Source organism: Hippoglossus stenolepis, chromosome 14, assembly GCF_022539355.2.
Source record: "Hippoglossus stenolepis isolate QCI-W04-F060 chromosome 14, HSTE1.2, whole genome shotgun sequence".
NCBI classification, from domain to species: Eukaryota; Metazoa; Chordata; class Actinopteri; order Pleuronectiformes; family Pleuronectidae; genus Hippoglossus; species Hippoglossus stenolepis.
In genome coordinates this window covers 10,994,973-11,139,151 of record NC_061496.1, presented here as the reverse complement: position 1 = coordinate 11,139,151, position 144,179 = coordinate 10,994,973, and the positions used below count along the sequence as shown (strand labels likewise).

At 43.9% G+C, this 144,179-nt stretch overlaps 1 protein-coding gene across 6 annotated transcripts; it reads left to right on the top strand.

Annotated features, from left to right (window-relative positions):
* Positions 1–31,332: 31,332 nt before the first annotated feature.
* Positions 31,333–93,426, top strand: LOC118120931 (ephrin type-B receptor 3). Of its 6 annotated transcripts, none has more exons than XM_035176457.2 (16): positions 31,333–32,118; positions 61,781–61,845; positions 66,471–67,143; positions 70,971–71,126; positions 72,212–72,547; positions 74,872–74,996; positions 75,620–75,782; positions 76,199–76,307; positions 77,952–78,004; positions 78,550–78,672; positions 80,519–80,766; positions 81,277–81,492; positions 82,755–82,904; positions 83,588–83,787; positions 86,857–87,012; positions 89,032–93,426. In XM_035176457.2, the coding sequence occupies exons 1-16, from the start codon at positions 32,055–32,057 to the stop codon at positions 89,138–89,140; spliced, it is 2,946 nt and encodes a 981-aa protein (XP_035032348.1). In that variant the 5' UTR covers positions 31,333–32,054; the 3' UTR covers positions 89,141–93,426. The 6 variants fall into 6 exon arrangements, with proteins under 6 accessions (XP_035032348.1, XP_035032345.1, XP_035032346.1 ...); XM_035176454.2 differs by having other exon boundaries at positions 78,550–78,756; XM_035176455.2 differs by having other exon boundaries at positions 78,538–78,672.
* The last annotated feature ends 50,753 nt before the right edge of the window (positions 93,427–144,179 follow it).

Sequence of the window (144,179 nt, the reverse complement as noted above, 5' to 3'; positions counted from 1 at the left end):
CAGTCCATGGGTGCCTGTCAAAATATCACAGTTAGCGGAGGAAATTAAGGGATTTGCTTAAATCCATGAAATTATAGCTTGTTCCACACACACACACACTTAGAGGCCCCTGTTATGAAAACCCTTTACCAAATCTGCGATTCAGGGAAACAACAAATGTTCCTGTCATGAAAGAGGAAACACATGCTCATAGGAAGTGAACAATTTGGTTTTGCAGTGCATGAACATAGAAGACTTGTTTAGTTGGAAAAAAATATTTTACAACAATACGAGTCACTGATGAAACACTTAACAGTGGGATATCAAATTTCAGAAATGATTTTGATTGGTGTGTATATTTCGGCTGCGGAGCTTTGACTTGGCTGTCTCTCAGCGTGGAAATGGAACGACCCCAAAAAGCAGTGCATCCGCCCGGGAAGAAACAGAAACAGATCTTTTCTTTTTCTGTTTTCTCGGCTAACAGAGGAGAAGACAAGTCAAATCCTGGATCTGATTTTGAGGTGGAAGTATTCTGCTTTGAATGGTGCTTTAAAGTGACTGTTACACGTGAGGCTTGGTTCAAAGATTTTTGGAAAGATTCCTTCTGGCGTAACTTTACCAGCTCAGCTCCTTTTGTGGAAGGAAATAAGTGCCGTTGCCGTGGCAACCATGGAAAAGTGAAGATTCTGATTCATGCTTCTCTGAAATCTTCAAAATCTGACTGCGATGTTTATACTGGAACTATTTATCCTCGAATTGATTGCATTTACTTATTTCCTATTGTTCGGAGAGTGGCTTCGGTCGTTTGCAATGAAGTACTTAAACCTCATGATGTCCAAAACAAGCAACAGTTTCCATACTTCTCTTTCCCCCGTGTGACAGATTTCTGCTGATCCACTAAATGATCCTTTATATTCTGCTCCCGAGGTCCCACAGACCTCTCCACTCGTTCCCTCCGCTTCTATCCATCCGGTCCCCCCCCCCCAAACACTCAGCATAGGGGTTGTGCTTGACTGAAGCATTATAATAGCTCAAGGAAATGGCCCTTCTTGAGAAACTTTCAGGGAGCTGTCAAAGGGAGAAGATTAATGCCTGGCTGGGCTCTCCAGGGGACTGGGGACTGGGGACTGGGGACCCCCCCCCCCTCATTTCTCTCTTCCTTACCCATTTTATTCGCCCACACCACACCTCCTCCTCCCCTCTCATCATCCTCGCACGGCCAACAATGGCATGTCCCACGCAAACGAAAGCTTCAGTAACAGAATCACGCAAAGTGCCAGACACACATTCATTTAACTTAGTCTCACTTTACTGAGACATTGTTGATATTTGCTTTTTTCCCCCTCATGGGACGCCAAAGTGCTCTGAGGACAATGCAGCATTGATGTTCTCATTATCCCTTCCTAGATGCCGTCTCAGGTTGGCATGATGAAACACATAAACATTCGAATTACTGTCATTTTATAATCACCTCCACTTTAATCGTTTAAAAGGAAGGGAATTTGCCCGGATCTTTCAGCAGGGGGACAGAAATCTGCTGCTCCCCCCCCCCCCCAACTCTGACTTTTAGAAATAACAAAGTTAAAAGCACAGAAACGCGCAATGACAACGTTGCATTCATCAATGCTCACATTTGCCCACCATTGGCTCTTTCTCTGGCTGTTATCAAAACTTTGCTTCCTGGTGTTGACACTCCTGACACAGAGGCCTGTTCTGTCTCCGGGACTTTCTTCCTCTTTGCTCCCTCTCACTGTCTCTTCCTCCCTCTCCTCTGCCTCTTTCTCCATCCATCCCTCACGCTGGCTGTCTCCCATCATCTTCTCTACATCCTACAGTCGATGTACTTGACACCGAGGTCTGCTCTGCCTCTCTTTCCGTCTGTCTCCAGTCCTCCTCTCTGTCTCTCATCATCTTTCCGCCTTGTGAAATTGAAGAGCTTGACATGTGGGTCCAGTCTGTTTGTTATGTGTCCTGTTTAGATATTGGTTGGCTCCACACTAGGGGATAAATCAGGCTGATTTTGGGTACGATTCACCCTTCCTGACAATCCGCAATAATCAACGACAGCATGCTTACCGGGAAGCGTCGCTAACTGGATGTTGTAAACTTGTGTTTAGAACTGAAACTGGCAACAACATAAATACGAGTTTTGCCAGGTGGACAAACTTAACAAACCTTCATGAGTTTCTGTCTCTGGAACCGGCATTTGGGAATCGTTTTGTCCTTTGTCTCGACTGGCTTGTTTAGCGTATGTGCATACTCATGATTCAAATATTACAAATCTGTTGCATCTGTCGTTATGTTTGTGGTCTCCCACAATTCTAAAATCAAGATTAAGATGAAAATCAGCAGTGGTCATAGAAGAATGAGGTGGACCTTTTGCAAGACCAATGTCCCTTTTTCCCGACTGCGACTTCCTTCGCACTCCCCTGTGTATTTCTTCACCACAAAATAAATCAGTGGCATATTTGCTAGTATACGCACAACTGTGTGTCATATTGAAAGAAAATATACAAGACTCGGCTCAGCTTTCAAACTGTGCACTGAAAGATCAATCCATATTCTTCCTAACGTCCATGTGGTTGACACGAGATGAGCGACACAGATATACATTTCAAGCTTGTAAACTCGGGCCCTGTGTCCTGCTGCACAGCTGCTGAGAAGATGGGAGGACGATCAACCACTCAAACATTCCTCACACTCTGTCTCTGTTCGCCCCCTTCACCCTCGTATTCCTCAGTTTGCAGAGAGGCAGGGGAAGTCTCAGCGGGGCGCCCTCGCTCTCTCAGTTCTGTTGTGGAACCAGCCGTCCTCCTTGGGGACTGCTTATTTGAACTTTCCGAATCAGAATTTGTAACGATACAGAGCAAAGAAGAGAAGATGCAGCCCACAACAGAGCGGCGCACATCAGACCAAAGCGAGGAGGGGCCAGATCAAACACGCCCCTTATGGAGGAATGATGAACCCTCGGTGTGAACCCTCCAATCTCATCCACAAACGCGGCTGCCGCATGCGAGACGCCTTGTGCCTCACACACTTTCCAAGTTTGTGACCTCAGTCTATCATTTGCATCCAAGCAGCGTAAACAAGCATGTTATTTATGCGGTATTCCCCGGGCCACCCACCCACCCATCCCCTCCACTGACGGTGCAGAGAGAGGGAATTAAACCCTTGGGGCGATCCATGATTTTCTGCAGCGTACACTTTGAACAAAGAAAGCAGACTGAAACCCCTCCTAGCAGAATTTTACGAGCCAAGATATTTCTTTTTTTACCCAATTCCAATTCACTGTTGTACATTTGTGTTGGCTCGGCTGCAGTGGCTGTGCGATAGAGATGACAGGGCTAATTACATAGCTCAGAAAACGTACACAGAGAAACGAAAACAATCTTGTTTTTCTGAACGTATAGGGCAGGCGTAGACAGCTGGTGGCACTGACCCCAAAGTCACACCGTATTTATTCTGCTGAAATAAACCAGCAGCATGGCGCTGGTTTTGTGCCACTCGGGGCTCGTCTGCGTTTGCGGAATCCTGCTGTTTTTTAAGTTCGGCCAAGTCAAACCAATAAGTTGAAACTAACTGTAATTCAAAAGAATGCACCGTCCTTTTCGATTGGACACAGGTGAAACCAGGCCAGTTCAGCTCTGAAGAGAAAAAGCTCCATGTATAGTGGTCTTAAGTCCTGGCCTGAACCTAATCTGGGTGTAAACTGAACTCGCCCCGAGGGGAAATACTATGAAGACCCTTTAACATCAGGTCTATCGTGGATTATGGGGAATAAGAAAGGATTTACTATAAGTGCTCTGTGAAATCCGTTTATGCTGTATCTAGTAACTGCACTGATACGCAGCCATTTGTACAGAGAGCACGTAGTGACGGGACATATCAGTTTAAGTCCGTGTGTGTGGGAGTGGGGAGCTGTCAATGGAAAAATGAACAACCCTCATAATTCACTATTTTCATTTCAATTTCATTCAATAAATGTCAGGTTCAGTTGTTGAAACATTACATGCTCTGGAGTTTTAAAGGGGGTTCACTCCTCAAAGCAGAGAAATTGGCAGAGCTTGAGTTTGTGTGTATAGATTTAAGGCAATTCACAAAACAATTACTGCAGGCCCAATGCGTGTGCACAAACAGGCATATGGACATCTTGTTCACAGTTATAACTGTGTGGTCCATCACTGCAGCCAAAATCTAATTAGGTCAGACACCAACTGTAATGTCTATCTTTATGTTGGCCACAGACACATAATGGCGCGTTTGACAGCTCACGCTACAAAACCACTAAAAACACAACAACAGAGGACCTCGTACATGTATAATTGTGTGACTGGGGAGTTAAGGTCATGATTTCATGATTAAATGAAGGTGTTTTTTTCAAGTATTTCACAACAGGGTAAGCGACAAGGCTCTGGAAATCTTGTCCCTGTTTCCTTTTTTAAATGGTTCATATAAACCAACGCGATCAGCCAACTGGTTGTCAAAGCAAACAAATCTGTGCTCAAAACAATATTGTAGAACAAATGAGAACACTACAATATTGAAAACTCATACTTGTTAGTCAAGAGCATCTGGTAAAGTAAAAAAAGAAAAGAAACACAATAGGAACTGTAGTCAACATCAAGACCACACATGTGCTAGAGAGGAAATGAGATATTATGTGAAAGCACATTAGTTGTTTGGAAAACATTGAAAAAGATGACGCTGTTCTTCATCTTGCATGGATGTGGCAATATGAGTCCCATTAAATCGAAATAAACCAAACAGAAATGCATTGATTTTCTAAAAAGTAAAATCAGACTTTGCTCTAGAGACTAATTTGAATAAAGTTAAAAACTTGCTCAACGGCTCAGTGGCCATGACCGCCTTTTCAGACATGCGTATGACTGACAGCCATAAAGACTCCGACATGGTCTTAAACTCTTTTCTGGTAGGTCTTTCCGTATCAGGAGTGATTAAGTATGCTTTCCTTTACCCAGCAGCTCAGAGCGTTGAAGGTGTGTAAAGTGTTATTGGCAGTAGCCCTGCCTGACCTTCCCCGGCACAGCTGCCTCCCCTTTAGCTAACAAGGTCGCGAGGGGTCACGGCTTAGCCAACCATGTGACCAGGAGGGGTCACAGGGGAGAGGTTATAAGATCAAGTCCACATCCAGAAAGGCCAGGGTTTAGGGGCACCGCAGTGAATTCAGTCACAAGGGTATGGTGCTAATGGTCAACCTGTTGTTTTGCTCCACAAACAATGGGCGCCAGTTTGTGCTTTACTATACTGTTTAAATAATAAAATAATGCTTTGTATTTTAAATTAAATCGAATAAAATAAAACCTCTCTCTCTTTCTCTCTCTGCCAAAAAGAGTGCCGTCACAGTTCATTATGGAAATGTTTCGACGTCGTGGATGTGTGTGTCCTGCTGAATAAAGCATAAGTACGGAAATGCAAGTCTCCTTTTTTTCTCACATCAAAGACAATCACATGCACGCACGCACAAATCACACGAGGACACACGATTGTGTCAACCTGCATACATGAATTTTCTTTCCATTTCCTCCTTTGATCAACTTCGCAATCTCCTGTTTTTGTATATCATCCTTCCCCCATTTCATATCGTCACACACAAAGACGCGCACGTGCAAAATCTGCATGCACACGCTCCCCGGCGCACACCTCTGCAGTTGCACACACAGTTTCGCAGCCTCTCCCTTCGGTCTTTGCCTTCCTCTCTTCCCTCACATGGTTTGATTTCCTGATGTCTCCTATTAAAATAATCATATCTCTTCCTGCTCAGTTCTCCAGCCCTCGCAGATACTTTAGCAGACATTCAGAAGCACATGAAATGAGCTGATGAATTTGAAAAGTGCAGGTCTGATGAATTCTGATGAGATTCATGCGTCACTTTGATTGAACCTGCTCACTTCTCTATGCGGTGAAAGAACTCCACAGACTTTCCTGTGGCTCTTTGGCAGCGGGCACATTTGGTCTTACCTATATTTCACCCGCTTTTTCGAAATGAATTATCCTTCCACTTTGCACAAAGCATCATCACCGAATACATTGAGCAGTCCCCTCAGAATATCACTGCTCATGTTGCTGTGTCTGCTTAGCAAAGTCTAACTGCTTATCACTATGTCTCTGCCCCTGCAACCATTGCCTGTGCAGACAAAACGTAAATATATGCCAAAGAAAGACTGCATTTAAATTGACTAATATAATAAACAACTATAAACTGTGCACCATCAGTCTCTTCCACCACTGTATCCATACATGCTCTGTCCCATCACTGCTGGGGTTTGACCGGACATTTCAAGATACTGTTACAGACGGATAAGGTCAATTGTTTGACGTAGACAGGAGGAACACTCGTTAATGGGAATGTTATACAACTCAAGGTTTTGGGAGGCTCTTAGTTCTACAGTTTATCGTTGCATATGAGATGAGTATGGTATGGTATGAGACGGTTTGAGATCAAACTGAATTATTGAGAACTTGATCTACTTGGTATGGAGTTGGCAGAAGCTTTTTTTTTGTTGTTGTTGATATAAGCTCCAAAATATATCTTAATGTGACCCAGACTTATTGAGCCGCCCGGCAGCAGGGCAGAGATACACAAGTTATTGAGCACGCCTTGTACGTCTAACTAATGAGAGAATCCTGAAGTCAGGGGTGGGAGTTTATCAATATGTGAACTTGATTCTGCTATACATCTTGCCCCAAGGCCTCAAGCTGCTGGAAGATGTTGCTATATGACACACAAGCCAGCGAGCTATTGATTCCTGCATTAGCTGATACAATGTACACTCAGAGGATTTAAAGTTTTCAGACATGAACTCCAGAAAATGCCTGGAAGAATGTCTTTCACATATTAACAATGCAGCAGGAGACACATTCACAACAACATTCATGTTAAGGCTGGTGTCTTGGTAGAGCACATACAGGAGGCAGGACATGACATTATTCACCCAAAGCATCTCCAATCATGTCGTTTTTTTCAAGATGACATTTTTCGTCACAATGCACCTCGTTTTCATCCTGAGACATTTGTCGTCTTTTTGCCTTTTTTTCAATTTTGTATCGGTTGCTGTGAATGTCCTCTTTAATTTTCTGGCTGTATTCTTAAATGGGTTTACTCATTTTCCTCGACATTTTAATGGGGGGCCGACAGGAAAGGTTCAAGAAGAATCACAGCAGAAACTGACATGTACGTTCTCACAGAGCCCTTCTGGAAAATTTTAGGAAAGTGTCTGTAGTTCAGTGCATGTCTGAAAGCAGCTTAAGTGAAAGGCTTAGGGTAGCGTAACAGAGCATTTAAAGAGAGAGAGGGGTAGGTTGAAGTGTGGTGGTTTTCAGTCTCAAAACGATGTGCATGTTGTAGCTTTAAGACCAGGTTGACCTCAGTTGACCCCATGGATGTGATAATCACCGATTGTCCTTTAACCACCATTAGGGTGTTGTGACAAATTAAAAAAACCTGAGAAATGTAAACCGTATCGTTCCGTGGGGGTTGAGAGTAGCATCACTGCAGGAAGATAAAATGATGATATCCACTTGCTTCCCCTCAGGTGCAGCTCAGGCACTATCTTACAAGTCGGACTTCTTATTGAAGCTTCAAAACTTTAGCAGAGGTTAACGTTTATCTCGCTTTAGATAAAAGGAAAACTCTCACTTAGGGAATCCCGGGGGGATGGAGGTGATGGATTGATAATAATGAGGTTAGTTTATGAAAAATGCATTGAGGTTAAGCACAGTGGGATCAGATACATGGGCTGCAACTGCCACCTTTTACTGAACACACACACACAGACACACACACACACACACACATGCTCACACACACTCTGTTGTCACCTCCTGGCTTCCAGCAGTCTATAATGCTTTACTTTGTTCCCCCTGTCCACCCACCCAGACATCCACTCACTAATCTCCTTGCCTCATTGATGGCAACCAGTCGGTGTGACTTCTCACAGATAAAGTAGCCCTCAGATCACTCACCCCTCCCCGCTGTCCTTCCCCTTCCCGTCCTGCTGATTTCATCACTTCCCTACTGTCCAGCCATTGGACATTCAGGAGTCGAGTCACAAAGGAGGGCTGTGTGCTCCATCTGTGTCAGGATTAAACTGTTAACTAGGGTGTGACAAGCTGGGGAGGCCATGCCTTTGAAATGCAAAGTGAACATAAATGGGAGGTAATAACTATGATGTTTTTTCTCTCTCTCCTCCACGCGAATGTTGGTATGAATTTTGTCAAGGATTAAATTCATTGTTTGCTAGGTATCGACTCAATTCTGCAGAGTGTTTGTTCTTGGTCTCGATCGCCCTGAGGTCTGCTGTGACTTTGAAGTGGTTTGGTTCCAAAAAATGTCAGCAATATTTCTTTAGGCCCTGAGAAATAATAAAATGTCCATAGCCAGAGAACGAAATTACTGGGCTGTTGCATTCCAATTCATCATATTAAAGGAATGTATTCATCCCCCAAAAAAAGAGAATGAATAAAAGAACACATGGGGATCGAGTGGAATAATCCTCTACCCCACTTGTGCTTGGGCCAATCTTTCTCTTTAATTACATGTGAACCAGGTCACTTTTGACAGCGTGGTTAAAGGAAAGATGGCAGCGGCTATGTGAGGAAAAGTCTCACCTCTTGTCACTTGCAAAGACTTTAACCATGTACAGATCACATATGGTGCGTCTGGTCTTGTGGAGACAAATAGGGACAAATGGTCAGGGGTTAGTGGTTTTATAATACCAGACAGCTTTGTGCTGTGAACCAGACTGGTGTAATAGAGAGTTGGCCCTAAAGCCTGAGGTGACAGATGAGGCAGGAAGTGTGGGCCACTTGGCCACCAGAACATCCTGTGTGACTTACTTTCAAAGGGACGGTGGCCAAGCTGTTTTTGGATAGCCGGGCTCCACAGCAGACTGAGTGCAGGTGTCCATTAGACGGCCATTACATCCAAAGCGGCCACATTTCAGGGAGTTAATCTGTAAGCCATCACAAGGCCCCATGCTGAAACAAGACCTGACTCTGAATAACGCAATTATGAGGTGCACGCACACATATAAACATGAATAATGAATGACTGCATGCTGAATAAATGCATTTCCAACCCTGGCATGTTGGCTAAAATCTGCCAGTTTTATTTGTTGAAAATCCAAATTTATGTTAATTTCCATCCCTTAGTATACGGCACTGCGAGCAAAATGGTTTGCATTTCAATGATAAATCCATACTGAGCCTCCACTCAGACATTTAAATCCAAAGTTGGAATTTCAATTGGAGAATTTTCATTTCAGGTTCCATTCATCTCCCCCGCCCTGCGAGCATCTTACTCTCCATCTGAGTGACACCCAGTCTTATTGTCTGTGGTCTATTTATCGGGATGGATGTGCATTTTACTGACAACCACATAATGGGAGCGAAAGCTGTATATTTTCAACATGGCGTAGTGTGGCATTAAAAAAGACTTCAACGCCAGTGGAAACCCGGGATCATATGGGTTACTGGGATGTGGACCAAGCCCACATGACAGGACAAAGAAGCTGCTGCAGATGAGAGGGAGTGAGTGGAGTCGGGACTGAGGCCAAAAGATGGTTACAATAAAAACACATGAGAGCGAGATCAAACCCAGAGATAACATGTTTCTTGTGATGTCTTCAACTTGTGTTTAAAGGGAATGTGGAAGAGAATCCATCTTGTATGTCACGAGGCTTTTTTCCAAAATGGCTCCATCAACATGTTGTGAGTTTTGGCTCTCCAATACACACAGTGTAATGAGCCAGGTCCAGCCCTCCAATAACAGGTCATTGCCAACTTCTTTTTCTTGACTCCTGAGAGCACTTCTTTACATAATGAAATGAAGCCTCCGTTTAATCCTTTGCCAGCAAGTTACTTTTCACATTTACATCAGCGCATCCACAATGGAAATTGTAATTTAATCATGCAGTACATTATTTATTTGCATTTTTCTGGGGCAACATGTTGTGGAGTCGCTGAGGAGACGAGGAGCGAGAACGAGAGACAGAAAGATGGAGTGAGGCAAATATAAACGAGTTCACGAGGAGGAATGAGGATCAAGATGGAATTGCTCGCCTGCATGTCTGGCACACGGTTTTGGCATGGGATCGCTCTCCGCTTGTTGGTGCGGTAGCCACTGGCAACTCCACATAGTGGCTTCGTCAAAGATAGATGACATTTTAATCCAATTACGCATAAACCACATTCTCGTCAGACCTTTCTCTGACCTGAAAAATCTTTCAAACATGTAACATCCATTTAATTGTTTGAAAGAGTGTAAAAGTTTAGCATGAGCTCTTTTTTTCCCCCTCCTTGCTGTGACTCACTGTATGTAAAGCTGTTTTCAGGTGAACTTTTCCCTCTCACAGTTGAAGAAATGCAGCAGGAGATTCCCTGGCTCAGATGCGTTCAGGAACATTTCGGGAACATTCAGGCATGACGTATGAATTCCACTGCAGAAAGCATGTGTGTTTGTTTACAGTACATCAACACCAGCGTCGACCCTTCACATCTTCCATGTGTATGGCACCACTTTTTCATCCTGAGATATTTGCGTTCTCCCAGTTTTGCGTCCATCAGGTGTGAGAAACGTCTTCAACATGTCCACTTGTCCGCTATGAATTTTCTGGACGTTTTCTTGTACTCTCCATACATTTCACCAGGTGGCTGGCAAGAAAAGAAATCTAGAAAAAGTCCAGAGCGACTGCCTTGGACATTTGTGTTCACACACACAGCGCCTCTGGAAAACCTCAGGAAAATGTCCAGACTTCATGTTTGAAAACCTCTTTACTGTGAGTTACCTTCATATATGGCTATGAAGGAGCGCTGCATTGAAAACAACCTCCAGGATCTTGGCTCCCAATGTGAAAACTGTAACTACTAAGGTATCTGTAAAGTTACACGTGTCATCTAATGTATACTTACTCTCTATCAATGTCTTTTCACGAATGCAAAAAGGGATGTTTTTCTACATGAGAGACAGGGAAAATGTGCACCTCCCCTACATCTTCCCTGGATGTTCCACAGTCTGCAGGGTTGCCCAATCTCCTGCAATATATTTTCAGGTTCGGGGGTGGGGGGGGGGGATTATGGCATGACTGACACATTCTATCCTGCCATGAATCTTGCTGAAACAATGCTGTATATGAGATAAATCACAGCTGGCGAAGAGCAAGAATATCCTGACTGAACTCGTCTGCAGCAAACCACACTGTAAAACTCTGTGACATCTTTATGTTCTCAGAGGCTTGTTCCTGCTGTTGGAACCGCTCTGTATGAGTTTAAGATCAGTTATGTTCAGATGTCGGGTCAACAACGGTTCATATTTAACACCAACCTTAAAAAAGAAAGAAAAAAAAGAAAACAGAAACATCGCCTCAGCTCTTCTTACAGTCAAACTAATTCCACCAGTCGAGGCGTTCTTCAGGGCAGAGAGGGAGACCCCTCCTCCTATGGTGATTCACAAACACAGCCCTCTCCTTTCTCATTCATTATCTGCCTATTTGGAAGGACCCTCATCCATCAAGGACCCCGTAATTAGGCCTGTGGATTCAATTTGTCATCCACCCCCTTCATTTTTTGTGCCAATGAGGTGGAGAACAAAATATGTTTAATTCTGACAACAAGCGAATAATTGTAGCTAATTTGTCGCTGGCCACAGGAAGACATGAGGTCGCGTAGCTCCGTTTTTTTTTTTTTTTTCAGCTGTCAGATTTGGAAGAGCAGATATCTCTCTGTTTGGGGGGGGGAATAGTGGTTTTATCAAACAGGTGCTTCATAGAAGAGTTGACCTGGCCTTTAAACAAGAAGTGACATGCCATCTTTAACACATGAGAGTTGGCAGCAGCTTGATGAATATTGATTTGTGCTAAAAAGTAGAGTGAGGACAATCAAAGTTGCAGTTTGCACTTAAAAAGGCTGTTTTGAGTTTTTCTCAAGGCTGTTGTCAATGTTCGTCATTGTTGACGATTCTGTATTTTTTTTATTATTTCACCATAAAAGGTGTTGCTACTCCTCTGTTATAAGTCATTATTTGACTCTAATCTGAGATGCATTCACCAATTGAACTGAATATTTTTTTGCATTTGTGCCTATTAGCTGTATATTATATAGATGTGGAGGAAAAGAGTAGTGGTTACACTTGCACCAAAAAAGTGCTGCATAAAAAAGTGTAATAATACTGTAGTTGTACAGCAAGTTCACATATTTTGTCATATTTTTTCAGTATCAACGTATTTCGACTTTACAAACCTGGATAAAATATCCTCATTACGTTTACAGAGTGATCCGATCGAAATGTGTTTTCAAGAAAACATATTTTCTGCAGCAGTTTAGTTGTTTAGAGACAGAAGACAAGGAAGACAGAGGTGCTGCTTGTCTGGAATCTCTCCTCAGTCCAACCACCTCCACCTCAGGTGAACCAGCACCATTTAATTCCCCTCACGTCTGAATGCTAACACAAGTGCTAATAACAAGTAGCAGATGTCCAACTTTATGTAACAACAGATATTTCACACCTCGTGAAGAGTAAACAAAGCAAACCTGCCAGCAGTATAAACAAGAATGAGTTTCAAGGAGTTAAACGTATCTTGGTCGCACCAAAAAGTCATTATTTAAAAAATAACCATGAACAAGGTAGATATGGATTATATAGACAAAATGTTGGACATTATTTTACCTCCATAGCCCTCAATCCTTCACAAACTTGCACAGACTTTTACACCAGGCACAAATTCAGTCAAGGAAAGGACAGTTGGGTGAAGGAGGTGGGGGGGTGCAAACAGAAAATGTAATTTGTTTTTCTCATTCGAGGGATGGCAGCCCAACTGCCACGCCCACACCCTGCACAGTCCTCCCTGCGAGCACCTTTCAATTTGTCAGATTAGCACCCCCATTGTACCTCTGGCATGTTCCAGGGACGCTCACCGGCACGGCACAGCACGGCAACCCCCTCCAGAGCACCGGCGCTACCCCCGCTCTCCTCACATCCTTTGGTCCAACCACTCCCTTTCTCTCCAATCGTATTAAGCTAATTAACCCCCACCTTCACCAGTTTTGTTCAATCTCATTTAGTTGTTTCTGCCAACCCCCGACCCTGTCTTTAATCACGTTTCAGGTGAGCCTAATGCAGCTCTATACCAGAACCCTTGCTCTCGGGCATCATGAAAGAAGTGTGTCTTCATGTGTGTTCGTTCAAACACTATCGACTGAAAAGGCAAAAATAAATTAATAAAATAAAAGCCTCAATCAGACCAAAAAATGAAAAGAAATCTGTTTCCATGGCAATATGGTATTAGTCAAGCTTCAAGTAGAATACCATATGACTGTTTCAGGTTAGACTCTTCTCTAAAGCTAGGGAGCCAGCAGAAGATACTACTGACAGAATGTACTCTGATCTATTTTTTCCTTTTTCATATTTTTAACCTTTAACCTACTTCCTGGTAGCTGAGGTTTGAATGCTTTTTTGAGAAAAGTCCTGCTCTGTGTGAAAGATTATATTCATGTCCCAAACAAGGCACTGGCCTGTGGAATGAAGCAACACATGCTATTTTAAACCTGAAGAAGAAGCAAGCAAACAGTATTATGTTACCCTCTCTATATTAAATTATAGAATGTTTACATTGCAAATTATCTGAGTTCATGTATTAAGTATTAAATATGAAACTTTGGTTAAGAGCTTATTTTATACAGTTTTAGAATTGTACTTGAATGGCACTCAGTAAAGAACACAACACTGCCAAGCCCCAACAATCTTAAATTCAACCAAGCTGCACCAAACTGCACACACTCATAGATATCAGTTTCCTACATCTGTGTTGTTTTTTTGTATCAAGATCTATGAATAATTTCTTGGAAAACTGGTGAAAATGTCACAAAACACCATATCTTGCCGTGTTCTAGAAAACGAAAGAAGCTTCCTGGATTTGCTCCTTTGTCCAGATCAGTGCCAAACTTTATTTTGTCCAGTGTCACATCCTTCCACCAAGTTTCGTGGAAAGCTGTTTAGTAGTTTCTGCATAATCCTGCTGAAAAACAAGCAAAACAATCAAACAAAGAAGGGCGGAAACATAAACTTCTTGGAGAAGGTCATAATTCAGTATACAGCAGTGTTTGTCCCTCAGAACCCGAGTGTGTTAACAGGGGAAACGTGGTGGAATGTGGTTTCTATTTTATACAAACCAGATTATTTCTATAGTTGCACTTTGCTATTGGAAACTTTGCAGTATTTCCATCACGCCTTCAAATACGCTCACCTTGACTTGTCTAACGATCCGACCACATGCTGTGGACTGCCAGGTGAAATATATAAAACATAAAGGTGAAGTCTACCTTTAATAATCTGACACTTACACACACAGGGAGGAGAGAGCAACACTCCTCTTCCCCGCAGCACACGTCTCATTGCAGAAGAGGATGTGACCTTTCCCCCTCAGGAAGGAACACTTATGTGCGATGAGAGACATTTTGTCACAGTCTCAGTCAAACGTGTCCAGGTTGCCCTCATTTAGAACAACAACCTTGAAGGCAGGATTATTTAGGTATGGCGTGTTTTACATTACACTGTCAAGCAGTTTCCAGTTAATGTCAAGGAGGCTGTTTGCGGTTTGTTGGTGTATAGTTTATATTTCCTCCAGACTTGGTGGAGAGATGGTGTGTGAGTGATAAGTGAGAGAAGAAAAACTTCAAATTCCCATTTGAGATGTTAAGTTGATGATCTTTTGTACAACAAAAAATATCCCTGCTCTAAATGTTTGCCCTTCCTTCTAAAATCTCAGCAGTTATCATTTCACTTCATGTTGTCCCTGGATTTCACTGTCACCATTGTTTTTAGTCTTTCTTCACTAAGATCAATCACCACTTCACCTACACCCTCTTATCCAACACTGGAAACGTGTGTGTGTGTGTGTGTGTGTGTGTGTGTGTGTGTGTGTGTGTGTGTGTGTGTGTGTGTGTGTGTGTGTGTGTGTGCATGGTCATACTTCCGACATGAGGCATGGGCACGGCTGGGTCCTTCTATGCTGGGTCCTTCTATACAGTGAGGGGTATCTCTCTTTGCTATTCATTTTTGGGGATTTCTACGTATTCCTTATTCATTACGGTCGAACTTGAATACAGATGGCTGAACCGTTGAACATTGTGAATCTCTGGTACAAAAATATCCACAAAAACGTTCTCAACCAAATGATCAAATTTAATGTTTAACCTCACCACCTCTCCTCCTGGAAATGCTAACCCTGTTGTTACATTTGAGATATTTTTAAAATCCCTCACACCCTGGTGAAGAGGGAAGGCAAAACAAAGTGGTTAACATCTTCATGTTAGTGGTTTGCTGTGAAACCCCAGAGTAGATAAATTGCAGCTTCAGCGTGGATTGGAAAGTCAGTGTCAAAAATGAAACCTGTGTCACGAGTGGTCGATAATCAAGCTTTCCAAATGTTTTCCAGGACATTAGTGACTTGCCCACCATCGTAATGCTTACAGCTTGGGGCTGTGAAAGTCAATTTCCTCTCCTTAACCGTCACACAGCTTGTAAGTTTGTTTGTTTTTGACACCCTGACTCTCAACAAATTCCTCCCCCAGCTAAACCAATAGAGCACCTTAAAAGCAAGAGCCACACCTCAACCACTGATCCTCGATTTTAAAGTTTGGATCCTGCCTTTTCTTTTGGCAGCATACATGCCAGAACCCCCTCGAAGGATTAACGTAATGCTCGGAGAGACAGAGGGAGAAACGAGGAGGGGACGGAAGGAAGGATGAGCCCCTGTTAATGGGCGCTCCAGCGGCAGCTGACAGAAGCCACATTTTCAATAGGGTGTGAAATTCCGGCTCGGATGGGACCTCCGTCTGGGAAATAGCTGTAGGGACAAAGGGTGAGGGGAAACACGTCAGCCTGTCTGCCCGCACTGGTCCCATGAGCCTTCCCATCATGCCCAGGGAGAAAGGAGAGTTTATCTGTGGTTGCCGATGCTCAACCGATCTCCCCATTGACCTCAGCAGGGAAGCAGCCACAAAGGCCAACAAAACACTAGGTGAAGAGGTCCTGCGGTAGTGCTGTGCGGCCTGAGCTGTTACAGAAATAGCTATCGTGAGGCAACACCACCAGTCAGGAGCAAAGGGCAACAAATGAAGATAATGTTTCACATAAATGGAGCGAGAGCGCCAAGAATTCCAGCACGCTATCACTGTAATTTCCACATTGATGTAATGTGAGGAAAGACCTACTTTGATGAAAAGAGGACGCGTATAAAAGAATCAGCTGTCAACTGAAATGCACAGCTGTCACCACAGTATGGCTTTAAAGCAGCCTGAATACTCAGACACAAAGAAATGACAATGTAAGCCTTTTCACAAGAACGCCCCAACAAGAAGGGAAAGAGGTAGATTTGAACAAAAGGTAACAACTGTCACTCTGGGAAGTTCCGTGTGCCAAATTGAGTTTGGAAACTTTCATTAGGTTGAGAAATGGCCCAGTTCTATCCCATTAGCAAGGACCTCGACCTTTATTGGACTCGGGTCACGCCCCGCTCTACATCGCCTCACCTCGAACTCTGCGACACATTTCTCCAATAACAGCCCATTAATTAGTTGACTGCATTACACTGTTCAGAGGTGGGACACTTCTTTGCCTGGAGCTGGCCACCCCGTCTCAGGCGGATAGACACATGCAAATCTGTTTGTTTCATCAAGTGTGAATTCAATTTGCGAGGTTCTTTTTAATCTAGAGCACCTTTGCCCCCAGCGCATAGGAGGAGACCACAGAGCTCCCGCGTCGCCCAAGTTTTGATGAAAACAAAGAAAAGGAAGGGCAAAGGGAGAAGGAGAGGACGACAAATAGGTGATGAAAGGCAAAGGTGGGCTGCCCCCCCCCCCATCAGCACCCAGTCTGAACATTCACGCAGAACAGCAGAAAATGCCCGAAGACAAAATGACAAACAATGACAGATGTAAATAAACCCTAAAAGATAGTACCGGATGGAGAAGCGATAAAGAAAGAAATGGGGTAAAAAAAAATAACAAGACTGACGTTATCAGCACTTCTGTGCCAATGCTCGCTGTTTGTAGTCTGTTTTGTCAAAGTGTTTCTCCTGCTTGTCTGTAGAATGTGTTCTGTTTCCCCTGCGGATGCAGCCAGTTGAGAAAACAGGGATTTGCTACAAAGGCAGAACAGCACTGTTGTGCTGGAGTGGGTGAAGGAGGGTACCACAGTCCCTTGTGCAAACTTTCCTGAAAGCATGAGAGGAGAAGTGTGGCTGATTTGTTCACATACATCCAGACCCACATAAAAGAATGCAAACACACAGAGACTTTAAAACACACTTTGATGTCTCCTCACACGACAAACACTTGTCCCACAAAAAAAGATTCTTAAACCCGCCCACTCAGGCCCAAATTCTGTTCTCATTTATCCAGTTGAGTAAACAAAAAAATATTGTCACCGCATATGCACTTACACACAAATAATACACACAGCTACGATTCTAACTCGTCTTCCAAACTGCAGATTCTGGTGATTAAGCACCGTGGAATGTGTTTAGGTGCTCAAGAAGAGACACTGTACTCTCTACTCACGATCCGTCATTCAGGTCTGAGTGGGTGTCCGCCCCTTTTTTGTTGTGTCAGTGGATGCTGATGACAGACAAGCAGTCTTGAGCCCGACAATGTCAGTGTCGAGGCATGCAGTGGCATGACATCGACTGTTATCACACGAATGTGAATCCGCCCCAAAAGCAACAGACCACAAATCACACAAACAGTTTCCATTTCAGGAAGAAGTTATGGGGGATGAGCAAAAGGCTCCCCAGGGCAAATGGAGAGGTTGTCTGTAGATCTATTTTATGTGGCGGGCTGCAGCTTTGTCACAGGAATGGTAATGTTTTGTGAGTCATTGTGGGAGTACAAAGTGATCTCTGTTTACTTGATCTCTTCTGCTGCGCTACAGCCATTAGCATTCTTATTCAGTTAGTTTTGCCAAGAACAATACATTATCAGACATGTTATTTATTTCAAAGTCAACACTTGCCAGGAGTAGTCTTCATAAACAACTGAATGTGCAACGTAGAGGATCACATACCTCGTTATGATGACAGTAGATGCAGAGGTCACCCAAAAATAAAAAAGCAACCGCACACATTATAGCTACTTTTATCTGCTGCCTTTGCTTTCTCATATATAAAAAGAAGATAAAAGATGAAGCTGAGGGAGACAAAAGGCTTGTTAGCCGTATTAGAACAGCAGGGGTTTAAACAGAAAATATGCAGTGTCATCAAAAATGACAAAGGAAGATGTCAACTGTCAGAAAAAGCGACATAAAAACAGATTAAGGCTTAAAAATAATAACTTTTTATGTTGTCACAAGATCACAGCTGAAGCGCTGGGGAGATTGAGCCTTCACAGTTGTATCCCCCAAAGTCTGGAACATGTTGCCTCTGCATGTTGGCTGGCCCGTATTAAAACATATGTTTATTCCTTGGCTCTTAGTCTGGGAGTTGTTTATTTTTTCTTTTGTTCAAAAGTTAAATGTAATTTCTTTTAATATTTGATTGCCTTTTAAATCGATCCTTGTGTTTTTATCGACTTGTTCTCTGCTATATCGATGTTATAGCACTTTGGTCATCTGTTGTCTTTGTTGTTAAATGTGCGTCAGAAAGAAATTAGAATTAGTTTAACAAGAACTGAGAACAAAATACTGCTGGCAAACAAATGATTCGTCCTTCTCCTTTTTTATTATTATTCCACTCGGTTTTCTGTGTTGCATTGTATCTTAGATTTACCATATAAATTCATTAATGTTTGCCATTCCTCTTTCCATTTTAGCTGACTGCAGCTCTGGCTTTTCTTGTTACACCCCGAAGAAAACCCTAAGTTCCAAAATATGTTTTCAGGCTCTGTGTGGTCTCACCCACTTTAGCCTTGTGAGGGTTCAGATACCTCATCCTCCAGTGAGCCAGGTATCTGCTTTGTAGTTCAGGCTACTTTGTTTCATTTTGTCCAAGAAAAACTTCCTTAATTGGATGAAAAATGTCTCTTAGTCTTTCTCCGTGCGACAGGAAACTTTTTTTTTTTTTTTAAACTGTGGAGATGAAACAGAGTGGAACCGTACAGGGTTTTCTATTTTTATTTTTTTCTCAGAGGATATTCTGTGTGATGACCCCAATTTTTCTCTGGGATTACCAGTGTGAAGGTCTGGGGTCTGGCTTTGCTCTGCGGAGCTAACTGTTCTGATGACAGGTCGCAGCAGCCCACAGGGACGAGGACAGACAGTCTTGACAAACACCACACCGCTGTGCTGCAGCACCTCAGAGGGTCACAGTAATCCTACCGTATACCATTACACTGCATATAGACTAAACACAAGGCCAGGTGAGAGAATGACGGAGTGTGGTGTGTGTGTGTGTGTTTGAGTTCACTGTGTGTGTTCACCTAAACATGTATTTCTTTTTTTAAGCACTTGTGTCAGCGTGTGTACGTGTGCGTGTGTGGGCCTGCAGGCCTGTCTCACCCCGTGTCTCCACTCCCACTCTACATTTACGGTGAACAACACCGAGTGTGTGCATGCAACCCAGCTCGTGTGCATGTCCACATAATGCAGAACAGCCTTTACCTCCCGCACCCCGACTTGAGAGAAAAAAAAAAAAGTCACAGCCAGGAGGCCACTTTGAAATACCAGGTGCTCATTTGGCAAATCCAGGCAACTGGGGTGTTTACATTTCAGCAACTGAGAGGGGAAAAAGACCAGATGCCCCCTTGAGCTGCTCAGCAGCGTCCATACAGGGATCACTCACATCGCCATGGGTGACAGACCTGTGTGTGTGTTTCTGTGTGTGTGTGTGTGTGTGTGTGTGTGTGTGTGTGTGTGTGTGTGTGTGTGTGTGTGTGTGTGTGTGTGTGTGTGGTGGGAGGGGTACAGGCATATATATAGAGCGAGCACTGGGCAAAGTCACTAAACACCCAATGATGACTTGCAGCAGGGAGACGACAAATAATGCAACAATGCTGAAAATCAGCCAGAAGTTTGTTTGTTTTTGCACAAACGATGCTCTGTCCCCTCACACCACACACACACACACACACACACACACACACACACACACACCACACACACACACACACACACACACACACTTGCTCTCTTATTTGTCTGTCCCTCTTATTAACCCCCCTGCCTTCTCCCTGAGGTTTGTGAATGGCTCTATTGTCCTCTCCCATTGTTGATGGTTCACAAACAGAACTTCCTTATCAGTTAAGAAATTAATAGGCCATGAATGAGAGTGCGGTTTGGTGAATGGAAAGCAATGCATCTCTTCAAACATGCATGTATGCACACGTATATATATGCAACCACAGTGCACCTTGTCCCAGACCGGCACTGCAGGCTCTGTTATTGTTTCATGATGTCTCGTATCAATTTACCGGCAGTAAACTCCGTCTGCCTTGATAAAACGCTGCCTGTCCATTTTCCCCACAGCACCTGCTCACAACAAATCACTGAGAAACTCTTTCCGACCGGTTTGCTCCTTGGCAAAGTGTTTTTGTGTTGTCTGTTTGTATCAGTGGCCTGCCAGAGACTGGTGGTTACGGGTTGGTGTGCGGGTAGGAGCTGGCAGCGTGACTGTGTTCTTGTGTGTGCGTATCTGTGTCGTAAAGATGGGTGGGGCGGCTCGAGAGGGAAAAAGCATATGCACATTCATAACTCGTCTCAGCGTCTGTGTGCATGTGTGTACTCAAGCTGGCATGCTTAGGGAAGATTTGTATGCATCGGTAATATTTTTATATGAGGAACCGCTCCCATTTAATTACAACATCAACATTAATATCTGTTTCATTTGTGCTTTTGTGCGTTGCCTTGTAACAGTCACTGAATGTTTATGATATCAGCTCAAAACATTCTCTAAAGCTCCTTAAATGCTTTCTTAGAGAGTCATACTATCACACTGTGTGCTTGTTTGGGGTCAACGTCAACCCGTGTGTCATGTAAATGTCACTGGGGAATGAAAAATGGTTGAACTGGCGTGTTGCTGTCTGTCAAATGCTTGCTGGGTACAGTCATGTGTTTGTATGTGCGTGGCTACACAACTGCATGCATTCATCCCTCCTGCCACGAGCATACTGTGCAGGCTTGTCTGTGCATGGGCTGGCGTTCTTGAATTACATATCCGCTTTACCAAATTTCCTCCTCTGCCAGGGATCCTGCCTTTCTCCCCTTGGTCTGCCAGTCGGTTGTCACCGCACGCATGAGTAGAGAAAGTGATATTCCAAACGTCATATTTATACGCACACGACCAGCTGCAGTCTCCATTCAGCTTTTAGCTTTGATTTTGTGTTGCATTCAGACGGTATAGGATAGGAAGTCAGATTTTCAGATACAAAAAAAACTAAACTCTAAAACTAAAAACTCAGTCAGTCTATGATTATTGGTTGTAACGATTGCTTCCTGCAACCAGACAAAACACGACAGTGATTATGAGCCAAACAATCCACCTGTATCTATAGCAGCAGAACTTGTTGTGACTCATACGTAGGTGGGATATTATGAGTTGCAGCCATGCATCACTTGTTTCACTTGTTGCCCCTAATATCGATGATGTAATCATGCGTAAGTGCATAGACAAGTCAGAGCCCCGAGGCCAAAAAAATATTAAAAAAAGTTGCCCTGCTCTCTGCACCTCGAGACTAACCGAGGACGAGACAAGTGTGAAACTGCAGGGTGACTGCGTGTGTGTGTGTGTGTGTGTGTGTGTGTGTGTGTCATCCGTGGCTAGACTTTAGCGGGTTCGCGCACTCATCTTAGCAATATTTTACTCAAGAGCAGAAAAGGGTAGTTAATGAGTAAAGTGCGTCACATGAAGAGGAAACTTCTGCATTTTTATGAGAGAAAGGATCTTAACTGCTGCAACAGTTTCTTGCTGCTTTGAGATGTGTTGCATTCATATATTTTTCAGAGTCAAAGTTATATTTCCCTTTGTAAGATAGATCCCCACATCCAAATGAATTAGTTTAGTAGTGGTTCCTAGTCATATGTGAGTTCCTCCTCTTTGGTAGCTACTGGTTTGAGATTTCTTCCTTGACCTCAGCACAGTGGGGATTAATGGAAGCTTATTTGTGGGGCTCAGAGTATAAAAAGATTACACTTTAATCGTTTTAAAACAACATCTCTTTTCCCACAAACAGCCTCGCGGCCACTCCGGATAATTCACAAAATACGTCTCTAGTCTTCATAGGGACTAATTCTCTGACAGAAACTAGTCCTCGTGGAAATCTGTGGATTATATTCAGTACATTAAAGGACAGAGAAGCTGCTGAATGTAAATTTCCACTGCTGTAAAACAACGAAGGGGAATCTCACCCACCTGCAATGGAAATCTAACAATGTGGACACTATACATTGATGGATTAAACCCCATGTCTCTCATGTCTGTGTGAGTATCGTGACCGTTACGAATGACAGTTACTAATGACACGACAGTTGTATCTGGGTAAATAATGCGTGTACTTAATGTTTGTGGCAGGCCTGGCAGGATCCTGCTGTGTGTTGTTGCGTAGCGTGCTTACTAGTGCTCAGGGAGTATCATCTGGTACGGAGGAGGAAGCTAATGGGGATAAACACACGCACGCCCATACAAATACTCACACATGATGCCATGCCTGGGTAATAAGTACTTTGGTTACATTACGCATAGACAGAGGTAATAAGGATTTAGCACGCACACACACACACACACACACACACACACACACACACACACACATACACAGACCACCTCACTCCCACCCACACTGAGGTAATAAGGGCTTGGCTCACATATAAACTCTCACACACTCACACACACACACACACACACACACACACACACACACACACACACACACACACACACACACACACACACACACACACACGCACACACGCTGAATGAGCTGCACCATCCTGCCAGGTGCCTGCGCTCTCTCACATGCCCAGCATCCAGCGAGCCAAGCAAACGACCAGTTAACCAATTGACCAGCTGACTCCCTTCACCTCCACCAGCACCTCTGCAGAACAATTTGCCCACATTTAGATGCTTTGATTCAGCTTTCCCATTTTTTTTCAGCACAGCCCCTTTAACCCATACAAGATGAGTCATTAGAAATATTAGCGCCATTAGCCCAGGGGTTTGGCTGACACTTCTTTTTGGGTTCCCAGATCTTGAGGTGGAGGTGGTGGTAAAGCGCGCTCTGCTTCCTGTTACCCAACTTTTGGGTCATGGTGTGTCATACACCAGCGGCGTGAACGTACAGAGAGAGAGTGAGAGAGCGAGCGGATGAAAGCCATGTTGATGGTAGCAAGGGCCAAACTGAAACCATGTGCTCTTGTGGTTAGAAGCTTTGTCACGACTAACTACATCTGGGAGAGCTGCAGTACAGCCGGACACTGAGGGGGGGAAGAAAATCCCTTTTTCACCTGACTGACAGTAACTAGACCGAGCTGATTTGTCGTGAGTTGATGCTGCAAAACAGGAGGAACCAAAGTTATTAACCTCCGCTTTGCTCAATGGCCTCAAGAAGGTCTCCTGAATGAGATATGAGCGGAGCAATAACTAGACTATTACAGATTTTGATGTGCTTTCAAATAGCCGAACATTCCCCCAGGCCTGTTTAATAAGTTAATTTCCTGTCTTGTTTTCGTGGCATGTTGATCGGGAGCTACAGTAGAAAACATCTGCCACCATTTGCCACTGTTGCGAGCCCTCGGGGTCACAGACTGCATGGAAGATTGCATTTTGCAGCTGGACATGCTGAAAGGTCGGGGGTCAACGCAGAGGTTCTGGGTATGGAGGAAGAACGGGGCCCATGAGGGAGACACAGTGTTGACATTGTGTTTGGCCACTTTGAACAATGTTATCTCAGACAGTGCGAGGCTCTGGGCCAATCAATCATTCTGTTATTGGACCAGCTCCGGTGATTATTCATCCTGGACCTTTGATAGCGGCTGGCGTCAAAAGGATCCTGCGTGAGCCTCCTCACTCCCTCACTGTCTGGACTTTGTCCTTGGGAATTTGTCACGGCTGAATTTTCTTCAAAACAGTTAGTTATAGTCGATTGAGTGTTCTTCTCCCAGTCCGACGTGAACGCAATCCATGGGCCGCGATGGAAGCATTCGGAATATTTATAATTGCAAAGGAATTGTGTTGGCACGACAGATATTTCAGCCCCAGATATTTCAGGCTCAGCCATGGAGGTAAATAGACAGCATATAAATCTGTAACATACCTTAAGAGCAGAAGGGGGAGCAGGTCACACATTTGGAAGGCCATGCATTTGCAATGACAAGTAGTAACAACATAGAGCATGGGATTTATCCATTGTGCTAATGGCAAAGGTCTGATGTGGACACTAGTGGCACTGATCTCTGAACTCTGCCACTGTGGCCAAGTCTGATACTAGAAGGAGCAGAAAGAAAGAAGTTATTTGTGTGGAGATTTATTAATGACTTTTAGACGATAGACATTTTAGAATAGAATTCATACATGTTTTATATTTTCCAGCATTTTATGTAAATGTTCTACTTATTTTACTAGTAAGAACTTTGACTTTGGCCTTTATATAGTTGAGTTTTCATATTGGTTCAAAAAACACAACAAACAATAAGTGATACTCATCGGAGCACATTCCTCTACCAAGGCCCAACAGTCCACTTAAATTCAATCAAGCTGCACCAAATTTCAGTTCTCTAGATATTCCTGCTCTTTTTTCATCAAGATCTATGAATCATTCTCTGGAAAATCAGCAGAACTGTCCAAAATCACATCTCTCAATGTTAAAGAAAGTCAAAAATAAAATCCTGGATCTGCCCCTTGATACAGTGGGTTCTTCTCTGATCCATCACGCATCCTTCCACCAAGTGGAGTCAGCTCAGTATAAACAAATGGACAGGGGGGGGAACACTTAATCTCCTTGGCGGAGGTAAAAAGGTTTTGTATCACAACATCCGTATAAAAGTTTTTGAATTCATCACAATTCAAAACACATCAAGAGACAGCAATGGGTAACTGGACACTCCAATTTAACGTCGCATAGAAATATTAATAAGCAAGAAAAGCAATTACAGTTAAGGTTAGGCAGCTGAAACCCTGGTTGGGTTTATAATGAGGCTTTAGATGTGGCTGAAAAGCTTCATTTGCCATTGAGAGCCTCATGTAAAGTCAGGAACTGAACCTCAGTTGCCAGATTCGTGATCACTTATCCACCACCTCAGTCTTGATACTTATATTTCCCACCACATAGCGTGCCCTGTCACATTCCTGCGTGTTTCTATCCCTGCTCTCTATGTAATCCTGTCACAGCGGTGACACGTTGTTCTCCCTCTCTTTTTTTTTCTTCTTGTCCTCTCAGCGTGTAATTTGCATGCTCAGGCTGTTTGTCAGCGATGCGTGTGTGTGCCTGTATGACGCCGTGGTCCTCGTACGTGTATGACTACATCTAAGTATGACTGCCTGTCTGCCTAAATACCTGCCTGTCTGTCCGTCAGGCGGCACAAAGACAGTGGGGTCGAGGTGATGGGGGGCTGAGTCATCAATCTGCCGTCAGCTGAGACAGTGAAGTATATCTTTTCTCAGTTGGGTAGAGAATGTGCTGAAAGGTGAGAGATACTCACCAGAGACAGACAGTAGCTGGTTGTGGCAAGACGTCGGTGTCGTTGGTGGTAAGGGAAGTGCAGAGTGGGGGGGTGTTGGCAAGGAGGTGATGATTTACAGCAGCAGGACTGGGGCTGGAGGCGACACAGTGGATGTGGTGTTGGGTGTGTGTGTGTGTGTGTGTGTGTGTGTGTGTGTGTGTGTGTGTGTGTGTGTGTGTGTGTGTGTGTGTGTGTGTGTGTGTGTGTGTGTGTGCTGGTGGGTGCAGAGGAGTGTGGATGATGGTGGTCTTGAGGGGGTTCAGTCGGGGCTGCATATGTGATCCTGTGTTAAGTGCTCGGCCAGTGGTGAAGGCCTGGAGGATTAGACCCCCACGCATCCCCACCCCCAAAACCCTCGTGAACAGCTCCCCTCTCTCCCACTCACACAGTCACACAAACACACACAGACACACACACACATGCACCTCCTTTCTGCCTGGATTCCAGCTTTGAGCCCCTGTGAGATTCTCCAGAGCCACCCTCCAGCAGCTCCTCCTCCTCCACCAGTACTACCAGTGCTCTTTGCCTGTTCACTCACACGTACACACATGTCAAAAGACACTCGAACATTACCAATGGCTCACCGTTCCCTTAATATTGCCAGAGTAAAGCGATCCTCTCACACTCACATCACATTAGACCAGACCAGACATAAGAGCTACGGTGTATGTGTGTGTGTGTGTGTGTGTGTGTGTGTGTGTGTGTGTGTGTGTGTGTGTGTGTGTGTGTGTGTGTGTGTGTGTGTGTGTGTGTGTGTGTGTGTGTGTCTACTTGAACAGATATCTTTGTGAGGTCCATTTTGAGCCTCGATCTTATGGAGGGAGGACATTTTAACCAGTCCTCACTTTCGGACCCACTTCATCTGAGGGGTTAAGACTTGCTTTTAGAGTTAGGGTTAGGGTTAGTGTGATTGTGTTTGTGTTTTAAGCATGCACAAATGAAATGTGTGTGTCTGGGTCTGGCCATATATGATTGGTGAGGGAGAAAGGGTCAGAGCAGAGAAGTCTGCTGAGTGTCAGTAAAGGTCTTGAGTCCATGTGTGTGTGTGTGTGTGTGTGTGTGTGTGTGTGTGTGTGTGTGTGTGTGTGTGTGTGTGTGTGTGTGTGTGTGTGTGTGTGTGTGTGTGTGTGTGTGTGTGTGTGTGTGTGTGTGTGTGTGCATGCTCTGTATTAAGAGAGAAAGTAGAGACACTGATATCCTGGCACGGGATGAGTGGGAGGAAGGATGGATGAGGTTAGCGAGGGTCTAGCGAGGGCGCAGTAGGTGTAAGCTTGAGAAATTTCCATATGGCAGTAAAATGTCTGCCACTTTACTTATTGAGTTTCTTAATGCGAGCCAGGTGCGTCTCCGGAGCACTTACTGGACCGTTCCTCTGTGTCTGTGTACAGTGTGTGTTTATATGTATTTGTTTCATTCGGATCTAATTGCGGACTTCAAAGCAGATCAGACGCTGCTCCGGGACAAAATCTGTGCTCTGAATCTGGTTTTCGGAGAAGTTAAAATGTCCTCTTGTCCTCATTGAGATTATATTATAGGGTAATGGTTAGGGACAAGCATTTTTTGGTTGTGGGTAATGGCTAAGCCTCCAGGAAGAAGTAAAAAGAAAAATCTATCTAACATCTCCAGAAATAGACTATCTGTGTGTGCTGGTGGGTGTTTCGAGCACTAATCTCGACCCGTTAAAGTCATTATATAACAACGGAGCTGTATGTACAGTTTTACTGCTGCCATTCATAGACGGGGGAAACTCTCAACCTTCTCATGTGACACACACTATAAAATGTAGAAAAATAAACCTGCTCCATGAGTTTTGTAAAAACTTAACCATGGCTATAAAGTACAGTACCGGTGATTTATTAATGTGGATGTTCCAGCCGTTGGAAAAAAGTCCCCCCACCTAGTGTGTTGGTTTATATCAAGCCCATATTTATGGTTTGACACACTTATTTTTTACATTGGCATACAGCGAGAGGTTGAGGAATTCTCTGAGAAGCACTCCTGGTAATCTTAGACCAGGATCTTTTCTCTTTGATCCCGTGGAAAAAAAAAAACTTCAAAAGTTGTAACCTACTCCCAACCAAAATCGGTAAAAAAAAAAACAAATGAAAAACTCAAATCTTAAATATTATCATTATGTTTTCTTTTCTTAGCAAAGTTTTTCTTCGGTCTTTCTACCCCATTTCCTTTTAAAAGCAGTCGGGGGGATATGGAAGTAACAGAGGTGTTAGTTGTAGACCCAGTGGTCGCCCTGTAATGGCGGCCAGGCGGCACAACCTGGGGCTTTGGTGGTTTTGGCAACAAATGAGGCCACTTCAGATCTTTTTACCCACTTCACTTATTAACTCCTTTTCCTTTAAATAAACTATGTGGATGTGAGATAAACAGAAATTCATATGTGAGACTTTGTGTAAGTCAGATCCAAAAATATACAATATATATAACTTGAGTAAATCTGAGGCAACCTTTAACACATCAGAATTATTTCATTAGAACAAAATTCGTATTCTTTTCCATCGTTGAAAGCAAAAAAGTTGACGCAAAAAATGTTTGTATAAAACTAGCCTTTATTTTATCCATCATTCAATTCAATTCAGTTTCATTTGTATAGCACCAAATCATAATATAGATTATCTCAAGCACTTTACATAGAAGGTCAAGACCTTACAAATGATAGAGAAACCCAACAATTTCCACAATGAGCAAACACTTTGGCGACTGTGGAGAGTCACCATCCAAAAGAAAAGAAAAGCTGTTAAGTACATGTAATGAATGACTCTTGTGGACGTGATATTTTTAGGCTTTCTAAAGGCCGTTGTCCCACATGCTGAGCTGCTTTTTATATAACCGAAAAAACACCACTAATAAAAGGAGTTAATTCTTTCATCGCTGTTTTTCACAAGGCTACCTCAAATCTATTGAACCGATTTCTAATAGTTTGGAGAGGCCATAGGCATGACGCATCCATCAAGTTGGATCTGGATAAATGGATGGATGCAGGCTTTTCTTTCCACTTTCTGTAACATGGCAAGATAAGGAGTTAGCCTTGAGTTAACTTTGTGCTACAGCCCACCTGTAGCACAAAGCTTGAAACCGTTGAGTTGAGAGTTTCCATTAAAGACACTTAGAGACGTTTTACAGGTGTTGGGTCTTTTCATGCACTGAGGTTATACCATTAAAAGCAGAATTAGACATCAATAACATTTCCAATCATAATGTTTCTATTTTTTCTTAAATTACAATGCTATAAACATTATGAATTAAAGATATATATATGAGCTTTGAATCCCTTTAGGGTTATCTTGGAACTTGCGAAATGATGTTATTATAATGCCTAAATTGCCAATATTTATCAAACACCAACATTTCAGCATGATGAGGGTAAACATTTCTGCCCTTTCACAGACATAAATATCTTTATTTTAAATTGACAAATGTAATTCAGGACAGATGGAAAGTTTTCCAAAAAATTGTGCAACTTCTTTGGAAGTTACATACATTTGCCAAATGGCACAATATAAACGAAATTAGTTTTTATTACCTGTCAAATCTGGGACAGTGGCAACACAGCCTGACTCACAGCACACAGACACACACACACCCAACAGAACACATGGTTGACTGTGTCTGCTTGCACCTCACAGGAAATGGCTTCCAACCCCCCTTTCAACTTTATACACTAGCAGAGCAGTCATTTGGCTTCACTTTGACATTTCACAGGTCTGGATTCCTCCAGATACCTACAACATTTCTACCTGCACAACAGGCGACAGATTCCATTGTTGTAACATAAGTGCTAAGCTTTACTTGCACAATGAAGTTGGAGACATGGTTTGGCAATGCACGCACTGCAGATTCCTTACATTAGCTGTATGTGAAGAGGAGTGCTCAGCTCTCCACTGTTCTCTTATCGCCACATACAGCACTGAGCACATCAATATTCAACATGATTAATAATACACACTTCTGCTATTGAGATGCATAGTATTAATGCTGACTGTGCTAAGTTCCCCCTTTCATATTGGAGAACTGCATTTGTCATCTCCGGCTGTTATTTCTGACTTCACTAAATTCATCTGCAGACTATTGATGAATTTACTTATTTTTTATTTAAATGAACTAAATATTTCTCAGCATAAGTGCCAATCTATTTCAGATATTCTCTACACGTAAGCTTTTGCCAATAACCTGCGAGTTGAGTCACTGCTCGTTGTCAGTGGTCCTTTTAAATCCTCCACAAACAACAGGGATTTTATTTGAGAGAGCAAATGGCCATTTCCCTTCATTTATACACCTATCATGACCCCTAAAACTGGAAAATGTTCTCCAAGCGGTTGTATTTGTTTCCTGTAAATAAAAAGAAATAACATATTAAAGGTTTCCCCTTTGGACTGAAACACATTATTCTTGGCACATCCTTTAACTTTGTTTACTGCTGTTTTGAGTATCGGCTGAAGCATTTACACTGATACAATAAAACGACTTTAAAGCCAGAGAGACAAGTGGGGGGGAGGAGAGCTGTAAACGCCGGGACAGATGTAACTTCAGCGAAGAAGAAGAAGAAGAAGAAGAAGAAGAAGAAGAAGAAGAAGAAGAAGAAGAAGAAGAAGAAGAAGCACTGCTGGTTACACAAACACACACACACACTTCTGCCTTTGCTCAACCGATTAAATTAAATGTCTGACTGCATTATTATTATTATTATTATTATTATTATTATTATTATTATTATTATTATTATTATTAAATTATTTGCTCACGTAAACTTAAAGAAAGTTTCTTGACTTTACTATTTTTTATTTAACATTCTTAACTCGAAATAGGTGGAAAAACTGTAGTATTTATTAAAACTAATTATCCAAAGCGTGATGCATTTTCTTGGTGAGTATATTTTGTTCTACAGCGACGTTTAGAATATAGAATGTGAGTGTGGTCGTTTTCATACTCTCAGAGAATCTCAAAATGGACGAGGTGACTCTTTTAGATTAGGGGGGGGGAAATATTCACGAGTGTCCACCTAAGCTTCTCTGGGATGTTTTAGAGCTTTGCAGTCATGTAAGTATCGAAAAAATAATTTTAATCAAAGGAAGAAAAAAAAAACCTCAGCCGAAACTTCACTTCTCCTTCACATCAAAAACCTAGCGACCCGCAGGGGGCGCTGTGTGTCCATGCCTGTGCAGAGGCTGGGAGTCCCAGGGAAGACAAGGCAGACAAACACGCTGCAAAACCCACTGACATAGAATAAATATACATTTTAAATAAATGAGCAATTAATACGGGTGGTAGATTTTGGAAATTGTGCTCCATATCAAAGTGGCATGGAAATATTTAAATTATATATATATATATATATATATATATATTATTTTGTTCTATTTTTGTCACAGGCAAGTTTGTATAGGAGAAGACTGTCTGGTGCTGCTTTAACTGTGCGTAACTGTGCGTAAAACAAAGACCGCTCGTGGAAGAAGTAAACGTGTCGTGTTAAACAAACTGTGATTTGGTGATTTGGATTTTTGATAATGAATGTGAGACTGAATGATTGTCAAGGTAGACAATTTTTTTATTTCTGTGCAGCTGCTTCAAACGTAACCCCTCCCCTGGTGTCCCATGCTCTCTCTCTCCCTCTCCCCCTCTCTCTCTCCCTCTCTCTCTCTCTCTCTCTCTGTCTCTCTCTCGCCTTATTCCTCCACAGCCGTGTGCGCTTCATTCCAGTGCACAAGCCGAGCGAAGCAGACGGTCCCTCGCGCAGCAGCCACAGCTTCTCAACATTTCGCTCAGGGAATAAATATCTGCTCCGACAGACTCGGCTGTGTCTTCCTCCAGGAATTATTCACCTCGGACCGTGGACGCATGTGAGAGCGCACAGCTTCGCCGGAGCTGGGACGGTACACCATGGTTCTGACACAAGTGCGGCTGCTCCTCTGACCGCAGAAAGAAGAAGAAAAAAAAAAACTCTTTGGATCTCATCGAGAAGGCTGTAATTTATTTTTTTCCCCCCCCTCGTTGACTCCCATCGAAAAATATTGCAGGGAATATTCTCCTGGATGGTGAGCACCGCGCACTGGACTACCTGTTTTCAGCCGATTCGCTCCATGCGAGGGGAAGGGACTGGAGGACTTGCGCCCGCCGCCTTCCCTCTGGTTTAACAACGCACGTTTGGAGATCACTGAAAGGGGCGGAAAGCCTGTTGTATCCACGCATTTCCCACCGCGGCGGTCATCTCTCCTCTCTGAACTCTCCCCTCAACGTGTGTGTTGGTGAATGGGGGTAACTCTGGTGCTGGAGGCTTGACGCAGCTGGGACAGGGACTGGACTGGGTTGCGCGGAGCGTCGGATCACCCAGGATTGTATCCCCCCCTCCTGCCCTCACTCACTCTCTCTGCCGAGGGTCTATTTACATGTCCGACCTGACTGCTTTATGACAATGGATTACTTTCTGCTTTTATGCAGCCTCTTGCTGCCCATGGTGTCCGCCGTAGAAGGTAAGATTTTTCCTATTCGCATGGTGTGTTGTTGCTTTGCAGGATGAGCGTATTATTCCTCCATAGGCGAGCCAGTGCCCGTGCCTCGCAGAGGCTGGGCACCGCAGCGGGGTGAGGCTCCTTTACACCCAAATTCTCTGTTTTCTGTCATCCCCCGAATTTAACAAAACAACATTTCGTTTTCAAAGTGACCATCTGGTTGGATTTTAGGGATCGTTCGTGGCTTTACGCGGCCAGGCGCATTGGCCGGCGCAGGTTTCAATACAGTATTGTTGTGCGCGTCAACGAGAGCTCATCCATTTCAATTGGGGTTGTGTATTCCTTTTTTTCTGTAGCGTCAGCTTTTGTCGGCTGCTGGTGCTTTCTCCGTCACTTTAAGGAAATTAGCTTTACACTGTATCCCATCGGGGAGTCGTGCACCCCTGTCCTCCCCTCTCCCACCCCCAGACACTTCCCCCCCCAGGTCGGCAGCTTGCATTTTAGTGCTGTGTGAGTGTGTGGCCTTTTGACATGTGCACTGTCAGTTCGAATCCAAAACAAACTCTTGAAAAAAAATCCGATAACACTCTATTTGATCTTTGTTTCATTCAGACAAACCACACAATTATTTTTTACACAATGTGCACAACACTCGCTTTGGAAAACGCAGAATATGATTTAGAGATTTAAATCGAATTAACTCTCATTCATTTATCTCTGCGTAAATTTCGATTGGACTTTCGTTCGTGTTTATTTTTCCTCGAAGTGGCTTCGACTGTTTATTTGCAGTTAGATATCATGGCAGTCGCTTTCAATAACTGAGCCATCTGTTTTGGCTGAGTGTTGACGTTCGCCGTGCGTAAAATCGATGGGAAATTCTAGCCCTCTTCTCCCCAGCGGAATATAGGCTAGTGTCCCATGTGATGTTTTCCTTCCCTGTACATTAACCAACGACTCCCTCTGTTCGAGTTTTTTTGGGGGGGGATCAGAATAAGGAGTAGTGGGAAACAGGCTGAAACGGGGGCGAAAGCTTTAACTATGAATGCTGGAGCCCAGGCGAGGCTCCCGTTTGGCTTGTGATGCCAGTCGGAAAGTAGGACAGTGGGCCACTGGCTCAGTGGACGCTTTTCTCTCCCAGCGTTTCTTCTCGACCCGTGCGTAAAGAGTTTATCATTCTTTTTTTTTTTTTTTAAAGAACTGCAACAGCAAAAATAGGACCAGCAATTTTTTTTTAAACTCAGCTTTTTCTTTCACGGTTCTCTACTTGATTTGAAGTGAAGCAGAAACACAGTGGTATATTCTGCGTGCAGGTACAGGCTGGAGCGACTAAAGTAGAAAACTTTGCACTGCATGGAAATGTTACGTCGCTCTTTTTGAATTATTAAACGTCCATTACGAAAAAGGGAAGGATCTAAAGCGAAGTTTTCAGTGTCTTGACCCTAATTTGAGAAAACATCCGTGGGCCTGTTACAGTCGGTGCTGAGAAAACAACACGCTGCTTCTTTTGTATCTTCGTGAAATCACCATTCAGACCAAATTACTTTCCACACCGCTGCTTTCTCTGTCGGGACCAGAGGTAGAGAACACACTGGGAACTGAGGGGCACTGGGAATATAGTGCGAAGCTTATCTGATAACGGCTGTTGCTTTATTTGTATAAAGCTTGATAACAGAGAGGAGAAGCGGGTCAGGATTTTATCCAGAAGTCACTTTATTCGCTCAAACATCTCAGAACTAACAAACTACTGTTGGTGATGAATTACGCACGGGGTTGATGATATGTAGATCTCTGCACGCAATCATTTGGAAATTGTAGTTTCGGGATATACTGCCAGGGACCCCCCTCCCTTGGACCCCTCTCCGTGACCCCCGCAGGTCACCCGACTTGAAAACATATGGTTTGAGTGTGTTTTGGATTCTTGTGCAGAAGTCAGGGGCTCCACAGGTAAAATAAAGAGAGGGGAGGAGGAGGAGGAGAGAGGCAGAACTTTTCTTGACAATAGCAGTGGCTCTGCCGCGCACCGGCTCGAAGTTGATGTATTTCGTTAGAACAATCTATTCCCTGCATAAGTGATTCCATAAATTGTACCCGACTGACCTGGCAGGGGGTTTACCTAAGCTTTTAATGCAGCCCGGTGATTTATGGCCGCCGCTGCGCAGACTTCTTTTCTGGGATCTCCGGGTTTTTATGGCGGCCTGGTTCTGGGGAGGTTTCCTCCCGGCCTCAGCGCGCTTCTCTCCGGGTCCCAGGGTCACACAGCACCGGGGGAAAGACTTCTGTCAATGATCCATGTTTGCTTCACTTTTTTCTCTTTCTTCTTTTTGTCGTTTTTCCACATCATTTCGAGTGAAAAAGTAGAATAGAAGTTAAATCTTCAAACTTTTGAAATTCGCTTTTAATTATTTAATTATGAACTTAGTACACCCTGGGGTTCACCCGTGTTTGACGGCTACAGTGGTTGTAAACATAAATGCACCATTTCGATCTATTCACTTACTTTGCCTTATTTAATTAATTAATTCGTGTTATTTTCATCTTGGGTGTTTCAGTGTGTTTTATGTGTGCGCTGAATTCGGATCGTGAAGTTTAAAGTTTGTCTCCCCTGCTTTAATTCGATCATGAAATTCATTTAGCTCTTTTTGAATTGGTTGCGCTGGTGTCGGGGTCAGGGGAGTGGGGGGTTGTCTGTGGCCTCGGTGGGCGCAGGAGAGGCCTTGGCTCTTGAACTTCCAGCCGAGGAGACAGATTGCGTCGATGACAGTCTTGTGTAGCGCACAGGCGGTTTGGTTACTCTCCGGTGTAAATTACTTGTGATGGAGAAAGGAAGCACAGGAGAGAGAAGAAAAAAAATGAGGCACCATAATGATATTCAGGCCAGGGCACCGAGCTGTGGACCCACGTCGATGCCGTTGGTCTGGGTTTATTGTCTTAATGCATCCCTGTTGTGCAGTATAGGATTTAAACTTGAAGAATTTATAATGCCTATTGTTTCTTGTGTATAAGCCTCGGAGCCTGTTTAAGCAACAGTGACAACTTTGTCCGTGTCGGTGCCACTTTTTGTTGAGTGGAAAAGTTTTGTGCGTAATAACGACCCCGTTCTAAAAAACTCTCCTGGTCTCTTCCGCATGAATACATCTCACCTGGGAAACATTTTTAACTAAACGAAGAGAAAAACATTTCGTACTTGCAGCTCGGAACTCCGCTCCCACTCTCCATGTTTTCTCTTTTTGTTTATGCCGTTGTACTCGGTGCTAAGATTACGCACCATCAGGCCCTTTGAAGCGCACATGTTAGTGGGTTTTATGTTGGTGAGATCACACCTCCACGGGAGCTTTCCTGTGCCTGTTTGCAGTTGGCACAGTCCTCATCAGACTCACTCCATTTATTCTGCCCCCTGCTCTTTTTCTGTGAGCAGTGGAGGTCCCCTCACCGTCGTCATCATTAGTTTATTATTAACAGTGTATAGGGGATTGCGAGGCAGCAGCAGCGCATTAGAATGGGGTGGAGGAAGGAGGTTTGTATATCATTATTTCCAGGTGGTGTTCATCGCACAGACAAACCTTCCTTTGCCTAAAAAAATAAATAATGTTAAGATGATAAATAAAATTCATAAAAATCTATCCCATCTTTCTCTGGCTGGTGAAGAGGGGCTTTCCACCAGACGGCAAATATGCGTAAAGGTAATTCCCACTAATATAAAACATGCCCAAGTTAAAATGTAGGTGAGGTTATTTGCCGAGGTTTTAACAGGAATCCTGCTGAAAGCTCAACTCTTAGAGCAAAATCCCAAGAACTGTCCTGCAAGTAGCGTCTTGATTTCCCCTTAAATTACAAGTACAAACCCAAATGTGGACCCACATCCAAGCATTTCAAGGCCGTATCTTGCTAAATCAGAATAATCATTCATAATAAACGGGGGCCATTTTGTCCGGCGCATGCACTGGCTGCACTCAGGCCTTTACGCACCAGGCTTTATTTAATAAGAGCGCAGCAGCAGCAGCAGCAGCAGCAGCAGCAGCGTGTGTGTGTGTGTGGCCCGCGATGTTAAACTTTACTTTACAGGAGCTCTTCTCTGTCACATTCAAACGCAAATCACCGAACCAATGTGTTTAGGATCCCATTGAAGTGACAAAGGAAACTATTAGTGTCTCTACGGTGGAGATGGCACGGAGGCATTTAAGCTGCTGAGGAGGCGTGGAAGTGAATTTGCAAAATAAAAGAAGCTATTCTACTAATGACCTTATACTCATTAAATCTATCTATCTATCTATCTATCTATCTATCTATCTATCTATCTATCTATCTATGAATGATAATTATACAAGTGTTATTATTTGACTAAACTTAAATGCGTTATTATTCATTATAGGACATATGATGCTGCTGGGGGCGATGTGATAAGACACAGTCGCATAAGCAGTGTTCAAAGTGTTAATTGATGCGGTCTTCTCATCGATCGGGTGAATCAGCGCTGCTCAGCCTTTTGAAACCGCAGAATCAGGTCTGATGCGGGAGACGAGCCGAGCTGTCTCCTCGCTCGCAGCAATTACCAATTCATAAGGATGTTCATCAATGCGTCCTGAATCAATTTGCTGGCTGAGGGATGACTTTGCTGATGCGCACATGGGTTACAAAGGGCTTTCTCTCCTCCCAACGCGAAGATGATAATAATAATACCAATACAAATAATCATCATATCTCTAAAATTTTGAATTTAGACTTTCTGATAATAAGACCCAGTTGAAGTAATTTTATTTTAAGTGCAGGGAATGAACAGAATAATAAATAAATGAACAAATAAATACATTTTGATAAGCTAAACATCAAGATGTAAGTGTATATTATTAACATATATATATCATCTATCTATTTATCTGTCTAATCTAATGTTCAACACAAAACTGTATATTTAGAAAAAAATATATACAATTATATATAAAATTATTATTATAATTATTCAACACATTTTGAGTCTCACAAGGACTTTTACAGTGTGTACAGTTTAAATCCAAAAAGTTATTTCTGCCTTCGCTACACGCCTCTTTGAAACGGCACTTTTTCATTTTTAGAGTCGTAAAATTTGTTATTTCTTACTTGAGAGGAACAAACTGGCACAGAAATGCAGTTTGATCTCAAATTTCACTCTGCCATACTTAAAAAAAAAAAAGCATAAACAAACAAAAGACACCACAGCAACATGAGGGACAGCCGCAGCTCCAGTCCCTCACCAGTATCCTGGTATCTTGACCTCGACGGGGATCCCAGCCAATCGGTAGGTCATAAGCTAGGCAGCAGCCATGTTGAACAGATGTACAGTGACTTAGGTTTGGATTGGCGTAAGGCGCTCAGGAAGAAAGGGGGGAGCGGATGACGACATGTTGGGAGTTGGGGTGGGATGGTATGGGGGGGGAGCGGTGCGGCGGTGGTGGTGGTGGTGGTTGGGATCTGAGGGGCAGATTTGGAGCAGAGACCCAGAGAGCAGCAGAGCAGACAGACTTTGCAGATGCCATGGGCCTGCGGGAGTGCTCATGTGCACCAGCCGATGGGTCATAGCTTAAATGGCGGCGTGGAAAGATTCACCGAGCTGGAATTCACATGCAGGCAGGCAACAGCCGTGTCAGGCCTGCTCGAGGTCTCCTCGCACCAGGAAGCTAGGGCGACCAATGAAAATAAGGCTGCTGGGAAGGAAACATGGACGTCGCCCCTTCAGCTTTGATTCCTTTGAACAGTACTGCGGAGTTTCTATCGAACGTGAGAAAATATGACACCAGGGAGGATGTCAAGTCAAGTCCGTTTCACTGTATTTGTTTAGGGCTTTGCAACATAATGGCGCTGCAGCTTGACTTTCAGTGCTTGCAAAACAGGATTGACGGGAGCGGAATAAAAAACCAGCAGCAAAAGTACACTACTGGAAAAATGAGAGTGAGCGCATTGTTGTTGCAGTGCTTCAGGTGGCTTTGTAGGTTGTTGGTGTTAGTTTACAGTGAAATCATCTCAAAACTCCTGTTTTTCAGCTCCTATGACAAGTTTCTGTAGATATTAATGACCATTTGTGCACAACAGGAACAACAATAAGCAGCGAGGGCTAATACTCGGTAAAAAAGTCTGTCCTGTGTACCTGACATAACCACATCATGAGTAAAGTGATCCTATGGGTAAAGAAATGGGTTTCAAGTGAATTCATGCAATGATTGATTTAATCCAAATAAAATCTGAGCACATCTTTGGCTGTACTTTACCATAATTAACCCTTGCTTTTACGAACTTAATCTATAATACATCTACGTGTTGTTTTATAATCAGCCCCCACTTTCTCTCTGTATTGTTGCAATTGCTATAAATCCATATATTCACGGCCATTAAACAAGCCGTAGCATGGGGGGGGTGCTTCACAGTGCGACCCTTTTAGGGATTTTCTCTGGACGGGTTCCAAAGCTGTATACGTGAGTATGCGGCTCGCTCGTACGGCTGTCTTGTGTGTGCAGTCCATCCCGGTGTCCAACAGAGGGGCCTTGTGGGATGGCAGGTCTTTGACACCCACTGTCGAGAGCGAGCAGGAGAGGGCGAATGTGTCTGGGCCTGCCCACCGCACAGACACACTGCTGCTGTCTGCAGTCAGCCGAGCAGAACAGGGGAGGGAGGAAGAGAGAGGCGCAGACAGACATAGGGAGAGATAGAGATAGAGAGCGAGAGTGAAGGAGAGATTTTGAGCGAGATGGAAGGTACATCAAAGGGGTAAGATCGACGTATGTATGCGTTTGCGGTTTAAGGGGCCGGGGTGTGTCTGAGTGTATGTTGCTGCCGGTACATGATGTCAAAGTATGCGCCCTCCTCTAACTAAGGTGGATAGATTTATAGTAGTTATATCTACTGGCAGCATTGAGAGGCGGCGATCCCATTTACTGTGTAAGTCCTATCATTAATAAAATATATATATCTTAAACTATAATAGTATTTTTGAATCGTTGTTTTTTCAAGTGTTCATGTGAATCACGTCAGATTCATTTTTTTCTCTAACAGTTCCATCCCCTGCTTCCTGTCAAGTCCCATTCCCATTTTTGTCAAGGGGAAGCCCAACATATGAAAGTTTTATAGCATTTGTGTGTGTGTGAGTGAAAGGATGATGGCTGTTCCATGCTGCTGGTGAAGTCTTCGGTCCCTCCCAAATTATATTAATGGCTTTCAAAATACCGATGAAATGTTCAACATGATACGAACGGCCCATCGGAGTTGGCGTTTTTATAGCCCCTGTCTGCAGCGGATTTCCATAAAGCGCAGCTCAAAATTGCCATGTGTCAAAATGACCAGATTATAAGTGAGTCAGGACCTGGTGTTCTTTCTACCCGCACTCTTCTGACCCTCATTCAGAGGTCACAGGGGGATCTGGATGATTTTGAGCGCGGGGGTGGGGGTGGGGGTGGGTGGGGCGCCCACCCTCTAAGTACACTCATGCTTCTCAACAATAGCTGTCCTAACACAATCAAGCTCCAGGGGGTTATGCTTTTCCAGTGGCGAATAAAAATACTCGGAGAGAGGATGTGTATATTTAGAGAGACCGACTGTGCAGCTTTCCACGGCTCGTTGACACGCATAAACTCTCGCACTAACACACCAGGTTAAAAGCACAGTTGGAGACTGGGTCAGCGATGTGCGCTTGACTTCTTTTTGCCGTCGTGGCCAGTCGGCAGATCGGGGCAGTTGTATTATTTGCATGCAGGACCTGGAGCACCATATGAGACATGACTGGGAGCCTGCACGGTCATGTGATGGCCGTTATGCTGCTCGTCTCTTGGCAAGCACAGAACTGGCAGGCGCGGGAGGTTTGGGGGGCGGGGTTTAAGGGGAGGAGGGGGTCGACTTCTCGTAGCAGCAGTCTGATCCACCTCAGGGCCTCCTCCACCATTTTCTTTACGAGCTACAGACTCTTGTAACAAATTTTGCCGATGGAGCAGAAGGAGATCTTTGATATCTGACTTTTAAAATACGGGCAGTTACATCTGTCTGGAGAGCGAATGCCGCTGTAAAACGGTGTGCCTTGAGGGGGGAGAAAGGCCACATCACCTGGTTTCAGCCGCTGCCAGTCTTGTTAACTGGAAGAAGAAAAGAGACATGGGGGAAACGGGGAGGGTAATTTCTTCGTATTAAGCCGGGGTGGTGGAAGGTGGGACTTTTTGGCGGCAGAGGACCTTGCTCCAGGCCTCGTTCCCTTCAAGAGCAGGAAAACAGCTTGCAAATTTTCAAACAGCCATCCTGAGCTGTGTGTGATGATAGGAACAGCTTCAAGGGAAATGCTGAAGTCGAGGAACGATGTGATGGGCTCAGATGTCCACTGTAATTAACCGTAACGCATGTGTGAGAACAAGAGTGTTTGAAAGGTGTATATTTTACTTGGTGAGGGGTCTGTGTGCGAGTGTTCCTTTTTACACGGAGTGCAGCTTTGCAGCAAGCTGCTGTTACACCTTCTTCTGCCCCACTTCCCTTCCGTGGTGTCAAAACCTCTCGCCACCTGCACTTCATCTACACTTCAAAAGGCCCCGCAGGCAAGAAGAGCGCTTCCCGCTTCTATTAAATATTTCTTTCCCTTTTTCTCTTTTTGTCTTCTCCAGAACAGCGGCAGGCTTAACCAGACCTCTGCTCTCTTATCAACTGTGCGCCAAATTCACTCTTAAACACATTCTCGTCTCCCCGCAGCTCACACAGGCTGAATCTAGCACACTTCAGTGGCAGCAGCGCCGATCACACGTGACCTTTTGGCAAGTTATTTACATAATCCCCATGGTTCCGCGCGGCAGTCTCCTGGAGGCACTGCCAGCTGTGAGGAGCATTTATTTAACCCCAGCTCAAGTTAAAATCTAGTCTCGGTGACATAGTGACTTTAATGCGTAAGTGGGTGCAATATTTAGAGGACAATGAAAGGAAGGTCAAAAAGCTTATAGTGGTTATTATTAAGGGAAGTATTTCACGGGGGCATAGCAGATGTGGAGGTGTTGGTTTTGGTCTTTTGTCGCTCAGATGGTCCTAACACCTGTCCATTTGCTAGAGCTGTAAACGGCATAGCTATAAAGGTGTGTGTGTGTGTGTGTGTGGGTGTGTGTGTGTGTGTGTGTGTGTGTGTGTGTGTGTGTGAGTGTGTGTTTGTGTGTTCTCAGCAGCAGTCCAACCAAACACATGGAGGCCACACTGTGAGTTTACTATCAGCTGCAGTCACTTCACAGAGCTGTTGTTTCTCCAGCGGAAAATAGACTTTTCTTTCTTCCTTTTGATAGAACGATGCAACCAGCTGCAAGTTTATTTCATTGCAAACTGAACTGAAGATAGAAAGAAATTCATATTTGTCATATGATTCTGTGTCTATATTTCTGTACGTGTGGGCCCGTGTGACATGTTGGCTGTTAGCTGTGATTCTAATAGGGATTTGACAATGGGTGCTGTGAAAGACTAATTGCAACGAGTCCGATGAAAGCACCGGACAATATAAGCTGACCCCCCCCCTCTGTGCCAAGTCAGGCCATAAACAGCTTCCCTTTCCCCTCTCACACCCTATGGAAATCCCTTCTGACCCCTCAACTCTCTCACACACACATACACGCACACACTTAACAGACATGAATGGTGACAGTTACTTAATCACACAGACATATACGCGCACACACACATGCACACATTACCTCCGCCCAATACACTTGCACACGATGCCCCCCCCCACACCACCACCCCTTGAAATCCTCACCCACGCACCCTCCAGCTTTTTAGCGTCGGAGCCCACACCCCCATCCCCCAGCTCCTCTGCTAATGAATCAATCAGCTGGTTCCATTCATTTCGTTGCTGTCAGACCCCATCGATCAGCCCCTTTCTCCCCCGTCCCAACGGAGCAGCAGGGGAGCTCAGAGATCGAGAGGAGAAGAAGGGGCTTGAAACATCCCGACAGTTCAAAGACTCCAAATTTCGTATCCGCTTCACTTCCCTGGAAATGTGGCATTTGGATGGTGTGTAGCAGTGTGAATGTATTCATGCGAAAAGAACAAGAGAGAAGGAATTTTAAAAAAAAATCTTCGAGAGTTTATATAGTATGTGGTGTCTGACCTTCCTTTTACCTTTGTGAGAGTGGCGTGTTGGCTCTGTGGATTCCGACATCACAGGAAGTCTAGAGATGACAGGTGCCGGATTTCAGGCAGGTGTGAGCTCATTCAATTCAAGGGGATGCCCCTTCTTTACTTTCAGGCATAAACTGCCCAATGTTCTCCTGCGTTTGAGTCTCTAGCTTGACTTGATGAGCGAAATGTATCGAGGATCCAACGCTCTCCATGCTCCGCTCCCCCGCCTATCGAGTCAAAGTCAGGGAGGTTATCGGGATTGCAAATTTGGAGCTCTCTCGCCAGCTCTCTGTGTGTGTGTGTGTGTGTGTGTGTGTGTGTGTGTGTGTGTGTGTGTGTGTGTGTGTGTGTGTGTGTGTGTGTGTGTGTGTGTGTGTGTGTGTGTGTGTGTGTGTGTGTGTGTCTGTGTGTGTGTGTGTATAGGCAATTTATTTCAAAAGGTGTTGAGAGAGGCAAATATGCAGGCCAGAGGTTGCAGGGAGCCAAGGTCAATTGTTGAGGTTAGGGGTGGAGGAGGACAGGAAGGAGGCCAGGGGAAGATTGTGAGATCCATCTGAGCAGAGAAAGTCTAATCTCCTGACTTGGACGTTTGCCACCGTTCTCAGCCCAAGTCTCCACTTTCACACCAGGCAGCATCCGTCCTGACACAGGATTTTTTGCCTGGGAAGGGAGCTTCACCTTTCCACCAGTACCTCTCACTTTCTCTCACCTACAGTCTCTACAGTATCTTGCTCACACGTAGACTCTCGCTAGGCCAAGACCAAGAGTCTAGGCTTTGATGCAGTCTGATAGGAATCTGCAGGTGTTATTTTAATGAACCTGACAAGCAAGCCGGTGCCAATCAATGGAAACTTTGAGCAAATGGTTTCGAGATCTAATCTCCGATTGTGTCAGAATAGGTGAATCCGTGGCAGATGGAATGAGATAATTATAGTTGAACAAAAGGCAGAGGGAGTGAGTGAGTAAACACAAATCTCAAATAAGCTGGGGTGCAAGCTTTCCAACAGGGGGAGAGTCGTGGATTCATCTGCTCAAGGCTAAATATGTGAGAAATGCAAAACCCGGTTACCCTAAGTTATCGATGGGAGCAAAGCATGGTGTCGTTTTTCAAAACAAATCTTGCACTGATTTACGAGAACCTTTACATTCTGTTGCCATTTTATCAGAGCAAGTCTGAGGCTGTGTATCTGCAGTGGTGGTTTCGCAAAGGTTGATCAGGTAGCACCAACTTCAAGGTCCCCCGCTTGCATTGTGCCAGCCAGACAGTTTGGCGCTGTGGCCTGCCAGAGAGGAAGAACCAGAGAGCGTTCAAGGTTTTGCAACAAAAAAAAAGGTGGGCATTAAGCAAGATCCTGTGCAGACAAAGCTTTCTTTTATATGCTGTTTACCTTCCCCCTTTCTTCACCTCCCTGCCACTCTCTTTAGCCTTGTCCCTTTCCCAGCGTTGCTCTTACCCATGATCTCTCCGCCTCCTCTCTGTAACTGTCACTCTCGCCCTTTGTTCTTTCATCTCAGTCTTTTTGTCCATCGTTCTGCCCCCTGCCCATGCTCAGTCCCCTCTCCTCCGGCTGCAGCTTATCACAGATACAGTAGGTCCTAATTGAAGTATTATTTTCCTTTCGTTCTTATCTCACGTCCTCGTGATATCAGAATCCCAACAGCGTCAATAAGCAGCAGGGAGACAGATGCTATTTACTGCTCGGAGACCCTTTGTTGTCACCTACTAATTGATAAGGTCTTGACTGTCGAGATGACTTCCCCTATTGTGCAGGAAGAGAGGAAAGTCTTCGGTTAAAAAGGCGAATGCATGTCATCTCCGCTCGTTCCACTGACCCAGATTGTTTTCTGTACCTTGCGACACCAAATGGTTTTTCTGTATACAGAAGAGAGAGGGAAAAAAAATAAGGATCACACATAGATACCTCAGTGACAGGTCTGACATGTTTTCACCATGTCATTGCCACCTTCTGCTTTTTTTCTTTTTTACCAAACATGTTCCTTGCCTGTCAGATTGTACAATAAAAAAAGATTAGAGCAAAGGGAGCGGCTACATGAAAGTCAAACCTCGGTAGGTTGTAATGCAATATGTTGGTTTAGCTGCGTGGCCGAGGGTGTCTAACAGTGAGTCGTGTGAGGTGTCTGGGTTTTAAATACCTCTGCCGAATGGCTTAGTGTGAAAACAATCGGCACAGACATGAAAGTGTGAGCGGAGAGCACCCAGAGGGGTCAGATAACCCATGGCCAGATGGGGACGGTCAAGTGAATAGGGGAGAGAGATTGTTGGGGGTTGTGATGTTTATGCCACTAGTGTCAGGAAAGGGATACAAAGGCATTACTCCCTGTGCCACTTTTGGCCTCTGTAAATCCCCAGGGGTGCAGGGACTAAAAGCGTGGTGATGATTAGAGATTCAATTTGGCTTGCCATCAATCAATGCCACCAAGATAGACAGGATTGCTGCCGATAGCCCCATCCTTACAACCAGATTGGGTCTGTGCCTCTTGGGATTCACACCCTTTTTTCACGCTTTGTTAATTAAGCGACCAAGCTGCCCATGCACTTACTTATTTATGAATCTTGGCTTCGACCGGTGCCGAGGACCACTTATTAGTCCCCTAATTAGTCCCCCACTAATGGCGCAGCCTCCAGACAATCCATACAATCTCAGTCCACGCCGCTGACCCCCCCCCCATTCTCTCTATGCGCACACAGAAGCATAACAGCCATACGACCTTGACATTACACAGTCCAGGTTGTCTGGTGTTGTGTTTCTGTGGTACTGCATAAAGTGCCCCACATGGGATAATGAGGCAACACTTTAAAAAATCAATTTCCATCTCCGTCTGTCTAAGTAATTCCTCACCTGTTCATTAACCTGGTAGGAATAGAGCTGACTGGATGTGTTGAGCCTCTGCAGTCATTAGACAAGTAAGAGAACCTGCAGGAACAGAGAGGGGAGGTTTCAAGTTAGTGGAATATTAACAGTTACCCAGAGCAACACGGGTTTGTTGTGAGCATTGAAATAAAACAAATACATGCTGCTGACATTATAACACCTTTTTGAATGAAGTACGCCAGTAGCATGACATAATTCCTATAACCCCAATCTTATAATTACTGTAACTACCAATAAGTCCTGCATTCACCCTGCCCAAAAGCCTCTTTCCCTTCATTTCAATGAAGTCACTGTTCAGGGTCAGTAAGCCCATCCGCTGTGGCCTTGTGTGGCGCGGTTTGAATCCCATAAACACTGGTCCCGAGTCAGATTTACTGGCCAGCATCTCTGGGGATTCATTTGTATTCTACCTACTTTGGCAGTTTCAGGGTCAGGGCCGATGACTAATCAGGTCAGAGCTGATCCACACCCTGCGGTTGGAGCATAACCCACCCCACCTAGCTCCCTTCATGGACCACCAAGAGGTCTGGCTTGTGCATTTGAGTGCGTGTGTGTGAGTGTGTGTCGAAGGTGGATGGAACATATATACGAGCTGGATGGAAACGTACTCATATTTTTTTGGTGCATCCCATTTCCCCATGTCTCCAGCATGGAGAGAAAAACCACCTTGCACCTAGTTGTTGTTTATTCCTCTCAGATTGTCTCCCCATAGGCCACAGCTGAACTGAACCCAGCTGAACAATTCTGCTAATGTGTGAGCTTAGGCAAAAACACATGGTTATTTTTTAACTAGGTGAGTTTGCAGCTATAGGTAGGCAGGGAGAACGTCTGGGTGAGCCTCTCCCGGACAAACCTGGTGCAAAACAATTTTCCTCTAATTTGTGTTTACCTGAATTCACACATTTCCATACATATTTGCACAGTTTGAAACGGCAGAGACAGTTATTCAAAATAAATAAGTTGCTCTCCACCTCCGGGGTCAGAATGGCTTCACATCCAGACACACACACACACACACACACACACACACACACACACACACACACACACACACACACACACACACACACACACACACACACACACACACACACACACACACACACACACACACACACACACACACACACACAAGCACCTTGTCTAATTGAGGACAAAAGTTGTGTCCCCAGATTAGGCAAAAACACGGATGTGCAGCCATACGAAATGGAAATCCATGCTTTAGATACAGGGTATAACGTGTGTGCATGTGTATGTGTGCAAACATGCACAGTGTGTCAGCACATAAATCAATGGGTGCCTGGCGGCCTTGTGGCTACAGCTACTGTGTGTGTGTGTGTGTGTGTGTGTGTGTGTGTGTGTATGTAGGTAGTGGTGGTATGGAGTAATTGGTGACACAGTGCTCCCTCCAAACTGCCAGCTTTAGTTACACATCAATGAAGGGTGAATAATACATTAGCCAGGATAGCCCATATTCCTCTTACATAGCCCGGGAGAAAGACAGAGGAATGAACAAGTTGATTGAAAATTAAACCTATCGACACCAAAATGTATTCTAACAGAGAAAAACAAGCTAGAAGAGAAAAGAGATGAGCCAAGGTGTAAAGATCATAAAGATACAACCCATTGCTCCGTGTTCCCTTTCCTCCCAAACTTCATCCTCCCTCGCTTCCTGTTTCCCTCCTCCCTTGTCCTGATGTACGGCCAGCGTCTCTCCTTCAGATTTATGCTGCTGTTTAGGAGCCTTAAGGACAACAGGACACCTTCGGATGAAAAGAGGAATTGAGGCATAAACTCTAGGCCAGTCATCTGGCTCGTGTTTAGCGGACTTGCTGGAGTGTGTGAGGGTCCTTGAGCATGGATCGGTGATGCATTTGGTTCTGTAATCATGGGGAAATTATTTAGACATCCATCTTACTAGGACGACGTCAGGACGAGTTTCTGTTTAGGTTTGTGTGTTAGAGAGATAGAAAGTGAATTTTGCTTGTGTCTATGTTAGCCTGTGTGTGTATCTTGCATTTTGGCACTCGTGCCCTTGCAAGCCTTTCTCTTTCTGTGCGTGCATATGTGCGAGTGGGTCCATGTGTTACTAACCACTGTAAGATTTATTCCGTCTGTCTCTGGTGTTGCTGTCAGAGCCCTCTGTGTGTCATGCCAATGCGCAGAGGTCTTTATGTAATTGACGTGGGCCTCCGAAAGCCCCCCCGCCATATGGACACCAGCAGCACTTGGATGCCTGTCTGTCCATCCATCATTTTCTTTTAATTGCCCAGAGCCAGGATTCTGAGCTGCGGCTATCTATCGAGTGGTTTCTCCATAGGTTAAATACATTAATATGTAATAAGGTTTGGGACCTTGCCAATCCCTGACCAAGAGATTGACCGGATAATACCGAGCTGGGCTGATAACAGGTAGAGTGTGCACACTACACACTTTCCCTGTTCTGTCATTTTCATCTCTATTTGATTTCCATCCTCTTTTTTTAATATTCTTCCTCCATATAAGGGAGATAGCCCACCTGTATGTACCACCACATACTGCATACAGGAGGTATATAGAAATACCAAATTTCTCATAAAAAAACTAGGTGCTGCTGTGTCCTTCTTCCAACAACATTAATAAAAACCAAAAGAACAACCCTTCATTGTACCGATATGTTATTGTTGAAGTCATTAAACAAGTTTTGTTTTGTTACTGAGTTTTTTATTGTTTGCAATATAAACGTAGTTATTATTTTGCATCATAAAGTTTATCGCCCGGTATCCTGTAAAGTTCCACAGCCAGGAACCTGTGTGGCACACAGTGCAAAGTGTATTTCTGGGATTAGACTAATCTGCACGGCATCGATTTTGTTTATTCTGCTAATAATCCTAATAAAACCTTAAGGGAAACATTGTAATAAGAAGGTGATTTGGGCTTCTCGCACAGATTTGTAGCATATGTTGTCAGGAAATGTTTCGCATCATCTTGCAAACCTGGCGATCATGAATCTGAAGCTTATACCACTGCACTGCTACACTTACAAGAGTCCACCTTCCCCTGAATGTAATTTGCAGTTCATGGTGAATATGTAAATGTAACATACGTGTAAGGTCAAGCAGATATTAGCATCGACATGGCCATGTGTTAAGCTTTTTATGGATGTGCCCGACATTCTCTCTCTCTGTGCCCGTCTCCTGGCTGCTGCATCACCGGTGCTTTTAGCTGCTAAAGAGGTGAAGTCCATTTGCACGGGGGAGGTCTAACAAGTCAAGTTATTACACCAGCCAAGTGTGAGATTAATTAACTCGGTGGCGATTAAGAATGCAGCTCCGACAAAAAAATCTTGATGCATGCAAAGTGAAGGGAGGCAGAGAGGCACCGACAGTGTGAGAGAGAGCTACCACTCCAAAACAGATCAATGCTATTAATCTCACACAGCTATTGGTGAGTGTGTGACTCCGAAAAACTAAATATCTGTAAAGAAAATAACGATCTCTCCCCTGCACCTCTTATTCCAAATTAATGATTCCAAATAACAAATCATCGCATCTATCTGCCACCACCGGCTTCAGAAATTGAATGAAGAGCCTGGTCCCCAAAACTAAAAGCATAAAGCATTTTCCCTTAATCAATCCTCAACTGTTTGTCATTAACTGGTGTTCACGGTGCAAAGAATGAAAAAAAAAAAAAGGCAGACAGAAATCTGGTCCATCTGTCAAGGTTTTGCAAGGTGGGAATTTGAACCACTTCAAAGCGTCAAAGCTGGTTAGGTAGTTAAAGTCTGCAAACACACCTAGAGAGACGGATGGGAGTGGTAGCCATATGTGCGAAGGAGAGTCTCCGTCACAAAGGTGGAGACAAAGAGGATCAAAAAAAAGGAAAGGAAGGAAGGATTTGTGAGGGAACAGAGAGAGGACAGAACCAGATCACCTGCCCGGTTAGTAATGTTTTATATAAACAGCATCTGGTATGAGAGCCATTGTTCCTGTTCCTGTTTGTCTCATGCAGCATTAGGATTTTGATTGTTTTACATCAAGCACCACTCCCCAACATCTTTGCGTGTGAGGGTACAGAGAAAGAGATATCAGTGCTTTTATGTGGTCTTTGTGTGTGTGGATTTGTGTGTCTGGAGAAAGGGTGTGTGTGTGTGTGTGTGTCTGGTGTGTGTGAGAGATCCTCTGAGTCTCAGACCTGCTGAGCCCTGACCTGGCGGGCTGCATTCCTAACTTAAACTGCTCTAACCTTCCCTTTGTTCTCAGTGTCTTTGACCTGAATGGGTAATGACTGGGCCGAGCAGGTAAACTCTGTCTGCTTAACGAGCTGCTGTGAGGAGCACCAGTCGGCCCACAGGGTCCGTCAGTCACCTGGTTCTCCTTAACCTTCCTCTGGAAAACACAGGACAGAGGGGTGCAGGTGCAATGATGTGCATGTGTGGCAGGGATGGGGGGGGGGTTATAGTATAATTACTCATCTTGTAAAATTCCCCATATGCCTTTTTTTTCCTTTTCTCACAGGTAAGCAAGGGCTTACCTGGGAAATTAATATGACTGGCGGTGATAATTGACTTGATAATTACCCTGCAACATCTTCATAAATCAGCGGTTTGCTCAATGAGCCAAAAGACGTCTTTTGGTAGCTGCCGTCCACACTAATCGGAGATTCTCCTATTCTGGCTCTGTTATTTTGTTTATTCTGTCTGTGAGAGTTTCCAAGGAGATGCAGAAAAGAAACAAGCAAACCTCAAAGACTTTTTGGTCTCTACCAATGCGGTGTTCTTTAAACTGTTTTAAAGTAATTGGAAGCCACTGGCATGCCAAAAATGTGGACCGCATCGGGGCTTTGCCCCTCACTGCAGACACGCAGGCAGCTGTTCCGGGTGTAACAGGAAGTAAACGTCTTTAATTAGATTCAACACGATCATTACATGCTGCGCTGGAAGTGCATTGTAAGGTGATCTGATATGTTGGCAGATGACTGTATTAGGAGAGACTGTATAAAGAGAAACATAGGTAGAGGGGGCTGTAGAGCGAGGGAGCGAGAGAGCATGTGTTTCTGTGAGAGACTCAGTGGCTATTGAATGGCAAAGCTGGGTGCTAAGCACTTTTCTTGTGGTGTGCAGCCATTCAAAAAGCCACGGCTTTTATTCAGTGCCCAGTTCCAGCTCTTTCTAGGCTACACCCACAGTGAACAAACAGGACTGTGTGTGTGTGTGTGTGTGTGTGTGTGTGTGTGTGTGTGTGTGTGTGTGTGTGTGTGTGTGAGTGTTAATAATAGCTCTCATTCTCTGTTTGTGTGTGTGTTGATGTTATTATTGTTTAAATAATCTATTATGCACAATGTGTGTGCATTAGCATTATGTAAGTGTACAGTAGGGGTCTGTGTTCCCATGTGATTGAGCCCTGTTTGTTGAGTCAGCCATTGCTGACACAAGAAATTGTCTGAAACCTGCTATTAGAGCTGTGAAGTAACTGCACACACAGAATGTGGCTGCACAGGCAGCACAATAGCCCACCTCCTTTTGAACACAAGTGTGTGTGTGTTTGTGTGTGTGTGTGTATTTATGCATGTTTATGTTATTGTGCTTTTGAGACACTCGGGTAATCTCAAGCTTCCACCATCACCAGCAAATACACATTCATTCTCACAGGTGACTGTGTCCCTGCACACACAAACATAACTCAAGCACCAGCAATGACATGTTTCCATTGAAATGCACATGTCAGCAGCTCCTCAAGGACAGTTGCTGGCTGCTATCACATTTTCATATACATTATTTGGGCTGGGAAACTGTGCTGCTATCTTCTCCACGGTCTGTTGCAAGAGCTATTGAGCTGTTATGAATGGGAGTTCTGGTTGGCACAGGGGTTATGGAGGGGAGGAGAGGGGAGGAGGAAAAGATCGGAGACAGTAGGAGAACAGAGAAAAGGACAGCAGTGAAGAAGACGATGGCTCCCTTGCCTGCAGTAAGGCGATGAGCAGAAACAGTTCCCATCAGGCTGCATTTCAAACACAGGCACTTCAGGCAAACACACACACATACACAGGACGTCCACACACACAGACACACACTCGGTCTCTGAAGGCCGCTGCGTGTCAGCATGCCAAAAACACAGCGGCAGTGAAAGAAGTGAGGAGGCAGTGGGGAATACAAGAGAGCGTGTACCAGCTCTCCATCCTCTCCCTCCTTTTCTCCCCTCTGTGTTCTCTCCTCCCTCTTGCTCCCCCCTTTGTTACCTTACTGGCCCCCTCTGCCTTTCATTCCCATCTCTTTCTCTGCTTTGTCTGCTCCCTCTCTCTTTGTCTCTACTTTGAATATCTCTTCTTTTATTTTTGCACTCCCATCTCTTGCCACCCCTCTCCCTGCTCTCCCCTGTTTTTCCTTGACTCTTTCTCCCCCGTTTTCTCTCTTTCTCTTTCCACTCCTGCTGAAATCTGTGGAGACTCATAAGCGATGTTGGTATAAACGACTGTGCGCTGAACGACTGCCACACCCAAAGCTGGGAATCTTTCTCCCTCACTCTTTCTCTCCTCCGCTCGCTCTCCCTTGCTTATCTCTACAAATAAAACCCATATTGAGTAGCTGTTTCCTTTGTACCGTGGCTGTATCAGGCAGTTGACTCATATTATGTTTTTGTTTAAACACCGTTTGTTACTCATTCATTGCCTTTTCGCATCTCGCGCGCACGTTCCATTTTAATTTTACCACAAACAAGCCAGTTTTGCTCTGCGCTCCGATCCAGAGACGCACCATTGCTCAACAAATAGAGGTTCATTTTCCCTCTCAAGGACAGTTTAACAGTCTGTTAATTGACACACGCTGACCTTGGAGATCAACCCTGTGACGTTCTGATTTGTGTGGACTCCGAGGCCACTCTCCTGAGAAGTCTTTTTCTTCCACAGAAGGACACACGGAATTTGTAGAGATGTGACGGGGGAGTAGGTTGAAGTAGGTAAAATAAAAGGAGCTGCCAAAAACCCATTGGCAGACTTGACGGGCTGAATGTGATGTGGATGGAGTTAGTTAGGCCTGACTTGTCACAATGTTAGCCTGCACCACTAATACCCAGATAGATAGATAGATACTTCTGTGTGTATTTGCATGGGTGTCTACCTCTCCCTATCATTTAAGTGGTACTGTTGAATAAGAATGAGGATTATTACAGGATTAATTGAATCATAATCCGTCTTTCCATCTTCTCATTTGACCTTTGAGGTACTTCATATTCATTGGCGTCTGCGGCCACCTCACACGATTCCTATCGGGCATGTGAGCGACGGAGCGCCACTTGTTCATTAGCCACATCCGCCGAGGAGTCGGCCGAGGAGTCTGCAGGTTTGACCAGACGAAGCAACAAATCAAAGAATATCGACACGGCTTTATCTCATTAAGCAAATTACTCCGCTGCCCCCCTTTCATGTCCCTCACTTTGTAGATGAACATATAATGAGGCAATTGTTGAACATCAGTCGCGAGCTTTAAATAAATGCCAAAGTACATGCGATAGGAGATGGATAGATAGAGAGAGAGAGAGAGAGAGAGAGAGAGAAGTGTATCTGTTTTAGAAAGATGTGAGAATTGATTCATCGTGTTGGCAGAATTTCCATTGGACTCTGGTTGCATTGAAATGGAGCTAAAACGAAAAACAGCCTGCTAAATAGTCTGTCAGGAGAAATATCCTTATATAGGCTAGTGTACTCCGCTGTCTGCAGAACATTGCACCCTGCATTTCTTCACTTCTTTCTACTGACGTGCCCGTGAGCAAGACTTTGAAACCCTGCATGCAAAGGAATGCTTTGGTGAAAACGTGCCTGTATAAAAGACAGGGAGCGCAGTCTTTACAGTATATGTTATAAACCAGTGTCGTTGAAAGCTAGCTAATGGCTGAGCTGTGTGTTGCCTGCTTGTAATTTTGATATGTGTCAAAGAAATCTCTTTATGGAAATCTGAAATGTGCAGCTGCGTGTGTTTCATGTGTATTTGGTGTCTCAGGTGCCTATTTGTTTGCCATTATCTGCGTGCCAGGCTAGTAAATCAATCACAGCCTGCCGAGGTTGCAGTTACACTATATTGTGCCTTAAATATGAATCATACTCCAGGTATTGCTGTCCCCCAGGGAGCGTGAGGTGAAAAGGAATGAAATAAACAGCTGCAGTCACACACACATGCACGCTCACAAACAGACAGCCAAATTACTGTGTCTCGCTTCCTTTCTCACTCTGACTAATACAAAAATACACACACGCACAAATACCCACAAAACACGACAAGGAGATCTGTATTTCCATATGCAGATCCTGGGGGGGAGGAAGGCAAACCTGCTCCTTCCTCGCTTGTTTGCATTTTTCAGTCGCAGTTGGCTGAGTCATTCGCCTGGAAATCAGACGATGGCACCTATGCGTCTCACGCACCAGGCACACGCCGCACAAGTCAACCCCACGCTTGGATTCAGCTATCTAATTCATGACTAGAGCGGTATACTCAAACAGTGTTTACTGTCAGTGTTTGATGTTGAATTTTACCAGAGGAGAAAAAAGAAATATCCAAACCCAGACTGAATTATGGGGGGGGAACATTTCCAGGAAGGACTGCGAGTGAAAAAGTGCTTCATTTATGGTAAAGTTTGAGGCAAGAGTTTCCATGTTAGGTGATGTAAACACTCAGTGTCCCTGCAGAAATCTGGTCCGGTGCCCACTTCCTGGAGGTGGTTAAACACAGACAGACCTGATGGCCTTAACATAATCATTTGCAAATGAGGAACATGACCTATCCAAAGTCATACGCACGCGATGAACGTGACACCAATCCTTATAAAATAATTCCTACAGTATAACAATACTTGTTAGATTATTACTCAGATCTTATTTATTCAAGGACCATTATGCCTCATTAAAAAAAAATCTAAAATGAGAGGCGGAGGCTTTCGTTGACAATCTACTCATTCATTGTAAAAGTTATATTTCCATTTCAGATGATGTCAGCATAAAATGTGCTGTCCCACACGTAGTTTCCAGCGAGAGGTGAGTTAAAGAACTGGCAACCCTAATTAGATCTGCGTGCCGTAAATCAGCATGGGGCTGGGATGACTCCTGGAGAGAAATAGTTCAGTCATCACGTCATCACTGGGAGGCATGGGTGAAAAACAAGAAGAAGGTGGCTAGGTTTTCTTAGACAAAAGACCAGAACTCTGTTATTAAGTCACGGAACTCGGCATCAGCAGTCTTGTGGGAGCTGCACACACACACAGGAAGATAAGTACGTATGAAAGGGGCAGGGAGCGACATAATGATAAATGTGGAATGACATGCACAGTGAACAAAAGCTTGCGCATTCTCTTCTAAGAGCAAAATGTCATGTCTAGCTTTAACAAGTCGGGAGATGAGGTGGTAACTTACAAGACTGCAGGTTCAAAGCCACCGCATCAGCTGGCTGCGGGCTAAAAACTGCATGTCTCGGCCAATCTGCTGTGCTTTTCTTACGTCGGTATTTCCATTGACACGTGAATAATGGCAAAACGTTTGCTGATTAGATGGAGGTACAGTTACAGGGGGCGACGATAGCACTCCTGATGAAATGCAGACACCCACACTATCGAGGATTCCCATTGAAGCTTTCCAGAATTGGATTTCGGAGGCGACCTAAAGTGCTTGTGTCAGAGAGCAAGTAGCCGATAAAACAAGCGCTAATGGCTCACCCCAGCTGTGAATGTGTGTGTGTGTGTTATATTGTTACTACTGTTGATGAAGGGGCTGCGACTTATTCAGTAGCACAGAGCCATTAATGGGACAATGCAAACGGCTGTGAATGCCCTGTCTATGGGCAGTGTGAGGGGTTGGGGGGTTAACAATGAAGTTGAGGCAAAAGAAGGCAAAGATTGTGCACATTCACACACACTCACAGAGACACACAGACTCATGCACAGACGTACTACACACAAACAAGGAGTGAGAGAAACGCATTGTGTATATAAAGATGGACAGCATGTCTTTACCTCCTCACGCTGTGCAAAAATTAAGCTAAAATATCCTGCATAAGGATCCGCCCTCTTTCACTTTTGATGATGTTTCACTGGTAAAATGCAAATTTGGAAATACATCAGTGTGACAAGAACTGCCTGAAATGACAAAAAACGTCTGCGAGACATTTGATGTGAACTTTGACTTTTCAGTTTGGTACATGTCCCATCCACTAACATGGAGGAGATCTTTTCACATTTACTTTGAAAGCGCACACAATATGTTTTCATCTACAGTCAAGTGCATGGAACCAATAATCAAACCTCAATTTGTAAGAGGCCAATGTAAGAACAACTAATCCTGTGAGACAGCATGTTAAAAGCCACAGGGACAATGCATTACAGCAAACAGTAGCTTCAGTTTCAACCACTGACATTCACTCATACATCAGATGACTCAAACACATGTACCATCACTCAAACTTATCAACCGACACACACACCAGCTTCTAAAGAACACACACACACACACACACACGCACACACATGACGCACGTGTATTCCCACACACAATCATAGAGGCACACCTGGTTTTGTAGACGGCTGCCCTAAGGGCTACCTGTTCGTCAGATCCTCTGTTCTTTGTAATTAGGAGAGTTAGTGAGAGAAGGGGAGAGGGAGAGGCAGAGAGAGAGAGAGAGAGATGAGAGAAAAGAGAGAAAAGAGGAGGGGGGGTAAAGACAAAGAGGTCCTTTCCCTCGGCAGAACAGGAACTAGACTAGACTTCACGAGCCCTTGAAAAAGGCACTATCCTCTTTGGCTTGGTTGCCGCAGACACGCACGTGTACACAAACACACAAACACACACACACACACACACACATAAGTCAGCCACAACATTAAAACTGATTACTGGCTTTAAAGTGGTGGTGGGTCTTTGTTTCAGTCAAGCCATGAAGTCATGGAAAAACAATTGAAACTACAAAAATAAACAAATAAATATATCACATTCTTTCTCACAGAAACAATCCTTTAAATTGAAGCCACAGATATACATTAAAACCGGTTACTTCCTTCCCTGCTGCGATCAAAGCTCTTTTCCCCCCACATTTCGGCTGCTTAGCTCCGCTTCGGCTCTGCAACCTCAAAAGCCTCTGACAGAAAAGAACCGTGTTGTGTTTGCGTCTGTTTATTTATCTCAAAGACCCAGCATCACCGGGTAAGAGCTGCTCGTCAGAAGTCGCCTTGACAGACACAACGGGCCGAGCAGACAGGAAGAGAGGAAAAGAAAAAAAAAAAGTGGCACGCTGTTACAACCCAAATAGTACTCGGCCCCAAGGTATCTTCTGACGAGGGAAAAATAATTGAGGCCAGGGGCCCAGTGACACATGCAGAGGGCAAAGACGAGCGTTCATTAGACTCCCCCTCAGGGAGAGATGAAACGAGAGTTAGGCTGAGAGTGAGAGGGAACGAGTGTGGAGGGGAACAAGGTTGAGAGATGGAGGAAGGTGGACTGTTTTGCGAGGCATCCAAGTCGTAACCCTGTTAGCAAACACACACGCACGCACGCACGCACACACACACACACACACACACACACACACACACACACACACACACACACACACACACACACACACACACACACGGGACCAACAACGTGTGTGACAGCTATTGTGGGATGACTGACAGTGAGTGTTTGCAGTGTGTGTGTGTTGATTGGGTGGAGGTGTGGGTGGTGGGGTCGGTTGTCATGGGAGGAGAGTCCGTTCAGAAATTCCTCGGAGGAATCACCTCCTTGGCCTGTCCATGTCGCACAAACCAATTACCGTGACTGCGAGTGTTTGTGTGTGGGTGCCGGAGGGGAGGTCTCGCCGCAAAATGGAGGGGGACTTCTCCTAATCATCGCACTCTGGCCCCGCACAAAGGCAAAAAGGCTGCTCGGACTATTTGAATTTGAATGGCATCTCTCCTCGTGCTCTCTTTTTGCCGTGTCTCTCTTCCCCTCTCTCTCTCTCTCTCTCTCTCTGTGCCCCTGCTTCACACCGGATGACAAAAGCGGAGCCAACAAAGATAGCGCACAAAGCAATCAGGCTAATAGCGCTAATAACTCGAGCGTGGGGTCCTCACTCTCAATGTTGACACATTTCACTGTTTCTGTGGCTAAACACAGGCTCAAGTGTTTGGCAACCAGACGGCATAGTATTTTAATGGAGTGGCTGCCCCCATGCCAGGTTGCCATGTGCTCGTTGTGTTTGACTGTAGAGGGACACAACAAAAGGGCAACCCGGAGAAGATACTTAACCAGTGGAGAAGCCTGAAGAGAAGGATTTTCAAGGGAAGAATCATTAGGGGATTTTCCCTTTTTTTTCATTACTTTCTCCGACCAAAAACAAAATCCTGCTGTCATCATGTTTCATTAATGCAGCAGCCATTTTGTTATGATCAGGAAATACTGCTAAACGGAAGGGATTATGTCAACAAAAATGGTTAACATGTCTGGAACAACCTTTTCTCCCAGGGTTGTTCGAGACAGAAATTCGCTTTCAGCTCCCCCAGGGTTTGGTCAGGTTATCTCTCAGTTGTCATCGGGCGGCGTCACGCCAACAAAAGACGATGCTAAAAAGCTCAGAGAAGTTGCGGCATAGCACCGAGCTTAAATCCCTCACCTGTCTGCTCCGTGCGACCCCGGGGACTTGGCCCCTGTGAAACAACTACACATTCCTCTCTCTCTCAATAATAGCCTTTCTTCTCCTTTTCCTCTTCGGCCCTTCTCTCGTTTTTCTTTCTTTTAAGAAGTCTACTTGTTTGAACAAAGAAATATTTTAAGAGGCTTGTAACTCTGTATGTGTGTGTGTGTGTGTGTGCGAATGGGATGCGGCCATAGGGACGAATGCTTCTGTGCCCTCCCCTGTTATTAGGCCTGCCCTGTCATTATGGGATTAGACTGTAGGGGTTGGCTTTTGCGTGCACACATGCATATGTGTGTATGTGCATGTACTTTTCCCTTGCTTGTCATCTCCCCCCCAAGCCCTGTTTGTATTTCTGCTATTTTTTCTCACACAATCAGCGCACGCAGAGGAAATAATGTCACTGCCATTTCTTTTCCTCGTATTTGTTACATTAATCCCAGGGGCATTTGACCTCCATCATAAATAACACTTTACCAAAGCAGTCCTCAGGTTACTCAAACAGTGACTCGCTAATTGAATAGTCGTCGTGAGCGGCAGGAGGTTGAAAAACATTCCCCTGCGCTCCGCACGTCACATCCATCACAGCACGACGTGAAAACACGAGTGCAGATATAGAGATTGTCAGGAAAAGGAAGAGGGGAGAGAAAGAAGACAAACGAAAAAAGGGGTCAGACCCAACACTTCCTGTAGTGACAAGAGATTGAAAGTAGTTAGAGAGTGGGATAAATAGAGAAACAGGAAATTTGATCCATCATTTCACAGGATTGATGAGATAGATTGAAAGTGAAGATGAAAAAAGTGAGAGTGCATGTGAGGAAGATGGATTAAACAGCCTTGTGCTTCTACCTCCCACGTCTGCAGGCTTCACTCTCCCCTCTGTGTGTGTTCCTCATCAGTAAATTCGCCTCTTCATTTGCCTGATTTACTCCGTTTGCCCCTTTTCTCGCCAAACTACAACCTCCATTCCTCATTTTACACAGCCTGGATTAAAAAAAAGTTCAGTAAAACTTAAAGAGCTACAAGGCAAACAACAGCACTCTTATAGCCGCACTTTGGTTGTTTGTCCCTCAACTCGTCCTTCTGGTTTCCTTTCCGACAGTTTCTCTTCTTTCTTTCTCTCAGCCGGGTCCATTAGGAAAATTGCCAGCAGCGTGGTCTTAGAGGATTTCAAAGGTTTTGTTTGCTCAGATAGAGGCATTTTCTTGACCACACTCTTATCTTATCTTTCATTTAGAACAAGTCTGTTGGTTTGACACAGAACAGTGAACACTATTTTCTGGTTTGTTTTGTTTGGCTTTTTTAAGAGGGTGTGTGTTTTCTGTGACTGCGCAGGTGTCTGAATTTGTTGTACAGTCATGAATATTGCAGTATGCTTCCACTTCCTGATATGTTATTCACACACACACACACACACACACACACACACACACACACACACACACACACACACACACACACACACATAATGTGCAGAAACAAATCACAACAGCCACCCACATGCACACACACTGACAGAGAGGGAGTGTCTGGGTTAGGCTGGGGTCACTCAGTGCTTTTGCTTTGGCCCATTGACTCAGGATTGGTGCTCCACTTTGGGCACAATACAGGGCTTAGCACCCAACACACACACACACACACACACACACACACACACACACACACACACACACACACACACACACACACACAAAAGTACACACACACACAGAGTGCAGACCTGGTAAGGTTAGACAATGCAGATGCATCCAGATGGGAGGGTTACTGCCGCTCATGCACTCCCGAATGATCCACCTAACAAACCCCATTGACTCAGATTGAACAGGTGCGTGTTTGTGTGTGCGAGTGTGTTTTGCATATCTCTCGTTCTTTCTCTCTCTCTCTCTCTCTCTTTCTCTCTCCCAGCCACCACTCTTTTTGACTCCCCCCCTGTTTGTCTTTGTGTTTCACCATGTTGCCATATTCAGCAAGGTCAGCTCTAATGACAAGCCTTTGTGCCACACACAGTCATAATAATAAACACCCTGCACAGCGGAGGTGTGTCATTTCCACCACACTGGCTTACCTACCTGCGTGGCTGACAGTAACAGGTCCCAAATAACACACTGTCATGGTATGAGTCAGGTGAAATCCTGCTGGTAATGTGCACTGACACAGTTTCTGAGATGAAAAACACGAGTCGACCCTTATTTGCTCAAGTTGACAAATGTGGCTCGATCATTGCGTCTGGTTGCACAGACAGCGCTCAGCGAAAGCATTCAGGATTTGTTTTAAAGCATATCCACCATCCAGAGAGAGGATTGGAGGCCGGCTGGATAGAGAGAGAGAGAAAATTGTTTGTGACAAAGGTTGTGAGCCAGATTTGACCTCGTGCTGCAAGTGCGTGGTATTCACTACAGTTCCCACAGCCACTCCCAGAGAGACAGCCCTCACTGCATGAACTGGCTCGTACTGAAGCTTCCAGACCATTTTGCCTGAGGGGAACAAGCCAAAGCTACATTTGAAATCAGATTGCATGTTTTGTTTGTGTATGGGAAGATATCTCCCTTTGGCTGGAAGCCTCCTGGAAGTCATATTTCTTTTGCCAGCGTAATAGGCACATACGCATGTCAGCGACACTGTCACTCAAAGCATGTGGGGGCAGAATTCAGTGGGAAACCCCAGTTGTAGGAGCCTCCCGTCTCTACAGAGCTACACAGAACTCGAGACATAGTTTGAGGGTGTTTGGGTTTGTCACCGCTGGTGCTCCTGAAGGCAGCAGACATATGGAGAGGGTATGGTGAAATCCTGGGGTTGTGCTTTTTTATTGTGCTCCCAGGTGCTATTTCCTGTCAGCTTACCCAGCACAAAAAAGAAAATATATATATATATACAAAGATGAAACAAACAGAGAGATGTAGAGAAAAACAGAAAGATGGTGGTAGGATAGTGAAGTGGAAGTTGAAGGACGTCTTCAGCTTCATTCCCTGCAACCGAGGCAGGAAAAACTGAAAGATCTCACACACCCCTTCGTGATAAGGGACAGTAGAAAGAAGCGGCCTTTCTGCCGGTGCCATTTCATCATCTTTTACTGTCTTGTAGAACAGCACAGCGGTCGAGATAATAACGTGGCTGCATACTGCGCCTTGAGCACAAGGTAGTAAAAGACTCGACATTTACAGTCTTCCTTCTCTGCTCTCACAAACCCGGCATCTTTTACCAGAAGAAACGAGAGAGTGGAAAGCTGGGCAGGAGAGGAGGGGAATTGCGGGAGAGATCCCTGTCCACCATTTTGTGTGTCTGTGAGTGTGTGAATTCCTCAGTGTGTCTCCCGAGATACTGTAAGTGTACAAATAAACTTAGAGGGTGTACTTGTATGCATTCATGTATTGATTGAAAGTGAAATCAGCTCAAGCGTAATGACCTTTGTCCTGCTCAAGAGCACCTCTCTTGTGATACCCAACTTTATTACCCCCCCTCTCCATTAAAGCCTTCTGTTGGGTAATATATCTTTTGGAGTTTTACAATCTGTTGCTTGCTGCGTGTGTGTGTGTGTGTGTGTGTGTGTGTGTGTGTGTGTGTGTGTGTGTGTGTGTGTGTGTGTGTGTGTGTGTGTGTGTGTGTGTGTGTGTGTTTCTGTGTGTCAGAGCGCCCTGTGGGAAGCGGAACTGCTTCTCAGCGAGACTCTGCATTACTTCCTCTCCACTGTATAAAAGCAAATGTCTAATAGCCATCTCATTAGCCAGATGAGGAGCCACAATAAAATGTCACACAATACCTCACAGATCGCCCACCTAGATCTCAGTCCCGCTCCCCCACTGTCTCTGGGTTCTTCCTGTCGTGCACACACACACTCACGCATATAGTACTTCTTTGTCTAATTGAATGGAATATCGCTCTAAGCCCTCGCTTTCTGAGTTATTCACCCGGTTATCTGGGAACAACTTCAGTCAGAGCCTCTTATCTGTCCCTTGAACCATTTTACAAGTTTTATGACTTTGTTGTAAAACTATCCCGTTCTATTGATCTCCTCTGTTACCCTGTTCCTCGTTGTCTAACCTGATCGTCTTCTCTCTGCTTCCGTTCACAGAGACGCTGATGGACACGAAGTGGGCCACGACAGAATTAGCCTGGACTGCACACCCTGAGACTGGGGTAAGTTTACGAGGCAACGTTTGTGTATTTGTGAGTTTATGAAGATTCGGTCAAATTCATTAGTCAATAGAGAAAAAGAAGTAGGATTTGTGAGTCCAACTTATTTGTTGTGTAATTTTAATTTCCTGTTGCACACATGCCTGTAGCTGTGACTCTACATTTGAGCCTCTAAATGCAGTGCGCCTGCTTTCCTCTTTGAGGTCGCGTAGTCGTGTACACCTTCATCAGCAAATCACTCAACAGGATGTGCTTTAACATTCAACAGGATGCGCCTTTTAGCGAGGAGAATAAGATACACTGCAATCCAATTTCACCGACCCACACAGTCACAGATGTTCCTTTCCTCTCGCCTCATTGCACTCGAAACATGTGAAAAGCATCAGTTTCCTCGTGAAGCACCCTTTTAAGGACAGAAATATTTCTTGCCGTTGACCTATTGCACATGGAGGCATCCAAATCTACCACACACAAAGTGCCAGTGACAGCCTCCCCCTTGCTTTCCCATGTGGTCTCCACAATGGGCTAAAGAGGAGCAAAAAGAGTCTTGACCCCTCCTCAGCCATACTTCAAAGACCGCCAGCACTCCTCCCCTCGCCTTTGTGTGGCCCTCTGACTTGGCCCTTGTGTTTTGAAAGGTGGGCCCCCATTTTTTTTATATTTTGTTTTTACCCCCAATGCACTTGCAGAGAAGATTCCGCCCCAGCTGTTGGAAGTCACCCACCCTCCGTATTCTCCTCTTCCTTTACTTCCAAGTAACTAAGCACTAATGAAGCCAGACACACTAACCACATCAGCTGCAACAATCAGTAGGACGAACCCCCTCGCTGCCTGTCATGCCCCCCCTCTCCCCTTCCTCCTTCCCTCCTCCTATCTGTCCATCTTCTTTTGCCTCCTTCTGTCCCCCTCCCCCTCGTTAAGCTACAATGCTGCAGCAATGCTCCCACTGCTCCCATGCAGAAGGGCATAGAAACGGGAAAAAACGCCTCCTTATTTCTTTTCCAACCAAACCCGCAACAGATGCTTCTTTTCAAAAGATGATACAGTGAAGAGCCTTTTGCACTTCAGATTTCCCACATTACCAACCGAAGGGGGATGAATTTCTCACAAGCGTGTTTTTTTTTTTTGTCTTGCAAACAGAATGTACCACAGACGGTGTGTGTGTGTCCCTGAGTTATCTTCCCCCCCTTCTCTGTTTTGGTGAACACCGTATTGTACGCGTGTTTATTTGTATGCTTTTGCTGTCTCGCTACGGAAAAACAGTGCAGCCTGTTTTTGTTACGGGTGACAAATGTTTAAGAAGAGCGGGTACAGTGGCTGAGAGGACAAACACTGTGACATACCAAGCAAGGGGGAGGGGGAAAGCAGAGGGACTGAGATTAAGTAAAATCCAGACACATTTTCATGAAGCGAGAGAGGGAGAGACAGCGAACAAGAGAACCAGACAAGATCAAAATGTCAATGAGGTCAGAGGGTGAAATTGAGGACATAGATTGCGTCAGATCTGCATCTGTCTAGTGTCACCAGGAAAATGGACTTGGTTGTTTTTTTATAAAGCTGTAAAAATATGAAGTCACTTATCACTGGCATTCTTCTTACTCTCCCACAATAAGATGCGGAGCCCCAGCTTTAAAAGCCAGTAAGAATTTGATCCGAAACAGGCAGCTGAGTTGCCTGTGGGAGGGTAAGACAGTGTTAACACACTTGTGTAGGTTGAGTACAAAAAGTTTTGTTAGCAGGTGTGTTGAAGAGAAAAGACTTGGACAGTCTTTGGCAGTTTTAGGTACCACTAGTGTTTTAGTCAAAGAGTGTAAGCTAATGGCTAAGAGTAAAATCGTGGAGTGGGCTAGGGGGCAAAATGATGAAGAGGTCAGTGATTGGCGCAGAGCTGGACGAGCAGTATAAACTGTGAATTGTATAATATGATCCACATTTTGAGTCTCACAGATCGTGCAGCCACGTTGACTCTAGCTTTCCAACTAAGTCTGATCCTTTTTAAGTTGATCCTGTGCTTAGCCAATCAGAGTTTGCTGATGAATAGCAGGTACTTCTGCTTTGCAGCAAAATCTGTGTGTGTGTGGCTGGGACAGAAAGAGGCCGGCGGAAAAGCAGGGAAAAATCTATATTTTTTCCCCCACCTTGTAATAGTTAGCAGACACATATAAATGGTGCAGTTATAACTGTTAAAATATGGTCCTTTAAGTATAGAACCTTCCAAGACAGTGTCTTCACATACCTCATTACTACATTTCTCTGTGTTTACATGTGTGCACATGTATTCTATCATATTCCCCCCCCCCTCTGTGTCTGCACTCAGGTATGTGCATTTCTCCGTCTCACTGTCTGCATTCGTCTGGATAGCCTCTAGCGTTTGTGCATCAGTCATGTCCGTGTTTAAGTGTGTGCGTGAGTGTAAGTCAGCACGTATCTCCATCAGGGCTGGTGTTGTTGCTTATTTTTAATTTTCACTACATGTCTCTGTATTGTGTTCATACACGGTATCATTTGTGTTACAAAACAGATGGGATATCATGGGGGAATTCCACTTTATAACAGGGCCCACACCCCTGATAACAATATACCGATTTTTTAGCTCGTGGAGGTAATGACTATTGTTAGTGTGTCGCCGCCTCCTTCTCAGACCCCCAGCGTGCTAAAACATGTGATGAATAAGCTTGAAATGCCCTTAAATTTTGCCCCAGAGAGCACATTCACATCTGGAACAAACACAAGTATTTCAGCTAATGCTTTAAGCTAATTGTTCTAGTTTAGTTGCTTAATGTTCACCTTGAATAAAAAGAGGTATCAAAACATCTAGAGTAGGTCTGAGAGAACTTGTGCAGCACAACCAGCATCGCTGTCCTCACAACCATATTCCTGTTCCTAGATTATTCCAAACTATTCGGACAGAGGCGTCAGTCATCTGAAAGTAAAATCTATAGATGTGATTGGAAAGAACGAGGAGAAAATGAAGTGAATCTCCCATGTTGAATGTCTTTCCATCTTGTTGGAAGTCAATACCAAGAAACTTTTTTCACATGACCTGCTTAATACATTTAGCCTTGGTAAGCAGGCACTCAGGGGTTTGACCACCGGTGTGTGTCTCACTGAGATGTCGTCTCCCCGAACACACTTATACACAAACATGCATAGAAAATGTGCGCTCATGCAGACATAGTGCTTAAACAAACGCACACGACCTCATACATACAACCACAAACACTTGGCAGCATGCTCTTTTGCAGTAGGTGATTTATTACACTGAACTAAATACCCATCGACACCTCATGCTTTTAGCCATCCCATTGACCTGCCTGGTGATTATCGATTCCCCACGGTCGCTTCCTCCCTTGCTCTCGCTCTCGTCAGGACATCGCTTTAATGCCACGACTGAGCTACGCCCATTCTCCCTCTCTCCCTCATGGCCTCCAGGGTCTTGGATTAATAGCCTTGTCTCCACCACATCCATATCACAGCCTTAATTAAGATGTTCTGAGCTCAGATGGAAACAACTGGCTCTGGAGAACAAATTGGTGCCTTTATGCCAGAGTTTCGAGACAGTCAAATGTTCAGAGGCAAACTTTGGTCACAAGGGTGCAACCATGGACATTTTGTTATAGATGTGTCTTGGAGTGAAGTGAATTACAATCCACAGGTTCATTGTCATCCATTTTTGTAGCAAGTCCAATGGGTTAAGGTATAAGGCTAAAACTGCACCAGAATTTTTTATTCCTCTACCTTGTTTTATTTTGTTCTATTGGAGTTTCCCCTCCTCATTGTCTTTTAAATGCTTTAATGCCTCGCCATGCCATATGGAAATCACCTTGATTTGCTTCTGTATGTGAAATGTGCTATGCAAATAAACTTACCAGCCCTTGGCTTAGCTAAGAAAACATAAATCCACTTTGCGTAATAGGAGAGGGGAGCAGTTCCCCCAGCACACATGCACAAATGCACAAACGATTTAATCATGGTGTTTTCATTTGCAATAGAAAAATTCATTAGATTACAGCAAGTCTTTCCAGTCTAGTTTGCTTTCGCTCATTTAATGAAGCTGGCAATCAAAGTTTAGAAGATTTAATCCCATTTTATCCAGAGTAATTCACCCTCTAGGTAACAGTGAAAGACGTAGAGGGGTGTAAAAACAGAAAAGCATGAAGGTTAACCGGCGCCTTTTCCCTGTCTTTATTAGAGGACGTTGCGATCATTGCTCTGTAATTGAAGCGTAATTGGTTGTGAAGCAGTGTGGCTGCTACTTCCAAACAGATATGAGGTAAACATGCTGTGGTGGCTCTGTGGTGAGGGGGTGACAGGTTGCTGTAATTGTGATGAATTTGCAGTCCTTGTCCCTGCTTTTCGCTACACTCACCAGAGATAAAATGCCTAGCATGGCAAAGGCAAGGGAACCTAATTGAAAATACACAATAATCCAAGAAAAAAAGTCCAGTTGCTTCTTTGTTTCTTGGTCCAAACATACGCACCTACTTTAATTGATGTAATTTGACTGAGTGTACTGTATCTCTTCAACCTTTTATTGCAAGGTGCATAGAGATGGGAGAAAGTACAATGCCACAAACTGTCAGAGATTAACAGCTTCTAACCATGTTCCTCTTATTCTCTCTTCACAGTGGGAAGAAGTAAGTGGCTATGATGATGCCATGAACCCCATCAGGACGTATCAAGTCTGCAATGTACGTGAGGCCAACCAGAATAACTGGCTACGCAGTGACTTCATCCCCCGAAAGGATGTGCTGCGTGTATATGTAGAGATGAAATTCACTGTGCGTGATTGCAACAGCATTCCCAACATCCCCGGCTCCTGCAAAGAGACCTTCAACCTCTTCTACTATGAGTCTGACTCAGACTCAGCTACAGCCACCAGCCCTTTCTGGATGGAGAACCCTTATGTGAAGGTGGACACTATTGCCCCAGACGAGAGCTTCTCCATGCTCGAGTCAGGACGGGTAAACACAAAAGTCCGAAGTTTCGGGCCTCTGTCCAAAGCCGGGTTCTACTTGGCCTTCCAGGACCTCGGCGCTTGCATGTCACTCATCTCAGTGAGGGTGTTTTATAAGAAGTGCTCCACCACAATTGCCAACTTTGCCGTGTTCCCAGAGACAGCGACTGGGGCTGAGGCAACGTCCTTGGTCATTGCACCAGGAACTTGTGTCCCCAATGCCCTCGAGGTGTCCGTGCCACTGAAGCTTTATTGCAACGGTGATGGGGAGTGGATGGTTCCTGTCGGAGCCTGCACCTGCTCATCCGGTTTTGAACCGCAAATAAAGGAAACCCAATGTCAAGGTGAGTGTTTTCACAACAGACTTTTGAGGTCAATCCAGCATTTCGTTATTCATTGTTTGCAATGGCAGATTAATCTAGGGTTTAGAGTGACATACTACACCGTACACAATGCGTAAGTCTTACGTCAGCTGCTGGACTGGCCCAGATTCAACATATCTATCTACATTCTACTTAACAGGTTATGCTGCAGTCTTACCTTCTTGAAAAGATGATGGTGGGGTTGGGGGGGGGTGGGTGGGTCCCTATGGCGATCAATAATGTATGACATTATAACTGCAGCGAAAAAAGTTGCATTTGCATTTGAGTCACACCGTTTCTGATGCGTCTATGCTGAGTGAATCCCAATGAGTGAGAAGCAGGAGGTCAAAGTCTCGCTGAAGGACGCTTCATCTGGACACATGACTGCTGTGGACACATCGTTTGCTGGAGAGATTTAATCTGTATTGTTTTGGCTACAGGTTACAGTCTCTATCACTAGATGGCCCCGCTGCCACTATATTATGAGCCATTTATTTGCCTTGTATTCTCTGACACATTAATCCAATGACTACAAGGTAGAATGATACACAGTAGATGATGCTGTCAGCAGGCAGCCATTCACTCGCCTGACCTCAGCATTGCCTGGCAGCTGGTTACTAAATAAATGGAAATGCATGGGAGGCCCTATGATGCTTTCAGGTCTGATGGAAAACATAACGGGTTCACAGAGGTTGAGAGCAAGGTGAATATGAACACCAGGTCGCGCCTGAAATGGAGTGCAGGTGACAGCGGGAGGAGAAGGTAGGATAAATGGAAAATGTGTGTGTGTTGAGGGATAGGGGGGCGTAAAAATTAAGCTCGGGGTGCGCAGGTCAAATGGAGGCAGCAGAATGAGAGAGAGAGAGAGAGCGGAGCTGACAGGGTTATTGATCAGCGGGGTTCATAGCGAGGTGTCTGCGCATATGCATTCTGCGTACAGTTCACACATCATCCTCGGTTCAGAGGGCTCATTCCACTTTTTATAGCAGAGAGGGATGAGCCCGGGAAGACCTTTTGTTCAGCACTCGTACTGGCGATCAGGCAGAGAGTGGGCGGATACTCGACTCAGGCAGCTTTTTGTCCATCCCTGGATATCGACTGCGTGTTCACCTTTCGAGGGAGAACATGTTTGAGTGTGAGAAAAAGGAGCACGGTAAATATAAAGCGCGGTGTACAGTATGAGGTTTAAAACTCATTTGTTTGTTCTTGGCAGCTCAAGGTTAAAGCCCTGGCCACTGGGCCCTGATAAAGCATTCTCTAATCAAAGTTGAAACCACGAGGGATAAAATCTCCCTCTGTTTCTTCTTCTCACACCACATCTCCTCTGGTCTCCTCTCCAACTATTTTACTCCACCCTCCTTTCTCATCATCCCTTTGGCCGTCACTCCTTCCTCCCTCTGCTCTCCTGTCCTCGTTCCAATGTGCAGTACGTTCTCCAGCTCCACCACAGCTGTTCTCCCTTTCTCGCCGCTGTAGTCTTTACCTCTCCCTCCTAATCTGAAGGCCGTTCCTCTCTCTCATACGCCTGCAGAGTTACAGTAAGGATGTCTGCATTAATATTAATCAATAAGCCTCTCTTTTTTTAGCCCCTCCACTCGTTGGCTGCACATTTTTCACTCCCAATATTCTTTACTTCTTTTCTCCATGCTCCACACTTTCCAATTTCAGCATTCATTCTAATCACTTCCTTAAGCTCTATGTTCTGCATGAGAGGATAAGACACAGGGGAGTGGGGAAGGGTGGTGGTGGTGGTGGGGGGGGGGGGCAGGCAGGCAGGATTAGCATTTTCTCTGCCTCCACCTCTTCCACCTCTCCCTCCCTTTTTCTCCACACCCTTGTCTCTCTCTCTTCCTCATTCTTTTGTCGTTCCTCTAAGGAGAAAATGGATGAAAGGAGGAGGATGACCCCTTTACTCGCTGGAAGTGATTGATCAGCACGTTCATCCCTTCCCTGCAAAAATATAAAAAATGGACTGTTTTAATGGGAGTGCTCCCTCAACAACTTCCGTTGGGCCAGCATGTTTAAAACCAACACTCCCGTCCCCTGTGAGATGAGAAATTGCTTGTAGTTTACTTTGCGCTGGGTGAACTTCAATGAACCTGCGCTGGTCACGATTCCAAATCAAAGAGAATGTTCTCTCACCTGGCAAAAGCCCCGAGGTCGTTTCTTATCTGTTCATCAGGCGGCACTTCCTGTTAGTCAGTGGTGTGATGACTCTGATTAATGGTGGAAGAACAAATACACTCAGAGCTAATGTACACGGCGCAGTCAACTGGTGGATTTGTGCTAATATTGAACTTTTAAAAATGCGGGAGCCGCGGGAGCAGGAAGTGGTCTGCGGCAGATCTGGTCTCCAGCCCTCTGTGGTTTTCAGAAAAGGAGCAAATAAAACAAACTCAGCCGCTGTGTTTCGTGATTATCATTCAGCGGGACAAACATAGCGCTGTGTCCTTGACATTGAAAAGCTAACACATAGTAGGTCAGCTAATCAACTGGCCCCTGTAAACTCTGCCTGTCTTACCTGCTCCCGTCCCTTTTTTTTTTATTAAGCACCGCGGCAAACTCATTCATCTTTTAACGAGATAGTTTATCAAAGATATGGCGCCTGCCAACGTGTTCTGGATCACAGTGCCGCTGTCAGTGTCTCATGGTGGCGTCTGCAACTTATCACCTGAGTTATAAACTTCCAAACGGCTGCTATAAACGGAGCTGGGGCATTTACAAAGACCAGCAGTGTTTCCCTCTGATTAACAAGGCTTTACCCTAATCAAGAACCAGGTTTTAGGTTTATGGTACAACCCTAAACTATGTCCAAGGCGTGGGTCTGTGAAGGAAGTGATTTCAAAGGCAGAAGGAAGCATATGCTGCGAACGTCTGAGTCAGTTGCTCTGGACAATTTCTGGACTTCTTTGTGCCAGCCTCCCGAGTAAAAGACAGCTGCACCGACAAAGATGTCAAGCTGTACAGATGAGATTCGAGAGCTTTTGGTGATAAGGGGGGGACGCCAGGGTCGATGTGCTGTAAACAAAAATACATGATATCAGGAATGTAAATGTTACGTCCTGACTTCTTCATCTTCCGACCAACACCTTAACACTCCTGCAGCATTGTTCATAGTCTGGACCAATGATCAAACATCTTTGCTTTACTTTATTACTTTATTTGTGAGGGACGGTGCATATTAAATACATTTCTGAAAATATGCCAGAGTTAAGAATAAAAGCATTGAAAATACATACACATATAAAAGTAGTATTTCACGTCTGAATTCGGCTAAAGTGTCGTACTTTTTGAAAGAAGCCTCTTAAAATGGAGTGCACTGAAGTGACTTAGGATGTGTGTGTGTGTGTGTTTGCAGACATGTTACTTAGCACAGTAGTGAGCAGAGCCATGTTTGTGTAAATATCAGCATATGGTGTGTGTGTGCCTCTTTCATTCCACGTGTATGTTTGCATTCATTTCATAGCAGACTGAATTCACAAGGGTGTTTTGGCTCTGAAGGCGGTGGATGTAATTTGGGTTGACGCTGTGCTCGTGAGCAGGGGTTAATGCAAACAGATACATGCTGCTCAAAAACTCCCTTTCTCCTTTTCCACCGGAGTCGGCCGAAGATGGAGTCTCCATAATTAAGCAAAAAGGCGACGTGGGAGTTTCGGACAGTTTTCATTTGCCTGTACTGACCAATTGAAAAAAAATATTACTCACACAAATACAATAGTGACAAAAAGGTACTACCTGCGTAATGACTGATGTTACTGTAAATGTCTTGAGTTGTTATTCATACGCTTCTTTCTCTGTTTCGCCACCAGCTTGCAGCCCTGGCACCTTCAAGTCCAAACAGGGAGACGGTTTCTGCTTGCCGTGTCCTGACCACAGCGTCGCCGGCTCGGGAGCAGCCAGCATTTGCTCCTGTCGAAACGGTTACTACCGATCGGACACCGACTCTCCTGACTCCCCCTGCACCAGTAAGTGAAAACTGCTTTCTGTTGACCGTATAGCATGGGCACGTTTGAAAGTCATAATCATAATGTTGACTGTACAACTTTCTCTATCTTCTTGTTCCCTTTCAAAATACAGAAGCAGGTCCACAAATTCAGATTGTAATAAAACGTGTTGGTAGCCATAAAAATGTTATGGACTGTGTGGGAAATGCTCTCCCAAACTTTCCACTTTGAATTGTGCCCTCGACTGGCTGATAAACGCTCTCAGGAGCATGTTCCCACCGCGCCACACGGACGACAAACAAGTCTGCTTGCTTTCCCAACGTTATCCAAAAGCTTATCATCCAGGCCCTCCCCTGCCCGCTTCTTCTGTGAAGTCAATCTGTTCTCACTGCTGACGCCACCTTTACAGACAGAAAGTAAAGAATCATTCTGGTAGCAGCGCCTTCGTTTAGAGCAATTACGCACACGTAGGAACTAATTCATTCACTGCTGAAGAGAGCAGACCATCCTTTTTTTTGTTGCTGGGGTGGGAGGCTGATTCTTTCACAGTGCAGTGAGAGATAAGGCTCTGGTAATTGGATAAGAATTGCCAAGGCTCTGCCAATAGTTTGTCTCCCTCGTCCCTTCCAGCACTTCTCACACACACGCGCACGCACGCACACACACACACACACACACACACACACACACACACACACACACACACACACACACACACACACACACACACACACACACACATTAACATACACACAGTGGGAATGAGCATGCAATTCAAATTTGAACTCCTGTCCCCCTTTTTTTTTCTGCAACGCTGCTGTAACGGTCTCTTGTTATGTGGAAGAAAAAATTACTTACTACTTAATGCATGAAAAATGGACCAATACCACAGCACGAGGAACAATTTTTGGGTCATGAATTGTGTGAATAGCAGTGATGGAATTATTAATGCATAAGAATATAATGATATGTAAACTGTGTCTTTCAATATGAGTCTTTGTCCATTGTCAGTGTTTCTCTGCAACTATTGTGCAGGGACATTAAATTCAGCTCAAATTCCAAACCTATTTTCCTCATCTCATCCACACTTTGCCTTCCACTTGCAGCTGTTCCCTCGGCGCCACGCAGCGTCATCTCCATTGTGAACGAAACCTCGCTCGTGCTGGAGTGGAGTGAGCCCCGTGACATGGGCGACCGCGACGACATCTTCTACAATGTCATCTGCAAGAAATGTCTGCCTGAGCGGGGGATGTGCTCGCGGTGCGACGACAACGTGGATATCTCGCCGCGCCACCTGGGCCTGACCCAGCGCCGCGTGGCTGTCCGCAACCTGCAAGCGCACACGCAGTACAGCTTCGAGATCCAGGCGGTCAACGGAGTCTCCAACAAGAGCCCTTACACACCTCATTTCTCCGCAGTGAATATCACCACAAATCAGGCCGGTACGTTAAGCCTCGGCCTCGTGGCTGCTTGTCAAAGATCAATATTGAATTTGTAGGCATTGCCAACTTTCGAAGGGCTAGAAAACGATAGAAAAGAATGTCGGAGAATATGTTATGCACTTAAGAAGTAGAGATCAATTTCCTGTATCCATGTAGGAGTGTGTTACATATTTTCTCTTTGAACAGGGATTGAGAAGGAAGACATTCTTCTGAATGAGCTTAGAAAGGGACCTTTTTTCACACACCCACAGCATGCTCTGTGCTAACACTGCTGCAAATAGCAATAGCGAGGCAGTGTGTAGTGTGTTGAACCTTCAGGATTGGAGCTGCCTACAGCTTCCAGCCCACAGCAACGACAGTAACTAGGCCAATGTAGCAATCAGTGCTGAGATGAAACCAGGATTGAACCTCAGCTCATGTAGTTACAGAATAAGTTTGGGTCGTAGTGAAAATCTTGTGCATAATTTACAACACTGGGATTTACATCGTAAATTGGGTGAATGATTTTGAATAAGGTAAATAGGTGAGTTGGTAGGAACATGTGGATAGTTAGGTAGCCAGGTTGAACACTCAACAACCTCAGTAAATTTCAGTGCTGCTGAGCTCACTCTGGACTTTTGTTCCTGCGAGTTGGTCTCTTTGTCGAGGTTCTCCCAGGGATCTTAAGTCGCGCCTTAGATGTGTTTAGTCGCTATGTTAAATTTGCTCTTTCTGCAGTCTTAGACAACACCAGGGATTATCCCTTGCTCCATCCCCCGGCATCTCTCTCTTCCCTCCATGGCCTTGTGCTCATCACCTCTAACCTTGCACTCCTAAAAAATGCTTTACGAATACCTTCTGTCAGTGGGTTTAGGACCGAAAGGCCCCACATGCACATGAGGGCCTCATTGTTTTATGAGGGGTCCCGCACAGGGCTGACAGGAACCGCTGTCCGTCTTTGGGTGCTGGGGGTCAGTTGAGTGGCGAGACAGAGGTGAAGGGAAAGGAGGGGGCATGTAGAGCATCAACTGGGATCAGATTATCCCCCGGTGTAGTCCCAAGACCATCCCTGCATGTGCATTCACCTTTTAAGAACCAAAATAAATACTAGGCTGGTGATAAGCCCCAGGGGCCACCTCCATGGTTACGGCAACATCTTCTCCTGCAGGAGGGCCCCTAATCCCTCGGCTAGAGTAACCAGGGGATCTGCCGAGGAAGTATTGTCATCTGGGGAGAAAGAGAGATGTGGAGGGTCTGGGTGGCTGGGGATGGCAGGGGAGGGAACGGGGGATTGAAGGGAAGGTTTTAGCAGCAAAGGGAGAGAGAGAGAAATAGAAGGATGTCTGGCCATGAACACATAGCAGCAGACAGAGAAAGGAAATGCAAGGGGGAGGATCAAAGGTGCAAAAACTGGGGATTAAAAAGCTTTTAACAAAAATACGGGGAGAGAGTGTGAAAAGAAAATGAAAAAGTTAAGACGGCAGTGAAAACGGGCAGGAATTTAAGAAGGTAATTGTGAGTGTAAGACAAAAGTGAGGGACTTTATTTTTTAAGGGAGAAGGTACCACTGGAGGTAGACGGTTTAACGTTTGAAACAAAAAAAGCGATGGAGCAGACCGAGAGGAGAGAGTGAGTCAGAGCTGCAGAACAAGCCTGAACTTAGACAAGAGGAAAGAGACACAGGAAGGCAGACAGCACTCGTCCATTAATAGGCACATGTGAACAAAGAGCTCAGGTGGGTGGAGTGCAGTGTGGTGTAGTATGGTCTTCTCAGAGTGTGTGTTAGTGTCCACAAACCAATGCTTTTATTTGTTTATTTGCGTATTCTTTTGCATATTATATAAATTAAAGTCTATGTGGTGTATGCGCATGTTAATGGTTTTTTACATGACTTCTACAACCACAAAAAAGTAAAATGTGACTGTTCTCAGAAACGTCTTCTGGATGATGGAGTAAAAGGTGCACAATAGTTCAGCAAGTAGTCAGCAAAATGTGTCCGCATGTGTATGCTTGTCCCTGTGCTTGCCGAGAGTTGGTGTGTGGCACAGAGAATGGCAAGTACCAGAAACGTATCCATCAGTTTTGCAGTTTGATTCTCACGTCACAGGAGAATTAGATGTCCCCCTCTCCCTCTCCAAGGACTCGGGGAGAGAGAATTTCAGCATTAGTGGGGAATGGTTCTGCATACTAACCATTGGCCAAAGCTTTTCACAAAGCCCACTGCCTAAGGCTTTGTGTTTGGGCTTATGTGAACACACAAAAGGGCAAAGGAGTAGAAAGGATATAACACCGAAAACGATAAATGAAACTAATTTCCCCTCTTACTTGTTCTCTGCCCCGTGTAGCGCCGTCCGCAGTGCCCACAGTCCACCTGATGGCGGCCACAGCGAGCACCATGAGCCTGTCCTGGCTGCCTCCAGACAAGCCCAATGGAATCATTCTGGATTATGAGATTAAGTACCATGAGAAGGTAAGCGGCAATGTTAGTCAACGCCTCTAATTCAATCCAATTTCAATGACTCACATTGGCCTCTGTTTTGTCTGCGTTTTTTGTAAATGTGGGAAACAATGCCTCTGCTGATAAACACATGGTTTCAGCGAGGACTTGCCATTTCCAGTCGAAGCTTGCATGATCATCCTCGCCTTAGACTTCCCCTCTTTTGCTTTCTATCTCTTTCTCTCCTCCCAACCCATTCCTATAGTTCCATTATGCTCTGCCCTTTTCTGCACCCCTAATTCCATCTCTCCCTCTCGGCCTCCCTCCTACCCCCCGGTTGTCCTCCCTCAATCCATGCATCAGAAAGTTTCTGCATATTGCAGGGGGCCCAGAGAGTTATGACGGGACTTGCCTTGGGGGGAGAACAAAGGCACTCAGTGTGTATCTGCTCTGTTTGTTGTCTTGTCCTTCTCCCGTCAGATTAACACGCCGGCTACGATCTGTCTATCTCCATCTCTCTTTCTCTCTCACCGTCCTGCATGGTTCTATTGGTCAGCCTTGTCAGGGAGGGTATAGCATCCGAGAGGGGATGGAGATGAATGAGACGGCACAAGGGGCTGCTGTTTTAGTATCACTGACTGTCTTTGTCTCTGCAGGATCAGGGTGAGGCCATCGCCCATACTATGACTGCCCAGCGGAGCAACGCGCGCATCGAAGGTCTCAAGGCTGGTACGCCTTATGTGGTGCAGGTCCGTGCCCGAACGGTAGCTGGTTACGGTCGCTACAGCAGCCCAGCCGACTTCAGCACCAACCTGCAAAGTATGTCCCATTTTGTTACCCAGAGATGTATTGGAATATCCATAATAGTGCTGTGCATAAGCTTATGGTCATAATTGAGGCTCAAAAGCTCATGAGTTGGAAGCCACCTTTACTATTTTTAATGAAAAAAGTAACTGAAATCCTAGAGAAACTGGTGTGAAGCAATTCATAAGCCAAACTCATCATGAGTAGAAAAGTAGAAAAAAAAGTTTATTGCAGTCTCCTTAAATGCATTTGTTGGTCCCAGGTTGCTTTCCAGTCTGCTTATTACATCATAAAGAACACAAAGGACTGGTTTTAGTTGTACATTTAGACTTAGAGCATGCAGAGAGGAAAAATAAAGGAATTGTAGCCTTTAAATATGTATGTTTGTACGTTCTCCTAGTAAATAACTTTCTTTCTTTCACCCCCAAAAGCCGACCCTCCAAAGTCATGGCAAGAGCAGGTGCCACTCATCGTGGGATCAGCCACCACAACCTTTGTCTTCATCATTGCAGTTGTGGTCATCGCAATCGTCTGCCTCAGGTGAGAATATAGCTCCTTCATTAGCTTTTCAAAAAGTCACAACATGTGAAAGATGCGCATAAGCATCTTGGTCAGCAATGGCAGATAACAGAGTGGCAGAACCCTTTTATACTTCCTCCTTTACTTTATCTATTCTACAAAATGTGGTGAAAAAAAGGTCTTAAAGAAACTTTGCGAAAAAAAAATCTCTTTCAGGTGGAAAAAAATTGGGATAGCTTCAAATGTCAACTTTGTTTGCATGTCCTCCAAACCACCCCAGATCAGTCTTGCTGTATTTCTGTGCCACCTGTGAGGCCATTGAATGCCAGATTAGCCGACTGAATGTGTGAATAGTAAACAGCTTTGGTTAAAATGCTACTTTGCTCACTGGACACAGCATGGTGGAGCAGCTGTTGGGCCTGATAGGCTTGCCCTCATGGCCCAACACTCTGAGTCCACTGTCAACAAAGAATCCAGATGCGCCCCTGTCTGCTGGGCCCAATTGAATGGGAAGACGCGAGTGGCTGCTCACACCTTTCAAAAAGTCCAACACTGCATCAACTTGGTTTAACCACACTCGTTTATCCTTATACCACTCATTTGTCAGGCAGCAAATTTACTGTGTGTGTGTGTGTGTGTGTGTGTGTGTGTGTGTGTGTGTGTGTGTGTGTGTGTGTGTGTGTGTGCGCGTATATGTGTGAAAGGTTGGCAATGGTGCTCACTGGGTTCCCTCCGAAAGCCAGTTCAGGCAGCGTCTGACAAGCGTGGGCATCGGTCACGCTAGACTGAATAATAATCTCCCTGGCTCCCCCTCCTCTCCTTCTCCCTCCTGCCTCTTCACTCGTCTATTTTAACACCGCTACATTGTGTCTCTCTCAGGGTCTTGGCTTAGCTCCGGCACCGACTGCCACAGAAGAAGAAGAAAATAGTAATAATACAAAACACGGAGCTTCGGCATATTCCGGAACCAAATTAGAATTTGAAATAAGATGCAAATCACCATCGGGTATTATTGCCCTGGTTACTGGTTTGACAACAAAGGAAGCACATTAACATGTAATTTCAACAAGCCAGCCCCCTCACTCTGTCATCATCTCTGTGCACCCCCCCCCCACACCAGTGCAGAAGGGACACATGTGAGGAGATGCGGATACAGGAAGACACAATAGAGACACGAGTAAAAGAGAAAAAGAGAGTAGACAAATGCTTAAAGAAGGAAAAGAGAGAATGACAGCAAGAGAGCAAGAGTCCATGAGGAGAAAACAAGAGGCAGACTGAATCGAAACGAACACTGTGATGTCTGTAGGGCTGGAAATGCAAGACAGCTGAGCTTGCTGTTTAACTCTGCTTCTGGGGGTACGAGAAAGAATGGCTTCCACTCGCTGCTCAAGACAATGGTGCGATATCTTTTGTCTAGACTCCAGTTACAGTCCCAAGAATGAATCATTTCACCACCAGGCATTGATACAATCTTTGTCTACAGTGGATCCCTGGCTTCCAATGCAAGAAGACTAAACATCGTAAAAAAAGGCACCACTGTAGTGTGGCTACATCTCTGCAGACATTATTAGGGATCTGTTTTCTCCTCATGCCTTTGTTCCTCTCCAGTATTTGCACCCTGCTGTGAGTCCATGTGACTCAGTTTGTTTTCATCTTTCTCAACAGAAAGCAGAGGAACGGCTCAGAGTCGGAGTACACAGAGAAACTGCAGCAATACAGTAAGTCTCTTTGCCGAGGTGCCCCTCCTTGCCACCTGACTCCACATTTCAGCAGCAATATTCCTGTAACTTGAAATTTTACTGAGCATCCCCACCCACCAAGGAGTAGCTCATATAACTTCAGCTCTATAAACAGATTCTGCATGTGAAGATGCAGAATCTGTAGAGGAAGGAGCTGATTTTGGGGCCTGAAGACTTCTGGTTTACGTTTCTAGTTTGACCGATTGCGTTTACCAAAATACATCAGATAGATTGGCCAGAATGTCGTCTGGACCTAAAACACCTTCAAAACGTATTACTGTCTGTGTTTTGTGTGGAGAAATGTTCAACTTGTTATTATAAAAGAAACTAGTTGGACTGTTAAGGGTGTGAGTCTTTGCCGGGATATCCACTGTCTACACTTGGAAGCCCCCAAAAAGGATATTGTATTGATCTACAGTTAAATAATACATTTTCATAACATTACACAGTTGTAATGATTGTTGAAATGTTTCCTTTGGCTGCATAGATTCACTTTCCTGTTCTTGCTACTGAATCCCCTATAGTAACGCCGGGAATGAAGGTCTACATTGATCCCTTCACCTACGAGGACCCCAATGAAGCAGTGCGCGAGTTTGCCAAGGAGATCGACGTGTCCTGCGTGAAGATCGAGGAGGTCATCGGCGCAGGTAACCCACCAAAGCTCCTGAGCTACAGGGGGAAGACTGCTAGTCACCTCCAGGCCATACCGTTAGAGGACTTCACACCAAGCGGTACTTTCACTCAATTCATCGCTAGCCCTCTTCTTGCCCCCTATCCCTACCACACTCGTCACCTCTTTGGAGACCCCCCTCCACAGTCTTACAGGGCCCAGCACTCTCCTGTCACCTGGAGATATACTGAAACTAGCTAAACTAGCTTCAGTATATTGTTGTTTAGTTAGAGAAACTCACAGTCCTAGCACTCCCTTGTATGTTATGTTAATGTTATGTACATTTAGGGTAAATGTAGTGACATTTGGTTTGGTGAATTATAATTTCACCTGTGCCATAAAGGTGGAGCCCAATCCTGGACTAAGAGAAAGAAAATTTATTTTTTAATCAAACACATATGACACTGCACAAAAAATGATTTTATACAAACAAAATAAATAGATCAAACCCTACAAAAGTGGGTTAATGGCTATCTTACATTAAACCGTTTTATCTGTAGCCGCCTGAGGAATTGGAGACTCTTGGGTTTTACAAAGCATGATACCAAGTATGTATTCTTTATATTCATCTCATCACATCCCTCTGAGGTATCATTCCTGTTCAAATGGGAGGGAAAATATTGACATTTTCTTGTCCAGGATTGGTCGTCTCTGACGCTGCCCGCTTTTGACTGTCTTGAGAACCTCTTTATTAAAGAGGGCTTCTGCTGGACCACTATTCGACCCCTTTCCCCGGCACTTACACTTCTTCCAATATGTGGCTGTGCCCCTTCCTTTAGAGTCCCTCCTTTACATTTGATGTCGTAGATAGTTAAACATTTTATGTATTTGATATATTTGATAGTAATATCTCTGCTCAAAAGCTGCAGGCCTGTGCCAAGTGATGTTGAGTTGTCTTAGCATTTTATCTGAGCCAAAATGGAGGACGTTGTGATGGCAGAGATGGGAGTCCCCTACCTTCTGCTTCTGCTACTACCTTTACTACTGCTACTACTACTGCTACTACGACAACTCTTCTACTGCTGAGGCTACTTGAAACCCGTCGCTTCCCAGCATTCGCCTTTTAAGTGACGAACCCTCAACCCCTGTCTTCCCTGTCCCCCTCCTCTCCTCTACCCCCTCCACAATCCATTCCTCCATTCCTCCATGCCCCACCCTCTATCCCCCGACTTCCCCCACTGTGTTATCTCTGCACCCTTGTCGACACACATCGCTCTCATTGTCTGATCGTTTCTTGCATTCTTTGCACACGCTTGGTGTAGACTCTAAACGTAAAGCGTCCACAACCCCGAGAACCCCCAAGCTGCTGTCTCCACCGACTTCTTCCTCCTGCGCCCGGTTTTCCAGCACCTCCCAAGCTTAGCACCGCCCCCCCTCATCCTCTCCCCCCCTTCCTCCTCTGTCCTCCTTAGCTCCTTTCACCCTCTCACCCAACTTTACCCATTTGTTTGTGTTATTTCATCATGCATTCTTTTTCAACTCTATATCTTCTTACACTCCATCATCATGCCTCACACTCACCATGCTGTTTCTTTAGTTCGTAGCTTAACAGCATAAAGTCATTGTATGCTCCCCCATCACCACCATCCCCTGACACTGGCCTAGAGTCCTGGCTTCTCTTGCAGTCCCTGTTGTCTCACCCCCGCCCGCTACCCTTCCCTGGCTCCTTGGTTCTAACCAGTTAACTGTCCCCTCTCCCCTCTTTCCCCCACTCTCCTCCACTCTTCCGTCATGCCTCTCTCCCCCTTCCTCTTCTCTCTGTCTCTCCTTCCATCTCTTCTCTTTTTGCTGTTCCTCTGGATGTCTCACCTGGGCTCGCGCAGGAGAGTTTGGCGAGGTGTGCCGTGGTCGCCTCAAGCTGCCTGGGCGCCGGGAGATCATCGTAGCCATCAAGACCCTGAAGGTGGGCTACACTGACCGCCAGAGGCGAGACTTCCTGTCCGAAGCTTCCATCATGGGCCAGTTCGACCACCCCAACATCATCCGTCTGGAAGGCGTAGTCACCAAGAGCAGGCCAGTGATGATCGTGACCGAGTTCATGGAGAATGGGGCACTGGACTCATTCCTGAGGGTGAGAAAATCAGGCACACGCCAACACGTCACACACAAGAGGAGCTCTAGCTACTCCGTATAAAACATGGATCTGCGATTTTATCAATAATGTTACACTGTCCAGCAAATAAGCCAAATCCAAATCTGCCTGATCTTGCTCTTAGTTATCTCACTTTCTTTGAAGCCATAAAAGCTCCTCTTAAGCTCTAGTGCAGTGCCCTCAATGGATATATCACAAATGCTGCATTCAGGCAATTGGTGACATTTACAAAGAGCTTAGTCTCCAATGAATCTCTGCCTCACAGTCACATCACACATTCTCTGCCAGAGAAAGGGAAATAGTACAAGGGAAAGAGAGAGGAGATGTATGGAGGATGGGGAGGTACAATAGAAAGATATCACAGTGAAAGATCCATGTAAGAAACACAAAGAGACAAAAGGACAAATAAAAACAGAAATGCAATATATTCATTTGAACACCTTGATATACAACTCACTTTATCTTTCTCGTTCTCTTTTCCTTTACCAGCTCAATGACGGGCAGTTCACGGTGATCCAGCTGGTTGGGATGCTGCGCGGCATCGCAGCGGGCATGAAGTACCTGTCGGACATGAACTACGTGCACAGAGACTTGGCCGCCCGCAACATCTTGGTCAACAGTAATCTGGTGTGTAAGGTGTCTGACTTCGGCCTGTCTCGTTTCCTGGAGGACGACCCCACAGACCCCACCTACACCAGCTCACTGGTGAGTGTCAACATCTGTATGTGTCTGTGTGTGTGTGTGTGTGTCTGTGTGTGTCTGTGTGTGTGTGTGTGTGTGTACTCTCATTCTATTAAACAATGTTTACAGGTGCTGCATGTATGGTTTCAACATCAATACATCACCATTGCTTGATTTTGGCCCGATTCGCAAATGAGTCATTGGCAAGTATTAGGGCATTCAAAAAGTAGATCTGTGTCAGTTTGTTCCCACATGACATGACCAGTAAGAGAGTGTTTTTTCCTTCCCGCTGTGGATGGCAGGAGAGAGAAATCTGAACAGCTTGAATGATGGATCAAAGAAAATATATATTACATACAGATATTATTACTTAATAATGAATTTGTGACACAAAAGTATTCACAAAGGACAGAATTATGGACGGTTTAATTACCATGTGTTTTTTTTGCCACTGAAACTGTAGCAGATTTCAAGAAATTGACAAGCAAATTTACAAGTAATCGAAAATGACTGGAATGTCTGATAAACAATATTGATTATGGTTCCTATTCTCTTATAATGTACAACATGTAAAACTGGCAAAGCGTGTCAAGGCACATAGGAAAGGGTCTTTAGAGATTCAGTCTTCATGTTATAAATGAACATGAGTTCTGGTTCAAAGACGAGCCGCCCGCTCCAGCCCACATACAGAAGTTTCAGGAGTTTAACTTGTCTACTTCTGGATTTGTCGTCATCTCCAAACAGTAAAAACACAAACGGTTCTTCCTAGTTATCTCAGGTAGAGCCTTCTGTTACAATATTGCAGAGGCAGACGACTAAAGAAGTGATTTATTTGGATTGCAAAGTCCCTTCATATGCACAGATTATGTTTATCAAAATGCAAAGTGCTAAAAACACCCAGAGCAATGTCAGTAAGAGCTGAGGGCCAGTCCCAGGAAGTAATGGTGGCTAAACACTGCTACACTTACATTTCACTTTGTCCAAGAGATGACTGTTAAATCATGGTGGTACATTGATGTTGAAAAATACAGTTTGTAGCACCTTAAATATTCTTGTAGCGTCATATGTTCGTTCACATTTTCTCTAACTCTGTTACTAACCCTCTGTGTGTCTGGCGTCTGGCGTCTGGGTTCTGCAGCATGCGCCCACGTGTTGTTGTGTATCAATGTTTCCCTCAGACTGTGTTTTTCTCATCCTCTCTTTCCCCTCTTGTATGTGTGCGACTCTGTGTTTGTGCTCCATCCCTCCAGTATTTCATGCTCACCTACTCATTCGCATATCCACAGGGCGGCAAGATCCCCATTCGCTGGACGGCTCCCGAGGCCATCGCGTACAGGAAGTTCACCTCGGCCAGTGACGTCTGGAGCTACGGCATCGTCATGTGGGAAGTGATGTCGTACGGCGAGCGGCCGTACTGGGACATGAGCAATCAAGATGTAAGCTGATGAAAGGATTACATTTTTTCTTCATGTAACATTAAGTTTCTGGGATTGAATCCATGTTTGGCAGGTGCCTCTCTGTGTGTGTTCTCTTCCTCCCACAGTCTCAAGTCATGCATGTTAAGTGTCCTCCTGTTCTTTTTGATGCCATTAGGTTTCAACTTTTAAAACTAAACTGCGGATTCCGGGATTTAGGTTGCAGCACTAACTACAAGACGTTCACCTGCACAATCAGATTAGGGGGGGTGACTGAAAGGGGATGGCAGAATTGGGAGGTTATAAAGGGGGATGGGTTTTTGGTAATTTGGGTTTAAAGAGAATTGTATCCTACCTCACCCGCCTTACAAATAACCTACTGGGTATAGATAATGGATGGATATGGGACATTTTTCATCTACTATCATGGTCCTGAACACATTCGCTCTCTACATATCCGCCCACAACTACCTCTCAAAGCTAATTTTCTTCTCTGGCCCTTATTTTCTTTGTATTACCTTTAGTGTTGTTTTTTTTTCTCTCTATCTCTGACTCTTCTATAATTTCCCTCATTCATCCTCTCCTGTCCTCCTTCACTTGTTCTCTCCGATCGACCCGGCTCTCTCCCCGCGCTGTGCGCCCTCCCTCTACATCGATGCTCGATGACTAGAAGTGATTGGGATTTCTCTCTTGTCCTTCCCCAGGTGATAAATGCCGTTGAGCAGGACTATCGGCTGCCCCCACCCATGGACTGCCCCACAGCGCTGCACCAGCTCATGTTGGACTGCTGGGTGAAGGAGAGGAACCTGCGACCCAAATTCACCCAGATTGTGGCCACGCTGGATAAGCTTATCCGCAATGCTGCCAGCCTCAAGGTGGTCACGAACAGCACACAGTCCACAGGGTAAGTCAGAGTATGTCGGTCATATTAAGTTAGGAATCTGTATAAAAGCCACGTCAGGCAAAGCCTCACAGGAAAGGCCACATTGTTCAGTTCAGTGGAGCCGGATATCACAGAAATAGACCTAACTTTTGATTCAGAGTTTCCCTCGAGGTCCTTGTTGAGTTTTAATTGGTGGATTCGTGATTTTATTGTCTAATTAGGGTCATTGCATAATGGATAATACAGCCGATTACTTTCTAAAGATCTTCCCTGGTTTTCCTGAAGTCATATTTTGGAGAAGAGCAGCTGGACTCTTGTGATGGATTACAGTAAAAGGTCATTACTTTATTGAATGAGAATGAGTCACTTGTCTTTCCAGCCGTGAGAGAACTGGCCGAGCCGTTTCATTTGCACCTGAGCCGGAGCGTATCAGAGTGCGATAATGATTTCCACTGGACAAATATTCCTTATCCCAGTTGATACAGCGTGCGTGAGTCACTCTGACTCAGCTGTAACAATCTCTTAACTCAAAATAAAGTGCAGATTTCTTCTCGTACAACTCGCCGGTTCTTACAAGTGCAGCCGCCGCTATTATGCAAAACCAAATTACCGTGGTTCGATGCAACCCCTCCGCTGACTGGGGGCTCAATCAATGATGTCACATCTACATTAACCTGCACTAGCCTTCTCCCTGCGATCTGTTTCTTGGAAAGAATTTGGAGGAGGGAAGGTGGTAGAGCGCAGAGGAGCGGGGGGGGAGGGTGGTGGTGACCTACCTATCTGTCCCTGCATCAGGGTCTCTCTGTCTTGAGGGAGGGCCACAGACAATCCTTGGCTGGGCTCGTGGGGGAAAGCCGGGGTCTCGGTTGGCCACCGGAGCGACGTTCTTAGAAGATTAAGCTTGCGGTTAATTAGCTCGATTAAGGCGATGCAAAAAAGAGATGGGAGCGCCTTTTAATTAGCCACTAACGAGATTTTAAACGGGCCAGCGGAGAGGTGGCCTCTTGCCGACAGACCTAACAAGGGAGGAGTGAGAGATGATACCGTCGTCCTGGTCGGCATTGAAGGGTGCCTGGAGGTTAGCTCGCTCCGTCTGACTCGAAAGTTCTTTGGCTGTGTGCGCACCGTGTGTACTTGACATGACCGCGTGATGTACCGCAGGTGTAAAGCCAAATGTGTTCATCCGTCTACCGTTTCGTCTGCAGAAATGAACAACATCCACCCTCTGAACTTTTTGAATTACAAAGTAACGACCCAAACCCTCGGAGAATCTTGTGTCCCAGCAAAGGGACATTAAAAGTTAGACTTTGCCTGTATCTGACTCACCAGGTAGCGTAAAGTAATACTGAGCATATCTGCTGTGTTTCTGCTTGTGGCTTGAGGACCCCTTTGAAGCCAACTTTAGAGAGGGACGAATAACAATACTCCATTAAGAGAAGAGCCAGAGTCTGGCGTTAACGACGGCCCGAGGCCTTGGGCTCCGAAGCACAGGCCTTATTAAAAATCACTCCATCTGCACCACTCAATGGAGCCTCTGTATCACTGTTATTAACTCCCCCCCCCCCGCCATGCTTTTCCTCTTTTTTCTCCCTCTTTCTCTCTCCATTCCTCTTTTAATTGTTAATGAATCTAATGCCATCAAAAAGGATGACAGGGATCAACAGAGCAGAGAGGAGGGGAGACAGTGGTGCTCATTCTCTTCGCTCCGCTCCCTCGTCTGTTTCTCCTCCTTCACCTCCTCCTCCTCCTCCTCCACCACCACCCCCCTCTCTCTTGTTCATCCGCACCACTTCGCTCCGAGTAGTAGCAGAGTTTTATTAAAACTCCCAAGGTGGCCTCTCTATCTGCGGCATTGATCGGCACAGCGAGTTACGTTTGTCTTTAGAAGGGCTTGTTTTAGGCTGTCAACAGGTGTGTAACAACATGCAAAAATACACGAGAACACAACTAAAATTCTTTCACATGCACAAAGATGCACAGTCAACACACTGGTTTGTGACTCACTCCTTCCATGCACCGCTGGCATCTGCAGGTTCCTGAGCGGGTCCCACCATGCAACCACACACACATGTGAGCGACATCTGTGTTTACATTCCGCAGATATTTCTTTCGCCCGTCATGAAGCGTTTTCCACAAAATGTCTTCTACACCTCCGTGGGATTTTGTTGCACGCAACCAAACCCCGAGTGTGAGAAAGAGCCAGTTCAGAAACAACCCACAGTGTCTGTTTCACACACACCCTGAGAATGTTTTTTAAATGCAGTAATTATGCACTATAAAACATATGGCTTATAGCCTAAGAGTTCGGATAATGTTACTGGCAGCGCAAATCTGGCTCCAACTGTCAAGCGAAACCGCACGGAATCCAGTCGTCCCAGATCAGATTCAAACCACATTTGTAGGTAGTTTGAAAGTGCAGCTCAGTACAACCACTCAGATTAGATTTCAAGTCCTTTTTCTTTCTTCCCCCGTCAGTCCCCCACGCAGCACAGCGGCGTTTCACTGCAGCGAGAAGAACCGCCACCGACCAGCAGGAAGCAAGTCAATCAATCCAGATATCTCTAGGGTTTCATGGGACATATTCTGCATTCTTCTCCATCACTGATACCTCCACATAAATGCATTCTTGACTGAGAGAAAAAACACACACTTGCTTTATGACACCTGTTGTTGTAGCGAAAGCAAAGGATTAAAGATTCTTTACATGAATCTGATCTGGTTGCTTGTAAATTGCAAAGTGGGAGTCATCATTCATTCCCAAATTTGACGTCTGCTCTGTGTACGCTCCCCATCTCGCCTCGCCAGCTGCAGCGCCAGCATCCACCACCCGAGCCTCCAGCCAGTCTCTCATAAAAACTGTGCCCATGCCCCCGCTCCCCGCTCCCCCCCGCCGCACTCAACTCCCTACATGTGGAGGAGAGGAGGGGAGAAGGGAGAGAGGAGGAGAGGTGGAGAAATGGAGAGGTGGCGCTCAGCATGGGGGCGTTCGGGGGTGAGGTTGGCCGGTAGAGGCAGCAGAGTGACGACCTTAACCCTCTCTCTCTCTGTTTCTCTTTCTCCCTCCTCCCCCCCCTCTCCCCCCATGTATAGGGTGTCCCAGCCCTTGCTTGACCGCTGTGTCCCAGACTATACCACTTTCACCACTGTGGGGGACTGGCTGGACGCCATCAAGATGAACCGCTACCGTGACAACTTCGTCAATGCCGGATTCGCTTCCTTTGACCTGGTGGCCCAGATGACGGCAGAGTGAGTGGAGCGAGAGACAGAGAGAGAGAGAGTGGGATAGAGAGAGAGTGGTTCCAGCTAATCAGGCCTAAAGTGATTGACTGGGCTGAGTTTGAGAGTCAAATTAGTGTTACACAGATTGACCTTGAGGGAATAAAAAATAATCTCATGGCTAAATTAAACACGAGGAGATGGGAGGAGTGGGCACAGAGTAGACTCAGACATCAAATGAATAACAGACGTTAAACATAAAAAATATATTTTAATATGTTTGGACTTTTATCAGACGTTTCAGTAAAACATTATTTGGGTCTACCATGAACACAAAGAGCATCAGACCTTTTATATTATATTATTATTGTTATTATTATTATTATTATTATTATTATAATATATATATTTATATAGAAAACGAGAACCATCAAATCTTCTATACTTTGATCAGGTATGTAATTGACCAATCAGGATATGTTCTCGGTTTAGAATAATGATTATTATTATCGTCTATTGTAATTATTACTATTTGTTTATTTATATATATATATATATATATAATCCAGGGTACTGCTGAATAGGATCCTAAACTTTTCAGTGAGCACTCGAAGCCGCCTCCCCACCGCGTTCTCCAGTTGACCTTGACGACTCACCCACCTTCTGTCGTGTTTACAAACAGGAAATGATGTAATGGAAGCCATGGAAATTGGAGGCCAGTGATGATCAAATAAATGAATTAAGATTATAATGATAAATAAATCATCCTCATTAGCGGCATAATAGGCAATGGAGGTGGAGGTAATTTGTTTCAATTTGGCCCGGCTGACAGGTGTGGTGTACTGTGGCTCTCTGTGGCCCTTAATGGCCAGTAATTCCTCTAATGGCGCCCATTTATTATCATTTCATCCACCGTCGCTGTGCTGATGGAGATGGCAAAATATGGAAAAAAAACTAAAAAACCCACTTTATTTGCACACAAATTGCAGTAATGAACCCTTATCTGGATTTGGAGAGGACGTGTGTGTGTGTGTGTATGTGTGTTTAGGTGCACAGTTTTGTACGAAAATAAATAGGGCCGCAAAGTCAATGAGACAAGCAGAGTGTGTGGCGTCTGCGTGTAATATTAGATTATCCAGCATCTGTGTGTTTGTGTGTGTGGGACTGAATGGAGAGGACGCAGACGGCCCCAACACTCAGCTAATCGCTGCCGCAGACGCCGTCCGCTCTCCCCTCAGCTATCGAGTCGGGAAATCAAACAAGCGAGCGGAAAGGAGAGATTCCCGTGATATTATTGTACAGCGTTAAACCAACATGACTGATGATTAGATTATGTAGTTTGGTTAATGACGGCCGAAGCAGGTGCTCCCTCCCTGGGCTTTTTTAAAATATTTTTAAAGTGTAGTAATAATCATCATTTAAATTTTTTCCTGTTGCAACTTCCACTTTAGGTTTAGACCTTTTACTTCCTCTAAAGTTCACCCTGCTGGGAGCTTGTGTGAGGTTTCTCCGGACTCGTTTTTCTTGGATATTTTAAAGTGAAGTGAAGAATGTTGTGCAACAGCGGCCAACGTAAAGCTGCTTTACTGGCACACACACCCCCTCTGAGTCTAAATGACAGGATACTGAGTAATCTGTCTAATATCTCAGAAAACAAATCTTCCGCTTCTCAGCTTCTGTGTGGCAGCTGGCTGACTTCACACCAGCCTGCCACTTAGTTACAGAAGCAAAGTTTGCTCTTTAATCATTAACTATCACATTATGGCTCTGCGACTCCGCTCGCCCACCTGCCCGGCAACAGCAGCATGTTGCATTAACGCCGACATTTGCTGTAGCTGTGCGAGTGTCCCCATTTTGTTGACACACCCTTAGGAAGTCCATTTATGGGTGATTGCCAAGGTTGCCTGTTCCCACCCGGTAGCGTGTGTGTTTACCTGTGGGGTGAAAAAGTGAAATTTGCTCTTCTGCTTCGTGTGATGTTTGTCCACTTCTACGTTTGACCGAGCCACCTGGCCTGACCCCTGTGTCCTCTTTCTCCCCGCTCCACAGGGACCTGCTGCGGATAGGAGTGACGCTGGCCGGCCATCAAAAGAAGATTCTCGGGAGCATTCAGGACATGAGACTACAGATGAACCAAACACTTCCTGTCCAGGTGTGAGCGACGGGACACACGGACCGATGCAGTCGGAAGGACAGCCAGACAGGACAAAAAAGGGGGAAGGAACTGTGGCAGAGAGAGCCATTGGAAAACCCTAGCTGCCTGACCCACCTCTGCCAATTAGACGCAATGAAACTGGCTTGCGGTGCCTCTGAATCTTTTTTTTTTTTAGTTTTTTCTTAATTTCATCACCACTTCCATTCCCTCTTCCTGCTTTTTTGTTATTCGTCATTGTTCCTTTTTTTTTTTCATCCAATCATAGTTTGTGTGTTTTTGAAGGAGGAGTTAAGCCCCTTATATCCCATGCGTGCCTCACCGGCTCTGGTGTGGGGTGACGTTTGCATGCATGTGTGTTTTAGTGAAGTTGGCCTTAGCCCCCGTAACTGAAACTTCACACTCTAAACCTCCTGCAAGAGCCCCCCACGCCCTCTGACCCCCTCAACCCAGCTCTGATGGACGTATTATATATTAAAGAATGAACACCCTGCTTTAAAAAAAAAGAAAAAGTGAGCCAACGTTCACACATGAGAAACAAACACAGGACGTGTTTTGGACCCACAGGAGATAGCGGACAATTCTTTCCCTGGTAGAAGTCGTTTTTACTGTGCACGTGTGTGTCGTTCTCCATCTTCATATTGAAGGTGTGTTATCTCAAAAGGGGCACTCGCTGAAGAAGGGTGAGGCGGCGGAGGAGGAGAAATGACGGGCTGAGGTCAAAGCTCAAGAGGACGACAGAGGTCGAGAGGGTGCAGCCACATTTTTGGGACACTCGTGCTGGCTCTTCAGTTTGACCTGAAGTGACTCAGGATAGCTCCGCAGCAGCTTGGGATCACTCGCTCATCCAGAGTGTTTTTACACATAATAATGTTTTTAACTTTCGTCTGTCCACACTTCATTGTTCTTCTCGCCTTCTCCCTTTTTTCTTTTTTTTTTGACTCTCTGACACATTTTTTGGGAGATTTGTGGTTTTAAAATGGCCGGCCAATCCTAAGCCCCCCCCCCCACCACTGGACTATGTGATAAAGGGGGACATTGACTGTGGCGCTATAGAAAGACCACTTGGCCTTCTGTGTGCATTTTTGTACGTGTGCGTGTGCGTGTGCGTGTGCATGTGTGCGTGGATGCGTGATCAAGTGTGCATGGATGTGCGGATGTGTCGAGTTGCACACAAATATACTGTACAGTATGGCTTCCGCTATTCGCCACCGTGGAGAATTAAAGCATGAACTGAACCATGACAAGGAGCAAATATATCTGAAACAATTACGCTATAGTCTGTGGACAACTGTTAAACATTCTTTTTTATTGAATCCAAAACAATGAACTTTGGACATACACACACACACACACACATATATATAAAAAATTATATATATGTGCATCATGCCGAACCAGAGGAACCATGACAGACACCTTACTTTCTACTTACTATTATCTGGATTTAGAGATAATCAAACTTCTTGTTTTCATTTCTTGACATCCTGCCCTATGTATTTATTTGTACCTCGCCCGCCAACCACAACCCCCAGCACCCTCCCTCCAATCAGATGGTCCCTTGGCCATCTGGGACTGTGGACTGAACAATCAGAAGGAAGAGAAAACTCCAAGAGGATTCACCTGATGAATAGATGATTATTAAACAAAAAAAGATATTGCATATAAATTGGATATTGTATTTTTGTTGTTGTTCTAAACAGCCTGTACATGTTTTGTAACAAAAATACGATAAATAACAAAAAGAAAAAAATGGTGTTTTGACAAAATGGAAGTCGTTGTTGTGAAATGATTCAGGAGTTGGAAAAAAAATACTGAAAGAAGATAAGTAGGTGAAAGTCTGGACTTTGACGATCCCATGGTAATAACATGTCGTCCTGCTCTCTGTCCGTCACAGTGTGAGTGTGTATGCACATGCAGAGTTTGTGTGTTTGTGTGTGTGTGCCAGCCCAACTGGATATTGAGCTTCCCCTGTTCATTCTCATTCTCGACATAAAGAGCATTTGTGAATCCCAGAGCTACCAATTGTCTTCCAGGCACATTTAATTCAAACCTCCTATAGACGTAGATGTGGTTTACCTGTGCTTTAATTTGACTTATTTACCATAACCTCAGAGGGATTCTCACTATCCATTGTATGTAGGACTGTTATTAAGGAGTCGTTCGGGTGGGTGGGGGAGGCACAGAGATGTTGCAGCCTACCTGTCAATCATTTCAATGGTCCCAGACACGGAGCTCCATCACAGGACCTGCAGTTTCGCCTCGCTGCAACACAATCCTCATCAGAGAATCCAGAGCTGTCAGAAGAGAGACCTATTGGTCTTTGTCTGTCAGGTCGATTAATGCGGCAGCCAATCTGGCACTGCGAGCGCCGCGAGCGCACAAACATACGGCGGGGCTGACCTATCATTATCTCTCTTCATTTCCTGTCTGGCCTGCAATCATCCTGTCTCAAGCTGCTGCATGATTAGTACAGTGCAGGATCAACAGCCTTGGCAAGCAGACAGCCGAAAATCTGCAGGCCCTCATCCTAAATGATAGCAGCTGCATCGCGGAGGCCGTACTATTTGCGCCTCCGACAGAGGGGTGTTTGATGGTAGCGGATTAAGGGATGGGGCTGCGTCATCGGTGCGATCTTCCAGTCTCCATGTTGTTTGGGTTGGAGCTGATCAATGCAATATGTGACTCTTATTAGTTAGGTGTGTAATGATAGCGTGATGTGAGTGGCCGTGCAGTGTGTCTTGCCATATTACTTTAGTCAGCCACTTCTTAGACCCTTCAAAAAGCCATTGAGAATATTATGCAAAGCAGCAACGTGTTCCCCATTTTCTGTTGTTTCATCTTACCCCACGTGCAGATGTTGTCACCACTCAGAGCTCACTCTTTAAAAAGCCTCTCTAACCTGCAACAGTTGTAAAAACTAAATCAAGTCATTTTAACAGTCACACTATGCCGGAAATAAGTCTCTGATTTTTTCATTTTTTATTTCTGATGCCCAGAATCGGACGTGCACGTTATCAACGTTATGAGAATGTGTTGAAAGTGCCTGTTAGACGGGCACACGTGTTTTTCTTATCATCATTTCGGAAGAATTTTGTTTTTTTCTGAAGAATTTAGATCGCAAAGAGCGATAGAACACACACACACACACACAGGGGACAAAGAATTACTGCAATCAGAGGCTCACATTAACTCTCAGGAACAAACAATATGGATCCCTTCTTTCTCCACTCAGCTCAATCATTTAATCAGTTTAGTCCCACTGTGGCAACACACAAGACACCGCCGCTGACCATAAAGTAAAGGTGTGTGTGTGTGTGTGTGTGTGTGTGGCGGCATATCAGAGCTAAACACAATCAGATGGCAGACGTGCCCACTCATGAAAAATGGCAGCGCGTTGGATTCCGCGTGAACTATTGATGAGGTGCACATGGTGCGCTGGGATCTGGAGTCCTGTTCACCGAAGTCAACCAGCCGTGAGTGATGAGCTCAACTGGCACTGTTGCACATCTTAAAATGATAAAACTGCCGCCACGTCAACTGCAAACAATTAATCATTAAGTGGATTCACACATTCGAGGGAGGGTTTAATATTTAACATTCTCACTGAGGAGAAGAACTCGCTCTCATGTGTTTGTTTTTTTTCCTTTTAGTTTTTTTTGTTCATCTTCCAGACTGGTGAAATTAAGATGGACTGCTATGTGTGTGTGTGTGTGTGTGTGCGTGTGCGTGTGTGTGGAATAAAAGGATTGTCATTTTATACAGGAACATTTTGATCAGCAGAGTCTAGGCCTTGTCAGATGTGGTTATCTCTTTGTGTGCCAATAGGATTCAGCGTATCCCAACATTCCTTCCATCTTTTCTTTCCCTATTTTACATCATCCACAGATCATCAAATAATCCCCCCCCCCCCCACATCCTCCCCGACAAAACCCCCTTTTATTAGCAACTTTTCTTTCTTCAGTTGTCTGTTTTAAATAAATATACACACTTCTGTCCTTTCTTTTTGTCTTATAACAAACTCGCTGCGGTCTTGGTCACTTTTGAAAAGTCCCTCTTCATACGTGGAAGCGAGATGTTTCAGAGAGTACTGTACATGTGTAGTGAAGTGGGAGGGGGGGGGGGGCGGAATACAGCGCCAACAAATGCAATTGTTAGTTCCTCTTTGAAAAGCATTGAGATGTATTTAATGGTGCAGACATACACAACTAATTACTAAAAATGATGATGCATTCTTGTAGAAATATTTTTAAAAAGACCCTTTTTGCAATTAAATTATTTAAGAAATGTGACCTGGTCTCCTCCTGCTGACTCTGTGTGTCTTTGTGTTGCGTTTTGAATTGATCATTCATCTGTGTGGAATGGAAGCGACCCAGTCTTGCACGAGGTACGTACGCCAACTCATAATCGCCACACATGTTCTGCAGTCGAGTCACTTCCGAAAGACAAACAGGTTTCTTTTCTCCACCTTATCATTTATGGCCGTCTCTCTCTCTCTTTCCTCTAATCATTAACCGAACATCGTGTGGTTTTTTTCTCGGCGGCAACATTTCTCGTGTGTGAAGTGGCACCTCTCCCTCAGTTCAGATAATCTGCTGGAGATAAACACAGAGCACTCCCAGGTGCAGCGCTGCACATCTCTATTAATGTGCTCGGTGTACCTGCAAGCAGGAATTGTTCATTTCTCATCCAAATCTGCCACTTGATGTTTTTGTTTCAGACAGGTTGAGGCTGCATTGTTCCCCTTGCCTTGGAAGAGCCTGAGGACATTTAGTGTAACACTGTCTGTAAAAATATACTTTTTTTTGTATATTTCCGTCTTTCATCTTTATAGCTACAGGCACCTGATGAATGGATATTGATCCTTAGGAGATGTTACCCAGAGTTCATTTATTTCTAATGCTCCCTTGAAGTCGTTGCTGTGAGATAAAGGCAACTGTTCTAAAAACGGTTTTGCCAAATTTAGCTGTGACAGGCTCGACATAAATCACACATCTGTCTGGAGGAATACCACAAATGCAATGGTGTAGTTCTAAATCAGACATTTTCAAAAAAGTTGCCGTCACAGCAGGGCCGCTTTTCCTCGCAGGCAAGTTTGCAAGACACGTTGTCACAACCGAATCAAAAAGTTTGCAATCCGCAGTAGTTGAATCAATAACGTGCAATTCCAAAGCTCCCCGCATTGTCTTTCAAGCCCACTAATTAATATGAGCTCCCCTCATCTCCGCAGGCACTGAGCCAACAGTCTTGTTTTTTCAGGAAAAAAGGGAGAAGATGCTCAGATCATAGATTCTACCTCATCTGCCCTGCACCTTGTCCCCTGGCTCCCCTCTTCTCCCTTTCCCTGTCCAATTAAATTCAGAGCCGAGGATCGCAACGGTCTCGGTGTCTGGATAGAGCGGATATTTTCCAAGCGTCACACCCCCCCCCCACCCCACCCCTCTCTAGATGGGCTCGGTGAAGTTTCAACAGAGGATTATGTGGGTTCTTTTTGTTTTGCAGCAGGCAGAATAAATTTCATCTTGGATCTCTCGGCCTTTTACAGCCTCCTGTTGTCGTTAGATGACTGACTCAGTTGACACGTATTACAGGTCCAGCAGCATTTCATGGAAACTAAATATACACTGCTCAAAATACACTTAACACTTAATCATCACACTATGACACCAAGTCAGTTACACTTCAGGGACGTGAATCTGTCCATTTAGGAAGCACAGGTGATTGTGACTCAATTTCACCTGCTTTGGTGTAAATGGACGTGACAACAGGTGCGACAGAGGCAAAAGCAAGAGAACCCCCAAAAAAGGAGAATGGTTTTACATGTGGTGGCCACAGACAATTGCTCTCTCCTTATCCTTCCAGACTGATTCTTCTCTAGTTTTTTGTTCTGCTTGTGTCCTTGTCACTTCTGGTAGCATGAGGCGGTACCTGCAGCCCAATCAGGTTGCACAGGTAGTGCAGCTCCTCCAGGAACCCGACCGCCGACTCATCAGGAGCATGCAGACGTTGCATACACGCACGTGGAGTCATGAGGACTGGAGTGCACTACTGAGTCACATTATGAGTTGCTGTGAAGAAATTGATGCAAGTCGGATCAGCCTGCGATTTAAATTGTTTTACTTTGACTCTGTGTGGTTTTGAATCCAGCCTTTGATGGGATGAGGATTTTCCATTGAGCGTTGTTACGTCATTTTACTCTCAACAAATTAAAGATATTCAACTTGAACAATTCAGTGTGTCTGATGTGTGATTTAAGTAACTCGTTTTGAGCAGCGTTGATTGTTCTCTATCTTGTCATTTGTTGTCAAGCCCAGTTTCTATTTTTCCATTGTGTCACCGCTTTGTCAGAGGAAACTTTAAAAAAACGTCCTCGTGAAGAATAAGCGACCTCATGTACCCCGAGACAGAATGGGGACCGTATTATAGGTTCTGAGCTGTTTTGACTGGCCCAGATAGCGGCTGCTTGTTCAGTGCTCGATACAAAGTATAATCTGTCAGTTTGAAGAAAATGTGGACCAGTGCCAGGATAAACTGGAGCTCTGTTTACTTTCCTACGGGTATTGACGCAGTGTCACATTACTCCAGACTGGAGAGTATTGATTGCATGTTGGCTTGTTTCATCAAAATGTGTCACATGATGCAAGGGAGAATTATTGAGACGTCAATAAAGATTAATTTCTTATCCCCACTTGTTCAGCGAGACGGCATTAGCATAAATATCGCTGTGCATTAGTGTGTCTTAGCCACATGTCGGTCAGGACGAGGATCAATGCAAAACATGATCACAGAAGCATAAGAAAAGGAAGAAATCCGCTCCCTTACACCCTCCTTACCCGCCCCTGCCCCTCATTTCCAAAGCCAGACTCTGTCTCCTTTTATTCTCTCTTATTCCCTGCAGACTATCCCTCGCCCCCCTCCCCCCTGTCTTTCGAGCTCGCAACACCCCCACACCCAGTCCCTGTCTACTTTCTCATCCTGCCCCATCTCCTCTGCCATAATCCCTCTCTTTCACTTTAGCGTGGCACAGCTAATTGGTCACGTCTGTACTGTGACATGGGGACCTGACATAATTGCTGGACAAATAGCGAGGCGTTTAGCTTCGGACCTGTCTCAGCTAAGCTGTGCACAGACACCAGCTGACTGGAAAACCCTAATTACCACTCCAGCTCCACCACTCGCTAATTGGCAAATGCTTCCCACAAAGAAGTGTGTGTGCGTCCCTGTGAATGTGTGTGTGAGTATACTTGTCTGCAAATAAATTTTAAAAAATCAATCAAATCAGTACTATAAAAATAAGGGATATAAATAATATAAATCTGCCCAATGTCCTCCCATCTCCTCCATGTGATCAGTGTAAATCTGCAGGAGCCTCTCTGACCCAGCTTTTCTGAACAGGCCCAAACCTGCCCCATATTTGGTCAGACAAGAGGTTCTTTGGCATGAAGGTTATTTATCTGAACCTGATTTGGATATTACATTATTTAGGTATTTTCTTTCTCTACTAAATCATGTGTCTCCGTGCGAAGAACTAGCGCTGTATGCATGGAGTGGTAATTGCAAGTAGAGTAATATTATGGATCTGGAAGTTACATACTGTGCTGGAGGTAAAGGGTCTGAGAGTTAACAGCTCTCTGCTGTATAGCACATGGAAAAAATAAAATATGGCATGATGGGTAATCGTAATAAACTATGTGATATATGGCAGTCACAGCCGATTGCCTTTCCCAGTATGATGCTGAACCTGACCGGCAACAGCATCCACATGCAGCACTGTAGTTACATATTCTCTTTAAATATGCTGTGTGTGTGTGTGTGTGTGTGTGTGTGTGTGTGTGTGTGTGTGTGTGTGTGTGTGTGTGTGTGTGTGTGTGTGTGTGTGTGTGTGTGTGGAGGTTCATTTTCACGGCCGTCTGTCAGCAGGATTCAAGATCTATGGTAAATCTTTGTAAAGAGGTGGGGCATGACCCAAGGAAGAACGTGGAGTTGATCCCGATAAATAGGCGGATCCTAGATTAAAAAAAATAACCTTCTTAAACATAGGAAAGAATACAAAGATAGGACATTGACCGTCTTTGTATTCTGTATCTTTATTTTTAATAAAGAAAAATATTATTTAAGAAAAGGATTTTTCAAAATGTGTCATTAATTTCCAAAATTTGCATTTCCATGTCTAAAGTGCCAATTTTATCATGGCATAAGCCATGCTGCTGTTATAACAATGCTACGTTCTTGTCTTTTGGCATCTGTTACTTTAACAAGATATTAATTGTGTACCGACAATTTTGGAAAGAAAGAAAGAGAGAAAGAAAAAAGAAAGAAAGAAAGAAAGGAAACAGTTTAATAGTTATATGTCAAAGTGTTTTGTTAAGCTCGGCCATGTTAAATTGTTAAATATTTCTGCAGTGGATGAGTTTTTCCTCTAGTCAAACGCCCCTGAAATGTGCAGACCATCGCCTCATTTCACAGGAACATCACAAAGGATTATCCTATTGCAAAACCCCTGAAATATTTGACCACCCGCTCGCATCACCCCCGTCCCCAAAAAGGGGACCCAGCCTGTTCTGCCCCAGAACAAGCATCCTATTGTTGGGTGTTTGGGTGCAGCTGCATGGTCTTTCTCTCTGATGAGCTGAGCATGTCTGCCAGGGAAACAATGTTCATCAGGGCCGCGCTCAGGGACCACGGGGTGACCCGGAGTTCACGGTCAAAGCTGGACAGTTGGTGGGAATCTGTCACATGCGAGAGGTGTACGGCAGCCTTCGGATATGGCGAGGCGATTGAACAAGCACATCAAAATGCCCGCTGCGCAAAGATAAGATGTCCCCGTGCCTGCAGTTATCAAGATGGAGCCTTAATTTACAGTAAACAGAGCGTAATACCAGTACCATGATGCATAAATCACATGGCCCGGTATGAAAGTACACTGACGTGGGCTGGCAGCTCAGGGGAACAGAGCGCGCATCTACAGCAGTGCATACATGATGCTTGGTGAGATAATGTATTTACTTTCTTCCAGCCCCCTACTGAGCTCGTGTCCTCAACGCGGTTCAGCAGATGTCGAGCAGGCTCGCGTTTGTGTCTTTGTGGGAGTCGTGTGCGCTGCCGTGTTTGCAAAGGACTTCGGGCATGTTTACATCACAGAGAGACAGGGCTGAATCATCATGTCAGACAAAAACATCCTTATGGAAACGTTCATCTGTATCTATTTAAATTGTATTGATGGCTTTTTAATGATTGGCCATTAGGAACATATAAGGTAATCTTTTAATCGGCTAATGAAGCCTCCTGCAGGAGCCTTTTGTTGTCTGTCTGAACCTGTTATTGAGACAAAGCATCGCAGCCAATGAAAAATAACAATAATCATTCTCAGTTTAGCTGACGTGATTATGAGGAATAAAATCCCAACAAACATCTGCCGGCCACCATTTCTTTCGATGTGAACAATCCAGCTGCACCTTCGATAATTTTTTCCACCGCTAAGGATAATTAATGGCTCGTGCTTTGTGCTCATAAGAGGCGGTTGTGACGTTTCCCCGTCAAGGTCATTTTTCCTCTCCACTGGTGTCATCTCTAGGCATAAAGGGAAGGGCCTTGTTCCCGCCTGACATCTCATTAACTGCTCGTCGATATTTATCAGTCTTAATCAGAGCGGTGGCAGGTCCAGTGTGATTACTTCCTGGGTGTGAACGCAATCACACCTCGTCCTCCCCGCCGTCCTTGATTTACTGGGAGAGAAAACAGTCCGACACGGTTGACGAAGTTTCAGAGAGGACAGCTTTAGAAATGAGAAGGGACTGAAAAGAGCACAATCTGCCATATCGCTCCTTACTGCAAACAAAATGCACATGATGAAAATACATCGTCATCCGCACTCAGCAACAGTGACAAACTACTTGTTTCCTTTGATTGAAATTCAAAGTGTTTGTAATTTTGTCCACAACAAATAGGAGGGTTCAGAAAACTGTCAACATTTTACATTTCAGATATGCAACACATTACCCGACCACAGGAAATATTTGATTACATCTGAAGAGGAATGAAAATCCACAATAATATCCACACATGTATTAATTTTGTCTGTTAAATCAATAATTTGTTTGCCTCTAAAATTTGTTTACCGACACACTTCTTTGGCTCAGACGGACAAAATCACTATTAGATAAAATATCACACAAATGTGAAAAAAAAAACCAATGTATAATTATTATTTTATTTTCCAAAAATGCAGAGTTAGTCAAAAGGGAACCAGGGAAAATTCTTACAAATGTAAAAATTTTAATAATGAAATTATAATATAAAATATAATAAAACATTCAATCACCCTGTTACTTGAAAAAATAAGATGATATACATTTATAATTACTGAATAATGACTTTATTTCCCTGTAGTTTATTTCAAGTTATTGATTATTTAGGTGCATCTTCTTGTTGGCCACCCACTGAGATGTTTTGAAGCCGCTGACGGGCAAGATCTCGCCCAAAAAGAAGAAGAAGATATTTTCATGACACAGTCAAGTGGAAAGAGAGAATGATCACACCACATGAACCATAGCATCGGCAAAACACAACACAATATTGTTAAAAAGTAAAAATAGAGCAGAAAAAAAAAATGTTACTATGCAGAAGATTAATATATATGTTTAAAGCAACATTTGGCTAAAACTAATTCCATTTCTGGACAAAATGACCCTGATCAAGGGGGGAAATTAATTTCTTGTTCACACAAAAACAATAGTCACTTACTTGTGCCGTCAGGTGTCCAGTCTTACCCTCTGACCTCGCTAAGGACTCTAACACGGCCAAAGTGAAGCGGTCTAATGTCAGGTGGCAGCCACACAAAGGTGAGGCAATGGGGGGTGTCTGATAATGTGTTACCATTCTTGTGGGAGTCGCAGCTGTGTGGGTTCGAAGGCCAGAGAGGTGTTTTTCTGTGGGACCATGTGTCAACTCATTACGAACTCAGCTTCCCCTCTTTGCACCGCCATTGACCTGTAAACAGCTCAAGTCGCCCGGAGTTGTCATGAAACAAAGGCGAGGAGCGAAAAAAGTGCTGCTTGAGTGTAAGGCGTGCACAGCGGGAAAGCCGAAGCGCTTCTCCGCACCAGAATAGGATGAATCATGAAAAGTGGGACATTGTCCAATTTCTCAGATTACGAGGCGATATTACGTCTGGATATTTTGGGGCTTTTTTTTTTCTTTCTCTCGCGCCGTTGTCTGTTGTCTGTTGCGTTCGCTCTGCGGCGCTTCTCCAATCGCGTCACCGGGCACAGTCTCAGCACCAGTCACGGCCTGTCAGTCGCCGCGGCGGATTCTGATTGGTCTAAAAATGACCGATATGTGACCCCGCCCGCGGCCAAACACTCGCAACATGGCGGACGGGGTCACGCGAAGGCCAGATCGTGATGCATCCTGGGTAAAATCTGCCCTGTTTTTTTTTTTTCCCCGAGAGGGAGGAGGGCAGTTGTGAAAGCAGAAATGTAGGACAGCTGGTAAACAGAGAAGCAATCACTCCGTTGAACTAAACGGGGATTTAAATAAATATCCAGGCGTACAGGATGGTTGTTGCCCTAATGCTACACCAGTGAGCATTGTGTTTAATAGCTGTATTGAGACAAGCTAAACACACAGTGCTCACATATGGCTCATTAGCAAAGATTTGCATCAAGCCTAATTTAGCAGAGTGTGCTATCAGGGTGTAAATGGTGTCCAATGAAGAACAATAAAGGCTTTCGATAGAGGCGTAGTTAGCGCCGGCAATTACCTCTCATTACCTTCTACATCGTTAAGGCCGTCATATTAAACACGTGGAAAATGTGAAATAAAGGCAATGCCGCACACACATCAAAGACTGCCCATAAACCCGGCTTCCATAATAAGATGAGAATGTGCTAATTCGTGGAGCAGCATTATCCAGTGCAAGGTTGCAAGTGTTGAAGAGGAGGGCAATGACAGAATTTGAGGGGAAATGACTGTAACTGCAGCGATGTCCTGTTTGTTCAGGTTTTCTTTTCTGCCCTTAATCCTTTTACCACTTAATCCCACATTTGACGGTTACACTGCAGTATTGTGCAAATACAGAGGAAGTTTTGAATTACAAAGCCATGTGATTTTCAGCTATTGGAGCTTTTACTACAATCAGGGTGGAGCAATAGCTGAGAGGTACGGTGGCCCCTGAGGACAAAGCATGAAGACACAAGTGCAATCGTTCACGCTGCAAATACAAAAGCGCTCAAAATAAGACAATACAGGAAACAATGAAAACACAACCGTGAAGAGAAATAAAAACACATGTGACAAGAACTGCTACACTGCATCCCAGAGGAGTAATAACATCAATATGATACAGATACTTTTGCTTATTTACCTTAACTAACTTTACCTTTAATTTTTTTTTTATTTTAGGGCCTAAAATCTGCTCTCTGGATTTTGGAAATGTGAGCCTGGCTGCTCATCCCAGCATCTTGCCGCTTGGCTCCTGTCCTGAGTAAAACAATCTCATCCAAGCAAGCCCAGAGTTAATTTACTGCTGGCTCTGTTGTCCGTAGCTTTTTGAACTGTGTTATAATTAATTTTGGAGGATAGAAATAAAATTGGTCTCAGAGTTGAAATGTAATACTGTACCTCCAGCTTTTCTGAAGATAAAGCTGAAAGGATAATAAAAGCATGTTTTATTGGGCAGTTTAACAACAGCATGGCCTCTGTGAACTTTAAGATTCTATGTACAGATGACAACCTTTACTTTTGCTAATATTAATGTTACTTTTCCAAACTGAGCTCGTCATTCCGCCTCACACTGGATTTGGAGCATGTTTCCCTTAATATTTGTACTTTCACTCTCTTGCAGGTTTTGTACTTAGGAGCCACCATTGAAAGGAGTTCAGTAACTTAAGTTCATATTTTTGTAACTAAAATAAAATGTAGTTACTGAATTTTGACGTGATCTGCTGTAGAAACTCAAGTTTCTCTGTGTAACGACACAGATTGTGATTTTAGATGGTTGACCTTGGGTGACCAGCGCGTGTGTCTGCCTGCGACTGAGTCTGTGTGTGGTTGTACCTCTGCCTGTGCATGTTTACTTTCATGTCTTCATACTCCGCTGCAGATGGATGCATGTCTCCATGGAGGCGGTTTTGCCACGTTGACATATGAGCACCATCCCTGCCTGACGGGAGCAGAGAAAAGGATTAGTGGCAGGTTTGAACAAATGATAATCTAGACATGCTTGACAACAACAGTACAAGCACACCTCCTACCTCCCACCATGCTTCAGTGGTCCCGTGTGATGTGATAAAAACCATCACATAGGGTGAGAGGCAGGGCTGACGGTTGAAACACGAGCACAGGCAGAGCCCGATCCAACAGATATCTCTGCTCCTGACACGTGAGGACTGCTGAGTTGAGAAGAAGCTGCACTTTCAACAAAACAGGTTCAATAATACAAATGTGAATTTAATATGCACATGATTTCATTAGGTAGGAAACTAGTATACTAAGATTTACTTTGACTTGATTTTCTAACATGGTGTAACCCTATGAATATCTCATATTTATGCAACTGACATAAAGAAGCTGCCTGGGAAGGAAAGGAAACGTCCGCCATTGGACACTCACAGTGTGAAATAAAGCAGCTGATCTGGTCCATTCTTGTTTTTTCCTAAATTGTATTTAACTTGTGCAGTGCCAGTTCTAAACCTGCCTGTTTGGAACGGACAGTTTGCTTCCCCTGTGGTCATTAAGTGAAACAGAAAAAGTGACCTGCAGGTATTGATCTGCAGCAAATAAAGATCTGCTTTAGGACACAGTCCACAGAACTCTGAAGCTGCACCACCGCCGCTGCACAAAGACCTGTTCACCTGTTTCTGAAAAGTTCGTAATCACACTATAATGTGAGCTGCAAGGCATTTTGAGTATTTTACGCCTCCACTGGTGTGAAAGTGGTGTCTTTTGTTATGAAATGTAAATACAAAATGGTCCTTGACAATAACATGCACTTTAACGCTGATGTTTTGCTTCTGTAGGGTGACAAGAAATACTTCAACATGTCATCTACAATTAATTGATAGAAGTTATCTGCAAGAAGACCTTCAAATATTACCAAGACAACCAGCTACCATGTTTTAAAGGTGTCAAAGAGTGACCATATAGTTTTTCTTTTTCCTGATGCACAGAGAGTTTCTCCAAAGAGCTGAGCCCCATGCAGTAGTTTTGCCCCTGGCTGCTAAATTGCCCTCCCTTAAAGCACTTAAGGGTCACATCTCCTTGCTCAAGGGCAGAAAAACAGCAACGACAGGTTGAGTTTTGGAGGCACACAGATATCTCCTACACCTTCCTGTTTAGTCTTCTCAAATTGGTTTGAACTGTCGCCCCTCTGGTCAAAAGCTCAATTCTCTCCCTGTTAACTTGCCACTGTGTGCAGTGGAGATAATGTGGCTGTGGATACTGACTGAGCGGATTTCTCCTCAGGACTCCCTCTCTCTGGCTTGGTGATTATTGCCAGACTTTACTGCCTCTACAAGGGAACATTACCTACAAGCTCACACACACACAAACGGTGTTCACAGAGACGCACATTACACACACACACACACACACACACACACACATTATATGAATGCACAAACATGCATTCCTGACTGCACACAGGAGCTCGCACGGTTCACCTTGAACACAGAGATACTGATGTTCCTCGGGAAGGACTTTGAGAACAGTGGAGGGGAATTGAATCGATTTGATGATAGTGGAGAAGTGGTGATTATGGTAATATGTCTTTGTTATGGCCAAGAAGAAAAAAAGAGAAGAAAACATAGTTATACTCTGAAAAGGACGATGCTGCCTCCTTCTTTGACTGTTGCCTTCATTCGAATTCTCATCACTGCTGCCCTTTGTTCTGAGGGTCAAGAGCAATTGTGTTTGCTCGAATCGGGCTCGGCTCTGTGGAGAAATTATGACGTATTGAAAGTTTAACACGGTGCCGAGCTATTTCTTCCCTCTCTCCTCCTGCGTCCTGCCTGCGGACACAAACTAACGACTGAGGAAATTAAGTGTGCGTGCAATCAATGTTGCCCATGGGAGACAAACTGTCCATGTGCTCCTCTAATGCTGTACATCCATTCCACCCACCATCTCTTCGCTATGTGACCGCTTGCTCCTACGAATGCTTCCAACAATCCCTTTCATATCGTTTCTTATTTTACCAGAAATGTATGAGCATATATTTGCAATTTTTCCCATTCTAATTACTTATTTACAGCAAAGCTAATAACTGGGTAACAACAGCCACATTCAAAATAAAGGCTGTCATTAGATGTGCAGTGTACACGACCAAAGGGAGAGATTACATTAAAATATTTCCACAGTTACCAAAAACAGATTCAAAATCCTAATGTAGTTTGAATTCATCCCCTGAGTATTGAGTGTTTACCACGTGAAAGGCCTTTAAATACAAGTATAGAACATCGTGTCCTGGTATAAACTGTAAGAAGCTTTTTTTGCGGAGGACTGAGACGTGGAACTCGCGTACATGCACGGTGCACAAGTGAGGAAACTGCCAAGTGTGATGAATAGCTTTCAATCAGGCCACAGAATTGCTTCACGCACCTCTTGGAAGGGGGCTTAGTCAGATAATTGCTCTTCTGAAGAAAAGCTATTCACGTTACGTTTTGGGAAATTCATTACAATCTGATTTCATCAGTGGTAAGCATGAAAAAAAATAAAGTAACCTTGTGAAAGATGGGGGGGGGATCATTTAAACACATTTTTGTGATTAGTCTAAGTTTAAGGTTTAAAAGTTGTTGAGATGAATAAGGACTTTGCTGAATGAATATTCGGCAACAACAGTCAAATTTGCAGAGCTACTTTTGCCTTCTTAGCTTGAAATGACAACATCCTGCATCTTTTATTTTGTCACTCTTAAAGATGATATGTTTTCTTTTTAATATCTGAGAAACAACAAACTCAAAAGAAAATGTTGTTTGTACCACAAATTAAACAGTGCAGAGTGGCATTCTGGGTATCTGGAAAAGTGCAATTCAACAAGACCAGAATGATTATATACCAGAGTCAGGAAACACAAAGTTGCCTTGTAGGGCTCAGCCTGGACCCAGCTCATGTTGTTGATGCGTCTACATGTATCTTCACTCTATAGTCATACTGCAGGCCTGGATGTGGGAGTCAATATAAACTAGTTGCTTTATGTCTCCCTGGTCTCGGTCGCCATTGTCACTAATGCATACATAATGTACATACAGTACACTGAAAAACAAAAAAACTAAAAATGAGGCCAGTGACATTATCATAAGTTTCCTCAGACATATAAGATTAAAAACTCTACTTGACTAAATTTACATTAGATTAACTAATGATCCAATGAAAAATGAACCACCATGAGCTCACCCATCTCAGAAAACCTACATGTTGAGGTTGAGAATACTACAAGAGTGGTTGTTCATATGTTCTTCTGGTGAACACAGTAAACACAAACAAATATGAAGCCAACAAGAGGGAACTGCACTCCAGAAACCACCGTCATTCTCTCACCTTTGTTGTTAGTGAGCACAATTCAACCTGTCCAGAGCCAGTTAGCCTGACAGGTACACCAGCTGGCATGATGGGAGGGATGAAATCCCACTACATGTCCAGTTAGTGCTCGCCTGTCCAGCCGTGCCAGCCACACAGTGTGTCAGTGTGCAGGCATGATTTGTCTTGTCCTGAGGCAATCAACCTGCTTTGGAACAGGAGGAGTGAGTCACATCCCCCCACACTTCCACCCAGGAAACAAAAACACACCCAACCAAGCTATTAAATCAAGGTTTTACAAGCATATAAATATTTCTGCAAAGACAGTATGGAGATCAAAAAGGATGTAATGCAACTTATAAAAAAAATAAAACTTCCAGTAGGCTTTATGTATCTAACATATCTAGTCAGTTGATCTGGATTCGGAATGGTGTAAATTTCAATCAGTAACTTTGTAGTTTAGTTTGGCATCTAGAAAGTAAAGCACTTGTTTAAAAAAGCAGTCAACCTTAACACCATTTCAAATAGACTTTAATTTGAACCAGGATATAAAGTTAAGGGTGTAAAGCCAATTACTGGGGAAAGCACACAAAAGAAGTGGAAAAGTTCCTCCAGCTCAGGAGACGTTTAGCTAAAGGCTAAACAATCATTTGCTAAATTCAGGGCTGGATAAACAACAGAAAGAGCTGGACACACCTTTGCCTGAATCTAAAAAACAGAGGCTGAGCTTATTGAGTTCTCATAAGGACACAATGAGCAGACCCAACATCACTAAGAAGAAATAACAGAAACTTTTAAGTGCCTGCCACTTCTGTGAGTCCCAGAAACACCAATTTAATAAACTAAGACCACCTACCCAGTAGGAGGTTGGGGGACAACAGTGGGAGAGAATTGCCGACTCCCCAAAGTAGAAGGCTTGTCTGCAACAAAGGATGTTGATGAAACCCTCCAAGCTGGTTGTCATCAGATGAGCACTAGAGAGGAAAACAAACCCAAAACTGAAAATGGAACGAGGCGAGTTGGACAGACAGCTCTGGACATTTTACAGCTCACAGTTGCTAATGGGGCTCCAATCACACAAACAGTTTGGAATACAGAGGAAGAATTGTTGGATGGAAGATCATTGGTTCTTCTTAACAATAGACATGGGACAACAGGGGCAGGGATGACGGTACAGTATCATGCTTGCATCTGTCGGATAATTTGCTAGCTTCTTAATGGTATGTCAAGAACGTCATATGAAAGTGTGTGCATAAAAAGAGAATGCATTTACTAGATGGGGTTTTGGTAAGGTTGAAGTTTAGGATAAATCATATGGAGTCGTCCAATTTGGTAACACCAGACAGAAGCATAGAAGAAAGCACAATCCAAGCTGCGGAACATATTGTAAGTGTTGCAACCAAAGAGAACAGCATAACATAGGGGGGGGGAGCGGTACCTTGGTGGAATAAAGAATGGAGCAGAGCTGTAGAAGTAACATGTCACAAGGGAATCTTATAGATATATATATATATAAATATAAAGGGGAGATGAGTGGAATCCTGTTCCACTCATGGCAGTTAAGGAAAGTCTGGTACCATGTTTAGGTAAATGTGTGGGAAAAGGAAGTCAGGTAAAATACCTGCATTGTTTAATGGGGAGAGACCTGCAGTGTCAGACAGAGTAGGTGTTTGTGTTAGGGAGGGCATTCGCTGCAGTACATAGTGGGAAACACCTTGATGATATCTATAGATAGACTGAGAATGTGAGGGAGAAGAAGGGTCATATGACAACTCGACAACTAGATGTGGACTTTGCAAAGTTGGAAATCAAATATCTTTGAAAGGTACTGGATATACAGCCTGTCTGGATCAGCTCCGACAGATACCTGGGGAAACCTTGAAGCTAGAGCAGAATCAATAAAATACAAATCACCATAATGATAAGTTTCCTTTTTGCAAACTGGGTCAAACTGGGCCCATATGGATGAGGGGAAAGAGAACTATCCACGGTCAGCCTTTGCAGAGAGTGTCTGGATTTAAGTAACTGGGATGAATGAAGAATAATTATCACAATAATCTCCAAATCTACACAGATGGTTCTAAGAACAAACAGGATCATGTGAGAATTAGTTTGTATGTACCCGAGTTTCAAATGTATATTTCCAAAAGACAGACAAGAGAATGATATGGTATCACAAAATAACAAAGTGGGTCATAACAAAGAACGTTAGGAACAGAAGGGTGGAAATCACCGTAACAAGATAAATGGCACAATATATGGAGTGGGAAAATCCAGACTCTGTCATGTTGGCTGTTGTACAGAGGTGTTTTTTCATCATTATAGGAAATAGTCTTTTCAAAGTACCCAGAACAACCTTCGTTTTTAGGAGAATTAGAATAACTGTAAAGTTGTGGTGAGGACCTGCTTGAAGCACCAGGTGCAAACGAAACAGTTTTTTTTGGGACGTTAATAGATGCATTTAACATATTTCTAGAGTAACACTCCACTTTTCACATTTAAATGGTGGTGTCCAGACAAATAGATGATGACAATGAACTTGTGCTAAGGTCAGAGACAGAGTAAACTCATTGTGCTTGCTGAGCAGCCTGATCGAATGAATGAATGGGTGACAATATTTAGGAGTCCCTCATCCAGCATGTCTATCGATGCTGAAACTGGAGCAGGGTGAGGTGGAGACAGGTCAGACACAAGCTGACATTGTTGGTCTCTTTGAACCAGTGGATGAACAACATGAGGTCATAGCCAACTGGGAACATGGCGCCAGAGAGGTCATCATGCTGTTCCGCTATCATTAGGGTGGAGGACATGTTGTGCCCTTGCACCCCAAAGTGCTCAGGACATGGAACGTGCAATCAACTAGACAGTCACCTTTGAACCTGAGCCGCGTTGGGTCCATACACACATGACAGTGGTTACTGCTGTGGCCTCTGGGAAGGTTAAGTGTGAGTAGATCATGGTAATGTTTTGAGGAGACAGTGATTATGGTTTATCCCATAAACTTCGATGTGCAGCTAATACAACACCAGTGAAGCGAGAGTCTGTGGTGGATTGTTGAGTACTGGTCTCTCAGCCCGACAATGTCAGGTTGCAACACAAATTTATTCCACCAATGTGAAAAAAACCCTAAATAAATCTATTAAGTGCAATATAAAATTCTGATTTTCATATTACTGCCGAAGCACTATTCATGTTTTGAAAAATGAAAACAGTGAAACGGGGTGTCTGAGTTTTATTTTTCTCTTTTTATGTATTTGTGACTCCAATTTAATGTGATAAATCAATACAGAGATTATATCCGAGATTAATTCCAAAGGATAAATCAATTATTTTATCATGACAGCATAATAATACATGATCTACAACTGTTCCACCTCGGAAACTCAATAGTCTATGCAACTCAATATTGTTTCATTCGCTTCCCTCAAAGACTGGTACATTATCCGAAGCCATTACCTACCTCTTTCCAATTCAAGCTTACTTTGCCCCAAAGTGGAATAAAACACGATTAATGATTTCAATTACTCTGACCCTGCTCGCCGTTTACAGTGCCTGGAGTCTGGGCGAGGGAGCTGTGCTGCATAAAAGCCGATGGTGAAGGACATTTACTAGAGGAATGATTCAGTGAGGGGGCTGGCAGTTTGTGCTGGCTCATCAGTGGGGGAACAGAGCTTCTCTTTGTGCCGGAGCCTTCCTATTGCTCAGCGTGGAAACCCCACTGTAGATTCATGCTGCTGATGCTGCTGCTGCCGGCCTGCCATTCTCTCTTACACGTCACCGGATGGGACACCTGTGTAACGGCAGGTTCATCGCTTTAACTTTAAGAATAAGCAAAATGCCTTGAAATGTAAATAATGTACCCTCGGCTAAATTTATTTTTAAAATGTCAAAACTCAAGGAGGTGAGGTGAAATGAGAATATTCTTATTTTCTGACTACATTAATTAAAGCTTATGAAAAGCATATGCACTATATCAGAGTGTACCCACCTTGCAAACAACGTAATGAAACTCCAACTCAACGCTAAACCAGATAGGGAAGACCTGATAATGAAATAATTATTTGTTTAATAATCGGTCGGCACATCCTGCCTTGCTGCACATGTAGAACAGTGCTCCCTTTCTTTACCATTTCTATTCCTGACATTTTTCATGAAACATATTCAAATAATTTTATATCAGATGTATCAACGTGTGATATTAAAATCTCGTGCAGAGTCAGCATTGAATCATAATGAAAAGACAGGAGCTGACACTGCTTATTTCTTGTTTTGCAACAGCAGGATGTTATCTGATCTGAGGCCAGCAATGGAAAATAAAAGTCAAAAGCTCTTGCGCAGACACGCGTTTTAAATTACTCGGGCTGATGAACGGAACTATGAATGTAATTTATGATGTCATAAAACAATTAAGTACCAATAAGAATGATAACAGGTCAACAAGTCGTCCCACTCAAACAGGTGCTGCAAAGCTGACAGGAGAGCGGAGCTGTCTGTCAAACCCCGACTGGTCCGCACCAACATGGTCCTGAGGGGAGGTCTTAAAAATACCTGTTTGGGTGAATGACGTTTTAAGTCACTTTGCAGTCCGGTGCTGCTAAACCTCAATCAATCAATCAATCAAATTTTATTTGTATAGCCCATATTCACAAATCACAATTTGTCTCATAGGGCTTTAACATGGTGTGACATCCTCTGCCCTTAACCCTCAACAAGAGTAAGGAAAAACTACTTAAAAACCCTTTTAACAGGGAAAAAAGAACGTAGAAACCTCAGAGAGAGCCACATGTGAGGGATCCCTCTCCCAGGACGGACAGAAGTGCAATGGATGTCAAGTGCTGATGTGCTTTGGAATGATTTCCAACAGTGTGTTTGTTTGTTTGGTTGTTAATGATCAAATTTGTGCAGCACCAGTACTTGATAGACCTCCTAAATATCGACATCGGACTGACTTTCATTCCAGCTGCACATTTTAAAATGGCCGTGGGCTCCACCTTTGCTTTGAGTCAGTGTACGTCTTCAGTTGCCTCCTCATTCTGACTCTAATTGAACTGTGCCATGTTGTCGTACAGATTAGCTGCTACCTCCGCACAATTTTTTTCAATTCCTTTTCATTGCCATAATTTTTAGGCCTGTCAGAGTTGCTACATACAAAACAACACAACGAGTAAAGACACGGGTAAGTCTCTGAACAGCAACGTTATGGGCAAACTAACAGAAGACCGACGGGATGATGCTGAGAAATTCTTCTTCTCCTTCACATACACTTCGGAAAAAAGGATTGAAGGATTTCAAGCCATGTCCGACATATACTCCGTTCTACTTGGGGGACACGACACATACGAGACCAGCTGCACCTCGCAGCATTCATAAAACGACACTAGCAACCTGAACAATTAGTCAACAGGAAACTGGCATGAATCAATATATGTCGTGTATAATTATATGTATACATATCAAAACATTATCTAAACTAACATAGGTGTTGTTAGTTAGTTTTAAGCTCGTGTTTTCTCCCATAACTTGGTGTTTCCAGCTCAGAAGATTTGATGTGTCAAGTGACCATGACTGGGTCTGCAGGAGGCAGAGATATTTTTTTATTCAATGCTGATTCACTAGACCGAACAATTAAGAGTGTGTAGGAAAAGGTCTCATATTTAGGGCTGTGTGGTTCAGGACAGATGAAGTTGTATTCTTGACGGGTTTCAATTGGAACATGTGCCACAAATACTAAAAATGCACGTGCTCCATAAGGTGGTCTGGATAAAAGCATATGCATGAAAAGAGGATGGGACAAGGGGGTAGAAGAAGGAATGTGAGAAATGCTTTGAGTGTTATCAATTGAGAGAGATTGGGCGAGGCGGGTGGGTTGGGGAGTGCACATGCTCGGCTCGAGGTCAGAAACATAATACCTTTTTATTTTTCATCTTCCCGGGTGAGGTTGAGAAGTCACAGGTATGGCTGCAGATTAACAGAGCTCTCCTGGGTCGTCCACATATAGTCAAGACCTTCCCCCATCGTCTTCACATAGAAAAAAGCCTTTAACAAGATGGTTGCCTCAGTTCATCTGGAATATATAAGAGTGAAGAAAAAGTACATGCACAGACAGAGTTTCTTTAATTACCTGGACCGCTTCTCACTTTTAAAGGGAATAGCTCATGATAGCAGAAGGTGGCTGATGACACTGCATTGGTGCATTAAACAACCCAAGGTAGGAGGTTTGAATATTGAAGATTCGATAACAGTGTTTAGTTTTGCGCATATTTCTTGTGAAGCTATCTAAACTGACCAGTGTGAGGGGAGCTGTTTTTAAAAATAGATATTATGCGCATGTTCAGATGCATAATTTGACTTGAAAATATTTACATGCTCTTATGTTCAGTAAAAGCACAATATTCCACAAACTGTCCATTGCTGCAGCCTCGGTCTGAAAAGCTTGGTTTTATTTCTTGTCTCTTTAAGGCTCTCGATAAGGCCCAGTCTGCTCTGATTGGTGAGCTGGCCTACTCTGTTTCGATTGGTCAACCACTTCAAGCGTGTGTAGAAGATGTTGGCCCTCAGCTCTCATTTTACCTGGCTTTGTTTTTTTCGTGCCAAATTAGCCGCTAGGTGTGCATTATGTAAGGCTTGTCAGGAGCAGTGTTTCCTGTGGGGTAGGGGGAGCTCTCTTCACCACAGACTTTGGGCATTTTAATTTGCAGACCTTTTACATTTTAACACTCAAGGGGAAAGAAACTGAAAAAAGCATTACATGTCTCCTTCAGAAATCGCTTCACAGGGGTATTATTTGGTGATGCTGCTGTTCTTTCTTCCACCACGACAGTGGCTATTAGGATTTTGTGACCTGGACCGATTGTGATGTTCACAGAATCCCAGCCTGTCATTCGGCGGTGCGTTAAGTATCAGTGTGCTAAACAATTATTACAACAAGAAAAAAAAACCAGGTGTCTCTCTTCAAGCTACACTTCAAAGCTCTCTGCTGGCCTTTGAAGTCACAGCATGCCAATACCTGGGTGCAACAGATAGACAGCAATCCCATTTGTGTATAATTCCTCCTTTTCATATGTCCACAACTGAGCAAATAGGAGGAGAAGAAAAGATAGAAATACAAAACAAAACGTGCTAAGTGGATTCTTTCGTCGCCTGTAATCTCCCTGCACTGTTGAAACGCCTCTGGAACTAGGCGGCGAGGTCGGACAGTAACAATATCCTTTTCAGCAGCCGATGAAAGCGTTTCAAGTCATTCCCCATTCTGCGCGGGCCTTTGTGCCCCTTATCCACTTATTCAAATCAGTATAAATGGCAATGTGTCATATTAGCAGGCTGAGCAAAAGAACCGAAAAAAATGCTTTGATATGTATGGAAACAAAAGTGAAAAGACGAGCAGAGAGGGCAGCGTGAACACACAGGCCCAATCCACTGATCCTCTCTAGGCTGCTCGGTGACATTCTCGCTTTGGTGGAGGTTGCAGACCGGCAGTGTGGGTGTGTGTGCGAATAGTTGTCTACGCGTTTGTGCAGCTAGGAGCAGTGGATTTAGATGCAAGGGCTTTTTAGGCCCCACACACAATACCCCTCTCACACACAGACACCTCCCTCCAGATAGAGGGAAAGGAATTCTGGGAGTATCAGTCAGCCAGACTGGGGCCCGGATTGACACAGTGGACTTGGAGTGACAGACGATGCAAGGGGGGGGCTCTGAGAGTAGCTGGAGATGTCAGCACCATATCCGTCATCCCTGCGTATTAGTGAATCCAACAACTATGAAGCGTAATCGTTAATTAGCCGGGGCATGAACTCGACTTGAAAGAAAACCCTGAACATTCCAAGGTCTTCCCACAGTCCCTTGTGCTTTCACCCCCTTAGCAGCGGCCCAATCTCTACTTCTACACAAGAGAGGATAATCGTGGCCCTTCTTCATCCAGCAGTCCTGTTTTATCGTTTGAAAAAACAAAACAATCGGGGAGAGAGAAAGGGAGAGGAGAGGAGAGGGGCGGGGGGGGGAAAGGCCATTCAGAGTTCTGAGAATGTTGCTAAACAGGATTAGAATTAGTGAGAATAGAGGTAAACAGTAGCGTGCTGCATGGGGGGGCCAGTGGGATGAGAGTTTGCTCAGAGGGGCTGGGTGGAGAAGACAATAGTTAGATTAGCCATCTGTGGGGCTTCTGGTGCCCGGCGTCATTAACCGGCTTAGGGCCCCACGGTAACACCAGACACCCTCCTTCCCCCATGCATTAAGTATCCAGCCTTGTGAGACTTGGGAGTGTGTTTGCGGGGACGGTTGGGTGACAGGGGGCGAGATAACTGTGACAAGGTAATGTCTGATGCAGCTGATAATTGCATATACAAACACACACACACACAAACTCATAAGTACACTAATGTGTGCTCGTGCACATCTGCTTGCACACTTTTGTCCTCGCCAGCACACACACAGACACACACAGAGAAATTTTGCATAACCTCGCCGCGACATCAATAAGCCCCCACCACTGCACCCCCAAATCCCAGTTCAGGGGAACACAGTTTGACATTTGCTTTGTCTCCTTTTTTGTCTCCTGAGTAGATCAGTGGCATTTTGCATATCACTGAGCATCGGTTGGTGGGGACACATGACCAACACTGGGACATTATTCAAGTATTTACCACAGAGCTGAGAGGAGCGAGGCTGAGGTGGAATCTATTCTGCTCAGTTTGGGCATTGATGTTGTTTTCATTTACAAACGGGGGAAATTTGATGAGTATCCATTATGCTAACATTGGACTCCGTGGCCCTTTTCCTCTGTGGTGCCATAGTCATTTTATATTGGTTGACACAACTTTCAATATTTTCTAGCCTTAGTTTTATTATTTTTACATTATTTTGACATTACTTTGAATGTGTTTACTTGTTGGCTTCAGAAGCCATGTTTCAGGCAAATTTGAAGCAGGTTTTGGGGCAGATAAATTACTTTATCTCAATGACTTCATTTTCAGAAGGTGTTGGTATAGGCAATAATAAACAAGTATTTCCAATGTGATATTTCTGAGGAGATTTCACTGGCACGTTCTTGATCCTCTTTTAACTTTCTCAGACATTTTTTTGGCGCTTTCTCTGGATTTCGGGTCTAAATTCTTCTTCAATTTCTTTTCACTTTCTACTTTTACAAATGCAAAGTCTGTTTCCTGGTTTTTATTTTGTATTATTTGAATATTTTTTTCTAATACTGTTTTGTGTGATCTTCAATGTAATTTTAATGGTTTCCTTTTGTTTTTCCTAAATCATTCATTTTTTAAATTTCTTGTTGTTTTCAGATAGCTGCATTCAAATCCTTACAAATAAAAATTATCTTTAAAAATGTAAGAAAATAAAAATCAATAAACTATTTTTACAAGAATTGTTGCAAGGAAATTTTTCAATATCAAATCTAATCTTGTTACTTGTCATAATATCAATATAATATGAAATTCCAGATATCCATAATGTATTTTGAATGTACAAAAATATATTATACCATGATTAAAATGTCATCATGGCTCTCTACAGTTGTAATTGTGAAAATGGGATCCTACCTCTCAGTCTGTTTTTTATGAGTGCCATTAAATGCCACAGAGACACGGCGAGATGCTTTGGACAAGAGCTGTTTACAGGTGAAGTGTAATAATGCACTGAACTTACAAAATATGGAATCAGCATGGAAAGATGTTTAATAGATGAGCAAAACAAGAGACGACAGAAAAAGACAACAGATTGATGAGCTGTTGCATGTCTATGGTAATATTTCAACTTAACTGCCCATAACCTTCACTGCCACCATAAATCATTCATGGCACAATTACAGCTCTCCATGTTGACTCATTAGGGCTTACCCCTGTCAAGTGCTTATATTATGGCCCTGACATTAATGTATAGCTCACAGCAAGACGTGGAAATGCATGTGGTGACTTCAGTGCAATCACAATAATAACCTGGAATCTTCAGCCTTATGTATAAAGCTCAGTTGCTGTAGTGTAATAATCTCTTTGTCCTCACAGCATTTATTTGATTGACACTATTCATTTTGGTTTCAACCATCACTTGAAATGTATTTGTTTAGTCCACTAACACATGACAATAGTTGGATTTAGTTAGTTGATAAAATAGATATTTCCAACCTTCAATGGCTGAAGATTGCAGCCACGTGATCATGATGAGACAGCTGATCTGTTACCATGGTAAAATCATCCTTTTCCTGAACCTATTGTACCTGCAAAGTCTGAAATAATCATAAAAAATCATATTAATGTGCACGGTTTATTCAGATGATATGGTCGAGATGCACTGCGGGACATTACTGTTCTAATCAAGATGTCCTCCATGTTACAGCAAAGAACACTTTCTTCTGTTACACATGACTAGTCCCCCTCTTTTTCACCTCTTGCCATCTGGCTCTTGACTAGAGGTTACCTAATAAGGTCATGGCTGGGCCAGCGCGTCTCCTTTTATGTTAAGCAACAAGACACCAAGGTGTGTGTCTCCTGCTTTGTATGTGCCATTGTAAACTCACCTTGTAATCCTCCCTGACATCTCAATCCTCAATACTGGTTAAAAAGGTGTCCTACATGCAGAGGCAGAGAATAGACATTGTTCGGTCTAATTGTCAACGTGCCGTCCCAGGAGCAGAGGGGGGGCACTGGCACCGGGGAACTGCTGGATTAAGTAAGATGGGAGGAATGCAATGTGTTGCATTGGGTTACATTTGATGGACGGGGATTAGGGGAGGTGATATGCACTTAGCACTGAAGTTTGGCAAAGAAGTGCATTGTGACACGGTGGTTTTCAGTTTGGTGGGTTGTTTACCTTTATGACTCAGGAGAAATATTCTCTTTAGGGTATAAAAAAGGAGGGCAGCCCAGTGCAACTTCATTCAATATTGGAGTCATAGCAGGGTCATCAAACCTCCTAACACTCCTGCCCTAACCATAAGTCATCCTTTATTTTGCATCAGCAATTGGCATTTTCCCTTTGCAGCAGATCATGATACACATTCAGTCCTCTTGAGCATGTTAAGGGTTGAGCATGAGGCCATTTTCATGAAATTGAGGCACAATGATACATTTAAAACTGGGTGAGTTTTAACTGGTGGAGAGCTGTTTGCTTTGGACTGATTAGTACCATTGTCTCTGTGAGTCCTTTTGATGGAGCCACGCAAACTGGAGTACCACTTTCAAATGACGGCCATGTGCAAATGACATCCCGATTAATGGATCCCACAATTGTTCATAAGCACTCCACCTGCCAGAGCGGTCCTTGAAAAATGCTAATTGGTTGTTGTCCCGTTTCCCCGTCACCTACGAGTGCTATTTGGAGTGCCGTAACATTTGGGTATGAGTAATTGGATTAGGGTGGAGGTTCAGCTTAGACCCACTTCCTCTGAAAAGTGCCGGATCTATAAAAAAAAAAAAAGAAAAGAAGCAAAGCTCTCCACCCCTTGTTTCTGGCCAGTAATTACCAAAAGCGCTTCAATCAGACAACTGTGTTATGATGTCCTTAAGAAGCAGCCAATTGAATTATTAAACATCCACCCTTGCTCACCAGATGTGATTCAAAGTGTTGGAGTCACGAATGTGCAAAGATCAGAATCACAGGATTTATTATTTATCGTCTCTAAAACTAAGTCAGACTTCTTCTCCCACCTCGACCCTTACTGAATTTATGGATGTGAGTCAAGGATATAATCTTCATTTGTAGGGTAGAGCCTTACTGGAAACTAATTACATTTACACCTGGAATGAATGTGTGTCTCTGGTGTCCACATTAAAATCCAATTGAGATCAGATGGGGCTTAAGGTTACGTTACACCCTCCTCTTGTTTTGTAGGTAAGAAATAAACAAACAATTAAAAAAGATTAAATATAAGAAGATGGTAGCCATCTGTGCTGCTGCATGTTTGTGTTTGCTTGCTTTTGCGACTGGTCGTACCTCCATCCCCAGATGTCTTGAATAATGTGAGGATGAGGAGAGGAATTCTCTTTGTTTACAGGCTAATGGTTGCTATAGCTGCTACTTTGGAACAGATGCGTGTGATTATTATGTATTTGTTCAATGTGGACTGACGCAACTGCACTTGTGTTAAATGTGGTCACAATACGTCCCCGAACCCCTCAGAGGTGGTTTGGCCATTCGAATCACAATCCATCCTCATTGTGTCGTAGGTGTATTTATATATGTTCTCTTATGTTGTCTGTCACTGTCTATTTGACTTATAAGGGACGCAGGATGATTGAACACAGGTGAAACACATGAGGAACAGGTTCAGACGATCACAAGGACGAAAGAGGAAAAATACAGGAAATAAATCTGGAGACACACAAGGAGCAAAACTTCAAAATAAAACAGGAAACTGAGAACTCAAGCAAAATGTGCATCGTCAAAAAGTGTCCATAAACAAGGCATCAATGTGTTGAGGTTGACAGTGGACTTGCTGTGATTGAGCTTCCATATCATTTGGCCACAGCATTTCTTTGAAAGCCATTGTAATGTGAAGGTGAAACAAAGCAAGATGTAGCTAATTATTTGTATTTTGGAAGTTACCATAGGCAGCTATAATGAAGGTGGTTCATTTAACAGAAACATCATTAGTTGTTTGATAACAAGCCAGAGACTCATGTTATGTATTACTGTTTCATTTCTAATGTTGAAGGGAGTGATACATAAAATCACTGACATGTAGGTAACTCTTAATTTTCTCTTCTCCTTCTTCACTGCTCAGTGTTGGTTTCTGTCTGTATTACTCCTATATTACCACTTTCCACTGAGTAGCGTACAACGGCAGAACATAAGCAGAGGTTTTGTGCGTTTGATGAGCAGAGTTAACTGCAGACGAGCGGCTGAGGGGTGGACAGACATAGTGATGGGACTCATTTGCATATTCATACATCGCAAACACTAAATGAGGTGAAGGTGTGGAGTTACTTCCAAGCCATTTTGAGGCCATAAAGATTTTTTCCAATTCTCAATCTGAAATTATGTGGAACACAGATGAGTTTTTATGGGTTTAATCAAAGCTCAGACAGGACCTTCAAGTACTGCATTTGCATTCTGATGCACAAGTTCGAATGAATTACCGTGACTCTATTTACCATATTAAATATATAAAATGTTTACGTTGAAAATAAAATACAGCATGAGATACTTATAGATACTTGATTGAGTTAACTCACAGCAGCATAAAAGTATAACAGTATAAAATAAACTATGAAACCCATTGTAATGTCTCTTTAATCTCTTTAAAAATGCACCTAAAGCATCACTTGTCCCATAAGGACCAGCATTGAAAAGCATTCATAAGTAGAGCAATAAACTGTATACATATACACGTCCTGTCAAAATGAATACAGTACACTGATATGTCCATAATTAAAATAGATTATTGTCTTTCACTTCTGTCCATTCAATGAGAACTGTGCTAAAATGTATGAAAGATAAGAACGTCATGAAGACCAATCTGGTTAAACAGTGTGATTATTCATACTGTCAGACCTTTCATGAAAATTAAAAAAGATCATATAAACCTTTAACACTGATTAATGTTGCTATTCAAAAAGGAAAAACGATTCATAACAGTATAATCTTAAACATAAAGCTGTAGTTCTTTATGAATTCACAGATCTTGCCCTCTTTGGCCTGTTGTGGCCCAGACTATTTTCTGGAAGTCTCTGCATTGTTCCCGTTGTGGTGTTCCTTCAGGTACTATACCTTACCATCTGGGAGTGATGGAGAAGGCTCCTTGGGGGATTGTGGAGATTAGGTGTCTTCCTAGATTAGGCCTGACAGGGCGCCACGGCTCATCCCCTCTCTCCCCTGGGGTATTTACACAGCACTTGGCTTACCCACAGGTGGCTAATATGCAGTTAGCAGGGCCTCCTTCCCCCTATATGGCATGTGACGTGTACATATGTGTGTCTCTCCCTCTGTGTGTGTGTGTGTGTGTGTGTGTGTGTGTGTGTGTGTGTGTGTGTGTGTGTGTGTGTGTGTGTGAGTGTGTGTGTGTGTAGAGAAATGAGAGTGATAGATAGCAGTATGAAGGTGCCAAGAGGATGCCAGATAATCAATCAAACCTATATAGAAGTGCTCACATGCAGAAGTGTTCACGCTACAGTATCACAGCATGTACATGCACAAGTACACAAATCAGCTACAACTTTACAAGTGTTAATGTCAGTGTACATACACAGTCTCACAAAGGCCGCCTGTGCTTCTACACTGCTTGTAGACAGTGTGACTAAATGCTTCATGCGTTTCTCTCTTCTGAAAGGTTGCAGATGGTGTGAAGAGTCCGACAGCTGCTATGTAAAAGTTTGCATGTTTTGGCCAGTGCGTGTTTTGCCTGTAAAATTGATAATTTGAAATGATAGCTTGACTAAGTAAGATAACGTGCTGTATAGGAGATGTAAAATTCTCTATATCTAAACATGGGTTTATCATTCTCCCTCCCTACGGTGTATTTATTGGTAAATGGTCAGTTTACTGTGAAAGATTTGTGTGATCTGTTTGCAGATATGATGAACAGACACTGAAGTGTGCGGTGAGATGTTGGTTAGTGTCATCAAGAAGGTTGTGTTTGGCCCCGTGAGCATCCAGGCTTCTCACACTTCTGTTTTCCTCATAGAATATAGATCAAATAATACAATTTTAATGTATAGCCCATATTCAACAAGAGTAAGGAATATCTACAAATACAAAAACATGTTAACAGGGAAAATACGAAACATAGAAACCTCACAGAGCCACATGTGAGGGATCCCTCTCCCAGGACGGACAGAAGTGCAATAGATGCCGCGTGTAACTGAACACATCAACAAAATAACAGTATTTACAACACTGATTAGCAGAGACAGAGAGTTTATGTGTCTGAGTTTTACAACCTGAGCTGAACATGTTCTTTGAGTTGACCTCTCTAATGGAATGGGCGTTTCTAACTTAGCATCCAGAGAGAGAGAGAGAGAGTGCTGGCTAATCTTACAGATGGTTCTTATCATGGATTTCTGAGTTTTTTAGAGTTTTTTAAGAATATAGAAAACAAATGGAACATTGTACGAGTTAAGGCAGAGGACTGAAGCTGAGTTTGCATCAGCCGATCAACCACCCGCTGTTTCGTTTGCACGTCATCATACAGCTGGAGATCATACGGACGATCCTATGACCAGCTGTGTAAAATTCAGTCATGGCATCGGATGGATTTTGCAAGATTGTATGCAGCTCGTTTAGTATACATCATCATTTAAAAGTAAATACGGCAAAAACTGTATATATTACTTTATTTATACAGAAAAAAATATGTTTATTACTTTATCTATGAAGCTAAAATGTATTCATAACTTTATTTATACAGAAGAAAATGTTTTTGTTATGTTTTTTGTTGTATAAATAAAGCAATAAGTACAGTAAACATATTTATTTCTTTATTTATACAGCAAAATCTGTATTTATAACAGTATGTATTCAGCAAAAAGTTTATTTATTTAATTCAAACTGTAAAGAACCTTTAGCACATGATGTATTTGTTTATTCCGTTGCAGAACTCTGAAAGGAAACAAACCAACAACTTGCTCCCTGTTGCCACTGTGGTCCAGTAATAGCTTTTTGGTGTTTCTCTGTCTCCAGGGGTCTTGTTCATATATCCAATTAATTTTATCTTGTGTATTTATGTCAGGTGGAAAGTATTGTTATTCATCATCCTGAGTAAGTGTAGCTTCTGGTTCACTTGGCGTTTTAATCCATTACAAAGTGAGCCTGCTGACGGTAGATGTGGAGAGGATGAAAGCTGTGACGCTTGTCTCGTTGGAGCACAAAAGGGAGAAAGTGCCGATGGAAATTTCACCGGGTGTTTCGGGCTCAGATAACACGAACCTGTGTCTCTTCTAAAGTGGAGACTGATGGGAGCAAAGTGTGCAGGTAGAGCAACACAAACAACTTCCTGGTACTTTTTCACTAGCTGAATGTGTTGTTATCACAATGAGAAGGGCAGAATAAGCCCTTCAACATTATTGTATGTCATTGTTGTAGCTCTTAACTGAAACAGATGCGGTGGGAAGAAATCTGTACATTGTCACATAATGTTGAGGCTCTTGGGGAAGATGTGATTCAGCTTTAACCTGCAGCGCAAAGCAAAACCTTTCTGTAAGTAAACATCCATTATTCAACATACAGCATCCATTCAACAAACATAGACTGAAACACTTTGACATTTTGGTAACATTCACAAATGTCACACAACAGTCACTGACTTTGGCAACATGTTTTACATGAGAAAAGGCAAACGTGTAAAAATGCCAAAGACAAATAATTTATTTTTGCTGCAGCACTGAAACCAATGATTATTGAATATTAAATATGTCGTTGCTTTCAATAATTTCACTCTGTGGAAGGAAAAAGAAAATAATTCTGAAGCATAATCAACTGTGTGCAGACCTTTGTCCACTGCTTCTCAAAAGGAACGAGGACATCCAGGGATAGACAGACGACCTGCATTAAGAATGAAGCAGGGCAAAGCAGACTGGTTCAGTGAGTAGGAGTTCATAGTGTGGGTTTGCATTGTTGTCAGATCCAGTCCAGCTTGTGGCTTTTGTTGTGCTTCCATCTCTACCATTTTTGTTTTTTTACTGCTGCTCTCCACCAACGTCTGTGGAAGAAGCTGAACCAGAAGAACCTCATTAAAGTTCCCCAGACGTCGGCTTTGCTCAAGTGCCCATGAGCAAGAATCCCACCCAGCACCCAGCGCCCAGCTGACCCTGACATCCCAGCAGAAGCAAAACAGACCCTGCTTTGCTTTGAAGGTTTGTTTGTCTCATTTGAAAGCATTATATATATATCACACTAATCTATACAGCATTAGCATACTATATAAGCTCCATTATGTATGCATGCCTCAATTTGCATAATTCCCCCTAACTGTCTACTGTTATGTTTGTTAATTAATTTACAGTGAATGAGCTTATTATCTGAGCCTCCATGGCCAAAGGGGCATTCATTTCTTGATTAAAGCAGGAAAAACATGGTCCCAAGCTGCGAGAAAGAAGATGTTTCAGCAACGCGTGAAAAGAAGCCAGTCATGGTTACACTCGTCACCGGACAAACCACGAAGACAGCTTGACCTAAAAGTGCTGAATGTATATAGACTCTCTCGCTGCTTTCCCCTTCAACAGCCAGTATCAAAGTGTGTGCTTGTAAGAGGCTTTCCACTGGTTCCCCCTGCACAAGTCCACAGTGTGGGCTCTGTGTGATCCTCCTGAAATTTAAGTCAGATTTACTGTCAGACTTTCTCTATTTGAGCATGTATATCCATCCAGGGAGGGTTTAATGTGTAGCACTGCCTTTACTGCACAGACACACAAACAGTGGAAGATTTGAAGAAACAACACACACACACACACACACACACACACACACACACACACACGTATACTGCATCTTCAGTATTCACAGCAAAGAGATTGTTATGACTTTTTTGTAATAACTTTGATGAGCATTTAAAAAAAGCATTTATAAATCTTCAAAATGAATTAAGAATTTTGTCGGGACTCACACATTTATTTGTGTAGTGATCATACACAGATATCATTCAATGTGCTTTACAAAAATAAAAGAAGCATAACATGTGCAGGTAAGTGTTCAAAAAACATTGTATATGCATTAGGTGCTGATTCCAGAAGTGGGCAGCATAGTGGCTAAATACCATTATTGAACTACTGTATATCAAGTTTGTCAAAAATTCCATTGGTCTCATAACAAAATAAATCAATTATAATTGACAATCATTTGTTAGCACCCTTTCTAACTTATCCACAATGTAGCAGTAGTTATCAGATGAATAGCATTTAGAAATAAACACACAAAACAAAACAATTGCAGAACGTGTCCTGTACATCATAACCTTCTCGGCACAGATTTGTCCTGCATTGAGAAATGTTTAATATCGTAATGCATGTGTTCAGAAACCTGATCACTCACCATTTTTTACTTTTTACTTATGCTGTGGATGAGGAGGTAGGGGGTCGTCCACTAACCAGAAGGTCAGTGGTTCGATCCCCAGCTCCTCCATTCCACGTGTTCAAGTGTCCTTGGCAACAAACTGAAGATGTGATGAAAGATGGAGAGAGTGCTGCACATAGAGGGTTTGATGGTACAACTGTACTGTGAAGCGCTTTGATACCATTCAAACACCTTCCACAAAGTGCGTCATAAAATAGCAAAGTAGAGATAAGGCCGGGTTGAACTGTGTCCGTCATCCACTGAAAAGATACTGAAAAGAAGTACTGATGAAAAACCTCTGATTGCCGTGTTGACATATTTACTCAAAAACGTGTGAGGAGAAAAAGTTGTTTGGGGTTTTCCTCTTCTCTTTGACCCGCAGCTTTCAGAGTTTTCAGTGAAAAGCGAAAACGCCACTGACACATTCTTTGAAGCATGTTTTTCTATAGGCGGATAAAGACATGTAGCTCTTGAAAGAAGCTCTAATCCCACATGTGCACCCAGACCCAAATGTAGTCTACACAAACACCCACCAAACACGGCCCCTCTGCGTCCTCATCACAGACAGATTCCAGCGCTTTTCCAGACTCCAAATAAGATCCATCGGGCGATAAGGCATTCTTTTTGTTAGTGTACACACTTCTCGGGCATTTACTACCCACAAGCCCTTGCATCCCATGTGAGTATTATAAACTCAGCGTGCGCAGTTTGCCTCCACTGTGTTCTACAACCCATCAACAGATGGCTGCATTCCAGTCCGGTTGAGTAAGTCTCAGCTTGTTACAGATACTTTAAACCGAGCATTCGTTTCTTTTTTGTTGTCTTTGACAGAGGATCAGCTTGAAACCTCGAATGCAGCTCGTACGGCGGGTGACACCTTGCGAGCAGATGTGCTCCGGGATGTAAATGAGCAGAACGAGGAGGGATCTCGAGTGTTTCTGGGACGTCAGTGGTACATTTGCCTGGGAACGAGGTTGTAGCTAATGATGAGCCTAGATAATCATAGGAAGAATGATGATGGTAATAACCATTACTGGGGCTGTTTGATAGGCCCCATGGTGATACTTGTTTACAGTTATTAGTCAGCGCACTACCCTGAGCTGTACGATGCACATTAATAATGTGGGTGTTAGGAGAAGAGAGCTGACGTGTTATGGGTTAAATGCCTGAATGCCACATTTGGACAGGAGTGTGTCACCGCTCATGTACCGGTGTGGTTGTTTTCCCATGTGCATGCACAATACATGCCAATTGTTTACAATTCATAGTAGTATACTTGTTTAATGTGCACGTATGAATGGTTTGAGGTGTGTCGGCATATGTGTGTGTGCATAAGTGTGTTTTCCCAGCTCTGTTTCTGCTCAGTATCCGTCCGCAGCAACGCCATCCATCAATCTGTCGACTCCCCAGCCCACCGTATCACCTTTCCTCTTCCTTCTTGCATTCTTCCCATCCTTCCCTTTTATCTCACACCTCTCTCTTTCTCCCTCTCTCCCTCTCTCCCTCTCTCCCTCTCTCCCACTACCCTACCCTTTATCCTACTTCATCCCTGTCACCTACTCATGGTCCGATTTTAGGCCTTACCATAGCATGTTGCCACTGCAGGATAAATAAAACTGACGGTTCTCTACTTTTAATTAAATAAGGGGAAAGAAAAATTCCCGAAGTTGCAGTCACAAGACTCTCGTCAACCAACACGCTCACACATCGAGACCTTTTATTCTGCTAAGGCCATTTCCTCCACTCCTGGGGGCACCCTGTGGAAGGAGCTGAGGTCAGTGTAATTGTAGCACCCTTGATCAATGCTCATTTGCCTCTATGGCTGCTGTTGCCCGCTCCATCTCTCTCTCTCTCCCCTGCACGATAGCAAACTGCAGCCAGCCATGCATCATTCATGAGGAGCGTGAAGAGAAACTCTGCAACTCTGAGGCCTTCTAACCTCCAGGCCAAGGCTGGCCCCTCAGTGCCCTTTTGTGAGTTATGTTCTCTCCTTCCTGTCTGCAAACCTGACAAGGTGTTCTGTTGTTGTGTAGAAGGGTCATGTGGGGCAACAGGGTTTGACCGTCAACAGACAAGTATGGAGTCAACAGAAACATAGAGTGACTCAGGGCTGGAGGCAGTGGGTTGTCTCTTGTGACTTAGATAATGTAAATCACTGTGTCTTTTTCACCATTTTCTCTATTTATATCCGCAGAGAAATCAATTCTTAACTCAGTTTCTCACGTAGCCTAGAGTGCTGTGTGCAATGTTAATGTGAGGACCTGGTTACAACCTGATAAAGTTTATGGATTAATCATTAGAAACATACAATAAAACTACAAATGGCCGGTGACTATCTATATCCAGAAGGAAATAGGCAGTACAAGATGGATGTGGTTGTCAACAAGGCTGTTAAAACAGTGTTTAACAATGTAAATAGTCCGATGATGTATAGTACCTTTAATTGGCACGAAGCAAATGCTACATCGCTAATTGCTCCAGCATATATTTTTTATTTCATCATAAACCTTTATAATATCTCTTAGAACATGGAAACATTAGATTAACTTGCTTTAACTTATTTTTCCTTAACGCCATCGGGTCAAACTGTGACTAACAGCATTATGGGTTTTTGGGTTCAGGACACACACACTCACCAGCGGCGAAGAAATGCTGGCACATTAAAATCAGAAAATATTTCATGAAATGGAAAGCTACTGCACACTTGTTGATGTAACGTGGATGTGAGGATTTCGTTTTATTATTTAAAGAGAAGCTTTGACAGCCAAATCAGTTTTTTATTCATTATTCTAAAATATTTTCATCCTTTTTATACTCTAATGGCAGGACACTACAGATAAAAGTAGACAGGAGAAACTAGGTGGGTGGTATCTTTTTTACTGCTGTGACTCACCCCTCCCAACACATCTTATCTCCATACAAATTTGCACAATACAAAGCATTGAATCTACTAAAATGAGTGGAACCCCAAAAGGAAGGAAATAAAAATTAATTCTTCATCAAGAAGACAAATCCTTTCCCTTTTATCTGTACATCCCTAGGCCACGAAAGCCAAGGTTGCAAATTAACACTTCATTAGCCATCACACCACTGCACAGAAAATCACAATCTTGCCTGTGTCACTTGTTTTTCTTTTTTACTTTCACCTCATCCACAAGACTAACAGATAAAAGTGCGAGCAGGGAGACGGGGTAATCAGGGAAGCATTATGTAAATACCTTCCTCTGCTGCTGCACGGGAGCCACGTGTATTTAAACTTTCCTGCTGTTCGCTCGTTTCGGTCTCCACTGGCGCCCGTTCATTAGTCAGGCAAGCCCGGCAAAAGGGCTAATGCAGAAAGGCGACGTGGTATCTGCAACATCAGTTGAGGGTTTTTTGACTGCAGCTATTCCATGGTCAGTATAACAAGGCGAAGCTGTGAGGCGCAGTGTGACCACGTCTTTTATGGCAGTGGAGCTTCCTTCACAGACCCCAGATGCAAAGCTGGTATGAAAGGTGGCGACAGTCTGGTGTCTGTGGGGGTGTGCAGGCGCATGCATCTTCCAGGCAAAAAGACGGACAAGCTCATGAAAGAAAACCATTCCTATAAATATTGTGCACAAAACAATAAAGTTGCCGTGTGCACACAGGCCTTGTGGCTGTGACTGTACCTTCCACTCTCCCCAGTGTCTCCCCCCTTTCCTCCTCCATCGCCTCATCTCCACTTTGATCACTGCCCTTTCTTTTCACAGGCCTCACTCCTTCTGTGGCTCCGCACACAAACACTGTCTCTGTGTGTGTGTGTGTGTGTGTGTGTGTGTGTGTGTGTGTGTGTGTGTGTGTTTCTCCACCTTTCTTTCTTTCCTTCCCTCCCTGGGTATCACCGAGTCTTTGATCTGCATCACAGACTTGTACACCCATTTCCCCCCCATCCTGTGTCTCCTATGCTGTTCATCCGTCTTTCTCCCCCATGCACCTTATGATCCTATAGCTTTGTTCCTGTGGGTCTCTTCCATAGCTTACTGCCACGCGTTCACTCAAAGCGACGCATACTTACATACTGACTTTAGCCAACCAACATCACCCAGTGTATTATTGTTTATTATATTCTCAATACAGAGGGTGGAAGACAAATTGAAAATAATCCTCTAATTCTGGCAATAGCTGGAATAAGCCTGTGTCAACAATCAGCAGTGACTTTTGCAGGCTGATCTGTGGATAATGATTAGATAAAGAGGACAGCAAGTAAATTATGGACTACTTCAGCGTGACTTTTCTGTGGTAGACTTTTAAAGAGATAACGATCCTTTCACATGCTATAGAATGAGTTGCTGTGTCTGGTTTTCCATCAGCCTCAAAGGGCACATGTCACTCTGCTGCACATCCACCTCCACTGGCTGCCGATGCCCGAATCAAAGTCATGTCACTAATGCCGGCCTGCAGAGCGACTTCTGCGTCCACTTGAACCCACTTTTATGGGTTGTGTTCCTTCTCAGCCACTGTGCTCCTCCACGGAGCCATCGTCTAGCATTACTATCCGTGCTCACACGGGCAATCACAGCAGACTGTTCTCATTCGGGGTCCGTTAGAGGTGTATCGAGCTGCCAAATGCCATCGGTTCAGCCAGTTCAGGGGCAACCCTCTCTGTTTTCAAGAACGTCTTGAAAACTCATCTCTTCCTACAACACTTCCTCCATAAAATGTCGTACTGTGCACCTGATCTTCTATAACAGGTTTACTTCAAGGTCTCCTACCACACTGATGCTTGAGTGTTGTCTCCCAGTTGTGAGTTGCTTTGGATGAGAGCTTCTGCCAAATGAGTGGAAAGGTAAATGTAAAAAAGAGGAGAGAGAGAAGGAGAACGATGAGAGGCAGGAGTATCACGGGGGCCGCAGAATCTTCCGTCAGTCCTCGTGAATCCCCACCTCATTTGAAGAAGGCAGTAGCCATGGTAACAAGGACAAAGAAGGGTAGAGTGAGAAGTACGTATAAAAGAGAAGAGTGAGAAGCAAATGGGAATAGGCAGTAAAAGAGGTATTAAAGATGGAGAGGGATATGAGATAGAGAAAGAGAGACAGTCAAAGAGAGAAGGTATGAACGAGCAGACACTGAGGGGTCATCCCCTCTGAGGTCTGACCCCAAACCAACAGTAGGTCCGTCCTGCTGCGCGGAGACGTGAGCCCTGTGAGGACTGTGACATTTGCAGGCATCACGTCTCAAGGGAAGTAATTTCGCAGACACCATGGACTGCTGCAAGAACTTCCATTTAGCAAATTTGGCCCTCCGGGATGATAACGCATCGGGGGCCATTTACTACCTTACTGGCCTTTGTTTTTCCTTAGATTTCGATCTGTGTTCATCTCCGCGACCTGTCCTTATTATGATAGGTCAGTTATTTCCCTCTGTGCTGGGTAACAAAGCTGTTTCAAGTGCTTGTAGATCCTTTGGCATTTTCTCAGTTCCTAAGAGTCAGTTCCAAAGAGAAGGACAGTTGTAATGTTGTAGTGTTTGTCTTCATTGGCAGTCTCAGTGGGATTGTCTTCTTCAAGTGTTTCCCCATGGGCACAACCTTGGGAGGTACAATCTGTTGGAAAGCCTTCAACACACAAACACACTCAAGCTGGTTCTGGCAGCGGCAGCTCACAGCCAGTGTACGAAACACTACAATGCAGCACAGTTCAGAAGATAATGTCATCCACTTCATGGAGCAGTTCCTGTACAACTGGAATTGTCAGAGGCTACTTGGTTCAGTTCTACTCACAGTAGGTACCAATCAACCTTAGTGCTCAACATTTCTCCAAACCAAGGACGACATGGAGTTTATGAACAATCACTTTAATATATCATATGTGTCTCATCACAAATTAATTGCTGAATGTTATGGATAAAGATAAAATGGACATATACTGCTGACAAACCACAGACAAGTGGTGGTGAGTATCTCACATTAGCTGCTTTATACACATCCAATACACGTACATTTTATTTCATTCTCAGCCCCGAAAATGCATTTTACTTTATCTTTAATGCCCAAAAAACCTATTCTGATGTTTTCTGCAGTCAGGTTTTTAAAATGATGCTCAATGGATCATTCTTGTTTTTAAGCAAACTCCAGAAGTGGCAGAATACTAACATTTCATAAAAAACTCTACATAGCAATGTAATTTTAATATTTTCATGGCTGGGGGAAAAAAAACAAAACAAATCAAAACGATTGTCCCACTAATTGGTCAACAAGTGTTTGCTGCGAGAGCCAATTATCCCTAACTGACATGGAGGTAATTAACATGATCTTTCTCCTTGTGTGACTTATTGTGTGTTTGCTTCAACACGCACAGGCACACACACACACATGTGCCGACAAACTGAAAACTGGTCTGCGACACATCGATTCCTGCTCCTCTTTATTTTTTACTCATTTGTGATTTTCTTGTAAGTTATCATTATGTCGACCACCCACAGGGCTACTTCCATTATAATTAGCTGACATTAAATGTGTAGGTGTGGACCCCTAGAGACCGCAGATCGTCTCTGTCAGTCCACGTTTGTCAGAATGTCAATATCAGGCTAAGTGTGACCCCTCCCACTCACCACTCACCTCCCCTTCCCACTAGAACTGTGTCCCCGGTTCAACTCAGAGCAAAATACAGTGAATTCACATCCTGTTGCTCGATAGTTTTCAAAAGTTTATGTTGGGTGAAGTTGGCCTTAACAAGCTATGGTCTCTCAGATCAGAGAGGCCAAATGTAGGGTGAACTCTCATTAGGGGGAAGGAGAACTATGCCAGGCCGTCATTACCTGCCATACAGTAAGTCTAGCCTCAGGTTGGAGTATGCTGCTGGATCCCCGCCTGAGGTTTGACTCTAATCCGAACTGTCTCTTTGACTGCCAGAACAATTTCCCAACTCAACCACACGAACACGTTTCACCCTCTGATTGTGCACCTTTGAGCTCCTGCCCACTTCAGTTGAGGGAAGTGCTTCACAACTACCCACACAACATTTGAGATCAAACGTTCCTCCCTGATTAAGATGGGACAACTGAAAGTGACGATCAAAGTGCACCGATATGAAGAGTAAAGAGAAATAAAAACTGTGGGGAGTGATGTTTAATGACACATCTGGTTCTCCACAGAGTCAACATTAAAAGCAGAAGCTGCGTTCAGTTTCCTGCTGTTCATATCGCATTATCGCAGAAGTCCCGCCTCCAGCTCAGCCTCCACCTTTAGACGCCGCGTCTGTGTTCCCGGAGGGTGTAAGTCATTATCATCACTCTCCACTGTCTGCTACGCCGAAATTTGGGTGCTTTCTTTTGGGGGAGCAACAACATCCACGGTAGAGACTAAGTGCAGAGCCGAGTGTCTTTTGTCCTCCACCTTTATGTGCTTCATCCCCGTCACTCTCTCCTTTCCTTGGCCCGACGTAGGAGTTCACAAACATGCCAATGAAACTAGCCATCTGTGCCAGGTGCTGCTTGTGAGATCATAAATAAATAAACTGTATTAGTGTGTGACTGAGGAGGGGGAGAGTGATAGCCTCTGCACCTCGAGCATGCACGTGAGCATGTTTAAAAGGCAGCAGGCATAATTAGGTTTGCTGAGAAACTGGCTCGGTTCAGACAACAGGGCGTGGACCCGTTTTCAATCAAGATTTCTTATGTCTAGGACGTCAGACATAATAAATCAATCCATGTAAACAAACTCTGTCAAATTAAACCCTGCCAAATGAACGCGTGTTGTGAAAATGGCAGCGCATTAACAGCAGAGCTCAATCAGTCCATTCTCACATCATTCAGCGAGAGAGCTGAATGTTTGACAGCCATTCTGGTTCAAACAGCTGACATGGTGACAGGTTCATCGGAGCACAACATTCCAGAACCCTCGTGACCCAGAAAGTCCAAGTAAATGTGGGTCTGGCAGCAGAAAGTACAGAAAGCCGATTATGACAAGTGGAGTCCGTGATGATGCACCCACACACACACACACACACTTACACAAACACACACACACACAGGTTGGGCCAGTGTGTTGCCCAGGCACAAAGAACCGGCTGATGCTTGAAGGGTCTGTCAGCCACTTCCTTGCCAGTTCACCGCTGCCCTCCTCCTTCCCGGGTCTTAATCCTCTCCTCCTCATTTTGATGTAGCAGGACTTTGGGCTCTTCCTATAATTGGAGCACACTGGCTCTGGGCAAGGTGTGTGTGTCCACGCATGAACTCTGAGGTGTGTGTGTGTAAGAGAAAGTGTTGTGTGTGTCCCTGTGAGCATATATTCGTAGAGGATCTAACAAGGTGTATGCCGCTGCAAGAAACACTCAAATATTGTGTAAAGCAGGACTTTGTATAGGTTATAGTTTATGTTCAATATGTTTTCACAGTCACTAATATTACAACAAATGTAAAAAGCACATGAAAAACTTGCAATTATTGTTTATTAAGTCAAATTAATGATTGTTACATAAATCAATCCACTATCTATACTGCTAATCTTTCGAGGGTTACAAGGACGAGCTGAAGCTAATCCCAGCTGTCATTGGACAAGAGGTGGGACACACACAATGGACAGGTCGTCATCGTCCGTCCAGGAAAACGCAGGACTGACATATAGAGACAAATGCACCATTTATGTTCACATTCACACCTACGGACAATTAAGATTCGACAATTAACCGAAACTTAATGTGTTTTAGGACAATGGGGGGAAGCTGGAAATACCTGGAGAAAACCTACACAGACACGGGGAGAGCATGCAAACACACACACACACACACAGAAAGGCCCCGGCTGAAAACGGGATTCGAACCAGGACCCTTTTTGCTTTGAGGCGACACTGCCCATGATTGTTTCACACAAGCAATATTGCACACGTTTATTTGCTGAATACAAAACTCATTAATATGATGTGTTGACCAGTGTTTGCTTTGTCATCTGTATTTTGAGCAGAGTTGCCTTCAATAGACTCTTTGGAGCAGAATTTATCATGGGGCGACGCATTCAGGTAAAACTTTCATCAGTTGCTCGGCATTGCGTCACTATCACAACATCAGCTGCTTGGTAACCAGCTGAGTAGCAACAGTCAATTTTATTGAAGATGATATTTTTTATCCTCATCAGGTCCAGCAAACACATTGAGTGCATGTCCTTCCTCATAACACATGCAACACATCTTTATTTCCTAATGGTCTTCATCGTTGTGTGAAACCACTGACAGGCCAGTATCATGTCCCTCGGATGAACACGCATGTACATGTGGGACCTCGCAGGAGATAAACAAAGTCCAGACCCATTATACAGAGCAGCAGGTCCACAGTTCTACCAGAGATCGAGAACTTCACAGTTTAACTGTCAGACAGGTGCAGAGGGAGGTTATTATAACCTGACAGGTCTTACTGTGCTGGTATATGTGTGCCAACGCAGTTTGCTGATATAGTTTCCTTTACCACTCTTACAACATTATAAGTTGTTATTATTAGATATTTATGCACGAAGCCTTTGATATTGTTGACTTTCACGATTTTTCTTGTTCATATATATTATGTATGTTGTATATATCATGCATGTTTGTGTAGGAATGACAAGTTGTCCCTGATGAATCCTCATTGCTGCTGGAATGTCCTAGGAACTCTTAACCACTTGCAATTAAAAGTAAATTCTTCCACATATATTAAGTACAAAACAATATACTTGTTTCCTGGAGTGATTCTTGTGGCTCCGCTCCTCATCTGCGTCACCACATTATCTCGTGTCTGTATCTCTGTCTGTGTCGTTCAAGCTCTTGTTTACAGTATATTTGTGTGTGAGTGCATAGTTACCTGAGTGATCTGGGTGGGAACAAAGCCAAACTTCCTTGCTCCTCTGCGGGGACAAACATGTCAAGGTGCTAGAATGTTTTAATCACACCCTGAACCGCATTAAAGACTTGGGTGTTTCTTTGGATATTTGAAACATGTTGACTTGTCTGTCGAGCCACTTCGAGCAGCAGAGCTAAATCTTGGGATGACACAGACCTTTGCACGGCTCTACATTAGAAATACATCACAGAGAAGCGCTCGGCTGTAAATGCAAAAGGAAAAATCGTAACTCTGCTGCCACTCTGATGTCACAGTGTGGCGGAGGTGTGGATAGGGCCTTGTGTACAGTTAGTTAATGTTGCAGGCTTTAGTAAGGCTAGTCATGTGGTTAAAAAGGTTTGAGACAATTGTGTGACACTTAGAAGACGCCACTGCAAAAACTAAAGCATTTTATTTCTTATATTTGATCTTCCTTAACTACACCAGTTAGGGCTTTTGGAGAAATATACCCAACTGCCCTGGTAAACAAGACTGACTTTTGTCACCACAGAGTGAGCTCAGACAAACACAGTCACACATACCAACGCTCACTGGTCACACCCTTTGGAAGACGTCCAGAGGCACATAAGTCAATCAGTGTCAATGCTTGTGTCACTCACTCACAAAAAAAAGCAATATCATCTGCTTCCAATATTCAGATACTGTTGCTCTGTCAATGACACACTTAAGAGCAAAGATAGCAAGTAGAAGCTGGTTTGACAGCAGATACATTTTAATTTTAATATTTACCACAGACACTTTGGTAAATATCTTTTATTTTACTCACTGACTTCCTGATGCAGTTTCTTCCTGCCACGTTTTCCTTTGCAACAAGGAATTCCCCTCATTTTGGTTGTGCTCATTTATGCCTCGCTTTCAAATTAAGTGGCACAGATAATTTGGCTGAGCTGTTGGCTTCTCACCTTGGCACCATTGTTTTTCCAGATTTGCATTATACAACCACAATTTATATTGACCTACATATAGATAACCCAACTGAGACACTTGAAAAGGTGACTGGCCTTATGCAAAATGAAACCATGATGTAAAGGCAAATCAAGTAGAATTGAAATCTAAACCAACAGACACACTGACCTACATGGGGGAAAGAAACAGACGCCATGATGTTCCAGCTGTGTCTACAGGCATGTTATTAACATTCCCTTTGAGTTCCTGGTACGTAAACAGAAATACTACAAAGAGAGTACACACAAAAAAAAAAATAGGTGCAACCTTACCCAAAAAAAAATTCTCTGGAACCCCAAATCTATGAGCAGCTGATTCCAACAGATGTGAAGGTAACATTCTCTCCGCTTCAGTATGTTTGCATTAATTTTAATGATCTCTTTATGAATAACTATGAGTGACTGCCTGGTACAAGGTATTACCCCCGTCCTTCTGTATGCAGCTAATGTTAGTGATTTGGCACTTGTGTGAAGATGACTGAGTGATGGGAAATGTCTGAGTATTGCGTGGTCTCATCTCCATACCACTCACGCTTGTAGCAGGTGATTACCTTACACACTCTTCCCTCTCTTCTCCTCTCTTATTCTCTCTCTCTCTCTCTCTTTCCTTCTCTTTGTCTCTATCTTTATGTCTTGTTGTCAGCGGTAACCTCCTCGGGGAGATGTATTGCTTTAGGCAGTACACGAGACTATGTATTATACTGTCTATCTCTTTCTCACTCTCCCTCCCCCCATTTCTGCTGCTCTGGGACTGTCACTCTTTGTACTTCATGGGAACAACTGATACCCGACGGACAGATGAACCCTTAATGATGAGTCGGGTGGATTTTCATCGTTTTGCCCACAATTCTGGTCAATGTTTGAACACCGACCCTGATACGACAAAGTCTGATGAGGCGAAAGACAAAGGGTCAAACAAGCAGTGGTTTGAAGGCTACATCCATACTAATAGGATTTTTTCTTTCTACCTGGGGATTTATTGAATTGTATACATTTGATTTGGTTAGTTTGGGTTTCACATTGCACAATAGGGAGGGCACTCAAGAATTTAGTATGACATACATACGCCCTGTCATCGTCATGTATGTGGCCTGCATGTATGTGGGTAGTTGTCTTTCTGTTTGAATAGAGAAAATCAATGAACTAGTTAGTTAAGCTGATTTTGTGACACTGTAATATCCTCATTGTATTTATTACTAGTAGTATCTCTTTCAGGCACAGTACACTGGTTCAAATATTCCCAATCAACGTCTTTATCATTCAAACATCGCAAAGACTGCGAAGAATCCTGCGTGCTGCTTCCACTTCGTTTTCTTCTAATATTGTTTAATGCTGTCTCTACTTCCTGGAATTGGTTCGAAAGTCCGAACTTTTCAAAACGTGTTTTCACAATGCAAGCAAAACCAAGTCATGGTTCAATTCGATTCAGACTGAGACCACCTCTTTCGGTTGAAAAAAATTTTGGTCCGAGGAGCCTTTTAAACCTGTTATTTTGGTTTTGAGTTAAGTGACAAGTCCAAAGGTCCCGGACCAAACAAGGTTAGAGGGAAAGCTCCCTCAAACATTTTAGGGAGATAACCTGCCGATTTTCAATGAAGGCATTTTACATTAATTTCCTTGAATGTAAGACACTTTTTGTCTTGGACAGATGATGAGGAGGAACTGTGATTCGCCTTCACTGCTGGTAGTTGAGTCATGACTGATAAGAACCAATCAGGAAGCAAACGCGAGTGACAGCATCATCGTTTCTAGACATCTCTTTCTTCCCGTCTGTTCAACAATGCAATCCCTTCTCTTTCTGAGCCCTCACAGTTATTAATTATGATCATCATGGCACGCTCATATTGGAATGCAACCCTTCAATCACTGCTCCGAGTCCCACTCAAGCCTCTGAATGAAACGGCAAATCGAGAGCGTCTTTTAATCCTCACTCTCAACAGAAACCAGATAAAGACAAATTAACCTCCCATCAGCTGGTGCAGAGCTCTCAGCCACACTCATCTTACATTTTTAACTTGTGTTTTAGACATTTATCTGAAGCCCTTAGCCACACATAGTGAGGACATCAGCGTAATAAATCATTACTTTATATGTCATGTCTATTTACGTGTATCTGCGCATGGATGTTTTTGTTCACAAGTACATAAGGCTTTCTGCTTTTGTGTGAGATGATGTTGTACAGATACATTTGAACTCTAATGTGATCTCTTAAGTACCAACAGAGGACAAATGAGTTGAAGGACAAATCAAATACGAGCTGAAGGATTTAAGGTGATTCTCAGTTTCCTTGGTGATTTTTCTACAGTTGGGTTAGAATTCAAAACATAAACCAAAAAATCACAAAAAAAAATTCAACTTTAGAAAATGAAAAATAAACTCTCCAATATCGATTATGCTCATATATTTTTTTGTTGCTATTTTTTCTTATTCTTACAATCGCTCTCATTGTTTCTGCAGAGACTGCACTGAAGACGTAAGTAAATATCCTTCTCAACAACAAGTTAAGTCTTCAAGTTAATTGGCCTTCAAGGTATTCTTCCAAAGTTGTTGACGAATGATGTGTTGAAAAAAGAATGAATTTTCTCTCAGGTATTTTCGGGCCTAACATGTTCTTTCTTGGTGCAAATATGACTTTGAGAGGAGGCAGAGGCATGAGAGTGGCTGTTGATTTTGTTTGACATTTCTTCGTTTTGTTTGTATGATCCTCACGGATGACAGATGGACAGAAATACCAGGATGAGACAACAAATGGAAACCGCTATGAGAAATCTGGCCTTTTCAGACGGTCTACCACAGATGTTTGAGAACCAAACATTTAAACAGCAACTGGTTTCCTGTAAACATGACGACTGTTGTCGCAGACAGGTGTGGACAGCCGTCATCACCCAGCCAGACCTTTGAGCTTTCGCTCGTTCCATCTTCCTGCCTCCTCCCGCCCCCGCCCCAGCTTGTTCTTTCCCATGGCTACTGTACTGCACGCTGCTGAGAGATTTACTGACTGATGCGGGTCAAGGAAGAAATGCATCTGGGGAAGAAAAGAGAAAAGGAGGGTGAGACATGATAAAGCTGGTGGCTGATAGGGATCTGAGACTGAGGAATATGCAGGTATGCACTGTAGCCTTTTTGCTATGATAAGACTGTTTCTGTTTCAAGTATAAAACAAGGCCGACTAAGGCTAGATTGTGGAAAGGAAGTGTGTCTTGGACTCCAGACAGACATTGTGAATGCGATCTATGTTTTCAGTAGTTTTAAGATAGCATTTAAATAATTTAAATCAGTGAAGGTCATAAACATAGACATAGCTGCTCCCCGAAAGCGTATCGATTGACGCCTGGTGGCTGGCTGCAGTTGAAGTCATAAACCCCGCATATTTCATGTTAGCGGATCGAACGCGGACCAAATAAAAAAGTTGAAATACTCATCAATAAAGATTTAAAAAAGGAATTCTCAAAGATGCTATCTGTCTCACAAAGTAGGGGGACTGGTCCGTGGGCGTCAATAAGCCGGATGGAGAGCAAGGTGTCTCCCATTAGAGGTTTTGCTGATTGATCCCTGTCCAAAGCTTTCAGTTTATTGGCCACTGAAGGAGTGAGGAGAGGAACCATCCACACTATCACTGAAGCAGCAGAGAAAGACTCAAGATGGCTGTGGCTTCAAGTTATGCTATTGGCGCAAGATGGCAGCGTTCCTATTCAGGATATTTTGGCTTAATTTCTGGATGCTGGGAGGAAGTGAAGATGTGCTTAACAGTGTTACACAGTGGTAAATGCCAGCCAGAGGGGAAAAACTAAGTTAGTGCAATCATCCTGAAGGAGGAATGTCTGTTACAAATTCCATCTGGTAGATGTTAAAGATATTTCACTTGATGAGTGCGGTGCTGCTGAAGTAAGAGTACAGTTGTCTGGACAACGCACTTAAAGTAATTGCTGGTATGATGCTTTTCATTAAGGTATTTGTCCGTTTCTATTGGTCTTCTATATCAAAGGATAAATCGAAATTCCATTTTGTTCATAAACAATTTGCGTCAGTCGCCAGACCTTGTGCTCACACACACACACGCACGCACACAGGCCGATAAAGCTGTGCTGTAGTTTCTTTATCTTGGCTCCAAGTTGAGTCACAGCGAGTTTTTGTGGTGAGGTGTCCTTTGTTGTTCTGTTTACCTCCTCTCTCGCTGTTGTTGTCTGTGCTGTCCCAGCCCCCTGGCACATACACAAAGTGCCGTGTTCTTGTTTTATCTGATACTGCTGAGGCCCAGCATCCTACCAACTCATCTGTCCCCTCATGGCACATGTCCATTAACATCCGGGGCTCCGAGGTTCAAGGTGAGGATATTCTATGTGAAGTCCACCACTGGACTGTCCTGCAATGGTTTGGATAATATGGATAGTTTGCATATAGTTTAACACAGTACAACACAGATTGTAGAGGAAGTGGACCTCTATTTGGGCTTGATTTATATTAAACAAGAATCGTAAAGCATTTTAAACATATTAACTATAAAAAGAATAATGCCTTTTTCCTTACAAAAGCTTTGAGGACAGGCTTGACTTTACTGTACTTCATATTTGAAGGTGCAGTCTCTGCAGTATCCTGCCAGTGTGTTCGAGATTGTGGCAGCGTCACAGGGCTCAGTGCAGAACGCTAAGATAGAATCAAGCCTGTTTAGACATGCAGATGTAAATGCCCCCCTACTTGTGTATGTGCCTCAGGGCAAAAAAGAACTCGACAATGCCTCACTGTTTGATGTTCTCTTTCGCTCCCTCATTGTTGTTATCTTCTAATGTCAGTTTGATCGCATCGTGCAGGATCAACCTTTTCATCTGCCCTTTAACTGTGTCTTGTGATCATTGCCCTATTCACTCCCGTAGCTATTTTCAGCCTAGATATGTTACAAGGTTATATGCTGAGGGTTTGATTTATTTCGTACAAAGATAAGATGTAGTCAGAGTTGATCAGCGGCTTTGTCCTGTCTGCTTTTCTTCCGGCTCAAATCCACACAGCAGTTTTGTTGGAATACGTGTTTATGTTGCATGGATGGATTTTGTTGAGTGTAGTTCGATATTGGACTTTACTGTGATTCAGCTTTTTGTTTTGAGTTCTGTTTTTCTAGAAGTTTAAACCAGAGCCATCCCACATAAAGGGACACAATCATAATCTTTTTGTGGTAGTACTTTAATATCGCAAAAGTTACATCATACTGCGATAACTTGACATCACCAAATTTGAAGTTGAGGGCACTTTTGAACCAACGTCCCATGTAACAGATCCCGCACACCTTCACGTTGGAAGCTTCTACCACGATTCCTTGCTCGTGCTGCGAGTTGTCACTGTTAAGAGGAGCTCTTTTCAAGCAGCGGAGGCATCAGCCAATCAAATCACATCCTGTCCTGCCTGACATCGAACAACAAAGGGAGTTCGGAGTTCGGAGGCACAGGCCTGGTGTGTGTTTACCTGGTTTTATTTCGCGTCCACTTTCTTTTAGCATTGCATGGCACCCTAGCACGAAAGACGGTCCCGATGTGTGTCCCAAGTGGGAAACATGTGATTGTTGGTTTTTGCGTTGACGATTTGGCCACCACCAAGTGTCAGGCTATCTGCTGTGTTTCTAATTTCCTCCCACTTGCACATGGAAAGTTCGGGCTTTCAGGTGTAACGTGTCCCCCTTTACACTCACAAAATTACACTGCAGGGCATTTTATAATCACTGTTTCAGCAGTTACAGTATGTTGGATGTTTGATAAGCTGTTTTCTTAGTGAGTGTAGGTAAACGTTCGATGGTACCGAACAGACTGTTAGTCTAAGAGAGTGGGACTAAATGAATCATTCAATGTCTATTTGTTGTGACTCCAACATGGCAGCCTGTTCCGCGATTCCCCCCCTCATAGCTACTGGCACGCTAACAAAAGAAATGAGAAAGTGTTTCTAAGATGACATGAAATCAAATGTGAATGCCATGAAATCAAATGTGAATGCTCTGATGTAGAATTGAGGTCTTGCTGTATGAACTAAATGTATTTCTGTTTAACACCCCACCACCCAGCAACTAACTGGTACATGTCTCCACAGTGACTCAGGGTCGAAAAATCCTGCTTCGGCACACTGAGGTATTTCTTTAGCAAGATCATGAGTTAGTGTGCATAAAAACTTTTAAAAATGAGACCAATCACTTCATTCACATTTGTTAGATACACATGGGACTCCTGCATGTACATACTATATCTACTAAATTTGAATTTCCTCCTCTTCTTCTTTACTCAACTTTATTGCGACCTCTCTGGTATAGTGAGTGAACCGTTTATTCCAGATTACAAAGGGATTTTGAAATAATTTACGTTATTATTGTAAAATATGTGTGTATCATGCCCTAGGCTGGTTTGGAGCATATCCAAGTGCTCCTGTACCGGACCGTGTTATTATTTGGCTCTTATATAAGTAATGAATCTGCTTGGTATTTAAATTGGCCCTGTGGCACCTCTCCAAAATGACTCTTGCCAGATTTCTGAGAGTACCGGTTAATCCAAGAAAGGCTGTGCAAGATCACTATCTGTGCTTCTCATAAGAGAGGAGGAAGTTGCCCATACGGCTCATTGAAAGTACAGAATCAGAGGAAAAGTGTACACAGGCTGTTTCACTGTTTAGCCCTGAATGTAATACTTTCTGACACACTCATATTCAACACCTGTCATGAGGTGTTAGCTTCTCCCTGTTGAGATGCACGCATAAATTAGTTTGAAGACTAAAAGGAGGACACATCTTAACCTTGGGGTCAAATTTACATACAGGTGTAGCTCCAAAGCCTTACATATGCTCAGTGCTAGATACGTACAAGGAGACGGATGGAGCCCTCTGCCCACACTCTGTAAAATCTGTGCACATCTTTTAAAAGCTTGTGGATACGAACGAAACAGATGAAACAGAGCAGTACCACAGGAGAGCGTGGGGGGGCAGTGTAGCCAATAGTTCAAGCGAGGCTACCATACAACACGAGAAAGAAAGAAACCACACACATCTATATGATGTGACTTCGCCCGGACACAGGGACAAACAGCTGCTTCCGCATTATCGCGACCTCTCCCCGCGTTGATTTGTTTGTTGTTTTTTAGAGACTCTTGAGGCTGCGCTGCCCACTAGTGGATGTATAGCTTAACAACCATGCCAACGTAAAGGACGCATGGAAGCATATGGGCAGTGACGGTTACCTCGTTTGAAACGGACGTTGTCATATGTAAAAGCAGCATAAATTATCCTTATGCCTGATATATTGATCAATCTAAGTATAACATTAAACTCCTGTTTAAATGTTTCTAACAAAGACAGAAAGACAGAAAGTAGGTGAGGGGTTATCTGCTTTGCTGCACTGTATTGTGTGGTCACTGACATGTGAGGCAATCTTTCATGGTTCAACATTTCCACCGTCACAAAATGTGGTGTAAACACCAGCACAGACATACTGTATTTACTAGGCCTGTCAGCACCAGTGTGCTGATGTCAGCCAAAGAGCATGCATCATCACACACTGTGTGACTGAAGACATCTGATAATAAGACAGCTCCGACTGCGCCCCCGCATACTAATGACTGGAGTACATAGATCTCTGTCTCAGGCGTTACTCTGAGTCAGATGTTAGTATAAAACTCTGAAATTGGTTAAATTGCTGAAATTATTAAGGCCTGCAGACTGACTGTAATGCTCTGTAAAGAAACGCCTGTCTCTGGCGCAGCAGTCCACACATTAAGGGTTTATTTCCACTGAAGCAGATAAACAAAGGTTGGTTGCACAGCTATTAACACACCAGCCTGCTCTTGTGGGGAAAAGATTAACATAATGACAAAATAGCTCAAAGAAAATAGTGCATATTACGGTAAGACCAGGTTGAACTCTGTTTTCCTCCCAGGAATACGGCCGGATGACCCAGTGATAAGCAACCACGGCATGAAGGCCTTGTTTTGTGAACCCTCTGGTGTAACATTGCATGTGACAGAGACTGTCTTTATGTTCCTACAGACACATAAGGAGAGTGCTTAAGCTGGACCCATTGGGCCCGCACTTCTGTCAGGATAAGGGACAGGTTTTTAAAACGCAAAACACTTTTTCAGCGCTCGACAGACAATGTTGCTTTTCAGCAAGAGTGAGGACACACCAGCTGGTGGTGTTGCCAATTCAAAAGGGAGCAGGGCTTAAGCTGCCAGTGGGGACGCATAAATTAGCATCATGAAAGACACCACCTAGATTTATTTTCCAACTGGGAGAGTAAAACTCGACAGGGGTCACTGTTCCCTAAAGGGGCAACCTTTAATATAAACCCCATCTTCCACCCACTGTCTGAAAATACACACAAGGACAGTCTCCTTGGCAGGACATATTTGTTTGATTTGAAAAGCAGTCCCCCTGTAGCTTCTAATAGGTGGGTTTACATTTCATTCTCTATCAATAATGTCCGTTGGGCAATGACGACTTCCTCTGATTTAACTGCATAAAAGCTTGATTTCCCTCTGATTTCCTCCGGGATCTGTGTGATTACAAGTCAATCTTGGAACGAGGCCGCGTGGTCAAAGTTAAGAAGTGTAAAAGATCAAGTGAAACATTGCAGGAGGCGTAATGACTCTGACACTAACAGATATTTTGACATCACAAGGCTCCAGCACTAAGTAAACACCCGAGCTGTTTTCATTACATGACGCAGAGAGTGGGATAAATGGACACATTTTGCTGGAAGTTTGACTTACTGAGACACCAGAGAAGCAAAGCTACATTTCAATATTTCAGCACATTTTTACAGCATTAAGCTTGTGATGCTAAACAGCACACGTCTGACCCCAAAACAATCTATGTCCAACACGATGTTATGACAGCTTTGTTGTGGGGAGCAGAGGAGATAATGGCCAGTAACACGACGTTCCTCTGGTTTTCTTGATGATGACGCTGATCTTGTCCTCGGGCCAAGTCAAACAGAAAACGTGGTGAACCTAGACCTTGGCAGACACCAGCAGCTCCCCTCCCGGCAACCTCCCTTCCCTCCCTGTCTGATATATAGTCCTGTTAGTTGGACTCTGAGAGCCTGGGGAGAGTCTCGCTGCTCCAGATAACTCCAGACAACGCAGACATCCTCGCCCCCCCTTGTGTCAGGGAGTCAAAGCCATATCTCCGTCTAACACAGTGGTCTAAATTTGTGTTTTAACTTCAGCAAGTGGGGGACAGCGTCCTGGGAAACGCTCTTGTTTAAGCAAGGATCAATTAATCCAGATCAAAAGGAAACTACCCACATGCAGGTGGGTGTTTTAGGATCTGAGCAAAGAAAGAAACTTGTTGCAGCCACAGAGTAATACAGTTATGCATCATGCAGAATTTCTTTGGAAGCTAACATGTTAATCTACCGTTCATCGGCAACAGTTGTCCATGCAAAGGTTACATGGCCAATCTGTTTGCTCTTTCTTATCGACAGTACTGTTTAAAGTGCGTTACTGCACTGCAACCTGAACGTTTGAGGAAACACAAGAGTCCATTAAAATAATAGGTCTTTCCCTAAGGGTGGCACATACTGTACCTTTTCTGTCCTCTGCAGTATAGTCTGCCGGACAATGTCTGCTCTGTTATGGGATCTCACTCAGCTGACCGAGTGTGTGCGTATTAAGTGTGTGTATGTATGAGAGACACAAAGATAGTATGCTTGTGTACATGGGCGAGTGTATGTGTACGCATGTGTGTGTGATAAAGAGAGCCTGTTTATGCTGCATATCAGCAGAGATCTAGCAGAACCCATGAATATAG

Coding starts and splice junctions, on each gene's coding strand:
- LOC118120931 (XM_035176453.2), top strand. CDS start 32,055: ATGACAATGGATTACTTTCTGCTTTTATGCAGCCTCTTGCTGCCCATG. Junction 67,144..70,970: donor AAAGGAAACCCAATGTCAAG/GTGAGTGTTTTC, acceptor TTTCGCCACCAG/CTTGCAGCCCTGGCACCTTC. Junction 78,005..78,537: donor AGAGAAACTGCAGCAATACA/GTAAGTCTCTTT, acceptor TTCTTGCTACTG/AATCCCCTATAGTAACGCCG.